The sequence below is a fragment of the Parambassis ranga genome, chromosome 22, assembly GCF_900634625.1.
Source record: "Parambassis ranga chromosome 22, fParRan2.1, whole genome shotgun sequence".
Lineage (NCBI taxonomy): Eukaryota > Metazoa > Chordata > Actinopteri > Ambassidae > Parambassis > Parambassis ranga.
The window spans coordinates 4,324,763-4,431,383 of record NC_041042.1 but is presented as its reverse complement, the minus strand read 5'-3'; the positions used below and the strand labels follow the sequence as shown (position 1 = coordinate 4,431,383).

The 106,621-nt window shown below is 40.9% G+C and overlaps 9 protein-coding genes across 12 annotated transcripts; 4 read left to right on the top strand and 5 right to left on the bottom strand.

The window, feature by feature from the left end:
• The first annotated feature begins 911 nt into the window (after positions 1 to 911).
• On the top strand, positions 912 to 6,894 carry slc25a29l (solute carrier family 25 member 29-like). 2 transcript variants are annotated; one of them, XR_003669493.1, is made up of 5 exons: positions 912 to 1,340; positions 2,612 to 2,655; positions 3,563 to 3,646; positions 4,616 to 5,468; positions 6,230 to 6,894. XR_003669493.1 is itself a non-coding variant. In XM_028396218.1 (4 exons), the coding sequence occupies exons 1-4, from the start codon at positions 1,307 to 1,309 to the stop codon at positions 5,384 to 5,386; spliced, it is 933 nt and encodes a 310-aa protein (XP_028252019.1). In that variant the 5' UTR covers positions 912 to 1,306; the 3' UTR covers positions 5,387 to 6,894. The 2 variants fall into 2 exon arrangements, 1 of the variants encoding a protein (XP_028252019.1); XM_028396218.1 differs by having other exon boundaries at positions 4,616 to 6,894.
• Positions 6,895 to 6,947: 53 nt separating this feature from the next.
• fancm (FA complementation group M) lies at positions 6,948 to 36,094 on the bottom strand. Its single transcript, XM_028396215.1, has 24 exons — positions 35,336 to 36,094; positions 35,071 to 35,243; positions 34,849 to 34,926; positions 34,614 to 34,772; positions 20,273 to 20,404; positions 19,707 to 19,839; positions 19,487 to 19,579; positions 19,222 to 19,326; positions 18,729 to 18,901; positions 18,183 to 18,389; positions 17,853 to 18,093; positions 17,615 to 17,763; positions 16,743 to 16,907; positions 10,662 to 12,192; positions 10,496 to 10,584; positions 10,128 to 10,196; positions 9,868 to 9,975; positions 9,310 to 9,469; positions 9,114 to 9,220; positions 8,590 to 9,026; positions 8,429 to 8,513; positions 8,030 to 8,330; positions 7,641 to 7,935; positions 6,948 to 7,567 (listed from the first exon to the last, which is right to left on the bottom strand). The coding sequence occupies exons 1-24, from the start codon at positions 36,021 to 36,023 to the stop codon at positions 7,450 to 7,452; spliced, it is 5,796 nt and encodes a 1,931-aa protein (XP_028252016.1). The 5' UTR covers positions 36,024 to 36,094; the 3' UTR covers positions 6,948 to 7,449.
• Positions 24,120 to 32,552, top strand: soul3 (heme-binding protein soul3). Its single transcript, XM_028396220.1, has 5 exons — positions 24,120 to 24,715; positions 29,970 to 30,064; positions 30,696 to 30,837; positions 30,940 to 31,123; positions 31,207 to 32,552. Exons 1-5 carry the CDS (start codon positions 24,466 to 24,468, stop codon positions 31,376 to 31,378), a joined length of 843 nt encoding a protein of 280 aa, XP_028252021.1. The 5' UTR covers positions 24,120 to 24,465; the 3' UTR covers positions 31,379 to 32,552.
• Positions 36,095 to 36,324: 230 nt separating the features above from the next.
• iqcc (IQ motif containing C) lies at positions 36,325 to 37,993 on the top strand. The gene is made up of 5 exons (XM_028396147.1): positions 36,325 to 36,422; positions 36,608 to 36,751; positions 36,829 to 37,123; positions 37,266 to 37,390; positions 37,909 to 37,993. The coding sequence occupies exons 1-5, from the start codon at positions 36,381 to 36,383 to the stop codon at positions 37,942 to 37,944; spliced, it is 642 nt and encodes a 213-aa protein (XP_028251948.1). The 5' UTR covers positions 36,325 to 36,380; the 3' UTR covers positions 37,945 to 37,993.
• An 822-nt stretch (positions 37,994 to 38,815) lies between these two features.
• On the top strand, positions 38,816 to 44,094 carry dcdc2b (doublecortin domain containing 2B). Its single transcript, XM_028396182.1, has 14 exons — positions 38,816 to 38,920; positions 39,041 to 39,335; positions 39,416 to 39,467; positions 40,624 to 40,694; positions 41,431 to 41,562; positions 41,643 to 41,777; positions 41,858 to 41,897; positions 41,996 to 42,061; positions 42,135 to 42,294; positions 42,378 to 42,487; positions 42,571 to 42,639; positions 42,794 to 42,832; positions 42,945 to 43,016; positions 43,706 to 44,094. The coding sequence occupies exons 2-14, from the start codon at positions 39,052 to 39,054 to the stop codon at positions 43,775 to 43,777; spliced, it is 1,302 nt and encodes a 433-aa protein (XP_028251983.1). The 5' UTR covers positions 38,816 to 38,920; positions 39,041 to 39,051; the 3' UTR covers positions 43,778 to 44,094.
• A 588-nt stretch (positions 44,095 to 44,682) lies between these two features.
• On the bottom strand, positions 44,683 to 46,932 carry tmem234 (transmembrane protein 234). Its single transcript, XM_028396181.1, has 5 exons — positions 46,739 to 46,932; positions 46,274 to 46,425; positions 46,112 to 46,178; positions 45,094 to 45,186; positions 44,683 to 44,834 (listed from the first exon to the last, which is right to left on the bottom strand). The coding sequence occupies exons 1-5, from the start codon at positions 46,749 to 46,751 to the stop codon at positions 44,725 to 44,727; spliced, it is 435 nt and encodes a 144-aa protein (XP_028251982.1). The 5' UTR covers positions 46,752 to 46,932; the 3' UTR covers positions 44,683 to 44,724.
• A 163-nt stretch (positions 46,933 to 47,095) lies between these two features.
• Positions 47,096 to 59,086, bottom strand: ncmap (non-compact myelin associated protein). Of its 2 annotated transcripts, XM_028396180.1 has the most exons (5): positions 58,802 to 59,086; positions 58,636 to 58,689; positions 50,283 to 50,389; positions 49,786 to 49,870; positions 47,096 to 48,113 (listed from the first exon to the last, which is right to left on the bottom strand). In XM_028396180.1, the coding sequence occupies exons 3-5, from the start codon at positions 50,374 to 50,376 to the stop codon at positions 47,834 to 47,836; spliced, it is 459 nt and encodes a 152-aa protein (XP_028251981.1). In that variant the 5' UTR covers positions 50,377 to 50,389; positions 58,636 to 58,689; positions 58,802 to 59,086; the 3' UTR covers positions 47,096 to 47,833. The 2 variants fall into 2 exon arrangements, with proteins under 2 accessions (XP_028251981.1, XP_028251980.1); XM_028396179.1 differs by lacking the exon at positions 58,636 to 58,689.
• A 2,943-nt stretch (positions 59,087 to 62,029) lies between these two features.
• Positions 62,030 to 95,938, bottom strand: rcan3 (regulator of calcineurin 3). Of its 2 annotated transcripts, XM_028396295.1 has the most exons (6): positions 95,867 to 95,938; positions 94,619 to 94,899; positions 79,720 to 79,818; positions 67,664 to 67,837; positions 66,855 to 67,026; positions 62,030 to 65,107 (listed from the first exon to the last, which is right to left on the bottom strand). In XM_028396295.1, exons 2-6 carry the CDS (start codon positions 94,826 to 94,828, stop codon positions 64,953 to 64,955), a joined length of 810 nt encoding a protein of 269 aa, XP_028252096.1. In that variant the 5' UTR covers positions 94,829 to 94,899; positions 95,867 to 95,938; the 3' UTR covers positions 62,030 to 64,952. The 2 variants fall into 2 exon arrangements, with proteins under 2 accessions (XP_028252096.1, XP_028252097.1); XM_028396296.1 differs by lacking the exon at positions 79,720 to 79,818 and having other exon boundaries at positions 64,953 to 65,107.
• Positions 95,939 to 96,310: 372 nt separating this feature from the next.
• Positions 96,311 to 101,339, bottom strand: nipal3 (NIPA like domain containing 3). The gene is made up of 12 exons (XM_028395345.1): positions 101,110 to 101,339; positions 100,748 to 100,816; positions 100,180 to 100,351; positions 100,019 to 100,078; positions 99,684 to 99,829; positions 99,068 to 99,164; positions 98,801 to 98,936; positions 98,624 to 98,712; positions 98,424 to 98,487; positions 97,725 to 97,819; positions 97,415 to 97,617; positions 96,311 to 97,239 (listed from the first exon to the last, which is right to left on the bottom strand). Exons 1-11 carry the CDS (start codon positions 101,143 to 101,145, stop codon positions 97,436 to 97,438), a joined length of 1,146 nt encoding a protein of 381 aa, XP_028251146.1. The 5' UTR covers positions 101,146 to 101,339; the 3' UTR covers positions 96,311 to 97,239; positions 97,415 to 97,435.
• Between the last annotated feature and the right edge of the window lie 5,282 nt (positions 101,340 to 106,621).

Sequence of the window (106,621 nt, the reverse complement as noted above, 5' to 3'; positions counted from 1 at the left end):
TTTCAGAACCGGTGATGTGGGGCAGTCATGAATAATCATGTTTATTACTCATTGCTCAACATCACACCGCTTTTGAAAGACACATACTGTGATGTTCTGCCTCTGTCCTCCATGTGCAATTGGTGGCACCATAAAACCTTTTTATTTGTTTGTTTTTTTTCCAGAGAATTAGTGACATACAACATGCCACAGTGGGCCCAGATAAGGCATGTACACTGTCATATATATATATATATATATTGCTTCTCTTGTTGATGAAGATTCTCAGTCATCCAGGTCATCATACGTAAAGAAGATTGAAGCAAGGCGTCTGGACTTGTAGAGTTTTCTTGAAGACGTTTCTCTGCTCATCCAAGCAGCTTCATCAGTTCTAACTGTTTGTCCAGACGCCTTGCTTCAATCTTCTCTACGTATGATGACCTGGATGACTGAGAAATCTTCAATCTTCTCTACATATTGCTTCTCTATTTGTTGAAAACAACGCAACCACAGAACCCAAATTTTAAACTTCATTAAATAAAATCAGCTTTTCCAGCTGTTGCTTTGCCAGATGTTGGCTGTTTAGTGATATGCTGCACTTCCTTGTGTGTCACGTGGTAGCACTGATTAGCCTTTCTCTCATACATGTGCAGTTTTTTCAGGTTTTCTCGTGAGTCATAACTATAAATAAATCATTTAATATTAATTAGGTCATTTTTTTTTGTATTGAACTGAATTGCACAAGAGTTTACAAAAGTGTTGTGTCTATAGGTTTAAGTATCCTAAGTAGCGGAATTGATAACACTGTTGATTTTGACATCGGAGGGATCAGCAGCGACAGCTTCTACCCCCGCAGCAGCCAATGGGCGTGAGGGGCGGACGGTGTCCGCTAGGGGAGTTGTCTGCCTCCAAGTAATCCGATTGGACTTCCTTAAAAAGGGCAAACACGCTCCTTCTTCTCTGCTTTGAACCCACCCTCCGCCTCCTGCGACCGCACAGAAATAGAAAAGGTTTGGCAGAAAGAGAGCAACTCTGGCAGCAGGAAGCGAGGACACATCAGATACATCACAATAAGACTGTTACACTTTGTTGTTAAAGCTCATTAGCCGGAGGGGATCTTCATCTTTCGTTTACTCAGCATCAGCCGCGGTAAAAGGAGAATACTACGGAAAGCGCTAAGCAGCCTGGCTGAACACCAAGCCAGGGCTGTGAAATAAATCACACAGAATACCCAAAGCAGCCTCCGAAGGAACCTGTGAACTGCTTTCGTCAGACATTAAGTTAGCGTGACGTCTTCCAGCTGTTATACATTTTTCTTCTTGAGGGAATGGCATTGGACTTCGCCGCTGGATGCATAGGAGGTGAGTTTAGAGTGAGCTAGCCACGTTAACAAGCTAGCTAACTAACTAACTAACTAGCGTTAGCATTAGCCACCTTTCTGTTTTTTTCCATCGCCGAGGGGACGCGTGGACAGCGCGAGTTGTGATTGTGTTGTCACTGCTTGCACTTTGTGCAACGCCGTGATTTGTACTGTGTTATATTTCATGTGCTGTAAACAAACTGCAGGTTTATCGATTGAAACTCTTTGAGATTTGACAACTTTTTTTTCCCGCAAGTGCTGGAAATCCCGGATGTTAACGCTCAGGTATGTGACGTGACATTCCAGACGTGTAGCTCACACAGTGGGAGTGGTGCACACGTCCAAAATAATAATAATAATAATAAAGAAAAACATCAGGATCTGTGTTATTTTTTGTAATTACCTTGGCATTATTATTATTATTATTATTTTATGTCCCATCCATCCTGTGTTGTGCAATAATCATTCCACAGTTGAGAGTGGTCCTGTACACAACTTCCGGTCTGTCCACTGAGGCCTTGAGAATCATGTCAGCTGTTTTGCCTGCACCCAAGGCCAGATCCTCCAGACTGTAGCACACCCCAGTTCAGAGCACAGGCACTGATGTGATAAAAGTGTGATAGAGTTGTTAGAAAATGGTGATATTACCGTACTTGATGTTATTTTTTTATTGATAATCAATCAGTTCTTTTACTGATACAGAGGAGTCTTGGCCCTTCCACTGGGTCACCACTAGAACCTGCTTGAATTTTGGTTACATTTTAATTGTAATTTCTGAACCAGGGTTTTGGTTTTATCATTGCCACAGACTGGATTTTCCATCCATCTTTGTCAGAAATGTTGATGCCTGGTGTCAGTGGTTAATCAGTTAAGGACAGCAGATGTGTGTGTGTGTGTGTGTGTGTGTGCACACATTTAGTCAGGTCACGGAGAAGTTGCTGACGTGTGATGATAGTGGACGAGTACATAACTGAACAGAAGTTGTATAATGGGTTTTTTTTTTGGCTTGTTGATATGAGTCAAGGCCGGGGCATTGCTAAGCTAACGTGCAGTGACGTGCTCAGTCTCACGATGGGCAGGCTGTTTGATGTTGCAAGGTGATCATAAGTTTTTTTTTTATTTTTTAAATCCCATCATCTAAATGTTTGTATTTGCATTGTGTAACTGTGACACAACAATGTGTTGTTGCAGTGCCTCTCACCAGGAAGCCACAGTGGTTTGTAATAATTGAAATTCTAATGTCTGTTTTTTTGTGTTTTTTTTTATTCTTAGGTGCTGCTGGTGTGTTGGTCGGACATCCATTTGACACAGTTAAGGTGGGTGTCTGCTCCATCTTCCCTGCTGTTTACTTTTGTCAGGCAATGACATGATTTCAGTGCTCCACTGTGTTGGCAGCTTTTAAATATAACTCTAGGTAACCTCAAGTTACACAGTGATTAGATAAAGGAGCGACTATGACTATTAGAACAATATACATTTTTCCTAGTATTCATATGTAGTTCCTGTCCTTTTTGTTGTTTACTGCCAGATGACAGTATTGTTTTGCAGAACAAGGAGCAGATTTCTCCAAAATTATTGGCTATGTAGCAACATAAGATAGATATTTGCTTTACCTAGTAGTTTACAGGTTAATAATACTCCAGCCGAAGCCAAACTACTTTCACATTGTGTGGTTTAGGTATTTTATTTACATGCTTTCTTTCCTTTTTTACGATGGCAAGGTCAAGTTAATGTTCACATGTTGTGTAGCATCCACTTCAGAGGCACTCAGACAGATGGTAAATGGTTTGGTTGTAGTTTCTTTTATACCTTGCTTTCAATGTCCTTTCTCCCTGAGCTGGTGCCTGCTTAGGGCTGGGGGAGGCTGTCTTTAACAGCAACAGTGTCACTGTGTTGTAGATGAGAGAGAGAAATAAACAACCTCTCCACGGATATGTGACCTAGTAAGTATGGTCAAGGTCTTTCTTTCTCTCACCTAATGTTCTGTTTTGAGTTATAGAAATATAAAGCACAGAAGAATTGTTTTGAATATAAAACTCGGTTAATGTGTTTTTTTTTTTTTTTTTACAACCCCCTAAACCTCCTTGTTTTTTTTTTACCCTGAAAGAAACAATTTCAAAAACTGTTGCCTGCTTGTTTGCCCTGTAAACCTGTATTACAATATTTCCTCTGTGGCCTTAACGCTCTTTCTTGCGACTCTAATGTGAGGGCTGTCATCCACAGGTGCGGCTTCAAGTGCAAAATGTGGACAAACCTCTGTACCGTGGGACATTTCACTGCTTCCAGTCGATCATACGGCAAGAGTCGGTGAGCCTTATGTCATACTTACTTTAAAGAAAATGGGTCGAATTTTGAACAAAAAAAATGAAAAAAAAATTTGAAGTAAAGAAAAGGAGAAGATAAAAGAAAATAAAAATGAAAGGGAAGCAGCAGAAGGGGCAACAGTGGCACAGTGGTATAGCAGGGTTGTCCAATAACCGGAAGGTTGGTGGTTCGATCCCAACTCCTCCCTAGTCACTGTTGTGTGTTCTTGGGCAAGACACTTCACCCTAGCCTGTGGCGCGCCTTGCTAGTCATTGTATGACACTGCTTGTGCAGCAGCCGTAACGAATTTCCCTCTGGGATTAATACAGTATCTAAAATAAAAATAAAAAAAAAGAAGGAAAAAAATAAACATGGAGATGGGAGAAGACGAAACACCTTTTTCAAAGAGACCAGACATAATTGACAAAAACATAATTTTTCCTTACAAAAGGCAGGAGATGTTGGCCATCTGCTTTGATGTTGATACATTCATTTGGAACACACCAAAGCAACACATTTTCATGCACTAATTGACTGAGAAGTTCTTCTAAGTAGCATGTGTGTAGTGTGTGTGTGTGGTCTGTTTGAAGGTCTGATTAAAGTGTCCAGTTACGGCCTCAGAATACAGACATGAGCCAGCATGTTCCTAACTTGGTGTTGGGGCATGGCAGGAGAAGGAGGTGTGTCTGGGGTCAGTGAGGACCTTCTTTCTAGGTAGGCTAAATAAAGCTTTGGATGTCATGCCATTTGAGATTGTGGAGTACGACTAGTCTCATGGCGTGTCTCACATGGAGGCCGCGGCTTATATCACACTTGTACTTACAGCTAATTACAGCTGTATCACTATAGTCGCATAGTTCCAATGCAATACTTCAGCTATAACCACTGGGATTTAAATAAGTGAAATACACTTTCATTTTATTTTGGCAGCTCCATTAGTAATCCCATTGATATCTGTGTGTGTGTGTGTAGGTGCTCGGTCTCTACAAAGGCATTGGTTCTCCAATGATGGGACTGACCTTCATCAATGCCATAGTCTTTGGCGTCCAGGGCAACACCATGCGCAAACTTGGCAAGGACACACCTCTCAACCAGTTTCTCGCTGGAGCCTCTGCCGGAGCCATCCAGTGTGTCATCTGCTGCCCAATGGAGCTGGCCAAGACGCGCATGCAGATGCAAGGTACTGGCGAGAAGAAGTCTAAGAGGAAGATGTACAAGAACTCCCTGGACTGTCTAGTAAGAATCTACAGGAAGGAGGGGATCCGAGGCATCAATCGAGGCATGGTGACCACTTTGCTGCGCGAGACACCTGGCTTTGGCGTGTACTTCCTTGCTTACGATGTGCTGACACGCTCACTGGGCTGTGAGCCAGAAGACCCTTACATGATTCCCAAGCTGCTGTTTGCCGGCGGAATGTCAGGCATCGCTTCCTGGCTCTCCACCTATCCCGTGGATGTGATCAAGTCGCGTCTGCAGGCGGACGGCGTCGGAGGCGTAAACCAATATAACGGCATTATGGACTGCGTCAGACAGAGCTTAAAGAAGGAGGGGTGGAGAGTGTTCACGCGTGGACTCACGTCCACTTTGCTTCGTGCGTTCCCAGTGAACGCAACCACTTTTGCTACTGTGACTCTGTTTTTATTGTACATGCGCGAGGGAGAGGAGTGCAGCATTCAGGACAATGAGCCACCATCTGTCCAGCTGCAGCCTCTGCAGCCACAGACTCAGCCAACCAGCATGTGAGCTGCAGGTGTCGGGAAGTTTTACAATGGCTGAACGCTGGTCTATGATCTGTTAAATGATGACTAAGGTGAACTGATTCAAGGTAAACATCTGTCCATGGAGTATCAAGGTATCAAGTGGTTAGACGTAGTATTTAAATAAGGTAAAAGATGCACTTGTAAATATGGTCTCTTTTTAAACTTTCTTGCTTTTGTACATAATGTTGTTGAGTTTGAAATCATTAAGAAAACTTGACCGTTACAAGAGTTACTATAGCATCAAGTGACAGTTACAGATGTCCCTAAAATGTGGAGTCAAAGAGACAGTATGTCTGCGATGCTGTGTTTAGGTCATAACGGAGCACTATTGAACATGCCTAAGCTTTGTATTCACCAAGTGAGAGAGTGGCATTGATAATATTCTGTTTTACAATCAGTGACATGATTTACTATTTTATTTTAGCCGTCCAATCCCCTCACGTGACCGCAGCATTTTAGCACCTTGTGCTATTAGTTACAAATACAAAGAGAGCCTTTATACATGTATGCTTTTAACTTTGAAATTCCTTTGGATTTGATCCAAATTATGGCTGCTGTCTATAGTTTTAATCAAGTGCGAGGTTACAAATCTCTTTTCTTTTAACGTCATAATCTGCTGTACAGCTGATTAGAAACATTACAGCCATTGCAGTATGACATAATCAATAATTATTTGATGCAGTGTAATCGAATGTTCTGCACATAATGTCCACAGAAAGCACCTTATGGTATATTAAAGTCACATTTTAAACTTTACACTCAGTACATTTTAGATTATCTCTTAATGCAAGATTCTGTTACAGCGTTTCCACTTTTCTTTCTACAGACTTCACTTTCTCCACAAGGGGGGGCTGTCTGACCAGTCAAGGGCAGCAAATTGCCACCTAGAGACAGAAATGTATGTATTTTTGACAGAGCTACAGTTTTTTTTTCTACCTTTCTGTGTTGTATGTTAACTTTTAATGTGATCAGGAACCCCCTGCTTATGTCCCTGGAGTCAGTCAGAGCACTGTGATGTATGGTTACAAGAAGTACATTTTACCACATTAACCACAGAAGTGCAGCATCCACAAACATGCATTTGTAGCACTTACAAAGGGCCCCCCCTCCTCTCATGGCTTCACCTGCAGGTGTAGGTCAGAAGCACAGGTCTGAATCTGCTTCAGGTTCGGTCCAAAGATGTGCATACTGTGAATTTGTGGGTTTTGGTTTTACCCTTATATAATTATGGAGATATGACATCTTTTCTAGGCTTCAGATTTTAACTTGATTTCAACGTTGTGTACTTTTGTTTGGATTTTTGGGTCTGTGTTTTGTCTTCATTAGTGGATGACACATGTGTCCTGTCTTCTTTTGTTAAAAGGGCTGCTTTAAATATCTAATGTTGCTTTTGTGTTGTATGTACTTTGAGTATTGTACAATATCTTGCACCAAAGTAGCACATCCACATGTATTTCTGCTAGAAAAATAAAAGATGTGTTTCTTTTAAAAGGCTGTTCTTTGGTCATCCCTCAGGGCCTAAAACTACTATGATTGGGTTGTAATTGAATGTTGACTGATTCCAATTTCCCACAATGAGAATGAATGAGATTTTAAATGTCGCTGTGGAGAAAACAGTGCTTTATATTTAAAGAGACAAACGCTGACCTCTAGTGGTGGTAGGTGGATTACAGTTTTACTTAAACAAAAATGTACAAATATTTTATTTTAATGCAATCTGTTGTTCTATTCACACAGAAATAAATGTATTCATTATTTGAAATAAGTTATTCAAGTATCGATATTCAGCTTCTTGTTAAGCATAAACATATGCTCACATTATACAATATGCAATAGTATTATGAGCTGTGCAAAAATGGGATAAAACAATATCCCAACACTCTCCTCTCATTGAGATTTAATATTATATAGAGCAGTCACTCCTTGTTGCACAGAAACTGGTGACTGATGACAAAGTGGAGGGGAAAAAAGGAAAGACTGTGGAGAAACAAAGAAATAAATGTGTCTCAGATTGTGTATTTCCTCATGTGTTACCCTGTTATCCTGCTAGCTGGTTTTTGCTGCTTTTACGAAGAAGGAGTCACAGGAGTATCGCAGGAAGCGGTAGATCTCCTCGGCTCTGGTTCGACTCATACAGCCTCCCTTCTGTATGGCTTCGATCGAGCTGCGGGAGAGAAACCATCACATGTAACGCCCATCTGAAACTCAGTGTTCCCCTCTGTTCAATCTTCACTCACCTGTTTATTACATGTGCAATTGATCTGAAGTTGTGGCTCATGTTGAGAGCATGGGCGTAGCTGACTGAAGGCAGGCTCAGGTACAGCTGCAGGGCCTGCTCTCTGTGCTGCCCTTTGACCTCCAGCGGAACAGCGATGCCCTGACCCTTACGTTGCTCTAGATGCGCCAGGTCTGCCAGCAATCCTGCACTTTCTTCAGCGCTGTCACTCCACAGCAGGCGGATTCCAGTACGCACCAGTGCTGCCAGAGTGCTGTCATAGTAACGTGTACGCTGAAGTGGACGGGACGCCTCACCTGGAAGAGTGATGTTCAATACATATGTATAGACGGCGTATGATTGATGTTCATATTTTCTGATGAAGATGAGATGAATATTTTATATTCAAACCTGTTTTGCTTCGATCTTTTTCCACAATCAGGCACACGCGTTCAAACAAACCCTGCAGGCTTTTCACTCTGTCGGCCAAGCGCTTCCGGTTCTGAGGCGTGGCCAGATCCGATTGGCTGTGCCTCTCCACCGCCATGCGGTTGCTGACGATGAAGTAGCTGTTGTCTAGTGAGCAGACGTGGACGGTGGCCGCGTGCTTCTGACGCAGGCAGGTCATCAGTTCCACACCGCTGCTGATGCAACGACTGTCCACCAGTATGCACACAGATGTAGAGGAAGCAGAGGAAGTGGCAGGGAGAGTCTTGAGAAAGGAAAAAAATGAATGTAGTTTTCAAGTCATCTGTATATTTTCCCAGTGTGTGTGTGTGTGTGTGTGTGTGTGTTCTTCTTTGCTCCTACCTGGAGTTGTTTCTTTGAGGACTCTGGCTCTACAAAGTCCAGCTCATCAGAGAGAAGATGCTGAGATTCTACTCTCTGGCGACACCTGCAGGACAAAGATGGCATAGTTGACTTGGTTGCTAAGCATTTTGTACACACAGTGTGTGTGAGGATTCCTTTACCTCTCATTTGTCCATTCTTCTCTCCCTTGTGCTTTGCTCAAAAGTGACACCTTGGATGCTATGGTTGCAGATGCAGAGACTCTGCTCGGCTCAGGCCGTACGGCGACCACACCCCCTCCTGCTGTGAGCCTCCTCTCTGTACTAACTTCCTCTGTTTCCTCTTCACTAGAGTCGTTCACACGTATGATTCGGGTGCGTTTGTTTTTTTCTCCTACTTTCTGTTGCAGGTGTGATTCAGTGGCGATTCCGACCCGTGCTCGGGCTTTGTGCAGGAAGACGCGGCGCCTGGTGGCGTACTGCCTCCTCCCGTCCACGTAGGAGGCCTCGGGCAGGAGCTCAATGTCCTCAGCCTCTTCTTCGCTGCTGCTGCCCAGCTCCTCCACGTCACTGCCCACCACAAAGCTGTCCTCTGCATATGTCTCATCCATCTCAGGAACCTGGTCCGTAGAAAAGCAGATAATACATCATCAAACTTGCATCATTTGCATTTTCAATAAATCAGCTGACGATTATTTATGGAATACCTGAGAAAAGATGTCCATGTTGTGACGGTTTCTGTAGGACATTTTGAATTTGCCTTGGATTGCAGGGCTTTTCACAGACTTCAGGTAAAACCCGTGCATGTCTGAGTCTGAGGAGAACAGACAGGATGTCAAAGTGTAAATGTCACAGCGTTCTGCTTCTCATAACGGAGAAATTGGAATAACAATTGTGCATCACCATTCAGCCCCTGAGAGCAGTGCGTGTTGTCCACCACAAAGCCGCCAAGAGACTGATTCTGTTCTTCGCCGTCCTCTTCGTCAGATGAAACGCCCTCCTCATCCTCAGACAGCAACGCTTCTTCATCCAGGAACTGACGCCCTTTTCGGCATATGGCGTGCTAAGAGGTGGAGGGATGGAAAATGTCAGGGCTGACAGATGCTGAGGGTGTCTGTGCAGCTGGCAGATATTTATCGATGTAACATTTTTATGACAAGGTCATATTAGGAGAAAACTCTGTTGTTACTCTATTTTATGAATTACAGGTCTTTCTTTACTCTTACATGCCAGATTTAACCACAGCTCTAAGCCACACACACACACACACACAACTAGGCAACAACTGAGAGTTATCATGTAAAGAGGCAGATATTTGACTGGTATAGACTAAAGCTAAGCTTAAAGAGAATCCCACACTGTACTCCACGATGAGGACAAAAGGGCTTATATACTAACAGATGTCAAAATGTTAGATAACTAACATAAAGCATGTCGTCAGCCATCTGCTGCTGTACACACCTTAGCGCTGGCTTGCTTCTCTATCTGCCTCTCGGCTCCCTTTGCCGTGGGTTTGCGTGTGACAATGGACTCGCTCTGGAAGTCGTCATCATCCTCTGTTTCATTAGACTGGAACAGAGACACACAAATTAGTCATTAGGCTGTGAATGGATGTACGGTGTAGCATATGATGTAATAATGGTGGTAAGATATGCACAGAGCTAAGATGTTCAAATTGAGTACAATGTAGCATATATTCATTCTGATGGAGAAAATCTTACTGTATTAAGTGCAGTGGCACGTTTCCTCTTCACCACCACCGGGGAGTCCACATCAGCGAAGACTTTGGACTGGCAAAGTAACATTATACAAACAGGGCAAACACTTTTTTTTTTTTGCTGAGACATTTCAGGAGAAGCTTCTGCTGTTCTCATTAGCTGGTTGTCATGGCGACCACAGGCACCTTGGAAATGATTGCTGAGAGACCTGTCTGTATCAGATATCTCCTGTCCTTTTTTTGTATCAAGACTTGAGGTGAACTGTGTTTATTTTCTCATGTCTTTTTTTTTTTTTTTAGATTTCAGGTGTTTTAAAGGTGAAAAGAATCTGCAGAATCATGATAAAGATCACTGATTGCAAGTCTGCTCACCGTTTCTGGGGACGACAGGGGGTTAACCTTGTTCTGGTGTCTTCTTTTGTGAAGCACAACTTCGTCTTCGCTGTCACTGTGGCACTCGGCTAAGAACAAAGTGTGCAGGTGTCAGCACATTCAAACAGAAGTTTATAGATCAAGCTGTTTTGATTGTAACTGTTACCTGGATGAGGAGGGGAGTGTAGCACAGAAAAAGACTGCTTAGCAACGTTGCCTTCTGCCCGTCTCCTCTTTAAGATGGAGGATGCATCTGTGTTACCGGTGTTGCCGGGCAGGAGTGTGCGCCTTGCTCCTGCTGATGTGATGGGAGATGGCAGTGCTGTACATTGTGGAGTAGATATGCTGCGCACTGCAGGTGTCCTCTGCTTAGTGAAGTTATTATAGGGAGTAGAGGAGTTTGAGGAAACCGGCAAAGATACAGTGGAGCCCGGCTGCTTTTTAGGTGGCGGAGGAGATGCCGGCATAAGCGAAGCCTCTCTTTCCGTTTCCTCCTCTGAGTCGTCCAGTGAGTAGCCAAGGTCAAAGTTGACAGAAAACAAGTCATGGCAGCTGTCAAAAGACTGACATGAATGATCTGTCTCAGGTTTTGTTTGTGCTGAGGTGTTTGTTGTGTTATGTGTAGTAGTTACATGCTTTGCGTGTGCCAAGTCAAGCACTTCCTCTGTGTTTGATCTGTGTGTGCTCCCAGCTGACTCTGTGGGGCTGCAGGGTTTTATTGGGGTTTTCATGTGTGCAGTCTTTTCTGTACTCTCAGCAGCGACACTGGGGGACGTCCTGGGTGTGACGCCGTCCTCAGGAGTGGGGATATCTGGAATGGACAACTGCAGGAAGGCTTCGTCGTCCCCGAACAGATCTATGCTCTCGTCCATCTCTGAGCCATGATCATTGTCTTTTTCAGCATCTGTCTCCTCCCTCACATCATCCCTGCTCAAACTATTTTCTACGTCCTTTTTTTCTGCAAGTTCCTCCATGAAGTCACTGCACATTTCCTCCTCTGTTTCCCTTTGGACTTCATCATCTTCAAATACTTCATCCCAAGTCGGACTGGCAGCTGCTGCACAGACGGGCTGATTTGTCTCACTAGGCCAGTTGGAAGAGACTTTTCCACCCTCTGTATCCACTGGAGCGGCATCTACTTCCATCATGTCGTCTTCATCATCATCATCATCGTCCACATTCAGGTTAAAGCTGACTGCGAATGGCTGATGAGGAGTGGGAGGAAGTGACGGAGCAGCCTCTAAAACATCCGGCACTGCTGGTGGAGATCTGGACAGGAGATCGGCCACGCTGGCCAGAATGGCTTTCAGACTCCCATCTGGGAGGAGCTTATCATTGAAAGGTGTGGGTGCCGAATCCCATTTAGGCAGGTAGAACATTGACTGAAGTTCAATGTCTTCATCATTTTTAGCAGTCATCTGTGGAGCACTGTCTAAAGGTACATCCATCCTAATAATGGCACAGTCATCATGGATTTCTGGAGGACAAACTTCCTCTGCGTGATCCTTAGGTGCTTCAGTATAAGGTTCAACAGGACGCTGTAGTGTATTCTCATCAACATATTCCAGCTCAGACCAAGAAAGATGTTTAGGTTTGTCGTTGGTTGTTTTCCTGGCTTTCTTTTTCTTTTGTGCGCTTGTCCCCACGTTCACTTTTTGGAGGTAAGGAAGGAGCTCCTGTTCGTAACGACATTCACCCTGAAACACAGAAAACTGTATAAGATCCACCAGCAGCAAGTGCAGCGAGCTGTGATCAACCTCCAGGATCAATAATGCTCTTAGAACAGACGTGGCACCCTGATGTCACCAGCGTGTCCATACAATAATTAGATCACAGTGCTCTATAAGGTGAGGCCTCATGTGGATACATATCAAGTCTGATGTAACGGTAAATGTTAAAATATAGCAATATATGACAAAATAAGAACTTACTAAATCTTAATCTTTTTGCACACACATCATCTAGCACCACTCATGTGAACGGACCACATGACCTGGAAGTGATTCATCTAAAGTGGTATCCTGCTTGGGTCGACAGGGCGCCATCGAACCTGTGACCAGCAGGAGGAAGCTGCTCGGTGAACCCAGAGAAGGAGGGCTGGAGGAGGACTGTAATTGGACAAGCCTCACACCTAATAAAGCTTCCTTCAAGCCTTATCTGCTTTCTGTCTCTTTAACTGTCAAAACTGTTTAACTGATAAAAAAGCCTCTACACCTAAAATGCAGTGACAAGAAGAGAACACATTACCCCAATTCCACCACAATACGGTTTAAGAGTTTTAATCAGGTCCAAGGCATTAAATGGATTGATTCTGAGCTATGTCTCTGACCTGCTAAGCCCGTACTTAGGGCTCGCAGTTCCCTAGGCTAGGCAAGGTTTTTGTTAATTTGCCATCATGGCACTGCAGAATAAATTTGCTATTTCCTGTTTTACTTCTGATTTATTCATCACTAATAATATTTTTCTCTACTGAGTTTTAAAGTTAAAATTAAAAATTAAAATTGAAAGTTAAAAAAAGGGGGGGGGATCAGATTTATTTTTATGAAATTAAAAGAAATGGAAATTCCAAGGCCGTGCGTGCGGCTGAACATTTATCATCGCGTTGGTTTTGTACTTTTGGATAATTATAGGAGAGGTGGAGAGGCATGTTTTATTTACGAGCTGCTGTGTTTTATTGATGAGGCGTGAACTCAGTCACTGAGTTTCTTGATCAGCAGGTTTATGAAGTGTGCAGTTGCACAAAAAGTACAAGAAACACTGTGTGCAGCATGTTTTCCTGAGCCATCATAATGCTTTGGGAATTAAAAACACTCGTAAAGCAGGGAGCAATCATTTCTGCATTCCATCTAGATAAAGGATTACAGTAAATAACTATCTATGTTGCCTCGTTGTCGTCATTGTTACTATTATTATTATTATTATTAACTGGTTTCAGACCTTGAGCTTCCAGCGCTCTGCAGATAAAATATCAGAGGCTTTCCCTATGAAAAAATACTCTTTACATTAATCACTGTATTAAAAATAATTTTTTAAAATGAGTTGCCAAGGATGTGCTGACATCATCCCTGACACTAGGCCATGTTTTTTTATATTTTTAAAAAAACGCACATGCAGCTGAAGCAGCAAGATTGTTATAAAGCCTCCAGTATTATGACACCACGTTAATTCACTAAGCCTACAAGAAATATGCCCTTAACTGAAAATGATTCTACCAGCCAGCTGAAGGTGGAAAATGACTCATCAGAGCAGATCATGTTGAAGTTGGAGCTTAAATTGTCATTACAATAAAACAGCAGGTCCCCGCTTCAAATATAGGATGAACCATTTGTTCATCAAGATCACTTCTTGGGGTTGTCACCACTTAAAACATGGACATTTCCAGGATTTTGCTGTCATCTCAGGCTCAGACATACATTATTGGATTTACCAGCTATGCAGCTTCTAGGTCCTCCTAAACCTCCAAGGTGATGTGACCAAAGCATACTAATCAGATGGCTGAACCACCTTGACTGGTTACTCCTGACACAAACAAGCTGCTGCTACACCAGGAGCTCCCCCTCTAGGAACATTCCAGCCACTTGTATCTGCAAATTGAGTCACCAAGATCCAGAGGAACCATTTACAAACACCTGCACTTTGTTGTGGTTGCTTTTTGCCCTTTGTGATGCGTATATCTGACACAGGATTGTAAATCAAGTTTAACTTATAATCAAAAATATCAAATCTAATCAAGTGAATTTATAACTCATTTACAGTCCCGTATTTAAGTTTCCATGTTACCATGTTACATTAATTAAATCAACAAGAATTTAAATGTCGCTAATGACGATGATGTCAAAACTGTAAAAAAAAAAAATGTTTCTGATAAATTGCAGAAGTGAATGGCAGCTTTCAGGTTAATCTATCTCGAACACATGTTTTTATTAGATGCAGCTTTGCTCAAAGCTAACTAAGGCTTGTAGTATATGACCTTAGAGCATGGGAACGAGAATCTGTTATCATAAAGAAAAAGATGCCCTTTTTCCAACACTATCTGTTACTAAAACATAATGCATCGAACACAGGATTAAGCTTAACCCATGGCGCTCAATTAAAAAAAAACAAAAAGATTAGATCTGGAGACTGAAAAGTAACCTTAAACAGAGGGAGAGGCCGCGCTGCAGATGGCTGGATGGGTCAGACCGTTCACAACCGTGAAGGAAGCAGCAAAGTGGAAACTGCTTGCTGTTGATTGTCTGAACGCAGCACAATAATCATATGAATTTGATGCTTATGAACACATACAAAGAGTGCATCATCTGTGTTAATCAGTCTGCATGATTTTGTTTCCAAACATGCTGCCTACAGCTCAGGATAAGAGGTGTCTTTGTCCTCAGACTGATGGACACTGACACAAGCTGCCCGAATCCAAAGGTTTTACGATCTGTACTGCAAATCAGAATGATTAGCGCCATTTCAGAGCTACAGTTACTAGCTGTAAACACTGAGAAAATTGGGTGTACATTTAGTTAAATATATATATATATACTTAGTACTTATGTGGCCCACATATTGAAACTCAAAAAAAAAAATTCAAAGACTTTTATGCTGAAAGGCCATAAACATGCAATGCAATTTGTTATTCCACAATAAAAATATGATGATAAACCCATATACTTAACATTATAATCATTATGTCAGTAAGTTTGTGTTTTATTTACTTTAATTTATTTTTATCTCATGTTGACGAAGATTCTCAGTCATCGTTTTCGTTGGCAACTGGACTTGTAAGTCCAGTTGTCTTGCTGAGTTATTTTGATCTCCCACTCCCCTCTACTCAGCGCAGTACGCTATACATGTGGGTCATCACAAGCCGACCTACTTCCAGTTTCCTGGCCTTATGTAACAGTTCAGAGAATGGTTTCATAATCACAGGAGAAGAGGCCTGCCTGTTCCTCGTGGGCCTTCTCATCGTAAAAAGAGACAAAGACAGCATAATGAAACACACACGATGGCCTCAAATGGGCATAATGGCTTCTGGATTCTAAGGCTTTTCTAAGGAGATTTCTTTAAGGAAACAAATGTTTCATTTATGTGATGTTGCTTTTTCTTCCTCAAAGAAAAAGGGCAAAAAAATGGTCTGCAATAGTTAATCTAAATAGAGAGCTCTCAGAACATGTTTCAAATTCCTTACTGCAAAGGTTAATGCTGGATTGTCTCTGTGGAATTGCTGATTTGGAACATTTTCTCTCACTGAAAACAGACTTTAATTTAATTTTGTGAGATAATAGATTAGTCTGTTCTGTGGCTCCAGATCATTTAAGGAATCTAATATTAAATTTGGTATTTATTCTGTCTATAGGCTTTATCTAGTGTTTTTTTTTTCTCCTGTTGTGGGCTTATTTGTCTAACGGTTACATATACCTTTTACGACGTAAAATGACGTAAAAGGTATAAATGGTCAGTATTGTCTGCTATACCTGAATTCATTCATAGAGGTATGGGAGACATTAAGTTTCCATCTTGCCCAGTAATCCTTTTTTGTTTTTACAGGTGGGATCATATTCTCCTTTCAGGACAGGGTCAAGACTCACAGGGGATGGGGGGTGTGGGGTAGGTAATAAGAGTCCACTTGTTATTTCAGCCAATAATCTTAGCTTTATCATAATCTCTGACCCAATTTGAAGGATTTGGACGAAATCGGAGGTCTTATCGATAGCACAATCTTACGAAACAGCAGATGGTGGGATGAGGAGGCTTGTAAAAAAAAAACTGATTCTCTGAGATGATAAGGTAATGGTCTTATATGAACATGGTCATGAAAACAAACATCACCCTGTTTTATGTGTCCTTCCTGATTGCCCATTTCTAGATCTGATGATCTTGTCGATACTAGAGGGAAAAACATAGCTAACAAAATTAAAATAAAAAAAAAAACACACTTACATCATGAAGTGTGTTTATAATACAAGGAATTTTCCTCCAGGTCAAAAAAATGACGAATTTAGTAACTCAACACAAACCACAATTGTGTGTTCACATGCAGCTCAGCTGATTCCTTGCAGCCTGGAAAGTTAGTGAATTTTTGTTCTCCCTTTAGAAAATGCACACTACTGTCTTTCTTTTTTTAATCAGGATTCAGGCCATCTTATGGAACCATCTCCCATTACCAGTAATACTTTCAGTTTCTGATTATACAGGATTTCAATTCATTATTGCCGCTTAGTTAATTTTTCAGCTGTGCAAAACTAATTTTCCATTCTCTCACCTCATTTTCCTCTTTCATTCCGTCTATGAGCTCCATCACTTTGACGAAGTGGTTGCAGCGGAGGGAGTGATCGACAGTATGTGAAGGAAGAGATTTGTGCTGCCAGTGCCTCCATTCCCAAAGAGACAGCTCTCTGGATGGTGGGCCGTCTGTGGAAACATCCTCCTTAATCAGAAAAATAAGGGTTTAGTGTCGCTGGTCTGATTGTGTTTGAGATATATAAATGGCAAGTATTTCTGTGGGCAGGAGGTTTTTCCCACATGGAACCAAGGCAAAATCTTATCATTTATATAAATCATTAAAAAAATATCTTGATCAAATATCTATGAGTCAGTTTTTCCTGTTATGACCTGACAACACATTAAATGTTATTTTGGTTTTTTTTAGCCTGGGAAACAGCCAAATTTGAGATCTCATTTCTGTGATGCAGAGACAGAACACTCTGTCCAATCAGATTTCTAATCACCCTCGTCAATCACAGCCAAATCACAAGTGTTAAAATAAAATAGGTTTGATGTTGTGAAACAGAAGCACAAACACCTGTTGTTGTAAACAACGTGTGTGACATACTTCCAGACAGGATTTGGTAAAAAAAAAAAAACGTTTATTGACCTACTGTCCCTAGTGGTTGCCAAACCTGGGGCATAGTAACAGAAGGAAGCTAGTTGTTGATAATGTTACTCAACACTGCTACAAGCAGAGCAGTTGTCCATGATTAAAGTCACACTTTCAAATATAATTTTTGCATTACATGGTCTGTCAGGTTTATATTTTCCTGTCACTTAGCACCCCGCTGCAGTTTTCATTGCTCTGACTGGTTGTGGGTCTGCTATTATGCTAATAAAGCCCCAAAGAAATCAAAGCAGAGTTACCTGAGGTGGTGGGTCACTGGGTATGGACATGAAGTGTGACTGCTTCAAGGTTGGATGAGGTTCGTGGTCACCCAGCTTCATGGTGGACTCCCACAGGGAATATTCTGTGCTGCTCAGAAAGCCGTCGGACTTTGCACTGCCTTGTTTGACTGCAATCAGAAACACACAAGCAGTTTAGAAACTCACGTTAAGACTGAAATAAATCACAGACAGAATCTGCTCCTGCCTTGTCACTCACTCAGGTTTTGAGGATGGATGAGTGACGCTCGTCCCTCCGAGTGGGACCGTCGACCCCTGCCAGACCTCCTGCCGCTCTCCCTGTGGTCGAACTGGCCGCAGGTGATGTGCATCTTATGGAGGATGGGGTTCACCCCTTCAGGAAGCATGCGGGGGCTGTTGGGGTACATGTGGAAGCCGCTTTTGTTGGCAGTGATGGACTTGTACACGCTGCGCTTGTTGCTCTGGCTCTGATTGTAGGTCTGTGGCAAAATGAAGGCTATAATTATCACATACATGGAGCTGCGTGAGGGTTCATCATTGTGAGAGGAAGACACATGAAGACACTCACCCTCTCTTCCCGTCCCTCAGCCAGGATGACGACGATGCGTCCTTGGCGCTTGCGTCCTGTGCGTCCCATCCTCTGCACAAGGCGAATAGGATTTTTTTGTGCATCGAAGCACACGATGAGGTCGACCTCACCAATGTCTAACCCTTCTTCTCCCACGCAGGTGGACACCAGTGTGTTAAAGCCTCCCTGTCGGAACCTCTGCACCACCTGCAACACAGGTGAAGAAATCCATCTTATGTCATTATCCTACAATTGTATCCTTCATATTGGTGAATGTAGCATACACAAACTGTCCTTTTGACATATGTCAGACATAATGTACAGTTCTATTAATTGTGTGCCTGGAAGAAATGGCAAGGACGGCCTGCAGAGCCAAATTGTGGTGAATGGCAGACATCAGGTGGGGTAGAAAATTATACTAACCTTTCCCGCTATTAAAGAATAATAACTACTTGAGGAAGTGCTATTATGGGACTGAGATGCTGACATCTTTGTCTAAAACATTAAGTGCCACATTTCATTGTAAGAAAAGAACAAGTGAAACACCTCCAGCTGCTCCTTCTGGGTGAAGCCTTTCACCCCCTTCCCAGCTGAAGCTTGGCCCATAAAGGTCATGACCCTGATGAGCGGTGCATGGCGGCTCAACATGGCTGCGATCTCCTGCACGCTTTCCCGAAACGATGAGAAGATCATCACACGTGTGCTTACTTCCTGAGGACCTAATGAGACAGACGAGAATCAAACATTTCGCTGACTTCTTACAGTGTTTTCAGTTCAGCATGCCTGCAGGAATGCTTTGTTCAGTGATCCTCTCCAAATTGAATATGCTCAGAGTGAACACACCAGCTTCCAAATATGTTTTGGTTTTTTGCCTCCAAGTTATGTATCATGTGATTATATGAATTTACAGTATGCACTTTGGATGCTTTTGTGTGTTTAGTGAGGACAGCCTCTAATTATCTTAATCATTGTACAACTATTTATTTAAAAAATAAGGGTACACTTTAGTTTTAACCTATTAAAGCACTGCTTTCCTCACCATTGCTGTCCTCTGTGCTCTCAGCCCACTGTCTGAAGTGCTGCAGCACCACTTCCTCCAGTTTCTCCAGCTTGGGGTGACTGTAAATGAATGGCTCATCTGGACCTACGAACATAGAAAACATTAGGCAGTTCAGTACGTTCCATTTCCAAATCAGATTATAAATGGAGGAATTGAAAACAGGTTAAATTCAAATTTTCCAAAAGTCTCATCTGATGACACTACAGGCTCAGAAATGACGTGGTGAGAATGAGAGCTCCTGTACCAGAAGATGGCTTCGCAAACATGGCCTCCATCTCCTGGTAAAGGTCCATGAACATGGGAGTCCTCAGCAGCTCATTCTTGGCCCTGGACATCTCTGCACAAAATAAGGGCCGAGGAGAGAGTCACATTAAACACATCCTTCCAAAACGCAGAAGAGCTCGACAAACATGTAAATGTGAGGCGGAGGTTAATGTGCTGAGACGAGAGGTAACATGACTGACCTCTGGATCCGTCCATGATTCCCTGGATGTAAAAGAAGAGCGATCTGAGGCCCATCTGCATCAGCAGCTCGTAGCCATGGTACAGGCTGATGCAAAGGGCAAAGTCACCCTCCAGCATTCCCTGCTGAGGACCCTGCAGGAAAGCATGTTATTCCGTGACACCAAGGTGAGACCAGCAGTGAGGTGATAGTAAATTCTGCAGGCACAGGCCAGATTATATTCATATAAAACAGGGTATTCTGCTAATCAGATTATAACATACCCATGTTTTTATTACACAGCCCTGTAGAGTACTCAATTCTGACCAATCGATGACATCATACTGAAGGCAGTTATTTCTGTACATGTTATGTATGTTCTGATCCCTGAGGAACATCAGGGTCCAATATGTTTTTATGTATCTATTTTTTAGGTGCCTATATTTTATTTCTTCAGCAGCGTGATGCACAGCGGTTATTATTCCTTCTAAATACAGTATTTGAACCATTTAATGCCCTCCTATATCACGTGCACCAGCATATCTGTTGCAGACTATAGCGCACATGATAACACACAGTAAACCATGCCTTGATGTGTGGTGGTGGGTTCTTGCGGAACTGATCCCTGGCAAGAATGAGCTGGTACTTGGTGAGAATCCGCAGGTCCTTGTGGGCCATCGCTCGGTTCCTGACCAGACGAGACATGAATTTCTCCAGCACCTGTCAGGAAAGATGACAAAACAAGAAAAGAGAATGTATATAGGTCAATGATAATAGGCCATTTCCTTTGTGTTTGTGCTAATGCATCACACTGACAGGGTAGCAAATCTAGACACACATATATTCCCATTTTGAGATGTGAAGGTCTCTTTACTACTAGTACACACATGCACAAACTGTATTTTTTTTTATACGTGTCGGGGTCTTTCTGCTTTACCCTGTCCTCGTTTCCTAATAATGTGAAGAGCGATGAAAGCAGTTTGTTCAAGAGACGGGTTTAACAGCATCTATTCATCCTCACAGCTCCAAGATAATGGGATGCTGGGTCATTACAATTTCAATTTCAGCTGCAGAATAACAGACCGCCCTGAGAGGAAGAAGTGGGTTACCTTTTGGACTAGAAAATATTTTATAACAGATGACAGCCATTTTTCTGTTGGTTTTTGTTTTGTTTTTTTTGTTGCCTACTTTTGCCTGTGAGCTGTCTAGGATCAGTCTGTTTCCGAGGTGAAATGTGAGTGTGCTTCACAGATTATGGGGACAAAAGCAAAAGGTTAAATAACAACCTTTAATTCCACAATGACCTTTCAGGAAACATCAACAGCGATATCAACTGACCGTCGGTTTGTCCTCCTTGCACTTGTGAGAGACGGTCAGTTGATAATCGCTGGGTTCGGTCAGGTTTGTGCTTTATCACACACAACATACTAATTCTTTGTATTTATCTGTTGGATCAGTTTAAATGCAATGCACCAAAAGTCTGCTACTGCTTGAAAGAGCAGTGATTGTTGTTACATTGTAAAACTATAACAGTGATCAATACATTGTTGGTGGATGTACTATGGTGAACTGTACTTTTGATGTCTAAGTCAAGGGTTTGAAACAACATTTCTACCTTTACTTCCTCGGTTTTGTTCAATTTATTTTGCATGCTAATGCTTTTCTTTTGACCATACAGACAAATTATGATGACACACAATAAATAAAATACGCTAAGGTAAAGTCACTTAGTGCTCTGTACAGTGTTGAAATTCCACCCTAATACAGACCATCAGTTTCACCTCTACAGCCTCCCAGAAGAAGACCATTGGCCAGTTAGCTTGTAATGCTAAGGGGGTGAAGGATTAACCCTTTTTGGCCCTTTTCTCTGCTGCCACCCTTATGCCAGTTTTTGCAACACTATTATTAAAGGGACAAAGGGTAATCTCTGCATTGCTCTACCCCTTCAACTATCCATGTTCCTTAGTCATGAAATTGGCTTGCCGTTTCAAGCACTGAGACAAAGAGCCACAAGCTGGCTACAGCTGCCTCATGGTCTCTATAGCCGGTCAACAGGTGGTGCTCAATGTGAAAATGTGTACGCAGTGGTCAGGTCCAGATTATGAGATTACACAGAACCAGATTAGTGAGGTCACCGTTTGTTTAGTTGGAATGTGGAAAGAAGTAACAGAATGTGCAGAAGGAAATCACTGTTTCACGTCAAATACATTTTACACAGTGTAAGTAATATTTGTTTACTTTCTACCATCTAAATTTAAACCTGGTATTTTTATTAAATCATCAGGTGTATTTAAAGTCGCTGTACAAATAAAGTACACTCATCTCATTCTACACAGTTCTAAAAGCATTACATATATGCAATTTTCTTCATAATAAGACAAGGCATGTGGGTTAGGAATGAAATTAGTGAAGTAGTTCTACAAGAATGATGCAGATGCTAGATTTGGATTTATTAATGGAAATTATTTTTTTTTTAGCAAGAAAAAAAAATCATAAGGTGAAGTGAGGGGAGGAGAGCAGGCATGGGAGAAATGACAACACTATCCATGACAACCTCACTGAGCATGCTCAGTGCACCCAAGAAGCCCATTGGCTGAGGGGCATGGTACTAAGTGACGTGAGGAATCAGCGAAAAAGCCTGTCTGTAGACAGCTATTAATAACAGAACCTACACTAAGCTCAACACTCGCATGTCAACAATGGGGAAGACAAATGTGTGCGTGTGTCTGCACGGTGAAGCTTGCCCTCGAATCAATGAAGGGAGGAAATAATTAGGCTATAAGGAGAGGAGACCCAGTTACTCTGCCTAAATGAAGAGTGGAAATTCCATTATGGTTAATCATGTGATAGCAGATGAGACTGCTGCAAGGGAGCTGTTGTGAATTAAACTACACAATGAACTGCACTGAGAGCAAAGTGGTGATGTGGGTGTATAGATGCAACCACTGAGAGCACTGAGCCTATATTAAATCCTCTTCCTTGTAGAGTACAGTCAGCGTGTCCATCTGTATTTACGCACAGGCTCTCCCATGCGGACTATAGCTGATTATATAATGTCCTCTGTACGTGCGTGTGGAAGGGTGCAACATGGTGGCTGGCTGTTGCAGATCAGAGGAAATCCTTCCCAGTCTGTCCCCTAGTGCAAAAGTTCAAGTTTATTTGTAATCCTCTGACTGGGATTGAGATTTTTAATCATCACCCATATTAAACTACTCTTTAATGAAATAACAAAATATAACAATGTAACAAACGTGATTATTTATATTTTCTATATATATTATCATCCCTCTTTTTTAACTGTTGAGGAATATTTCTATCAAACCTACGCATGCAGTCGTGACAGGCAGACACATGTGTGCAAAGATACACAAACTCATTTGACTCATGCCCTTTCTGCTCTCCACCACTGTTGTCATGGCATCCTTCTCTAGCACCTGGATGCAAACAATCATGTCCATCATTTAGAAACATATTGATTAAACACAAAACAAGGCCTGTAGTTGTTTTTTATTGTTTGTTAGCCTACTGAATCATAATAACATATGTGTTAACATTCAATTATATACCATTATAAATGTATGTACATTTTTATATGTAATGATTTAAAATGTTAAAAATAAAAACTTTTATGGAATGTAAAATTTTACAAAATAAATAAATCAAAATAGTGCCCACTTTTTTTTTTTAACTTTCACTAACAATTGATTATTTTACTACACTGATATTGCAATAATACATAATCATGATCATGTGTGTTGAACCAAATAATTAATTACTATCAAATGAAGAAAAATAAAACCAGAATTACTGTGGGAATTATCCTTTTTTGGAAAATCAATTATTATTTGTCAGTAATAAAGGCTTGTAATTACATTTTTATATTGTGATCAGACTTTTAGATTTTTTTTTTAGTATTTAGTATTATAATTGTATTACTCTAACATATTTAATTGACAGTCGTAGTTACAGCTTCAGTTTATTAGGGTTTTAAAACCTATAAAAAAAAATATAAAATATAGTCTATGTTATTAATCATAGATATTCTATTACTAGAATAAATCTGCTCTCAGCTACAGTATTTAAATGCTGCTTGGACGTTAACACATCTGTAAATATAATCCAATAGGCTAATATACAATAAAAACACTTACAGGTTCTGTATAGTGTTTATTTAATAGGCTATATATTTTGCTATAGGCCCCTGTGTTCACACACTGGAGCCAAATACAGTGAAAGACCATGCTGTTCAGGAGCCTTGGTGTGTTTTGTTATTGTTTACATCTATGACTGGGTCAGAGCGGGCGCGGGTCTCTCGTATTTATGAGCTCGGTATCGCGAGAAGGAGAGGGGGGGGGGCTGCGGGAGCCAGCAGAGTCACGTGGTGTGGCGCTCCGCCCTCATCTCTATAAACACCGCATTCACCTCCGGCTACGGCAAGTCAGGCGTCCTGCTGCTCCGCACGGGAGAGAAGTGGCCGCCGTCACAACTTTACTGTGTTTTCGACGAATTTAAAGCGCGCCCTGCAAATAATATGGCTCTTTATGTCAGCTGTAACACACCGAACACAAACATGGCTAAATGAGTCGGGTAACGCGTAGCAGCGGCTGTTTTGCTTTCACCAGAGAGTCACGGCTCTCCTAATCTGGATAAACCGAGCACCGCGGTCCAGAAGGAAAAACACTGACGATTTGTAACGGAGCGTCACAGATTCATAAACAACAACAAAAAAGATTTTAGACTTTTGTTTTTTTTTTCGATTTGCGTTTTTCTAACGAAGAGAAATGGACCGAGGCGGGTGCCAGATGAGTGGCGGCGGCGGCGGCGGCGGTGGTGGCGGGGGTAGCGACCCGGACCGACACGGGATGATCACGTTAGAAGACCTGGAGTCCTTCTCCGAGGACAGGCTATCAGATTCAGGCAACGGCAGCCTGGAAGAAGAAGGAGAGACCATGGAAGAAGACGAAGGATCAGACCGACTGCTTCATTACTGGCAGGATGTGGCGAGAGGACACCAAGTGGACGTTCCACAAGGTAAACACGTAAATTCAGATCATTATAAATGGAAAGTTTGATTATTTAGAATCAAATGACTGTTGGCTTTATCTTTGTACCGGCCCTTCTTTTTAGAATAAACACATTTTTTTTATTTTAGGAGAAGTAAATCTTAAAAAATCTTAAACAATTTCGCCTGACTTCATTTAAAGTACTAAACTTTTTACCACCATGTAGCCTACATTGACCTAGTTCACAGTGCGGCACGTAGACACAACAGTCCCGGCCTGGATATTCCCCTTCCCTTCCAGCAAGCACGTACAGTTTAACTTTGCATAGCTCAGAGAAAAATGAGTACAGCTCCTTCTTTACAGTGTTTTCATGGGACCTCTGTGATCCCTGGAGGGATTTCTGCTGAGGCGAGAGTTAAGAATCTGTTATTTCAGCAACTTTATGTATGCAAAATAAAAATAAAAACACTGCTATGCTTAAAGTGTATATAACTATATTTAAGCCTCTTATGTGAAGTTTATTAATTCTATAGATCTAAAAGATCTATGACAACATTAGATCTTTTTTTTTCTTTGGCCCACTTCAGTTGTTCGTTGGCTGCAGCTGTGCATGAGGCCTTCTGAGTGGAAACTATTAGTAAAGTCTCATTTGCACAAAAAGCGAGAGCGCAACAAGTGTAGTGGGTTAGAATAAACCCTGAATGTTTATGGAAGCTAACATTTTAATGAGGTACAGGTTTTACTCACATCCAGTCCACAAATATTGGGGTTATGTGGTATATTAAACTAGTATCTACTTCTGGCACATATTATTCTAATAGGACAGTGCAAACAAAACAAAAAACAGACATGTAGGATTTTTGTATAAAAGCACATTTTTTTGGCATCTCCTGGGGCATTTGTTTTAAGGAAATATGCATAATTCATCATTCGGTTTTCATTTGAATGGTTGGATAGTTCATGCTCGACATTAAGGGGGAAAAAAAAAGCCAAGTCAACACAGTAAACGCATTGTTTACAGTTGCGTCAGAGGAAGAGCTGCTTTGTTTTGCTGGGGAAAGCAAAACTAACCAGTGAGAAGGGTTGGTTTTTACCCTACTGATGATGAGTTGTTGCAATAGTAATAAATTAGATGGAAGCATTAGCCCTGTTAGCTGTACTTTAATAAACAAGATGAGTTTTTGTTTACTTAACACCGCATCCTGTCGAAATAACAATAAGGTTACTGAAGTTTAAAAGTAATATTAAATCAAATGTACACTTTAATTGCCATTAACGTATGTGTGTGTAAAATTACATAAAAAGGCAGTGCACTTTTTTTTTTTTTTTTTTTAACATGTATGCTTTGTGAGTTATAATGTATTGTGTGTGTATGTGTGTCTACAAGATCTGTGTAGAATGTGTTCAGAATTGTTCAAGGTTGAACCCTTTTGTGACCCCTGAACTATTCCAGTTGACCAGTCCAGTGTCAGAGTCTGACTTAAGCACACACAGAGGGCCCCCTTAGGCAACACGCCAAACTAACTACACAAAATGGCCTGTACCCTCCGCCTGCCATCTGAAGTATTCATTTCATTTTAAATGTAACATGGCTTTGTCATGAATTTCACTTTGTAACCACTAACTAATAGAAATGTTTGTAAGCACATAAAGCAGGGAGGAGGTATTTCAGTAACTTCCATTACAGTATCATTATCTTCTCTGGAAAATTGTTGACCAGTAACTTGTTGCTTCAGAAGTTATATTTCACTATGTTAAACAAGATGCTTTACTTAACCTGAGACAATCTTGAATAATCTTGAACTCTGCAACCCTCTAAGTCACTGCTAATCACAGATCTTGATTACACAGACATGAACAATGGACCCTTTGACATCATCAACATTTTAATTCATCATTCACAGTAAAACGAATGCTCCAGTTATGTAACTTTGTAGTATTAAACAGACTCAAAGCCTTCTTATTCATTTGGATTGTGTATTGTATAGGCTAGGGTCTCCTGTTAGGCTTGTGTCCTCCTAATAGATCTATGACATGTGACCCACCCATCGCTGGTTTAATATGTCGGAAGTCACTGATGGTTTAACCAAAGTAGAGCTGCAGCGATTAGACGACGACGTCGACTATTAAAATTTAATAAATCATCGACGGGAGATTTTTATTGTCAACGAGACAACATTCAAAAGAACATTTCCTTCAGAATACACAAAGGAAGACAGCGGCATGTAGACTGTGCAAATCAGAGCTGACATTTCATGGCGGCACAACGGCAATGCACGAACACCTTAAACGTAAACACCCGGGAGCTGCGTCAACTCCTCCTCCTTATCCACACAGGTAAGCTAAGGTTTTAATAAGTTTACGCTGATATAGAAGTCACAAAGAGCATGCATGCAGTTGTTCTCTCACAGACAAAACAACTGACGAGAACGCAGTAATTTTGGGGATTCTCGACAATGCAGGTGTTTTTTTTATAAGCCCATATTAACGATTATTTATTTACTGAGGGTAGAAAAAACTTTAGTGTAGGGTATAGCATACATATTGCAAAAATATGTCACTGTCTAATTTTGTTCTTCTTTTTTTCTCTGTTTTGCAACACAGCCCCACGCAAAGACGAGTGGATGGGTTCGTTCAAAACCCCCCGAAATGACTAGTGTACTAACTGAAAGCATCTTGAACATGTTTGTCAAAGAAATGGTAAACACACTGCATCCAGGCTACCATTTACCTTGCAGGAGTCATTTCACCAAACTGATGGAGCAAAAGTATGAGGTTTTTTTTTTCTTTATACTGGATATACATTTCATGTGGAATAAATACACAAGTTGTTTATACAAGTTATTTTTCATGGGTTTTATTTTAATTTACTATAGGATATTATGACATGAGTTAATAGGCACAGCAACTCAAAGTCATGTAAGCACTAAGATGCAATAAAAATAATCGTTTGACTAGTCAACTGCCAAAATAATCATTAGTGACAGCCCTAAAGCAATTTTCCATCTAATTGTTGAGTCCTGAAACTTCAGAAAATGTGATTTTTTTTTGTACGGTAAATATACATCAACATAATTGTATGTGTAGGTATTTTGTTTTACTGTATTATTCTGGGGATCCTGCATTATCCTGGTATAGAAACCACCCACTGAGGCAATTCATTGTCTCAGCAGGAGCCTACTGGGAATCCAGCTACTGGCACATTGTCCTCCCTGTGCCCTCAGACCACAGCACTAATTGAGGACTTAAATGAAATCACTTGCTGGGGCTTTCTGATTCAGAGGGGATTAGCTACCTTGCCTCTACTGGTACTGAAGTTGTGGCCTCACTACAGTACTGTAAATAAGCACAAAGGCCTTGGCTACAGAACTGTTTTGCTCTAATTAGGATGGGGTGGTGTTAGTCTTAGGTGGGAGTGGTCTGCAACAATTTAATTGTCTTTTTCCACATTTACGGTAATTTCGACAGCTTTTATAGAATTAGTTTTTTATGCTGTGGCAAAGATGATATGCAAGAAATATTCACAATGACTCCTTGTAGAATAAAAAGAGATCACAGGAACAGATATTATGAACTGATGTGGATCCAGGAGAGGATCCTGGCTTGTAAATAAGACTTTGAGTTCATTATTCCAAATTTTTTTTAGGCTAAAAGTGCTTTCCAGTTACGGTTAACCCACTTCGCGTGTAACCTAATGAGTGAACTCCAAATTAGCTATCTGTATCTTCCCTTAGCAACAAAACCCCACAAATTATGCACACCATTCACATTGTCGAATATATAATAGCTGCATGTTGATCCGCTCTGATTGGCCATGACACAGAAGACATTTTTCATTTCAGTGTCTGAAACCCGTCTGATAAAAGTTGGCATTTGCATGCTGTCATCAGTACACACCGGTTTTGTTGGCTGACATGACTTCAACTGTCAAAATTATAGGCTCAATGTCTGTTTATGGTCTATGATGAAAAAAAAAATCCTCACACCTGGCACTGTCCCATTGTATCCATTCAACTGACAGACAGCATAATGTACAGAGCCACTTTATGGAACGTGTGACGACAGGTGATGGCTGCTCGCAGTGCAGTTTTTATTACAGAATCAACATATTTGCGTACATCGACTGATACGCTGACACCATTTTATACAGCAACCTAGCCTGTTCATATCTTGAGCATAGTCCGTGTCTACTACTGCTCTTCCTCTTCTGCAGAAAATGCAAGCAAAAAAATGTAAAAATGAACAGATTGAGTAAAAAAAAAACAGGGATAAAAGTAGGTCGTGTCTATGGCTCTGTATTGATTAGAAAAGCTCAGGTGCAAATACAGGCACACATGTGAGTTGCCTGTTCTGGGTCAACACTGAGCGGCTCTAGAGGTGCTGCCATAGAAAATGATGAGTTTGATGTGCGTGCATGCAGTACGTGCCTGCAGCTTGAGGCAACAGGTACGACGATATAGGCTGTGTTCCTTCTGCTCGAGGCTCATATGACTTGAATATTTTACTGTCAAGTAAAATACAGTGCCACTTTTAAACGTCTTAATAAATGAGTTTCATTCTCACTATCTTACACACACACCAGCTCATTTGTTTGATGTCAAATGATTGATCACCTAAATACCACAGATCCCTGTGACCTAGTTGTCCTCCACGGTATTGACCGACAAAATGTGGCTGAATCGGGTTCACTCTCTGTGGCTTGTAAAAAAAATGATGTATAAATAATGTATGATGTATAAATACTAGGATTGTACAATATTGCTTCTACTCGATAAGATGATATAACTGAAACTTTGGTAACTAAAATACTGTCAAATGTGTTTGTAAAATGTAATGCTGCAGTGTTTCACAATCACCAGCTAATGCTGTCGTCTCACCCCCCACCCCCCCTGTTAATACCAGTCTATACCTGGCCTTGGGCAGCTTTAGTGAATGTTCTCTCCATCAGCTCTGGTAAACATTACTGTCTGCAAACATGCTGGCACTGCAGCTCTGCCCAACTGGCAGCATTTTCTCACTCATTCAAATTACCAACACAGCTAGCAAACAGGAAGTCAGAACATTTCATACTGATACTATATATGTAGAATGTCTCGCATAATGTGAAATCCATTTCCAATTTTGTGACTTATGCAGGCAACACTGAGTGTTTATGCTGTCTGGTTTTTAAACACAAATATGGCATTTTAGTGAAATGTTTTCATTCCTGTCAACACGTGCTACTATTTTTTTTTGACCATTGTGTAAACACGCTAAGTATTGTTTGTATGTCTGCTTGACAGATATGGCAGAACCCATTCAACAGCTAACCAGCAACAACCACGGACGCAGTCACAGAGAACACATCCCTTTTACCCTCCTCACACGCAAGGAGAAGGTATTCAGCAGTGGGGAATAGCCTGCTTTTTATTTGATTGTTCTTGTTACAGTGAGTCACACAGAGCACACATGTGCAAACAGCTTTGGATTACACATAAAGTAACACCCGATAAATCAGGCCTCTCAACAAGAACAAGCTCATCTTCTTAAGACGTCGACTTCAGAACGCCGACTACATCATTGTCTTTTTACGGTCACGGTGTCATACTGTGCAAGTATGGGTCAGCTATTTATTTCCAACAAGATGATCGTGCCACCCAATACAATAAGCTGTTAAAACCCCTTAGAGGACCGTATAAATAAAGAAGGTTAATTGGTTTAACTTGAGTTAATTAGTTCATTAAAGCTTGGCTGGAGACTGCGGTTTAACAAAGGACAATCATGGCGCCCTATTCTTAGAGCAGGTTTAAGTGGTCTCAGTGATAGAGATGCATATGCACGCACAACTTGCTTGTAACATAGCCTAAAGCTGTAGAAATACAAACAAGAGCACTCCAAGCTCAATACAGTGATTTAAAAGGCCTTTAAAGTTCCATGGCTAGCATTTTATCTGAAAATACATTCATTTCTAGCGTACATGGGACACATTTTCATATAGTTTGTTGATATTTTGTTATATATCTTTGCAGTGTGGGGAGCTGCTATATGAAAAACGCCACTATGAAAAGGGCCACTGGGCTTGTATAACGATGCGTGAGGACACTTATGAACAGAGCATCTGCTATGGTTTTATGAGGATAATGAGATACATCTGCCAGCAGAACTCTTTAGGTGAGTGTAACAGCAAAAGATCATTTAACACGTATAATACTCAGGCTTTTAGAATCTTTGCTTCGTCCTTTAGTTCATTTTAGTTCCATTTCTTTCATCTAGGAGACTACCTGGGTATGACGCTGCCCATCGTGACAGTGATTCGCACAGACGAGAACCATTCTGTGCTCTCTAATGACGTCACTGTGGCGTACTACCTTCCGGAGGAACATCAGGCCCAGCCTCCTCATCCTTCTGACACTGACATTGTTGTTGAGATCTGGCCTGCCGCCATTGTATACACAAGGTGAGTCTACACCAGTTGTTCTTGATGACCTCACTTTTTTTTTTGTCACCTCGTACTTACACGCTGCTTCCTTCCACTTTCAGGCCCTTTACAGGTCCTACCAATGAAGTGACCATCATTGATCAGATCAATGCCATGGCTGAGCTGCTAGACTCGCCAGGCGAGTGTGTCAACGACTCTTTCATTGTGGCCGGCTACACCAACCCTGCTCACAGCAACCGCCAGAATGAGATCTGGTTCCTAGAGCGACACTGAGGGGACAGCAGCATCCTACTTGTGTGATCCTTGAGCCTAAAGACTCCCAAACACTGCCCCAGCTCAGCCACAGCCTCAGGTGCAACATCGTCTTTTGTCACCACCTCTACCTGAACTGACCACCAGCCTAGCACACTCCATTGGGTTTAGATTTTTTTCTTAAAAACAAGGAGCCATCAATTAAGCCGCATTTCTATTTAAGACAGATTTGACCCAAAAGAACTGGACTTAACCACTGCCATAGTCTCATGAACACAACCCAGATGTTAAGGGGAAGCTTTCAGCTCCTAAGCATAGTGCCCTCTTGTTAAAAGCGGAAATAGTTTTGACGCTTAGTGCTCTGTGAACATGGTGACCACTGAGTGGTGTCAGAAACATGTGACCGACTGTCTATCAGCAAAGGAAACAGGCTCCCAGTGGACACGCAGCCTTACTGTGCTCCTGTTCTGTTGCACACGATGTGGAGGACGCCGTTATTTACCGGCACCGTTTATCTACCATTTCTTTTTTTTTTTCTTTTATATATACACACACACACACACAACAGGTTACATGTTTATGTGATGCCAGTCACACTATATATTTTGTTTTTAAAAAAATAAGTGCAATATAGATAGCCAAAAAAAAAAAAAAAAAAATCAACAAGACAGTTCCTGGGCCACTGACCTGACCCAATCTGAAGGAGTGTTCAGCTGTTGGTATTGGGGATTAGGAAGCAGACCTGCAGCATGCATCACAGCCTCAGACACAACCTCCAGACCAGAACTAGTGGCTTAAACCATAAATAAGCTCCACACAATAGGTGACACTGCTGAATGACAATCATACTATAGATTATATACAACCTTTGCTCTTCAGAAATAGTGCAAAGTCTTGCATTCCTCGTGTCTCATATTGTGTCGTTACCACACAGGAGTAGTTACCTACGTACCTTTGTCAATGCTTTTTACTCGCTACTCTGTGTCAAAATTAGGAAGCATTCATTAATGTATTGTAAATACTACTGCTGCTGGGTAGAGCACAGAGAAGATCTTCTCTGTGATTATATAAAAAAATAGAGGAACGCTAAATTCTGTTTTAGTTCGAACTATTTTTCATGTCACAAATAAATCTATTGTCTATGAAGACAGAGAAATATATATATAAATATATATATGTTTATTCTTTTACTTTCGAACATTACACATACCAATGCAAAGCAACAATATTTTAACAGTAACGTCAGGTTATTTCTGCTCTGGAAATGTATTTACTGTTTGGGTGCCAGTGAACTAAAACTGGAAGTCAAATCATCACTGTGTGAGGATTCTTAGCAGGACAGGAGTGTTTATTACCGCCTTTAAACCAAGGTTTGTGTTGGAGAAAAGGGGGTATATATATATGAAAAAGATTAGGTTGGAATTTGGGAGAAAGCTGGCTTCATTTCACTATAGCCACAAAATAATGTCAAATAAATGTATTATGGAGAAAGCTAGCATTGGGTTGGGAAGGTTTCCCTGTCTCAAGCACTACAGTTGACACCAAATCCAAAGAATTTATTTTGCATTAAATGATTGTAGCATTGAATTGATAATTCTATGACAGCTGTAACACACTTGCAAAGCCATGATACATGTGCAGTAGGGTGTTTTTCCCTTTAAGAGCTTGGTTATATGGGAACATGTGTGGATTTTTTCCTTTCTTTTTGCTTTTTTTTTTTTTAGTGTTTTACAAAAGTGTGGTGTACTGTGAAAAACTGTGCAACAACAAGAGCTACTGTGGATTTTCTTTGTTCAATAAAAACGTGCTTGTCTCCTGTCTTTTGAAATCTACTGTGATGAGATCTTACTGGGTTCAGATAGGATAGATGACACACAAGCTCGACACACTTCTGTGAACGATAGTAGACATTTGCTTATTAAGGCATGGAGCGAAATGTTAAATGCCCCACCCAACGCCAGCGTTTATGCAGAGCAGCTGCTCGAGTTTGTTTGAGGAAAAACATTTGAGCTTCAGGACAGCAGAGGCAAAACAAGTGTATCACGCTGTGTTATCTGTGTGTGTACAAAGTGTGGTTACTCCAAAAAACCCCTGAAGGTTTCCCCTCCTTTTTTATGGGATCAAATGCGACAAACCAAAAGGTGTCACACCCTACTTAACACTGAAATGTATAGTATAATCTATCTCAAAAAGGGCTCCGTGGTGCTGAATTACTGGTAACATGACCTCTCAAAAGAGGGACACACCACAGCATATTAGAGTCTAGCTTACTGTACATACAGTGCCTTAGGGACGCTTTTTAATTTTGTTTTACACATCAGGGCTGCCAGTCAACGATAAGCCGCAAACCGCACCATCAGTTTCCATTACACCACAACACAGAGTGTAAGCTTTATGACGGACATCTTGCTTGTACATGGTGGCCTAGATAGGTGTTCGCGCACAGTCCATGAAACGTCAATAAAAAAAACCACAGTCTGGAAGCACAAGAATAGAGGAAGCCGTCACTTGGACAAATCTAATAAAATGAAAGTGTACACAAAATACCTGCATGCATGACTGCTTCATTTTTCTGATTTGCTCACCAACTGTGTAACTCCGAGTGTGTGACTACAGTAATGATCATTTGCTACCTCTATTTGACATCAGAATGGTTACAGTTGCACACACAGACACACACATCTGTGAGGACAAAATTAAAGAACTCTGCCTTTTATTACAAACAATCCCGCTAGTCTCATAAAAAAAAAAAAAACACAACAAGACTAAGACCTAATGAAGCTAAGTCTACACTTTCAAATGCAGGTGTCACATTCCAGCTGTCCAACTGACACAAATGAAGTGCAGCTGCACATTTACAGTACAGTACCCGCAGACATGAGAAAGAAGGTAGGGTCCGTTAATAATCCAGAACCGGGACTAAAGGCTAGACCCCCACATGCGACAGGATGTTGCTTTCAAGACAAATCCGTCAATTTAAGATTAACTGACCCAGAAAGAACCACACACAGCCGGGAGAAAGACATGTGATGCTGAGAGGCGCCACAGCAGAGCCAAGGGTGGCCACAAGATGGCAGCAAAGCACCGGAAAAATAGTTCCAACTAAATGATGGAACTAAGATGAGACTTTTTTTTGTATAGCTGCATTATCCTAAATCAGAAGTATGAAGGTATGTTACTATTTATTTTTTTTAATTGTTTTAGTATTTAAACTGTAAAAATGGGGTATGTAAACAGAATCATAAGAGGTGCCTACCTGCAGGTAGCGTGTCTGGTAAGCTGAAAGGGCCTCGCCTAGAGGAACCACCACCTTCTCCACACTGCGCTGGTGAGAATGAGCCTGGATGTCTGGGCTCTCCTCTGAACGCAGCTCAACGTGGGAGATGAGCAAATTAGAAATGACAGACTGCACTGACTGCAGAGAGATTGGAAAATAATTAGTTTTTTTTTAGGTCACAGACGTTTTTCAGACCTATATGTATCAGGCTCACCTTAGTATCTCCACCTGGAGTTGCACTGAGGGCCAGAATGCGGAACTGTTGTGTCTGACTGCCGAGCTGTCTGATCACCTATGTTAGGAACAACAAGTGTTAGTCTTCCTCTTGCCATCAGAGCAGTGTTATGTGATTAATTCCTTTGATTTTTTTTGCTTCACTCAGGCACAAATTAAAGTGATTTTCAACCTGTTGACAGTCTGTGAAACGTTTCTGCACCTGACAGTAGGCATGGTTGCCCAGTGCCTTGTGAGCTTCATCGATCACCACACACTTGACCTGCTGAGCCGGGCAGGTGTCTCTGGACAGATCGTTCACCATGACCTGAGGTGTGAGGAAGAAGACACGTTTGGACCTCCATACCTCTTGCCTCTGCTTTGCTGCTGTGCTACCTGTAAATGGGTGGTTCAGGCTTGTTATTGATTGCTGAAAATAAGTAATTAAAAATGAGTGTTTTGTTATATTATCAAGGCTTTTTGTTTACCTGTCAGCTCTGCCATGTGTGCCTGTGGGATCCCCATCACTTTATAACAGGCCTCAATCTGCTGGGCCACTAGAGGTTTGGTGGGAGCCATGAACACAATCTTCCCTGATGGATACCAGCGGTAGAAGTTGTACATCACAACAGAAGCTATAAAGGTTTTCCCCAAACCAGTGGGAAGACACACCAGTGTGTTCTGAAACAAGGCAGCCTCTGATATCTTCAGCTGGTACTCCCTTATAGGGTAATTGGTGGGGTAGATCCATACCTTAGCTGAAGAGCTATCAAAGCCTGGGAAGTCTGGATATGACCGCCCACCTGATGGGACAAGACATGGCCAAACATCACCTGCTCTCACTGTGTTGTCATCTTCAAAGTTATCTATCTGAAGGCTCTTTTCAGCTTCATAAACAGCGACCATCATCAGGTCATCGTCGTCGTAGTCATTTTCAGGTGTGGGCTCCTCTGTCCCCTCTGGTTTCTCAGTACCATGTGTGGACCCTTGACCAAACTCTGTCCATAGAGGATTTCGAGCAGGAAGTGCTGTAGCTACCTGAGCAGAGCCTTTTGGGGTTGTTGTGCGCCGTCCAGCGGCTTTGTTGCTGCATTTCTTGGGTTGAACATCCTTATTTTGGGAAACGGAGGCACCCCAAGTCTGGAACAAAGTCCTCTGATTTGAACCGCAGTTCATTTTCTCTTGTCGTAGCGACAAACTTTATGAAAAGAGCCATGTGTCGTGTAGCAACATTGCAGACTGTTCCTCAACACAAACACAGAATCACTTCCGCCCGGGAGTTTTTCAAAATATAACCCTGCATTAACTCCAAAAACGGTTTAATTTACTTGAATGCGTTTAAATATGCTGTTACACGTTACAAAATGTCATATATTTGTGTTGTATTACACTGAAAACTCAAAAAAGTATGTACAATGTACAATTTCGCGAATATATACTCTTATTTTGTTTGTTTGACCCCGGAAGTAAATCAAAAGTTCGAAGTAAATCCCGCTCGCCTCTCTGCGCTGTCGCTGTCATGTTACCATAGCAATGGACAGAGACAAATGGGAGAAGACAATTACACAGTTTCAGGTAATACATAGACAATCAACACTTTGTGTCTTTATACCTACAATAATGTGCTGCGTGTTGTTTTAAGCTAAAAGGCTAACAGGTTGTTTAGCTTGTTTGCTAAAAAAGCTAATAATCTTGCTTAGAGTTAGCATAGACTTAGCTACCCGATACTGTTACTATAGTAACTCGCTTCTCTTCTCTAGGCATGCATACGCGGATACTTAGTGAGGAAAGAGGTCCGCAGTGCACAAGAAGACTTCGAAAAGATTGTGAAAGAGATTGATGGGGGGTTGACCCAGTTAAAGTGGACGGGGACGGTCATCTCTTTCCCCCACTTCACTGACGCTGTAAGTTTACATCCGCCGCCATGATGACAGTGTGTCTTAATCGACTTTTAACTATACCTTTCTCATGTCCCTGATAGGGCGGACCATATGTACTATCCTGCACCTCTGCTAGCAAGCCCTCAGACGCAGGAGCATGTGTCAGTGCCAGATCCCAGAGCCCTGCGCCCTTACCAGAGGAGAGAGATCACTGTGTCCTGCTGGAGAAGACAGAGGCAGAGAGAGACGAGGCACATGTCTGTTTACCCAGTAGCTCCGAGGAGCAGGGACAGAGGACTGTGGAGAATAAAGATGGAGAGGTGATGGAGAGCCTCGAGAGGTCCTCCATCTGGAGCAGTTTGGAGTTAGACATGAATTACGACCCCTCATACAAAGGTAACATGAACCAGAAGCTTATTTTTGATGTGGCAGTATCATATATGACTGTCAGTCCTCATTTACTGCACAGAGGTTTTGTCTAAGCATGTTGAAACCTAGGAGATGAGGGCACTTCTTAAATTTGTAATCCCTCCGTCAGGACCTCCTCAGCAGCACTGCTTGGCTCAGGAGGTGCCCCGTACCCCAGAGGCCCTTCGTCTCCATAGAAACACCCTCACCATGGAGCTCGTCTGGCTCCAGCAAGCCATTGACAGCAGGAAAAAGGTAATACAGGGGTAAAAATATAGTGCTTCCTTGCATTTATTCAGCAGTGACAACCTCCTGCTGGAATAAAACGGTTTCTGCTGCAAGACAAAATTTATTATGACTCAACATTTGAGGCTTTTCAGTATCCAGATTCCAGAGAAAGTATCTGACGTGTCACAATCCACTGAACCCACTTTTGTGTTTGTTGTAAGAAAAAGAAATCATGACATTATATTGGCTAGATTGTATTGTAAATAATGCTATAAGGCATTATAATGCATGTAATATATTCATATGTTAGATAAAAAAAATGTAAATATTCATAGGTCTCCCTGTAGACCCTGGAGTTGGATTTACAAAGGAATCCTCAATTAACAAGAAAGAAGGATAAAATAAGGATTTCTTGAATGTAGCATCTTGTATTAATGCCCTGTGTAGCACTGAGAATGTTCTAACCCAAACATTTGATTTAGCTTTGCAACAAAAAAATGCTCTTTCAATATTTTTTTTTGTCTTTCTCTTCTCCTTCTCTGCAGTACTTGTCTCTGAAGGACAGACTGAGTGTATCCTGATGATTCACATCCTGACATGTAGTATGAACCGGTCCTGCTCAGTCAGCTGATTTTCCAGAATTTTATACAGAACTTTATTTATTATGTCTTTGGTGGATTATATGAAGTTAAGAAACAAGTAAATTATATGTTTTTGTTTAAAAAAAAAAAAGGAAATAAACTCTATTTTTCTACATCGTTTGTTTACTTGCTGGTTGCTCTTATGTCGTTAATTGGGTTAGGTTAAGGTGCAGGAAGTGAGTGGAAGCCTCAAACAATTCTGTGCTCGAATTTCCTTTTTAAAACAAACAATGGATGATCTGTCACTCATCACATGAGAAGTTCATCTTACAAATATTCACAACAGTGTCCCATTAAGCTGCTGTTGTCTGAGTAGCTCACCTGGTTGAGCGAGTGACCCATAAACCGGGGATGCCGTCCCTGCAGCAGCAGAGCAGATTCCAGTCTGTATGTCATCCCTTGTCCGTTTCCACCTATCTCTGGCAAATAAATGAAAGCTTGAAAGCTTTAAATTAACAAAACTGCTAAATTGATATCATTTAAGAGCACCTACAAAAAGAAGAGATTTGTGTTGTTTTTAGCAACAACTCCACCACCACCTGTTTCATGCTATTTACATGATGTATTTTTTTTTGTAAAATACAAATGGTTGTAGAGGTTATCTTATTGATTCAGCTAACAACACACAGACCCACCCATTCTCCCCTCCTCTTCTGTCTCTCTCTCTCTCTTTTGTTGTGGTTTCTGCCGATGGTTTGGCCCACAAAGCCAGTCATTGCTGGCCACGCTGCCATAGCAACCAGGAAATACTCACCACCGTCAGTGGAGTAGTGTCCGTGTAAGTGTGTGTGTGTGTGTGTGTGGAGAAGAGCAGAACGTGGTGAGTGGGAGTCCAGACACAGACCACAACAACAGAAGGGATTGATTTTGCACCTTTGGCTTTTTTTTCACAGCTTCATTTTCCTCCAGGCTTGTTGTGAGTTTTTCTTAAAATAATCACCTAAAGGTTGTGTGTGTGTGTGTTTGGTCTATATAATTCTAAGTATACAGACTATCTGTTGGGAAAGAATTTAGTGGTGTGTGTGTGTGTGATCAGCTGGCTCCGAGATGGCTGCCAGCACTCTGGCTACAGCTCACCTGCCTCCAGTGAAGAGCGTGGTGGTGTATAGGAATGGAGACCCCTTCCACAACGGACGGAGGTTCGTGGTCAACCAGCGACAAGTGGCCACCATGGAGGCCTTTCTGAACGAGGTGACCCAGAGCATCGGCGCTCCTCTTGCCATAAGGAACTTATACACCCCCAGACAGGGCCACAAGGTCGCAGACCTCCAGGATCTACAAACAGGAGCCCAGTATGTTGCTGCTGGCTTTGAGAGATTCAAAAAACTGGAGTGAGTATCAATGAATTTGACTTTGATCATGTGTGATATATAGTTAGACCAATGTTTATTGAACTATTTTGTACGCACAGTTACCTGAACGCAGGGACAAAGAAGCAGTCTGCAACCCGTGAAGAAGCACAGGTAGGCTTTTATTTTGTAATGTCTTTTAAAGGCAACACAATCTATCACTCATTAATTTAAGTGTAACTAGAAGGAATGCACCTCCACTGTGTTTATACTGACTCAACAAGATCTTCCATTACCAAGACAGGCTTACATTGTTGTCTTAACATTAGATGTGTGTGTGTGTGTGTGTGTGCATGGGTCACCCTTTTGAGCTACTGATCTCTCCGGTTGTCATGTAAATGACCAGAAATAATGAACTGGTCCACATTTTAAAGGCTCTCATGTGACATTAGCTTCAGTCGGTAATTACAACTGCATATTGTCACAGGTCAAATTTGGTATTTAATCTGATAGGCTGATCTGATAGTATGGTGATGATGATGCTCCCTTTAACATTCACACTCATAAGTACACACACAGAGCCACTCATGCTGACAAGCACTTGCTTTGTATTCTGACCAGCTGGCAGCAATGAGCGCTTCAGAGTGTGCTCACCATCAGGGTTACTTTTCTTTAAAAAAAAAAAAAAAAATACAAGAGTGGTGGAGAGTGATTGTGTGTGTGCCTTGGGTCTTTGCCATTTGGAAAACAGATTTTAAAGTCTTACATGCCTGTGTTGTGGTTGCTGTGGAGCAATGCAGGAAGTGTGTGTGTGTGTGTGTGTGTGTGTGTTACTTATGCTTCCACACAGTGTGATCTGTGAGCTGTGTGCGTGTCCGGGCAGGCCTAATGTACAAACACACACACACACAATCAAATCAAATGTTGGCCACTTCAAGGGAAAAACAATAAGAGGAGATTATCAATGCCTGCTTTGTTCCGACCAGACACAGGTATTGGCTCCAGATTCCGTTGACAGAGGACTGAGAGCTTTGAGTGGAGCCTTCACATCAGACACGGTGTGTGAATGAGCCATCTGAGGAGTCTGAGGAGTGATGTTAGTTTCCATGGCGCCAGCACTCGAGCTGACACGAGCGGAATAGTTATTCAGTCATTACGCATATGAGATAAGTGATTGTTGCTGTGATGGACGTGCAGGGTCATTTATGAGCACAGTACGCTCGACATCAATCTGATGAGAGAATTTTTAATATGGATGAGAAAAATGACATCACTGTGATGTTCTACAGTACCATGCATCTGATTTCCTGATCCCACCCCTTTCCTGCAGGCTAAATTAATCCAGAGGCCCAGTGTTTCAGCCAAATGGAGGAAGTTTATACCTGTGCCTTGCATTATACAGTGAGTTGGACTAATCACACACATTAGAATTATGTTTTATATATAATGAAACCTCTGATGAGATGTCCATCCATCCATCCATCCATCCATTTTTCAGTCAGCTGTCATGACATATCTACATGGTTCACTTGTTAAACTCATTAATTTTATGTTGAAAATCCCTTCTTATTTTAAATGATGTCATGATGTTGGCCTCCTCTTACAGTCTTGGATTAGGCCTGTGTACCACCAGGTGTATTTGTGAACACCCCCTTGATATACAGTGCTGCTTGAAAGTTTGTGAACCTTAAAAAGTATGTCATCTGTGACCTCCTTGTGCAGCGATCACCACAAATATCGTAGGTTTCTATTGCTGCTGATCCACAGTGGATTGGAAGAATTTTTGCCCAGTTCTTCAGTACAGAACAGCTACAATCTGAGATGTTGGAGGTTTTCAGGAGCTTCCACATCATTTCAGTTTGACTTGTAAAATGTAATGTTATAATAAATGTGTGCTAAATGTTGCCATATTTTTGCATTAGGCCTGTGTAGCAGCAGTGATACCTGCAAACATCCTGGCACAAGAGAATAGTTATCCAGTTAGCATGTGCAGAGTAAGCAATGATGAGTAATTCATTGACAGAGCATCAAAACAAATATTATGGGCTGTGTTATGAAGCATTATTCTAGTATGTTATGAAGTATTGTTTAAGTGTCTTTTAACAATGCTAATCTCTCCTTCCGTGTATCTGCTCAGTGTTTTCCGTAACGGAGACCTCCTGTGCCCACCATTCCGCTTCATCATTCCTCGCAGCATGAAGCAAGACCTGGAGCAGATCCTGAGTCTGGTCTCAGCGAAGGTCAGCCTACGGACCGGGGCGGTGCGCAGGTCAGTGGCACACACACACACACACACACACACACACACACACACACACACACATCTAGTAAATATCTGTGCCTTTTCAGACTCTGTTCTTTGGAGGGAGCGGCTGTGTCCTCAGCTGGGGAGCTGGAGACTGGCCACTGCTATGTTGCCGTGGGAACGGAGAGGTTCAAGAAACTTCCTTATGTAGAGCTGCTAGTTTCTAAAGCTGCAGAGAGGTAATTGTTATGCAGGGGTGTTAATGCATCTAAGGGCTGCCATGAGATGAAATAATGATAATATTTTGTATATTTTGTAGATATTACCCTGGAAAGAGGAGGCTGTTGAGGAGAGATGAGGTGAATATTTGTCAGTGGTGCCTGCAGCAGGGCAGGTCTAATGGACAGCTGTCAGAAGAGCACAAAAGCAAGAACACCTTCTTTGTTTTTCCTCTTAGAACAGGAAAGCAGGAAGCGGCCCTGAAGACCAGTACAGTGACTCAGCTCTCCTCAACTCCCCAGAGGTAAAAAAAATACACTGGCATGTATCCACACTGCTGTTTGCTTTGTCTATATGCAACACACTGTGAATTACAGTCAGACGTTCGGAGGGTGAAGTCGACTGGAGATGAAGCCGCGGCCCCACAGGCATCCCAGCAGAGAGGCAGGAGGGAAGGAGCGGAGGAGAGCTCTGGGTTCTTTGCCAGACCCGCCAGGATCCGCATAAACCGGAGAGCACCACTCAGCAATGGATCTGGTTAGGACTCCACACTAAAATCTGTGTCTTTACAGTGAGGTTTATGTGTTGTTATAAGAGCCTTAACTTCTCTTGATGTCCAGTTCAGCCCAGCGTGTTTCACAGAGCGCCACGGAGAAGAAGGGAGGAGGTCCGAGGAGCCGAGGAGGTGCAGGAGGATGAAGGCACGATCACAGAGCTTCCTGTGGATCAGGTGAGCTTCACAGCTTTCTCACATTCTAATGCATACTGATTATTTGACACACGTGGTGAATATGTCCTGTAACTACATATCAGAGAGTTGCAGAAACAGTGGATGATGAGGACGTTAATAACACAGAGGAGGCTCTGCACAGCACACAGCAGGTGGGTATGTTTTGTTTTTCAGAGCCACTATTCACCTGCAGCTTTTGTAACAAACAAAAAAAAGGGATATTTATTTATCTGCCTTAATAACACATGATTCAGGTTCACCTTACCTCTTCCTTTGCTTTTTTTTTTTTTTTTGGTTCTATAAAAGGCACTGTCATCTGACCAGGAGCAGGAGTCTAACACTAAAGTACAGTACACACACACACACACACACACACACACACACACATTAAATAAGCAGAGAGTTGGTTTATATAGACAAAAAAACACAGTCAACAATCCGAGTGGTTTCGTTACAGAAGGAGGCTGAGCTGATGAAGACGTCAAGGCCTTCATCAACCAGCTCACAGGGAAAGCATGGAGAGGAAGAGGTCAGTTTATCCACCTCACATCCTGAAACACCACAGGTTATTATAGGTTATATATGCGATTATTTGTGTTTTTCCCTTGGCAGGCTTTAAAAGTTAGCTTTAACCTCTTAAGGACTTGCAATAGATACAGAATACTGATATCAGATACAGCTCCTCACCAGGTTTGGATTCTCTCCACTGGCTTCCAATACATGCAAGAATGGATACCATAATATAATACACATTATAACAATTAGACATCCACTACCGTCCAAAGGTTTGGGGTCACTTTGGGGAAATGTTAAAAATGTTTTTTTTTTTTTCAATGACAATAACATTAAAGTAATCAGACACACAGACATCATACTATTCTAGTTAGAAAAGGCTGATTTTAATGGAATATATACAAAGGTATACAGAGGCCCTTTTCCAGCAGCCATCACTCCTGAGTTCTAATGATACATTGTGTTAGCTAATCGTGTTAAAAAGGCTCATTGATGATTAGAAAACTCCTGTGAAATGATGTTAGCACAGCTGAACTGTTGATCAGAGAAGCTGTAGATCTGGCCTGTTGACCCCAAACGTTTGAACGGTAGTGTATATATTGTTTTTATTTTATATTTTAAACTTCTGTGGTGGTTTATCTGTAAATGTAAGTTAGTATTGAGCTGTAACCTGACACTGATGTGATATTTTACTTCCTGTGACAGGAGAGCGGCGAGGACGCCCCGTCAGTCAGAGCGGAACAGAACCACCCTCAGGAGGAGCTTGCAGCGTCGTAACCAACCACTGTTACTACAGGGCGCCTGAATGAATGTTTAATTACATTGTTAGTGCTTTGGTGATGAGCCAAGGAAACAACATTAACTCCTGTTTTGTTTTAGAAAATAAGAACAAACGCTTTAAGAGATGCTCACAGTATCATCAATGCTGGTAAAAATACATCTTAGCCAAAAGAACGACTGTTCACAGCTGTTTGAATGTTCAATGCTGCGATTTATTCCATACATGTACATATAAAAAAGCACATATTAGAGATATTTGTGGTGAAGAACAGGTGAATGTATTCACAACGTATCAGCAACAACGCAGGAATAGAAAACAGCACTCATCCATACAGTGTCTTGTATCAACGAAATACTGTGACAGTAAAAACATATATTACTACACGTGTGTGTTCTTTTTCAGACATTTCACACATATATCTTCAGTAATTTATCACATTTACAAGGCAGCAGAAAAAAAGAAGCAGAGGGAGAAGAGAAACTTAAGTAGCAAAACATCCTCATGGTAAACAATCAGTCCCCCGAACACATGCTACAGCAGACAGGAGGCTGCTCCCATAAACTGTCCCTGTTAAAGCCGAAGGTGACGTCTAATTGGTCCATTTCAAACCCCTGCCTTATTTGTGTGTGGCTTCTATAGCATCTATGCAGATGCGAGTCTCATTGTGAGGCAGCGGAGCGCTTAAAAGTAAAAGTTAACAACCACCGATTTCTATGGGAGCACCATAAATCCAGTCTGCCTCAGGGGTGAACCCTGCATGAACCCTCCCCCTCAGCTCGGGCTTATAAGAGTTTCTGGACGGGTCTTTTGAAGCTCAGGCAGGGTTCATTTAGGCGCAACTCTCCCACCAGAGCCGCTGCCTGAATCTAAATCTTCCCCTTCGAGTCTTCTGCTTCGGCCCCTTTCCCAGCTAAGGAATCACATGAAAGGTAAGGGATCTCCATTAGTGCACAGGGTGAGTCATATTCGGCTTCACGGCGTCTTTGTCTTCAATGGAGCTTATCACGCACAGAGTGATGCCAGCCATGGTGAGGAACATTCCCACAACAGCCTCTGTAGAGAGTGTGTGTGGGAGGACACGAAAGAAAAACAAAACATGTCAACATAAGCAGTGAAAAGAAGAAGAGAAAGGCTCAGGAGGGAATTAGATGCTCACTGCTTCCCAAATCTCTAAATGCTTTCTATAAGCCTGGTGTTTGATGGCAGCATCCACCGTAGTCCTGGGATATTGTCCTTATATGAATCAATATGACTGAATATCAGTGAGTGAGTATAAAAACAACACAAAACATGGAAACATATTGTGACTCACGTTTGCCTCCAAACTCTTCACCCAGTAACCTGCCAGTCAGCAGAGTGCAGAGGAAGGTGAGGGAGTTGGCCACTGGAACAGCGAGGGACAGCTCTGGAAGAGAGGGAAGACCCTGATTGGTTGTTGTGTTCACAGACTAATGTTAAGGCTAAGTTGGGGAGAAATGTGATCTAAGATAATCATAGTGCAACAAGTAGCTGTAAGGTTCAGTATGTTCATTCACTTCGCAGCGGGGCAAAATAAAATCAGAGGGCTGAATCTGAGAGATTATATAGTTGAAGAGGCACGCCTCATATTTATTAACAATGGTTTGCTACTCCAACAGAAGACAAGAGGGCTAAAATGTTTACCATCGCTTGGCAACAGCATCAGGCTCTTCGTAGAATCATCTCTCTCACCTTCTACTGTGAGTGCTGCACAATGAAACTCTTAATTATGGTTTAATAGATCTTATTTGGTCCATCACTTATCTAATCTAATCTAATTTTATTTAATTTGTGTTTTTTTTTAATTTTTATTTATTTATTTTTTTTATTTTATTTTTTTATTGTATTTAGGGGTACATATTAAGTACAACTGATTGATGTGCCAGTCAATCCATTATAAAAAAAATATATATATTTTATTATTTAATTTATTATTATTATTTAAAAATATTAGTGTTTTAAATATCTTAACTTTAAACTTTAACTTTAAATAAAAGGAAGAAAGGAATATTCCATTTTTATACACACAAACACTATTTTTCTGTGTAATAATATATTTCAAAAGGTGAATTTACAGCTACAGTGTTTTACTCATTTAAAACCTGTTTACCAGACAGTACTAAGGCTACCTTCACCGCTAAAAATCCATTCTGAAACCTGTGTGGCTGCTCAGTTATAATTAGTGTTATTAGCTGCAGCTGAGCTCCCCTTGCTGTACCAGCTGTGACAGGTTTCACTGATTGAAGCTCTGGATTTCACAGAGTACATTTAGCCACAATCAGACTGTGTAAAGAAAATCCAAAGTGTCTAACCTGTGGTTGAAAGTGTGTAGTAGTACACCAAAGAGCCACTCTGGTTCAGGAGGAATGGGACCAGATACTGAACACGGGGCAGAAGATGTATTTAAATATATATTACTTAAACTTAAACATGCAAAACACAGGCTCAAATATTCTGTAAATAAATAAATATACCTTCAGATTCAGGAAGAGAAACTTGACCTCAGCCAGCAGCTGAGAGACTCTGTTGGTCTTTGTCACATTTTCTATCCCCTCTGTGCCTCTTTTTAGGAAAGGGTTAGTGCAGCCCCACAGCACCGACACCAGCAGAAGACTCAGCACCTCCGCTGCAACACATCAGACACACACACATGTGTGTGGTATACAAATCACCCTCCGATAAAAGCGTGACAGACACACGAATAATGTGTTTACAGTAGCATTGGCATGTAACGTTTGTAAGCTAGCTTACTTCCTTAGCATGGACGATAAGATGTTAGCTAGCCTATGCCATAATTATTATTATTATTATTATTAACGCGTAATAGTAACCGAGAACTTGCATATGCATGCATCTTCAAACTAAATGTACAAAGCAAACTTTGAATCTTTGGCAAACAGCATCATTTTTCAGGATAAATTAGCTTGTTAGCTTCTTACCCACGGTGACCATCGTAATGTAAATAGATAAGTCGCATTCAAGACTGTTCTTCGGACATTCGTAAACATTTGTTAAACGACGAGGTCGAGGAATAATTTCAAAAATATTCAGTACATTTTGCCTATAACTTAAAATAATAAAAACATATATGTGTGTGTGTGTGTGTAACAGTCCCGAGCTATGAACTGACGACGGTCTGCTTGAGGAAATGTAATATTTTACAACGAATTGCCTTCTTGAATGCAGCCTTGGAGGATTTTTTTTTTAAATGTTGCGTAACCAAAAGCTACCAGCAGAGGGAGCAATAACTTTCATATCAGTTTGACCTCTGTACAAAAGACTGAACATACAGGTGATCCACAAATAAGAAATGACATTTTTATTTACATTTCATTTACTAATGAACCACAGACAAACAAATACAGGAAGGAACAAAAATAAAGTGCAAAATACTTTGGTGTCAAATTAGCAAGGATTCACTTCAGTGAGTTAGGCTGGCAGATGCTTCACAAAATATGGTCTTCTAAAAGATATGCATTGATATTTTAATGATGGGCTGTAAAAAGAAAAACTAATCTGAGTAAGTCAGATAAATAAGGAATAACTGATGAAAATAAACCTGCAACATGATCTATCGGTCAGTCTTTGTCCTCTGAAGTTTAGACTGGCTTCATGTTTACTAACAAATCTATATGGTTGTCAAAAAATTCAGAAATGTACATACTTAAGACCATCAGTGTTCAGACATTAGTCTTTACTACACATTTCTTCACAATTACTATGAGCAAACAGTACACACCTAAACAGCCTTACATACTGTGAACACTGACTTTAGCCAAAAAGCTATTACTTCAAAACAAGGTCTCCACTCAACCATCACGCAACATCCTTCATGACATCCACTGTTTGTTCATAAAGTATATTTCCTTACACCATCTTGTTTTCCATCACCAGCAGTGGCTCAGTTGTTGGAGAATCGCCAGTGACAACAATACATTTCCACAGGATTCAGTCAGCACAGTATGTGGTCAGGGACAAAGACGACCCGTCAGTCCTTGTCTGCTTTGAGACGAAACCACCCGTCCTTGTTGGTGCTATGTGTTTCCTAACGATGGAACGTCATGTATGGTGACTACAGTGGAGCCGCTGGTGGTGCTGAACTGCTCTATGTGATTCCCCTCCACGCTGCTGAGCTCCACCCTGGGCAGCCGGAAGCCGTTCTCTGAGGATGAGTTGAAGTTGCTGAGGCTGCCAGACACTGAGCTGACTCCCATGGTGTTTAGCGGCAAGTTGCTCTGAACTGTGGATTGGGACATCTTCGGCCGAGGTTTGGAGCCCCCCCTGGCTCCCAGGACTCTGGATGCATGTGTCCGCCTGGCCAAAAAAAGAGAATACAATGATAAATAAAGTGCCATTTGTTTTAACTGGGTTACACAATTATGTCAGAGGAGATGCAGCATTCTCTTGAAATTATTTAAACAGGATTATATTGTTAAAAACATTGCAAATAAAGACATTATGATGTTGAAGTATTGGGGCTTTCTCTTAAATAACAATAAATTATGTACTGTCTTCCAGCACTACAGCATTTTTTAGGTACATTTTAACTACTAATGTACATGAATAAACAAACAAAATCTGACTTAATCTGAACTTGTTGCAGTTAAGGAAGGTTTCTAAGTGAGGTTATCAGGAAGTATCTAAGTTTTAGTTTGAAGGTTTTACTGCTTCCTATCTAGTATCCTCTGCAAGAGGAGACATCCTTCATGAAAGGCAGTGTTGGAACGTAACTAAGTATTTGTACTTCTTTACCGTACTTTACTGTAAGTACATTTTTACGTTTGTATACTTAATTAACAATAATAGTGCATACTTAAGACTTTTCCTCCATTACATTTTGCAGCTATTATCCATACTTTCTACTCCACTCCATTTCTACAATGTTTGTCGTTACCTTTTATACAGTTTCACCAAAATGTTGCCTCGATCTAAACAACGATATGGATTGTGTTGCTGTCTGTGAAGTTTCAACCAATCAGGTGGCTCTATCAGCTCCAATGACAGCAGAACAGCACGGCAGTAGATAGACTGTCACTGGACTCCTGCCCTTTGCAGCTAACCTTACCATAGAACATGGATCCAGAGTCAGAGCCACTGAACTGAGCCACCAGTGGGTGTATTAAAAAAATATAAAACTGATTCATGGATACACCAGAGCATTCTGTGTCTGCCTCAAAGAAAAGGGTTGCTGGCAGGGATTTACTAGTAGTGACATCTGTGTGACATGAGTACTTTTACGTTTAATACTTTAAGTACATTTAAAAGTACGTACTTAAGACTTTCACTTAAGTAGGATTGTTTTTCAGGATCAGACTCAGAATTCCTTTATTTAAACCCCTGAGGGGAAATTCTTTTCTTTGTTGATGTAGCATTTATACTTTCACTTAAGTATGTATTTTGCTGGGTAAACTTAAGTACCAAGCTTTAGTACCTCCTCCACCACTGATGAAAGGATGAAATTGAAACTTAAGACACACGTAATTATTGCTTTTATGCTTGTGACATGATCCCAAACTGATGAATCATTATACTGTATGTCCTCAATCATAACTCCACTACTAAAATGAAAATAAATACAGTAAAAGAAGCCTTATTTTAATGACTTATTATGTCAGTGGCTCAATTGTCTTAATTCTCATATTCAATTCATTTTCAAAATTCCCTTAAAACATTAATGTTAAGAAACTCATATGGCATACAACAACTCATATGACAAGTTAATAAGCTACATTATGTGAGCGAGGGCTCCACAAACAAAATCTGAAGTATTAGATGGTGATAACCAGATTAAACTAAAGCACCTAGGAAGGGAATGTCCCCTCTATTCTGCATGCAGATCATAGATGTGATATGGTATGATGATAGGTTTGTTTTTTTTTTATAACCGTGTGAAAAGATACAGAGTGTAACTAGTCTTTCTTGAAGACGATATAAATAGCATAGTTGTATGTAGGAATTGTCTCCTCTAGCAGGAATGCCGTCCCACCTGTTGTACGTCTTCAGGATGATCAGTAGAAGGGCGAGAATGATGATGATGCCTATTACAATGACAGCAATCATAGCCCCAGAACCTGAGAGACAAAGAGAGGGAAGGAATGAACCCTCTGAACCAGTTTTTGCATGGTGTGCATCTCTTCTAAAGTGTGACATTCTCTTGTTTTTGTTGTGGTGCAACTTGTGTATCCTTCAGGAGTTTGTGTGTCAGAATGTAGCAGTGCTGTCACTCACAGGCAAATACTTTCTATGAAATGCATAAAAAGTGCCACTCCTGTATACGCTAGAGTAGGCTGTGTGATGCAACAGGTTGTTATTTGTATGGCCTGGCTTATCACATTATTGGTACATACGGGACACTGTGAAGATCTGATGGTGTCTACAACAAACACACTGGGTGTGTTTCATTTGAAATAAACAAAGAAGGAAGTGAGCACCACACACACACACACACACACACGGACACACACGGACACAAATGATCCTTACTCTGGATGAGTATTTGTTCTTTGGACTTGGTGACAGTGGTTGTGTTAGATGGAACTGTAGTGTTGGTCACAGGTGAGACAGTTGAAGCTTGCATCTTCAGCAATAACCTGCCGAGACAAAAGTATATTCACTAAACAGTACTGCGGTCATGTCAGGGATCGTTTATGTCTCGTCACAATGACAAGAGCAGAATGAGGAAATGATATGAAAAATGTATGTGGCAGAGGACTGGCAGCAGTGAATGAAAGTTTAACCACAACAATCAAGACAATGTAGGACAGAATAGTCAGTGTAGGCTATGATAGTATTTTTTTTAGTCAGACCAGTGTTTTTTGTGTTTTACCTTGACTTGACATGTTTCGACTACTTCCTGCAGTCTTCCTCAGAAGTCTCATGTGACTTCTCATGTGACTTCTGAGGAAGACTGCAGGAAGTAGTCGAAACATGTCAAGTCAAGGTAAAACACAAAAAACACTGGTCTGACTAAAAAGAATACTATCATAGTTCATAAATAGGTGAAGACCAAATGAACCTTGTCGAAATAAGTCAGTGTAGGCTACTACTATAATACCCTGTTCACACTGGGGAAAAAAATGTGGCTTAAGCAGGATTCGGCCGCATCCAGATCAATCCAGATGTGTTTTTTTCTGAGTGTGAACAACTTGAATCCGGCTGTATCCAGTTTGATTTCAATCCGGCTAGATCCACCCACGAGAGGTGGATCTAGGGACAAAAAAAACGCATGACGCATGCGCACACGCGGTCCTACCGCGGCGTGAACGGACTGTATATTACGAGGCGCCACCTAGTGGTTTGGAGGACAGCACACACGCTGGATGAAGCCGGATTGAGTGCGGACCAAGCGGCAACCTTCGGGGCTCAAAGTGGAAGCCCATGCGGAAGTGTCAAAACTTGTAATTCACGCCGCAACAGCTGGGGGTTGGCTCCAAAAGCGAGTAATTTCCCATAGACTCCCATGTTAAAATGGCCGATTTCACAGCAGAAAAAAACATGTTTACAGCCTGGTACAAAAAACCACTCTGGTCTCAGATGATAGGTTCTCTGCTAGTGTCAATTGTAGGGAGGGTGAATTTTTTTACAACTCACTCGTTTCAATGGTATTCGGACTTAAAATTACGCCTAATTATGGGCGTTGCCGCTTGAGTGACAGACAGTTGACGTATCACAGCGTGGGTTTCCTGCTTCCACGATCGCCCGCCCCCCTAAACCCCGCTCGTGCTCCCCCTCTTTGTCCATAATCGGAGTTTTAGTTGACGTGACGCTGCCAACATGGCGGCGGTCATCAAGTCCCGGAACCTCCCACTGAGACTCAAAACGGCTCTTCAGAAACAAACGGGTGACGTCACGGAGGCTCTGTCCATAGTTTTTACTGTCAATGGTGCGGACACAAGTGTGTGCTAGCCAGATTTGAAAATAGGTCTGAACGCATCCAGCTTAACGGCTGTCTGGGCTCAATCCTACTCTAGCTGGAATTACTTTCTCCAGTGTGAACGGGGCCTAAGTGAAAGCTAACATTAAGATAATTTTAATCACTCGTGTTCTACATTCATTTCTACCAATGACATAAAACCTCTGTGCTCAGCTGGTTTGACATGTCCACTGACGCCTTACAACACTGTTGTTTTGAACAATGTATGTTACCGAGCTATGCTGCAGATGTTGTTTACAGGCATTCACTGCGTAAATCATTACCTTTCATGTCAGGAATAGTTAGAATAGTTAGAATTTACAAATAGCAACAATACAGGAAGGAATATGAAGCAGATGTTGACATAAAAAGATATAAATAATGTAACAATAATCATAACTCCATCAACCTGAGTTATAAAGATAGCAGCCAGCTAACCCTTTTCTGTTCCATTATTGTCCACAATAACACACATACATAAAGACTGGAAGAGGTCAGGGCACATCACATTTCTGTCAATGAGAAAAAGGTGAAATCAGGCAGTACAATATCCTAAATGTAATTACACCCACACAGTCTTTTAAATCCTGTGGTCTAATAAAACAAGGTACTGGTATAACCTGCTCTCCATCATGACTATAATCACACTGCATACTGTCAACAGTGCATGTCCTCTGGTGTCAATTTGCTTCCAGCAAATATTAAGGTCAGCTCTGATATTTTGCTTTTACGTCAGTACACTGTAATCTCCATCTAATCTAGTGTGTTGCAACTGTTGTTGTGTTTGATGCAGAGAGGAGGATCCCTGATACTGTTCAGGAAATAATCTGCACACACAGCTGTAGGTCAGGGCTGTCCCCGTAACTAATAGCTCCCCTGAGACACACGGAGATAACAACTCAAAGCAAACTTCACGTTAAACAATGACAAAGGCAGTCATGGCAGTTTGTTTTGAAGTTCCATAAAAGCAAAAGTTTACATTTACATGTAGGCTTATGGGAGCTTCTGATTTACACCAACGTCACGTGTAGTGCTGTTTCCATTTAGCGCAATGGAACTAGTCGAGCGTCATCTTGGGACTTCCTCATCCTCTTTTTACATAATGACACGTAGAACAAAGGGTAAATAATGAGGTCATTGAGGAGTGACTCAGAGATGTAGTAAACCCTTATTCATTTATATATTTGTTAAGGAAAAAGGAAAGGTGACTTCTCCAATATAATCCTTTATGTAGCTAATTACTTATTTACTTCTAAATTCAGTCAGTTTTGGTGCCTCTTCACTTTCATTTTTAATCTAAGGGGTTCAGTGCCTACCCTGGTGTCTACTCCGTGTGAAAACACATCATTATTTTATTACACTGACAGAGAAACAGAAGGTTTTGCAGTCGTGGTGGGAGCCTCATTTTGAAGCACAACATTTTAATTAGTGGAGACGTATAAAGTAAGAAGCGCTGCATCAAAACGCGACAATTAAGGCTGGTTAGCTGGAGTGACACTGGGAGTGAATCAGAACAAGTGCTCCAAGCAGACAAAATTTGCATCAGCTATAAAAAGCTGAAAGCACACGGAAGAGCTGTCACACACACACACACACACAAACCCAATCCCTCTCTGCTGCCTTTGACTGCTATACCAACTGTAGTCAATTTCCTAATTATGCAAAACCTTTGATTTCACAGCACTTGTGAAGTTATCACTTGCAATATAACCTCTGTAAACCACTAATTAGTTGACTTTATGAGATGAGATTATGAGGTCATATGTTTTTCTATGTCCCTTTTTACCATATCATTGCCTCAGCATGTAATGCATGGACAAATACGGTGGCTTGTATGCATAGATTTATGTATTAAATGGACTGTAAAGCTACATTCTGCCTGCAAGCTGTGCAAATCCAGGAAGCATTGTGACAGATCTAACTGTACTTATCACCATGCTAACACAGATTAGCATTTTCTAATAATAAGATCATGATTTGAAGAAAATATTGGACTCGGATTCCTGATTTTCTTTTTGAGGATATTAATTATGCGTTGGCAATGAATAGAAGTGACATAGTATTCAGACACTTGTGTGTCCTGAACGTGTTATCAATGGCAAACATTGCACAACTGACTCTCTACATGTTGATGTACTATTAAGCTTAGAGGTTAATAATGACATATATCAGGCTTGTTGTTTGCAGAGGTGACAGCTGCTGATAAGTGACTGACTGATCATATGCTGTAGGAGGGTAGTAACACCACTGCTTTGGTAACATAGTAGAGAATACAGTATGTGGCTGATCAATATTATTTTTATGGCCCTAAATCAAAATGACCAAGTTGCCTCAATAGTTATAGTAATAAGCTAAATTTTGCTATATATATATTTACATATAGATATTGATATTTTATATAAATCAGGTCCTTCAGAAAATATTTATTTCAGAATTTACTTAAAGGACCTGTCTCAAAGTTTTAGTGCCACCAACTGGTGAGGATGCAGATTACAATCAATTGATTGACTACCACTCCACACCACATAACATCCTATCTAAGATCTAAACATTGTGGCAAAAGATGGTGGGCTGAGTGGATGATCTTTTCTAAATAGAGGGGTATATATGTGACAACATCACAATAACACCACAGCTACCCACAAGACTTTTAAAGTGACAACTGACTCTTGTTTAAGACAAGAGTCAGCACAAAAAGTCTCATTGACACAGTTCTTATGAAGAATGGTACACTGAACACGACCACAGCGACAGCACAATTATATTGTCCTTCATATCCTTTTAAACATGGCTGATGTACACACAGATGGGAGAGTAAGCTTCCTATTGAAAAAAGTCACAACAATCAGGATATCAGCAGGATAGTATAAAATAAAGGTTATTTTTGCTGCTATCTAACAAAGACTGTCTTGGACAACACCACATGAATCTACAAGGGATTATATGAACCAGCTTTTATCAAGGGGGGGAGGGGGGTAAGGTGATGGATGGAATAACCAAAGATACACAGATAGGCATACAGTAAGAAGGCTTGTTTTCACAGCCTATGCATGTTTGAACAAATCCTAGAATCCTAGAAGATCTTGATCTGTACCAAGGGTGTAGATTTGCTTTTGACATTGGTGGGGAGATTGAGTCCAATGGAAATTCCAACGGAATTTAACCCTTGCTGCACCCAACGAGTTTTTTTTTGTTGTTGGGGATGAAATAATTGGTGGGGACGCGTCAGTAAGCGCGTAAGTGCACATGCCTGTGTTTCACGATAGTAGGCATGTCAACTCTCAAAGAATAGGGTGTGTGGACAGACATAAAACATCACACTAATACGCTTAGGTTTGGTACTGCGTAGTAAAGGTCATGTAAGGATAAGGAGAGCCTTTAGCTGAGGAAACAACTCCAATCAACACTCCTAGGAATACAGTATGCCGCATGCAGCTCGCCATTCTACACAACCAGTTCATGTCTTCAGCAGCTGGACATTGCTGACCTAAAGCTGAGCTCAAATAAGTTCTAAGTATTTTCCCCCCAGACAATGTTTTCAGTGCATTTGACCTCAAATGGATGTTGTTCAATATGGACAGAACAGAGACTGTAACCCCATTACCAGTCTTCATAGTACAGTAAGTTAAGTGGTTGCTGGCAGCAGCTTCATATTTACTCTTAAGCTGGCTGCTACATTCCAAGTGTACTAACCAAACAGTATAATCAGGCAATCACGTTAGTCACAGATTGGAAATACCATAAGCCATAAACATACATCCTTTATTGTCATGATAACAGGTAGGGGAAATCTGTCAGGTAGATTCAAACATGAGTGACAGTAAAGACTGCTGACTAACAAGGACTGCAGCCTGATGGGAGAAAAAACTTTGAAGCTGAACAAATATTATTGATACAGAACACTTACACGACCTAATAAGAGATCCATCTGCAGATATTGAGGACCTGAAAGCATAACTGTAGACTACGTATTTAATTTTAATTAAGAGTTTAAAGTGGTGACGTAAAGTGGTAAAGTGGTCTCTAGTTTCCTTTAGCGGCACCTTTAGCACTAATACCCCGTTCACACTGGGGGAAAAAATCTGGCTAAAGCGGGATTCGGGCCTTTTTCTGAGTGTGAACACCTCGAATCCGGCAGTATCAAGTTTGATTTCAAACCGGCTAGATCCACCTCTCGTGGGTGGATCTAGCCGGTTTGGCTCAAATGTGGCTCAGGTGTGAACGCAAATGTAGCTAGCGAATCCGGCTAGCGACATGCTACTTCCGGTTAGCGACATGCAACTTTCGGTTAGTGACGTGATATTTCCGGTTCACGGGGCACGACACGGGACTGAAAAATTGTATTTCTAGATAAGTTTATTTCAGCTGGTTGGAGATTTTAACATGGTGCCTTCCTCATGTGGCCACTTGAGGAACTGCACTAGGGTATTAATTCCTCAGCTACTAAGGTTGCCACTTTAGCTGTCATTAAACAGTAAATAAATGCTAACTCTGCCTACTGACTAAAAAAAGACAAATCCAAGTTGCTGGAACATGTCACTTGGGATTTATGCAGTAAAGTCTCCACAGACTTCACACACAGGCCTTTATTCTTATTTCATCAGCAGGCCTTGGACTTGTTACCTCACTGGATGATAGATGGTGACTGAACAGACATGTATTTGAATTAAAACCTTACAACAGGCAAAGGAATTTGTAACTTAACCTAATCTAAGCACGTTTTGATGCCAGTGTCCATGTCCTCAGCCTGTCTTCCCTTCACAGTAATAATAGTTTGTTGTTTCACAAATTGCTGCTATTCACTATTGCTGCAGATTCAATTTCCTTTCTTTCACCTTCAGTAAACAAATCATTTATTGGTCTGTTCAGAAAGTGGACTCAGTGCAGAACAGGAACAATTTAGTTTCCTCTTTTCTATCTGAGGGGAACAAAAAAACAAAAAACAGGCAGGCTGTTGGTTTGTCTTTTTGCCGTCAGTGCATTAACTACACCAAAGCCTCCTGCACTCATGCTCATAAACACATTCACAGCATGACCTTCATCAAATGACAACCGGAGTCAATATTTGAGCAGTCACTTTGAAACAGGTTAATAAGGCACTGGTGGGCTGATCAGTTGCCTTAGAGGAGCAGGCTGAGGTCACCAGTATCACGTCACATGTAACTTTGCCCAACCATTGGTTTTCCACAACACTTTTATTGACCTTAGTGAGTAACCAAGGTATTCAGAGCATCACAGACACTAAGTGCTGTAATTAAACATTTAATCAACATGGCTTTATATGGTGTTTAACTGTGAAAGTGGAATTGGACAGCTACTCTACTGGTAGAATAGCTACTGCACACTGACACACCGTTTCTTGGTTGTAATCAAACAGCGTGGTAACCATTATTTAACAATGGCTACCTCCAAAGAAACTTTTGCAGTCGTCATTGCTTTTCATCAGTGGCTTCACATGCAAGGAAAGTGATGCTAGGAATATTGCACCTGTAAGAACTATTTACCGGATCATCAGGAGAGAGGTTCAACTGCTGTAAGGAAGGCTTTAGGATGTCCAAGATTGTCCAGAAAGTGCCAGGACCACTTTCTTCTGTGGACTCAGCTACAGAATTGTGTAGCCACCAGTACAGAGCTTGTTCATGAGGCAAAGACTTTTTGACAATGGTCTGGTGTCAAGGAGGGCAGCAAAGAAGCCGCTTCTGTCCAAGAAAAATATCAATATCAATAATGGACAGACTCAAATTCTGCAGAATGTACAAGGATTGGACAGCAGAGAACTGGTCCAAAGATATTTTTTCTGACGAAGCTCCCTTTAGACTTTTTGGGACTGCTGGGAGATCAGATAGATGTTTGGAGAAGAAAAGGAGAATGCTACCATCCTTCCTGTGTTGCGCCAACAGTGAAACATCCTGAAACTATGCATGTGTGAGGTTGCTTCTCATCCATGGGATAGGGCTCACTCACATTTCTGCCCAAAATCACTGCCATTATTAAGGAATGGTACCAAAAGGTCCTGCAACAGCAACTTCTGCCAATAATCCAGGAGCAGTTTGGTGGAGATCTGTGTGTTTTCCAGCATGATGGAGCACCATGTCACAAGGCAAAAGTGATAACCAACTGGCTTGGAGAGCACAAAATAATCACAAGCACCTGAAGCAGGAAAGTTTGTCAAATGTAAAATTTGTGCCACTGCCAAAACTTTTGGCCATGACTGTAGAAGCCTAAAAACAGGAGTGATCATTTATAGCAAAAAAATAATGTTAAAGATGTTGCTGCTAATTTCAAAGATGAGCGAATGAGCATGTGAAAATCACATGATTTCTGATGATGACAAACATATGTGTGTCTGCTTTGCCTCTATGTACAGTCTGCTTTTCAAGACAGGATAAGAAAGCATACTTTCAAACAAGAAATTACTTCATTTAACATGTCTTCCACGTGCAGCCACACTAATAGTTTTTATAGCAGTCTAGTGTCATAATTCAGTCCAAACCTATCGCTAAGAACATTTGCAAGTCTAATTTTAACTGAACACAGACATTAACCTTGACAAGGATGATAATAGCCAGTAGTAGCGGAAAACACAAAAAAACAGGTGCTCTTTTCTTAGAACTCCCCTACTCGAGAAACTATGCATTAATGTGAACCACTAAAAGCTTCAAGTGTAAATCATGCCCTGTACACGATTCACAATCCACAACTAGTGAGCTTGGAGCAGGACTATACAGGCAGAAGGCATTTACCTACAACGTAGTGGCAACTGATGAGCTGATAAGTGCAGGCATGCCATCAAAAAAGTCACTATCCCTATAAATCCCTCATCCCTATAAATTTGTGTTGTTCCGTGGGTTCAGCTGTTACTCCACGTTTCTAAATAGGAGAGTTTTTTGGAATGCGAGCTATTCCCTTTCACCTGAGACTCACCTGCTGTCTCGCCATGTTGTCTGGGAGAGCTCCTCGTACTGACACACACCCTCACTGGCACAAATTGAACACGCAGACAGACACGTAAAAAGATTGACGTAAACTTGTAGCATACACACTTTTAGAGGAAAAGAAAGGGAGTGAAAAGCAGTGATTAGTGACTTACCTAACCGTCTCACTCTTTGATTTCAGCCCAAGCCTTCTCCAGATGGGAGCCTGAGCAGTGCGGAGCCCCCTCCCTCAGCTGACTGAGGGGGGCATAGTCCACCGGTGGCAGGCTGACAGTCACAGCAGGTCTGTGTTGGCGAGGACAGGATGAAGTAAAAGAGTGTGTGAGCAACTCCAGGAAATAAAAATAAGTCCCAGATGCTGCTAAAGTGACAGTCCCACAGGTACACACAGACAGGACAGACACACAGTTAAAAAAAAAAAACAAGCGGTGTGATTCTGTGGGAATCAGAGTGTTTATGTGAAGAGGAGGAGGAGAGTGTGGAGGAGGAGGAGGCTCTACGCTTGCTCACTAACTGCCCTGAGCTGCTCCTCGCTGAGAGTAATAATCTCAGGCAGCTGGTTTTTCAGGTCCTTCCGCCTGGCCCTTAGGCGTGCCACGGCCGCTGATCAAAAAACAGTAAGACTCCTCTTCGGAGCTGTCTGCTCTGCTTGCCTCTCACCATGACTACTGCCTCTCAAAAATTTAGACTGTCTGCATCTCACAGGATGTCTCACACGACGTGCATTTTGACATCTGATACACTGAACATGAATGTGTATCAGTGTTTTTGTCTCGTTGTGATTAGGGTCAGGGAACAAAAGAATCAGATTTTTACAGTAGCTTCCATTTATAGAGAATAATGACACCATGCGTAAGCACATTTTGTGAGCGTCCAGACAAAGTATGTGGTTTCAATGTTATCACAAATCCATTCATCTTTGCACGGACACATTTTATGTATGTAGTTGATAATTAACTACGTGAACTACTTCACACGTTCAAAGGGTGTTGGGTGTGTATGTAGAAAAGATACAGTAACAACTCAGCTCTATTCAAACAACAACATATGTGTTAGTGTTAATGACCGTAAAGGTAATATTTTAGCCATCTTCTCATCTGTCCTCTCACTTCTTCTAGCATGCAAGCTCTTGTAGCACAAGCATGGTAGTCTTTCGCCAAACTTTGCCAACAACACAGGGTCAAGCCTCATGTTACCTCCAGGGGCAAGGTGGTGCCCATGACTATAAAGCCAGTCAGTGTTGCACCTTTGTGAGAAAGTGTAACTAAACTTCATTTGAGCAGACTCACATTGTTCTGGTTCGTCCCAACAGGCTGAAAGCGCTGCTTAAAACCTGCACAGTGAGGCCGTCCCCATACTCCTGTGTTTACTGCAGATTGGACACCATTACATAAGTATGAATGACAAAGCTCAAGTTTCAGAGAGAAGAATACATCTCTCAAAATGGCATCCCGGCATTGTGTTGTGTTTTAGTCCGGCACAAGTGTACAAAAACACCCTGTGTGCTGAATGTATTCAATTTTACAGAGTGTGAAAAGACAAACAAATCACACAAAAACTATTTGGCTATGGATGATCCACCTGTCCGAATTAAAAGTCACCAGAATAGTTTAACTGGCACACACCCCACAAATACATTAACACCCAAAGCATTATTTTCCTATTATATGCTTTGGTCATGTCTCTTTACTACAATCTGAATTGTTTATTTATAAATTTAAGAAAATGATTTCTTAGTGAGAAAAAGCAGGTCTTACTATTGTGTGCTCTTGTAAGTGTAATGGTGGCCATAAAACCTAAGGTAAATATTTCCCATTAACACAATAATAAAAGTCTGACAAGATGGATTTATGCAAAGTCTGTCATCTCAATAATCTCAGGAGGAAAAAAACAATGACAACTGTAGAGTCATATCTTTTCCCACTGACGACAAAAGTCAGATTTTATTAATTAATAATTTCTGACCCAGTATTTAAGGGCTAATGCGTGTCTGTTTAAGAGCCTGCTAACTAAAACTCCTTGAAAATACTCCCTAGTCATGCCAGCTGGTGACTTTAAATAGTAAAAACTAGCAGTATTAGCTGTGTAATTGTGGAGAGTACCTTAAAGGAATCTGGATCTACTGGGCACGACTAACGACTAACGGGAGCCTTTAACCTGATCTGTTCCCCTCAGGTGCGCGCACATCCGTCACGTTCAACAGTGAGGGTCATTGTGAAGAGGAATTCCCCATTACCCACACTGTGAAGAGAGGCCTTTTTGTGCCACTGGGCAGCACACAGTGTGCTTAATCTCACAGCTGTTACTCCACTCTTTCTACCTTAAAGCTCCCCACTGTTTCACCTCTTTATTATTAAGCATGTCAGCTGTGATGGCAGTGGAAGCTTCAACTAATGGCACTTTCCCCTGTATAGATAACAACAAATCTGTGCTTGCAACACAGCCTTTTGTGAAAATGAGGCAATGGAAAAGAGAAATGCATTGTTATAGTCGTGAGTAGGCATTAGTGCTTTACATGGCTGGATCCTGAATGACAAGGAAAGTGTTGGCTGTAAAATTTAGTAGGTTGCTAAACTGCAGGTCATGACCTTATTGCCACACAGTCTCCTTTCACACATTTCATGCAATAACATTTAACGTACAACATTGACCAAAGAAAAAGAAACGATGCAATCATGAGTGTAAACCAAATATTAACTATTAGCTGTAATATAGTTCTAACAGTATACATGACAGTCTTTGTTTTCCTTGTCATAACTTATAAAAAAATTATCATGCTACACTTTGTGGTGGCTCTAACAAGCTAGCCTTCTGCGCAAAAGACATACATTTTGAAGCTATGCTTTTATTTACTGCTAAATGTCGTTCTAACATACTTACAACGACTTATACTGAAAAATATTGCAGACCATGACCACCTTCTTAGTCTCTTTATTGTTACAGCATCTGTGGTTTAGCACTTTAGCATGCTAACATTTGGGTAATTAGCATAAAACGTATGCTAATCCCATGTTAATAAAAAAAAAAACATACTAACACTTACCACTACTGCTGCTGACAAACTGTTCCCGTCGGTAGTAGTTACTTTCATCTATCTTCCAAGTTGTAAGTTCATTTCCAGGAAAAAAAAACTTTAAAAAATGTATTTAACTGACGCGACAAGTCTGTCACTCGGCGCGAGGTCGTGATTTCAGAAATCTCGCGAGAATTCAGCTGCATGCGAGGATACAATAAAAATAATGGGTCACGTGGTGAAAATAAGACAAACATGATTATATTATTAATATTATAAACTGTTTAGCAAAGTGTCCCCCTGTATTATTATACTGTATTTGCGTGCAAAGTGTAAAGAGCCATCTAAAATAAACAACACTAAACATGGCTTTTAAGAATAAGTCTTTATGTATCTTTCTACGTGAAACAAATGACTATTATACTACACAAATAGAAGCGGATACTGTGAGAGACAGAGACCATCTCCGAGAAATAAGTACAGAACATGAAAATACACATACCGGTATTATAGAACTGTAAATTATTGCTTGTTTTTGCTACTTTTGTTTTCTGTATTCCTACAATACAAGACACAATATTCAGATTTTCAACAGAAACAGTACAACAGTGACAAACGGTATTATTGAGCTTTTTTAGTTAGACGTTCCCCAGAAATAAAAGAAACATTCAAACAGAGTCCATGTTGAATACAACACAATGACAGTTGGTTTTTGATCGAGCATTATTGTTACACTTTTTTTTTGTTTGTTTGTTTGTTTGTTTCCATTACAACATTGCCAAGAGAAGCCATAACAAACTGCACATCAGGACTGGCCTCAGCAACAGAAAAAAAAAACACTTGGCATATGTACATAAATATACATTTTCTTTTCAACTGTGACCAAAAATGTACCAGTTTTTAAAACACCATGACCACGGAGTACAAAAAGTGTCTTCTTCCTCAGCTTCCTCTTTATCACCGTGCACCTCAGCAGTTACACCGATCTGCTGTCAGCTTTACTGTGGCGCCAATAAAAAGTGCACTCTGCCAACACGGTGCGTTTCTAAGAACTGTTTTATCTTTCTCAGAAGATAAGATGGATGATTTTTTTTTTTTGTGGATGAAAACAAAAAAAAAATATCGATGTTGTTCTGAAGTGTCATCCTGCCATTAAACCTGGGTAACACAGCACTGCGCGTCAAGTTGGACACTCGAACTTATCTGAAAGGCCTGAAAGGTTCACACTAGCAAAAAGGAAGTGGAGTGTTTCACTCACTGCAATATGCTGGTGGAAAAGGCTAACCAGGTGTTTAGCTTGTGAGTTAAATAAAACAACAACAACAACAACAACAACAACAATACAGAAACATAGGAAATACAATGTGCTTCCTACTTTGTCTCAAAAAAAGACCGACAAAGTGCCGACATGCACACAGACTTGTCTTTTGCTTATCGATAGTGTTAAATAGCAGAAAGGTATTTTAGATTTCATGCTGCCTAATGACATAAATAAGGTTTCGACTCATCACTGAAAGCCCTGTTTAAAGCATACGTTCATGTTGCTCCTATTCATTAAATGTACACTCTGACAGGGGGTGCAAAGACAAGGTGTAGTTAAGGATTCGTATATAAGGATATAAAATGACAAACATGTTGGAAAATAGGATTTCTTTCTGCTTAACAATGAGTAAGAAAAATGATGTGATGCTGTGATGATGATATAAGATGAGTGAATGCTTTGGTTGGTATATTAGTTAGTATCTCATGAGGCTAGCTAATTTTCCCTTTGTCCTCAGCGAAAAATGCTTTCAGGCAATATTTAAAAAGAAGTACTTTCACAAATTTCACCGCTCGGCTATATGTACAACAGCGAGAAGCAGCGCAAAAAACGGTCGAGAGTCCCACGATTGCTTGGAGATAACAAAGAGATTCTCAGTGCAAAACAAGCAGTAGTAGGTTCCAGAGGAAACCTGACACATAGAAAGTGGGTTTGATGTGAATTAAAACAAACAGAAACATGAACAAAAAAAACATCATCCCATAACCATTGAAATAATGAGGAGAGGGTGGGGGGGGGGGGTGAACTGTCTCTGATCCATCAGATCTCAACAAAAGCGATGGATGCAAATTTGCCATCAAGCTGACGACTGATCTGTCAATCATGAAAGAACCCGTTCGTTTTTTGTTTTTTTTTCTTCCCCCTCCCCTCCTTCCAAAGACGTCACTTTAAACTGTGTGGGAATATGAAGGCGTCATTTTCCCTGTCATCACAAACGACCATAAAATAAATAGAAAACAAACAACAACAACAACAAAAAAAAAAACGCCTCAGCTCCTCATCTACAGAAGTAACTAAGCATGCAAAAAAGTGTCGGGGTATCAAATACATAGTAAGAATACACATCTAGTAGTTTTAGCAAAAAACATCACCTCTCCAAATAATAATAATAATAATAATAATAATAAAAAAAAGACAAAGAGAGAAAGAAGGAAACAACCACCACAAATTTTGTTAGTCACATATGGCGCTTCGTGCTGTGTGTGATGTTAAATAGATTCCTTTTTCTTGATATATCTTGTTAGTATTTGTGTTTTTGTTTCTTTTTTTTTGTTTGTTTTGTAATACATTATATACATGCAGACAAGAGTGGAAACATCACACACTCATTCTTGATGCAAGCTGAACAGGCAAACCAGCAGATATGAAAATGGATGAAAAAGAAGAAAACTGTACAAATAACCTGAAAGCACAATTTGTCATTAAAAAAACAAAAAAAAAAAGAAATGTCTCTTTGTGGTGTTACGTGTCTTCAATCAAATATCACTGTACACATGACTGTGAGAAGAAAGGAGAGGTTTGGCTAACAAGCTAACCAACTAGCAAGCTACTGAGCAGGACTAGCAATGAGAGCTGAGTGTGTGTGATAAGTGACAGGTGCCTGCGTTGGGACAGGTATGTCCAACCCTCTTGCTGTAAACAAGGAGGGGAGGGGGGGTGTATATTGGTGGGGGGGGAGGCAAGCGTGCCCGCCGCTCCCCACGCTGTCCGCAGAATGTGATGAGTGTGTGTGTGATTCTCATCCATCCCCTTCAAGCCGCCTCATTCCATCGCCACGCTCCCCACAAACACCATCTCCGAGCAATGTTTCTTTGTTTGTTTTTCACTTAGTAGTTGAACTGAAATGAGGGGCATCGACGCTCTCTGTGAGTGCAGAGACGAGAGAGAGAGGGCAGGTGTGTTGCGGGTTTTTTTAAGGGGCGGTCGGGGGCCGCGCCGGTGTTCAAAAAGGGGGAGGAGGGGGCGGACCTCTCTAGTTGAAGACTTTTGGGGGTCCGTCGGGACGTCTGGTCTGGACGATCTGCGCTTTTGGCCTCGCCGCCTCGTCCTCCTCCGTCTCGCTCTCGCACACGTGGACGACCACGCTGGGTGTGGACTCTGTTCCTGCGTGGAGTTCGTACTTTTCGCCTGGGAGAAGATTGAGGAACAGGGAAACGGGAGAGAATGACAGTTAGTAGGAAAAGATTTGACTGACTACTGGCGGCAGTAGCTGTGTGTAGATCAAAGATATGTTAAATAAACATTTTACACATATCATTTGGTTGAGAGAGAGTTCACCGCAATGAATCTTTTGAAGCTGCAATGTACAAAGTAAGGACTTATTAGAATTATTTTTAGTCCACTAAATATAAGCCATTCAAAGCAACAGCATATAAAGCTTATGATCTTAATATAAAATGTATGTCATGGTCCATCAGTGTGAATATTTACAACATATATGTATATGATACATCTGTGTTTATGTGTTTTTCTGTTTAACAGCTTCAAGAGAAAAACAAAACACTTTTCCTTAGAGCAGCTCTGCCATTTGTCCAGAAGCCAAACTCGCCAGACACAGATTGAAAACATACACTTGTGAGATTGTATCGCAGTTGCCATGGCGATGAGATCAGACAGCTGGCAGACAGGAGGAAATTGGTCTAGTAGCTTTTCACTTTGGTGCCAAACACAGAGATGGACAGTGAATAGAGTCCTGCTGTTACCACAGGGAGTTGACAGAGGGAGTCAGCGCGCTGTGCTGCAGCCCGCCGCTAATCTGATTTCAGATGGCAGGATGTGAGGCGAAGAACAAAGCCATTTCCTGATGCTTCGTGTTGCTATAGTAACAGCGCAACGTGTCAAAAGTGGTCCTCTAAAATGGACTGTTTGTGAGAATGTAGAAAGTTTAATTATTTGTTGATTGTTGTTTGATGTTCAGTGTTTGCCAAATCACCAGCATGATCATACCCACATATAAAATCATGGGAAGACTCTGCGGACACGGCACACCTTTTTGTCAGTGTTGGGTGACATTTTCTAAAGGTTGCCGCAACCCGATATCTTGTCTCTAAGGCGATCTGAGCAGAAGCGATGCTGGAAAGACTGAGGCTGCTGGGAAAGGTCTTAAAACCTTCCAATGTAACAGTGCTGAGCTGGGCTGCCTTTACATTTCTTAAAAACGTAATACAATCAACATAATAATCATGAGTTTGTGAAGCACAATTCCCCATTTGACTTTCAGACTGATTAGAATGGTGACACATAAACATAAACACCTGAAATAGTGGCCACTTTTAGCTTTGTTGCCTGAAATGATGGCTACTTAACTGAGCTAATTCCAGCTGACCCCACTCTCCAAACTTTTACTACTCTCTCACAAATATCCCCCCCACACACACACCCCACATCAGGGGTTTAGTTAGCGGTCAATGTAGATCTGGCCAATCTGTATGCACACAAAGGCATCCCTGCTAATATTGGCATGGATGCACATTTCCTTAGAGACGTCAGATTGCACCAACTGGGAAATTAAGTGCCCTTGACATTGACGGATGGTAGCCCGCACTATGAATTTGATTAATGGGCTTTCTTTTTTTTTTAAATGACTAAGCCCACCATTGATTACACACACACACACACAAGTTCAATTTAAAATGCTATCATGAGCTTACCCGACAAATTTACAGACTCAATGAGTGAATATTAAAAAGCTTGCACCCTAATTCTGTTGCCCTGATTGCCTCCTACACTCACTCCTTCTGTAACACCCTGCTGAGGTGCGTGAAGTAATTTCCTGTTTGTATCTGGGTTACTGCTCAGAGACGAGTGACTCATGTTAAGATTTGTTTTCACCTTTGTTTCCAACTGTTTTTCACTGTTGTACACGAGCACTGACCTGGACCCAGCTTGGCTACGGCGCACAGCAGGTCGTAGTTGATGACGGGCGTGGCGTCTTCGCTCTGGCTCCAGCCCACAGGTGGCGACGCAGGCGGCGAGATCAGGAACTGTTTAACTGGCTGAGGAGGTGCCAGGTATGACTTGTCGATGTCCTCGTCGCCATTCTGAATCTATCACAGAGAGTTAGCATTAGCATTGAATATGTGAACAGGGAGCAGACATTGCTGTACTTCTTTTAAATATGTCATTGTACTACTTAAGAGCCCGAAGAGCACACGAGCTTTGCGATCACAACTTCAGCCTTTTTAGTCTCAAATTGCAGGCTCTTTCCCATGAAGGGATTTTGGCATTTTGATAGCTGCCAATTGCTGTAATTACAATACCTACATGAGGCATCTGTGTGAGCTGTAAAACCCTTAATCCTCTTACATCAAAGTACTAAGAGGTGCAGCAGGAGCCATGACTGCTGATGCGTTTGTGATAAAGGGGGCATCAAATTGACTTATGTTGACTCATATTTTCCCAGGAAGTATAAATTTGGTGGCAACTACACACACAACACTAGCTTCTTCCCCTCTCTTTTCTGCAGACACGCACACGTACACTCAGCTGTGGTGGAAGATGTGTGTTCGTGTGTTTAATCTGTGTGACTGATGGGTTTTGACAGGAGGCTTTGTGGGTCAGGGGAAGGAAGTCAGGTGTGGCTCAGAGAAGTGAGCATCACCAAAAAAAAAAAAAGAGGAGAGTGTTGGAGAGAACAAAAATGAGAGATCGAATGAAAATACAGTAAGTAGTGGCACTACTCACTTGAGCAAAGTAGAGTTTGAGCTTCTTGCCGTTGAATTCGGTCTCGTGTAGCTCGATGCGTGCGCGAGCCGCCGCCTCTGGGGTGCTGAAGTTGATTCGCACTCTCCGGAAGCTTTTAAACATTTGGAAAGTCACCTGCTCGTCGTAGATCCTAAACAACGCCTCAAACCTCTCCTGCAGGGAGAACACACACATAAATATATGATGAGGCATCTCAGCATCAAATATTCAACATTACTGTGACCAAACCGATTGATTTAATATGTAATTGATTGCCTAAAACCCATACATAAATGTGTATTTTTTTATATAATACATGTAAAACAAAAAACTGTCTCAACTGTCTTGAGGCTCAAATATAACACCCACCCCTATGTCGAAGCTACAGACATGACACCAGCTGCTTTCTACCCATTTCATTTTGTTATAAAGTTAATGGAGAAATTAGATTTTCAGCTTCCCGTCATTTTCCTGCAATCTTCTCTGCCTGTTCCATTTTTTTGTATCCTTGTTTTGTTCTTTATGTAATTATCTCCTTTCTGTGCTCATTCGCCCCTTCCCCCGTATACATCACACTTTAACTACACACATATGATACATTCACACATCTCTTACATGCTTTTTTTTACTCAGTCCTCTCCATGGGCAGCGAATTGGCCTCCTCAGCTGTGAACTCAATCAAGCAGCTCAGTAGGAGGCCAAAAGCAAAAGGAAAAAGGCCGTGAGTGCTGGTTTCTCAGTAATCAGTGGTGCTATTATTTGTCTCCTAGCCGGCCATCGCACGGCAGCCGTAAACTTCGCTGTCAAATGACTCTCCTTTCCACGAATAAAGAAGGATGATGATGACGATGAACTGAATGTATCGTTCTGATAGCAGCAAAGATGGCCATGAACAGTAGGGGCCTGATTGAGACTGCTCTTAAAGGTGCTACCCAAGAGGCACATTATGTCATTCATTTAGCTCTTTACCCTGCAACAATGACATAATTAACACACAAAGTTTGTGCAAAGACCAACTCTACTGCAAGTTTGCAATCAGTGCTATCATATCAGTCCCTGATTCTGTTATTGTGTGACAGCAGAAGACAGGAAAATGAAAATAGTTCCACAGCACTTCCTTTGTCAGCTGACACAGCACCTCTCACCATGATGGAAAGGGTGCCGGTTACCTGAAGGAACACAGGCAACGTGTTGACTGTGAGACATGCCTCTGTACATTAGTCACAGCGCAGTGAGTGGAGACACCAGGTATCTGTAAACTCAGCACACTGAGACGCTGTGTGTGTGTGTGTCCTGTCAGCCCAGGTTACTTGTGGTGTGTAGAGTATTAATGTAATGTTTTAGAGGTACTGTAATTAGACTAAAAAAACAGGAAACAGTAGGAATATGCCCAGAAGATATTCTGTTATTTTCAGAAAATATAAATATAAACAGAATAAATTACTTGAGCTACATTATGCCATATTCCTAAATGATCATGGTCACCTCTTGGTATTGCTTGTCAGATTTTTGGAAGTATGCGTGTGGGCTGAACAGAAGGATTTATACAGCAGTATGATTAGTAACCCTCTCTAAAGTTTGTTTTACATTATTTACATTTGCCCTACAGTTAGTGAACTGAAACCACTGACTGGAAACAGCAGTGGCTCCAGCATCATGGTGAATCACCACCAGTCCCAGAGCCTGAAGGCCAAGGGCCAGTCTGGCAGCTGCATCTATCTGGGTCACCATGAGATCCTTAAACAACAAAACTAGCAGAGGATTTAAGACACATATATTAGTGGTTATAACTATGACAATATGTGTTTTATTCTGTGTTTATAATGATTATGATTTGCTGTCACTGCTAACCGCACTGCTCCCCCGGCCTTGTTAGACCGAGACAGTGAATGCGCTCTAAAATACATGCTGTACTCTCTGCAGAGAAATCACATCATCACCCCGTCTGACACATGGAGAGTTGTAAATGATTCAGCAAGCTGTGAACCACAGTTTTTGCTGCAGTGTGTTGTTCACTGTGGTCAAACAATTTTGAATTTTCAAAACAAGCAGATTAGTGCTTTTCCCTCATAATCCTCCCTCCTTTCCTCGTTATATTTCTAGTTCTCTTCCCCATGCAAGTGCATCTGCTCGTCCCTTTGCTGAACGCCTCGGGGTAGCTGGCTAAACTTCAGAGCTGACTTCACCTCCAGGATCAATGATACCATTTTTGGTCAGGTTTCTGATTCACCATACAAGGTGCATTCTTAAGAAGCAATGGAAAAAAAGTTTCAATCAGGAATGTGTGAACATCTTGATTCCTTTTATGCAACTCGAGGAGAAATATCCAGTAACTGAGCAATTAGAACGCAAGAATCCCAAGAAGCCAGAGGAGAGGGGAGAGTGAAAGTTGAGTAACAGAAGAATGTTAAAAACTTCTGCTGCTGTCAGATGTTGAATGAGAGGCCACACAGTTTATTTCTGTAACACAAAGATTTGGGTTTTTGTCTCTTTATGGAGTCTCTTTTCTCCAGCTTCAGGGAAATCAGAACACAACCAATCCATACATTTTCATGTGAACACAGCAATTTCTTTTATATTTTCTACAATAGAAAGCAATCCTACCTTGGCTTTGGCCACTCAGGAGCACAATAAGCTCGAAAAAGAATGCTGCCACAACATTTAAGCTTAAATTATTGCAGCAGATACAGACACAGCATTATTATTTCTCCCCATGACGACTGTTATGTCAAATATTAACTACTATTGCCTGCAAGCTGAATTAAAACATCGAAGTTACAACGGTCAGCAGATATTTATACATATTCACGTGCTTAATGTAACAACAGGGAGCCTTCTGAAAAGCTCTTTTTGCTCTGATTAGTCAGCCCCAATAGCCTGAGCATGTACCGCCCACCTTTCAGCATCAGCTCTGATGATGCAGTGACCACCATCATGAGACAGGAGGAACATAAATGTTCAAGAGGGTCTTTTGACTGGGCACAAAAGTAGTATATTCTCACAAGTAAAAGATGAATTGTCAACATTTTAATTGTTTAATCGTTTCCTTGGAAAGGTCCAATATTTAATTAGCTATTAGCTATTAGCTATAATTTGGTAGCTATTTGCCAACTTTCTTGATAGCTGTGGGCAGGTATTGGGCTTAAATATGGGCTTAAACGGAAAGCACGCTGAGAGGTGAAAACAGTTACAATGACATTAGAGCTGCAGTACAGTAAAGCTTCACAGAGCTGTATGGAATGGTACTGAGACAAGTGATAATTCTCTGTACACATTCAACCTGAATCACACTTTTGCAATGACACATTGTTGCTGCTGGTGTATTATTATGTCTGAAATAAAGTTTTGTTGCTTCTTGACTCGAATTTCTGAGCTTCCTCTAATGACTATTTGCAAACTCCTGATTGTGGTACAGACATGATTAGCTTGTGAATGACAACAAAGCTCTTGTTTGGCCTATCTGCAGAGCCCACTTAAGCCCTTACTGAAACTTTTTCCATGAGCCTTTCCATGAGCCAGGTACTATGACTCACATGTCATCAAATGCCATGTGTAAAACTGATAAGGGGTAGTTGCGCTCACACACACACACACACATACACACACACAAGGGCTGCTTCCTTAACCTAAATTGATGTTTTGGCATGAGCAGAGATGTGGGGAAAGCTGTCAGATCATGTTCCATAATAGCACACACTGTTTGTTTTTAACCCCGCACACTGATACACCTGCGGCCAACTGGTGCGCAACAAGTGAGCGTGCTGATCACTAATTTATGTGGCCCCTATGAGCGAAACATCCTGAGAGAATGATGAGGAGGAAGATGAGGGGGAAACGAGGAAGAGGAGAGGGGTGTTGAATTACATGCGGATGAAAAGTGGCCTGCTCATCTGCCATCGCTATGTTCCCTGCGGTGACCTACTCCCTTTGTTCTCTTTGTGTATGTGTGTGTGTGAGAGAGAGAGCAAGTGAGTAAGCATGTAGACAATGCATGAAGGATTCTTCCACAATTAGTTTGCTGTGGGTACCCACACACATACCCACGCACACAGTGCATAATACAATCATGTGGCACCATTAAAACTGTACACTAGACTGCAGAGAGAGAGAGAGAGAGAGAGAGAGAGAGACTGGTTTAAACCACACTAAACAGTGAGTGAGAGGACAACAGGTGGGGGAGGAGAAGCAAACATTATGTTCTTGCTTTTATTTTCAACAATGCAGATAAGATGATCAACTAAAGAACATGAGTAAACACACCTTATATCACCCCTAAAAACATTTCATTAAAAGCATTGACATAAAATAAACACATACTCGATAATTTTCACATTAAAGCACGTTCTTCACATGTTATTCTAACCAGTAATCTCGTGTTTAGTGTGGAGGCAGTGAAAAGGAGGAAGTGTGAAGTCACAGTTCTCAAATAGCCGACAACTTGGCTTAATTGAAAGAGCAAGCGCGGCCATCATTGCTGACCGCAGGTCTCTCCATGTCACCTTTACATAACACCCAGGGTTATACCACTACAGGGTGGATTCTTTTTCTTTCCTGCCTTACTTTGTCTATTTACTTCCGTCCTGTTGTTGTTGTTACACAACCGAGGCAACATGCCAGCTGCAATTTGCAACACGAGATCTTTTCCATGCAATCGTTTTCATATTAATTAAACAGATTTCATATCAAAATAAAACAACGTCCAGTATTTGAAGCTCATGCAAATCAACAATTTAAAGTGGGAAGCAAATGTAAAGTTGTTTTTTTTTAACTTACTAAACGATAGTAAGAGTATGCTGGTAAAAATGATAGCAAGCCATTGCTGCTGATGCTTCATAATCATTCTAGAAAAAAAAAAACAGTTGTGGTATTATGTATAGAATGTGATATAAGTGTTTAAATATGAAAAGAAGTGAAAACAATCAGCTTTCAGTGGAGCCCACATGTCCACAGCAGAGAAGAGCACAGCATACAAAGAAGCAAAAAAAGCAAACCCGCACAATAAAAGAGCAACATGGAGAGATATAAAGTGCAGCCACTCCGGTGGTGGCTGCGGGGCCATCCTTCAGCAGATTGCCTCGTGGGTAATGAGGCAGTTATGTTCCTGACGGTAATGGAAAGGCTGTCATCACAGCGGCAACAGGACATGACTGTGGGCATGACTCACATTCAGCAGCACAGAGGAAGTAGTGAGCGCACAGCTAGCTAGTGGTCCTGACACACAATCATCTGAACAAAAGATCAGGCGGCTTAGGGGACGAGGTTTATTGGGCAATGTCAATATAGTTTCTTTTAGAGTCAAGTCAGGCGGCAGAACAATAAACATCAGTGATTGATGGAGAAGTGCTGGGAGAATGGGGAGACAGGAGGGGGGCGATAGAGCTGAGGAATGAACAAGTATATACACTGTTTCACACCTTGTGCAGTAATGAATTAGCCGAGTGGCAGAATCAGGTGTAACCTTGTTACAGGTCCCTGTGACTTGACTGTTTCCCCATCTTATGTAAAAGGCAGGATTAGGTTTCTTCCATGTGCAAGAACTGCTGAGAGTCAGCTGGTTCTTCCTGCTCTGTCGGCACGCATAGTGATTGATAACAAACATTAAATTCTCAACAAATTATATTCAAATTGTGATCAAACATCCCAATTTGAATATAGTTCGTGGAGAAACTACATCCTGTCGGCTTCCACTGTTTGTCAGCTCATTTCGCAGTTTAAATAAGGCTTGCACATTCAGCTGTTTGCTCGCTGTCGACCAGTAAGAGTGAGCAAATGACATAATCTTAAACCCAGCTGCATGCCATGGCATTCCTTTGCTCAGCCATGTGATGAAAAAATTTAAAAAATAACAAATAATTATTTTAAGGAGCAAATATTTGCCATTCAAATTAAAATCTGTTCTCAGCTGTTACAGTATTTCAATCTTGTTGGCACTGGAATAACACAATTCATGACCGTAATCCACAAACTTGTACAATTCTGTGTTGAATTACAACATTTGGTGTTTTGGATCAAAATGAAAAGATTAGCGGGGTCTAATTGGGACGTAAAAGAAGGGTCATTCTGTTTTGTTTTGTTTTTTTTTTTCCTTTGCCGTACCACTCATCTGTCTACGCGACACGTGTGTGGCTTTAGTCTAATCCAGACCCTTGTGCTTGAATAGGATTTGGGTGAAACATAACAATCTAGGCCACAGACCCTCGGGGTGAGTCAGGGACAGCGTTGCACTAAAAATAGATCATGCTGGAATAATTAAGAAAATTCATTTCTTAAATGTGTGGACCATCATTTTTAATTACCGTCCTCCCTACAGTCAAACAAGGAAGGCAGATTATAGAGATAACAGCTGGAGCTGGATAAAAAAAAAATCCTCATACCTGTACGCCTCTTCCTTATCATATTCCATTATCACCACAACTGTTCCATAACACGGAGCCAACTTTCCATTGCTGTTATCACTTGAAAACACAACGGACGTTGCCCGATGCACCAAATATACACGCTTCCATGTGTTGCTTTTGTACAGTACTCCAGATAACCCTAATCTACCTGTACAGTATACAGCTGTATCCGGTTTATTATTGCAGCTTCTTTCAGCTGATATCACATGAGAAACATGCAAATAAATATAGATCTGGAACCTCTTAGTTCAATTTTAATTTTCCAACGGTGTTATCAACAGGTGAAGACTAAAATACTTTTGGGCACAACGAAAGAGACCAACAGAGCAACTTAACAGCACGTCTATGTAGCTTGTTCTCCTTCGTTTGTGTGGATAAACAGCGTGTGTTGCTCATCAGTTTACAGTAATTCAGTAATTACTACCCATGTTTTAGAAAATTACTAAATTGTAAACACACAACTACTTGAAGAAAGGCATTCATTGATTACGTCAATATCCTCCTTTGTGTTGAGGCTGATCTTTCACTGGCCATTAATCAAACCCAAATTTAGGTTCAAATTCTACATCCATGTAAAATCTAGAAAGCATAGTAAGAAAATATGGATTAAGAATATTTTATATTCCCGTGAATTTTACAAATTCAATGTTTGCTAATAATATAGAGTTAACACATTATCTTCCAATGCTGCATGTAGCCTGGAGGTTAGGCTAAGCTATTGTTGATTGTGTATGTGTGTGTTGGCCCATCTCAACACATGGGGTAACATTAGCATTGCAGCAAATCCTCAGTGTTACAAAATAACAAAAACATTCCATGATTAATAGCTCGGTCTGCATTGTAAGCACTGGGGAGGCATGTAAATGGGGCAAGTGTTATTACAGTGGAATCGATACCTTGAGCAAGGAGCTGTATTGACAGGGGCTGACGCCACGGCGCTACATTGCCACTCCCTTGGGGACAATGTGTCCACGGCAGGGAGCCTGAAATCAGTTTACAGCATGCAGGGACACATTAATCCTATTACCACCAATCTGGTCATTATGGTTTTTATTGAGGCAGGAGCCTTTTCTATTCAGTTCAACACGCACACGTTTTTTTTTTTTTTTCTTACATCACACACTCTCAAACTATGCCCAACACAGGCTCCCACGCAGATCCACACACTTTAGTGATGATTACACAACATTATATAAGGTCGCTAAGAGATGCTACATTAACCACTCTGTCTCCACCTACTGCTATTTGTTGCATTTTATCCACAGGAATTAGTGCATCTTCTTGTGTTAATGCAGCATCAGTGGCAAAGATTTAGCATTACAGATAAATAGACACAAGCCTTGATGAGCAGAATGTATACATCATGCTACACTTGTACTGCAGCATATAGGCAGAGGGGGAATGCAACTGAAACGCACTGTGATCATGTGAATAACTATGTGTACAATCTTGTTATCGTGGTAGCCAAGAAAATGATGGAGAAGCTTCCCTTTTCTAAAAGACCTCTTGACTTTTTCCCACTCTTTAAGAGCCGGGTGTATATTATGCTGCTCTGAAAAAGGATGTAGGTGGGAAAATGGGTCTAGGGTTATATCTTTAAATTATCTGCTCTAACTTTTTGTCAAGTTTACAGTCATTTTGAAATTGACTCAAAGCTGTAGACAAGACTTAGGCACATAGATGCATGATTTATTATGTTTGCTGAACACTGTTTTATCTGGTTTATATACTGGTCTTAAGCCTTACAGTATTTTTCCAAGGTAATTGGTTTGACGTTGCTATTTTAGGTGCAGTGACTATTGTGTTGGCCTGGAAATCCAATTGGAAATTCTGACATGAAAATTGTGTTCAACCTCTAACTTCAATAACAACTGCCCATGATTGGATGGCGGGAGGAAAATTGCGGACCTCTACATTCCATCGCAAGACCTTTTTTTTCTTTGCTTCTAATCTTATCACTTCATACTCGTGTCTTCTTGGCCACATGGTAACTAGACACTCCACCCAGGAGACTGTCCTTTGTTATACGTCACCCTAACGGACGCAGCGCTAACCTTTAGCTGACACCTGAGCCCCAGCACTTCTCTAGGGTTTCAGGCAAATGTGAACTACCCATCTCCACCTGCTTAGTGCCCAGACTTGGGGGAGTGTGCACACCTGAGCCCACTGCTCAGACCAAGGATCGCTCAACCCTGCCAGGATACAGATCTGGTTTCCTACCAGCACAGAACATGACACCATCGCCGTCTACATCCACCCCGTCTGCTCCTCTGCCTCCTGCCTTCACCCAGCAACTGTGCAGAGTGCATCAAACCAGCGTTATTAAATGGGAGTCACATTTAAATCTAATTCATGGTTGATGAGAACAAGAGAGTGAACGGTTTACCTGTACAGTTTAAAAAAAGTAAAATCTAATATTCTATATTTGAGAAGTAATGGAATGGCACACTGTTTGGAGCCTTGCTATGCTGCTGAAAATAACTTTTAGAAATAAAAGGGAATGACAACGTGTTATATAAGATTGCAAATTTAAAAAGACAGTGGGAAAGAATGAAAACAACACAGACATCAGCGCTTCAGTTTTGCTAAACTACAAATAACAGATTAGTCATCAAATCTGTCCTCCTTCCACTTAACCAGCATCATATCTGTGAAAAATGAAGCCTGAGAACAGACAAATAACACAAATGACAGACAGACGGACGGACGGGAGGACAAATGGAAAGTGACCCAGGCGGATGGAAAGTTCTCCTGGAGTTGTGTTTGCTGACGGAGGTGTTTGTCTGTAGGTCTGTGAGTTCGCTGACTCACTGTTGTGGTTGGAGTGTGTGACTGTGGAGTGTGTCTGACTGTGTTACTACAGTCTTCTGTGTGTGGGAGAGCAGGAATAAGTAGAAAATAGCTGTCCTCAGCTTGTGCTGCAGCTTGAGTAGTGTTTTTATGACAAGTCTCTATAATAAAGTGTGATGGGGTCACGGTGTCCAAAGCCTTTTTTTTTTCCTCACAGAACCTTGGTGTATTAAATGCCTCACAATTCAAAGAAGAAGCAGATTTCATTCAGCGGAAGTTTGAAGCTAGAGAGGCACTTGACAAGAGAAAGAGTCGTCTGACAGGCTTATTAATTATTTATATGTATATAAAAGGCCAAATAAATAGGCAATCATCAAACTGGCAAGTGGATAAATGAATACATTAGATGTAAATGTCAGTATCAACTCATGCAAAGACCTGGTTGTGCTCTGTTGCATTCCCTTCCTGCCAACATGCTATGACCTTCACCATGTGTCCTGTGCTATCATCTGCTGATGCCTCTAGATTTTCCAGGTAACGACAGTGCTGTGACGAACATGCCATAATATACTACAGCGCCAATCCACAGCTCGGCTTCACCACAACAATAGTCCCTTTTGTCTTCTCCGGAGCACTTTCCTACTGTACACTGCCATCGGCTCTGTCATTATTCTAACAACAACCTGTCCTGTCCGGAGCCTCTCTGTTTGGCTCATTAACGATGTAACCAGCAGGAACAGAGCCAAGGCGTGGGCAAGCCATTTCAACCGTGTCAAAACAATGGCTCCAAAGAACCACAGCATCTCATCTAATTAAAAACCTACCATTCACTTATTTCCTTTATGGCACCCTTTCAAATACCAAGTGTACTGCCTAATCTGTCTTTTAAAGGTCTATAAATAGCAGCAATCTGCATATTAGGTCACCCGAAACAAGAAAATAGGAGTCCGATTATTGTATCTCATCGTCAGATTTAGGCATATTAATAAAAAAAAAAAAAACGCGGCCTTAGGCGGGCTCAGATCTTGTTGAATGATAATAAAAACAAGAGCAGGCTGACAGGGAGGTGAGCTCAATCAGAGGCCACTCCCCACGTGCCCTGCTTTAATCTGACCTCTCCCCCAGCGCTCTCCATCACTCCCTATGTGCCAGAAACCGGGATTAATAGTGTTCTTTGTGCCGTTAGAAAGTCAACCCTGTGTCTGCTCTTTTAATTGTGCACAGACCCCTCCTTTGCTGAGTCTGGGAGACACAGCCTGATAAGAGCTGTCTGACAGAAGGCTTTGGTGAAGACCCGTGCCCTCTGATCATACTGTCCTTCCCCTGGATGACGTTACTATAGCAAAATGAAACTGATGACCTGTCTAACCCTACACATCACGCAATGTGTTGCCATGTGACAATAATCTACAAAAACAACACCTCTGAGGCTCCACAGCACGCCCTGACATTCCCTCAGAAATCTTGAAGATGATGACCTACCATCCTATAATTAGATAACAACTGCAGGGTGGCACGCTGCTGTCTTTCACCTTGGCTGGTCTGCAGTGGTTACAAACTGTAATGAGAGTTGGGAGCAAACACAGCAGCTGCCTGTCTCACTGGGGGAACGCAGACCACAGGGTGAGTCAGCGGTCAACTGTGTTCATATGAGCAGAGCAGCAACATGGAAGAAATATCACATGCACATTGTGTCATCACAAGCCATTTTCTGGGTGCAACTAAGATGAGTAGAACTGCAATAAGAAGCACTAAAATATGGCTGAATGAGGTGGGCGGGGCGACTGGGAATCAAACATGCCTTCAAAAAAACATGGAGGAAGACAAATGGGTGTTCATGCCACATAATAACTTACACTGGCTATTCATAATAACCTGTAGGTATGCGTGTCTACATGGACCTTGATCGACTGACTTGCAATAAAGCTTCCCTTCCTCCATCTCTTTCTGCCTCTTTGGTGATGAGTCAAATCAGACAAGCAGACAAGCAGCCAGCAGGTGAGGGAATATATTCTGACATGGAATTTCCAAAGGGTTTAGCGGGTGAGCCAAGCTTTGGCAGACCATCTGTGTGGCCTTTTAAGCCCCAAAATTGGCATGTTGCAGTGCCAAAGGTGGGGTCCTGGAGCTCACTTTGAACACATTTAAGTGCAACTGCTTTCAGGACAGGCAGAATGGCAAATACCTGCACGGTACCTGGGCTTTGGACCAATCAATAAAATATCACTGCAGGGAGTTAGCAAACTAAATGTGCTCCAAGGGGAGGAAAACACAACGGCATTTGAACATTTATGTGATAATTGTTCAAATTCTCCTGTAGCTGTTATTGTATTGTCTAGCCAGGTGCAACTGCAGTGCTGCTGTGATGAGGAGAGAGGAGAGACACAGAGGGGGGAGAAGATGGGTCTGTCCGCCACTGCGTCTAAAAACTGCCTCACTCCTTTCCTTGCATGTGTCTTGCATGGACAATTCATCACACCCTCCCATTCAACTTGCGCATCAAACCCCCCCCTGCCGCTGTTAAACTTGACACACGATGATATCACAATTGGCGCATTGAGGGTCTTTTTTTTTTTTTTTTTAAATGTAGGTTGTGTCCTACTCTTCTCTCTCCTATTTTTTGCAATTCATCCAGCGTCAATCACTGTGTGCCCTGCGCGCGCGGCGCGGGACGTGCGTCTTGGCGAGCTGCGGCTTCCATTGATAAAAATCCTCGTCTGAAAGAATGAGAGGGAGAGGGCTGCATTCAACGTCACCGAGACATGCATTGCACACTTCTACAGGACAGCATGCAGTCAGTAGGTCGGCAGCGCAAGGGCACAAACCAGCACGCTCTGATGCGTTTCGAGGGCAAAAAAAAAACCGTACCTGCATTTTGTCTGACGTAAACACCTCGGTGTCTACTTCGCAGGCGATGATGGTCACCATCTCCAGTTTCATATTTATCGATGGCATTCCCTTGTGTGGCTGGGGTTAAATAAAAAAAAAAAAAAAAAGAAATGGAGTAAAAGTCTTTCTTTTCCTCTTTAGCAAGAACGCACTGAAAGCGTCTGGTGGCTTCTTCCTCCAAAAAGTTGGGGTTAAAAGTCCGACGCTCTGCCTGTTTCTGCTCGCTGCTTCTGAGCTGGGAGAGTTGCTGCTGGACTCCTCGCTGCACTACCGCGCTGCTAAGAGTGATGCTGCAGCCGCAGACGCACAAACTCTGCCTCTCTCTCTCTCTCTCTCTCTCTGTACCTCTCTTCCCCCCTCTCTCTCTCTCTCTGTACCTCTCTTCCCCCCTCTCTCTCTCTCTCTCTAGCTCCACATTGACGTCATTACCATCCTCACGTTCGTCGTGTTTTACGCCACTACAGTGCTCGACGAACCGTGCAGGGCCACTGCAGAATCCACGGTCCGGTTTATTCCGCTTTTTCTTGTATTTTATGTGAGTGTGTGTGTGAGAGAGAGAAAAACAAATGTGTCACAAGCATTTTCGGTAAACTGTACATGTGTGCATCAGCCATTACCTTTGAACGACGCTGTGACACATGCAAGTCGTGAATGAAAAGTCAATTAAGGAGGCGATATTGGGAGAAGTGGAGCGTATTAAAATGGATATTGATTACATTGATATAACCTAATTTATCATTAAATTTTAGAAAATAAATAAGCTAAATCAACACATCTAGCCTACTATACTAATTGCCCTATATGGGAGCAGTCAAAAAAAAAATCACAGGGCGGTCTGTCACCACTATAATTTTTGACTAATGACAACTTTTTAGTCCATGACACTTGCAATGGCCTGAGTGAGTGGTGTCAGGTCGCCTGCTGTCATTTCACTTTGTATATTGCCACAGCTGAAGTTTCTTTGGCCTGATTTGCCTTTGATTGCCTCCTTGTGCCTGTTGTGCAACTAAGCAACACAAGGTCATGTAAATATAGACGTGACCGTGACATGAAATGACCCCCCAGCTTCTTTGCATACTTGCCAATAAAAGCAAAAGTGTTGAACAGAAAGAGGTGGATATCGCAGCTACGTGAGGGGTGCTAAGAAGTTATTGCAAAGTGTCGGCATGCGAGAAAACATATCAGACAGTTTTTCTGCTCATCCCGTGTGTAGCAGTGAACAATCATACACAGTATATTTGAGTAGCTTCTTCCTCATAACACGTAACATGAAATACTGCCTCATGAGCTCAAATTACTGGATTACCCACACATGCTGCTTGCTGAATGCATCTACTATGCTTTTTTTCTGCCCTCGACAAGACACAATTACATAACCATGCGTGTCGGCCGCATGCTCTGAAGATACTGTACTTGCCTTCGGTTGACATGGTCTTTGGCTTCAGGCTTACGCACTTCAAAATGAATTCATTTGAGCTTTCATGATTTGCGCTTGCTGATCCTGGAAACTTTTTTTTGGTGGGCTGTACTGTACTTTTTAGTGCTGACTTGTTGACTGTAGATTAAGTGTGCTGTGGCTCTTTATCACTCACAGTAAAGCAGCTGATGAAGCTGATGGTACCACTGCTGCCATGGCTCCTTTGGCTTAATTATAATGATGCACTGAGTTTCCATTCCAGCTGAGGACTAGTCATTTCAAATATTCCCACAGACATTATGCCGTTGCATAATATGCTAACAAACCATGTCTTCTTTCCATCACTCAGATCATGCCTCTCCCTCATAATAATAATTGCCGGACCAGCCGAGACAGCTAAGTCCCTATAAGCCATTAATATTGCAGCTCTAGGCAGTGAGGGCTATTTATGTCTGTGTGTGTCAGGCATTGTCCACACACAGCAGACGGAGAAAGATATGTGTGGATGACTGTGACATTCCTCCAGCAGACAGCATCAGTCAGTCTGGAAAAATCTGCCTGTAAATGCCAAAAAATACCATGCATCAGACTCTGAGAGATGCTAGCCTGAGCCTGAACAGCAGCTGCTTCATCTGCTGGGAGTGATTCTGTTTTATTCTTTTAAGTCACAGTAGTATGAGCGGGCAGGACAGGTTTAGATATTATTTCAAAATCAGCAGCACAGCTCATTAATCACAAGCTCAGAAGTGATACGGCGGTGCGCCTTTTCTTTTAAAATGACTCTGTTTTCTGGGAGCTAATGTAGTCTTAGCCCACCAAAGGTTGTGATCATTTATTTATGCCTTGTTGGAAAATTCTTTTTTCACTTGCCCCTATTTACAAAGCACTGGGTCAAACACAGATAGTGCCGTCTTGCTCAAGGAAACCTCACAGTTGAGCAGATGCTTGCTGATGTGCAGTGATTTGAGCCCAGGCCTGCATTATAGGTCACCATTACCATTGTATTTATTCATCACCCCTTTCACCTGGGCTATAACATGTATTCCCTGTAACTACTGTTTACTGTTTACATTTGCACTTTAATCACGTTATTTATAGTTTGTTTACATTGTCCATGGACATTTTGAATAGTCATAACATATGCGGCATGGTTACTTGTATACATTTGTATTTGTATCTTACATAATAAGCTCACTTGTGCCGTAACTTGCCCTCCGGGGACAAATAAAGATTTCTGAATCTGAATTAATCGAATATAAATGTTGTTATATGTCTTTATGTCTCGATGACTCATCCTGCACATCCCTCTGCTTCTTGGTTCAAACACACAGACAGGTATGCCATGCCCCACACATACCTGACATTTATTTCCTTGTTGGCTGCTTCTCAGAGCACATTATGTTGTATTTGGGGCTGAAAACATAACCGTAAATGTAACATATGATCGTATTGCTCCTCATATGAACATGGAACCAATAAAAATGCAATTGTCAGAGTAAGGAGGTGGGGGGGGGGGGGGGAGACGGTGATTGGGCATGCAACGTGGTGGACTTTTACTCTGAGTCTGAGTATGAATCCCTGTCAATGCAAGCTACTTTTCCCCCCACAGTAATGCAGTTTTACAAGGAAGCTGCATTGTGGAGCAGTTATTCCCAGCCAGTGTGTTCCTATAGGCAGAGTCTGCAGTTAGTGGAAAGATCGATGGCAAGATTCTGGAATAGCTTAGCTAATTACACAAAAAGGAACACACAGATGGAATGCAAATTGATGCGATGTTTACAAGTAGTAGTAATGGTGTTAAATGAAAAAGTCTATTAACAATATGATGAAGGTTTTATATAGGGCATAATAGGGCTTGCTGCTGTATCCTGCCATTAGCATACCAGTGCACTGCATGTACACATGACTGTTTTCGATTGTTAAAGCACCGCGTCGATTCGTTTCTCTTGTCCTGGCTGGTAAGCAGGATAGATCGCTGCAGATGATGAAGCACTTTTCTTCCTCCTCTCTGGCCTCATTCCATGCCTCTGCTCCTCCTCCTCCTCATTCTCAATTCTCTTCTCCTCATTCACAATTCTCTCTGTTAGGTCTCACAGTCAGCGCACCCCCAAAAAACAAGACTCCACGCAGGAAAATATAAAGCTTCACCATCTTTTCATTTCAAAGATTTCTCGAAATTATTTCAACCTTTGAGATGCTGTGTTCGTGAACAAATACTGTTACAATAGTATGAGTGTCACCAGTGTTTGGAGCAAAAAAAAATCTCCTATCCTGAGTTGCGATAAAAGCTGGCCTGTATTATATATATATATATATACCAAATATGGTATATAAAAAAGGTGGCTTGATGTGGGGAAACTGGGTGCTTTCTTCTTTCAATAACTTCAGTTCCGTTATAACCATGTAGAAATAATTGAATACATGCAGTATGAATCATCAGATAAAGGCAGCCGGTGAAATGGCAGAAACCTAGTTTTTGCAGAGTCTAACGTTCATGGAGCACTTCATAAAAGATGAGAAGGGGAGCAGGCAGCAGAGATACTCAAAGGATGAGTCGCTGTGTCTTAGACTTACTGACGAGCAGAATTTGTATTCTGAAGTGGAGCTCTGCAGAGGAGCAGGAGGGAGGGAGGGGTGGGGTAGAATCAGGGCAGTGGATCATCATGGTAGGCTGAAATACATATGCTGATGATGCATACATGTATGTTGATGCACATACAGAATCAAAGCATGGTGAGCATCAACACAAAACTGCGTCAAATGTACAGTATGTTCAGACACGTGTGAGGGTGTGTCTGTGCAAACATGCATAAAAGCTCCATGACACTGCAGGAATGCAGATAGGCTGCAGACTCTACATGCATGCCCGAACACAAACCCTGCATCCTTTCGCTGCCAAACTCTCAGTACAACGGGCTACCTTGCTTGGCCCAGCCAAACCAACGCGTGGTGCCAGCGCCAATGCAGCTGCTGTAATCTAGGCCAAGCTATTTATAAAGCAAGCAGCCAAGTACAGGCGCAGGGAGCCAGAGGGAGACAGAGGGATGGGAGGATAAAAGAATGTCTACAGGGCAGAGAGACAGATCTACAGAGTGTAGGTGAGAAAGAGCGGGGGAAGAACAGAGGAGCACAGAGAGCCAGGATGGGCAGGGATGGAATAAAAGTAGTGAGCGGGTGAGTGAAAATAGAAAGAGACAGACAGAGAGCAAGGGAGAGGGAGAGAGAGAGGTCCAGCCAGGTGCAGAGGACAGCATGAATACCTGAGGATGAGCTGACCCGCACATCAACTGTAAATGACAAACACAAGTAGCCTCGCTCAACACTCCAAACTTGATTTATATGGTAGTTTGATGAGGTGACAGGATGAAATGTGAGGCACGGGGAGGTGCCTGCTACTGCTGCTTCTGCTACTGCTGCTGCTGCTGTGTAAAATGTGAAAAATCTTCATGGACTTCTACATGACTTCTGGCAATCAAGCTATAATTAATAGTGATAGACAACTCCCAGAGGTCAGCTCTGACTCTTAGGCTAATTAATATTATAATGGGAACATGACACATGCAGCCATAGAAATAGAATTATAAATATCAATTTACTTTACAATTGGGTGGAGCGCAGGCAGGAGAAGGTGATGTGAATGCATGCAGCCATCAACATATCAATCATTGCTAGCACATGCTAATTTAAGCTGAACTATTTTGCGCTAAAAAAAAAAAACAAATAAAACAATAAAGGATGTTTTTTGCCAAAACTTTATTTTTATTAAATATTTAGGATGAGTTATTGTTTTCTCAAATACTTTGGACAAAAGGAGGGTGAGGCTTTAGCGTATGACTTTAATACAAATTATGACAATTTGCAGCAGCTTTGAAACAGAGATGCACTAAACCCAACGCAGTATCATCTTTTCAGACACCAAAACAATACTGCATTATTCTTTAAAGTCTATGTTGATAGTCGGTGGATTGGCCTATTATGTATATTATGTTATGACCTCATTATGTATAATGAGGACCTCATTATGTATAATGAGGTCAGTGTTGGGGGCTAAAACTATTAGTCAATAAATGGATTGGTATCCTGGGAGCCAGACGAACCTGAGAACTCATTTTCATCTACTCTGGCAGATACTTCGTCACACATTCTGTTGCTGATTGTAGGTCTTCCCATTTTTGGAAATTGTGATTGTCACATTTGTCGGAGATATTTACAAACTGTCAATTATGATACAACCGTTTTTAAGGACACAACAAACATTTTTTTGAGAACAATTCACAAATCACTACAATGTCACTTTCTTTATAATCTTTCGCATTAGATATATTTATGTTTCAGGAACTATAGTTCAAAGCAGGTAAAGATGCTGACATAGAGCTCTGAGAAATTACAATGGATGATGAATCGTTGCTTTCTGATGGTTACTACACTCAACAAAAATATAAACGCAACACTTTTGTTTTTGCTCCCATGTTTCATGAGATGGACTTGAAGATCTAAACTTCATTCCAGATACACAATATTACCATTCCTCTCAAACATTGTTCACAAATCTGTCTAAATGTGTGATAGTGAAGAAGATGTGTTGCACTGCATGAGGCAAATGGTGGTCACACCAGATACTGACTGGTTCTGAGTCCCCAGACCGCCAATAAAGCAGAAACAAAATGCACATTTCAGGGTGGCCTTTTATTGTGGGCAGTTTGAGGTACACCTGTGCACTAATCATGATGTCAGATCAGCATCTTGATGTGGCACACCTGTGAGGTGGGATGGATTATCTCAGCAAAGCAGAAGTGCTCACTATCACACATTTAGACAGATTTGTGAACAATGTTTGAGAGGAATGGTAATATTGTGTATCTGGAATGAAGTTTAGATCTTCAAGTCCATCTCATGAAACATGGGAGCAAAAACAAAAGTGTTGCGTTTATATTTTTGTTGAGTGTAGATGACATTGGTGGCACAGTGGACAATGCTGTTGCGTAGGTCTGTAGGTGAAATGAGATTTTACATTGCAGGATTGATACTAAAGCTGAATTTATGATTTCTAGACCACTATGGATGCTGGGGATGCATCTTGCAGGAGTCTTATATACAGTGGATATGCATCTGTTTGAAGCTCACAACAACAAAAGCGTATCTGAGGAACAAATAGCCTCCAACAGGGTTTAGATTTAAGTCCAAGTTTAAGAAACATAAATGCCATCATTATTTGTCAGTATTGCTATGGCTGTTGTAGTTGTGTATGTCTCATATAAAACACACTGTAGGCTAAATAAAATTGGAAAAACCTGCTTTATGAACAGAGCCCTTCAACAAACAGCATAACGCTGACTGTACCAAACATTGTATGTTTTTGGTTTATAGCCTACATCTGTTGGGCCACCAGCAGCTGTTGAACGTTTTAACCCAGTCCAGCAGCTTAGGAGCTGCAGAGATGAGCTGTTGTATAGCTGTGTGAGAGAGACAGAGACAGAGACAGAGGGAGAGGAGGAGGAAGCAGAGCGACACGTGCCGATGGTTCCACTGATTGCTTTGCTTTGAAATCAGGTCAAATCTTTGGATGGGTTAGCGGACTCTCCGACCCATATGCAGTCATCGCCACTGCTAGAATACCAGACACAACAAAGAAGGAAAAAAAAAACAGGGCAAGGAATGACCCAAGGCAGTCTCAGAGCTTCGAAGACAACACAGAGCTTTGAGAGATGGGTGCCATTTTCTGAGGCAGGCAAACAAAGAGGAAGAAAGAAATCACAGACTCTTCACCAGAGGATAGAATGGGCTCTCTATTCTTTCACTTCAAACAGATCTAATTGAAAGATGTGGGATTCTCATAGCAACTGATATGAGCACAAGTGGTATGCTGGTGTGATGAGATTGGAAACTTAAAAGTGTGGCCCAAAAGCAAACTAAATATAAAAAGGAAAATATGCTTATATGCTATAGCTTTCAGATCTGGTTCAGACAACCGCACACCCACCAGAGCAACAGATGCTCCCACCGTACAAATGACAGACGCAGCTTGCCACACGGGCCCCCAGACGCCATTAACTTGAGCAGATTTATGAGATGGAAGAAACTCACGAGAGAAAATGAACAAAACCAACAAATGAAGGATCTAAAGAAAAACTGAAATATACACAAAATTACACTGATGCAGCACATAAGTGATTGTTTCTCTTGCAGCAAAAAAAAAAAACAAGCGGATAAGCTGTCAATAGTTCTTTTCTGTAAATGACAAGCAGGAGAAATTGATTTGAATGCTGTTCTCCACACCTCTCACCCAATAAACACCTTTTAAAAACAATCCCACAGGGGGAGCCAGCTTTGTAGACAGAGTTATGTAAGTAAACAGAAAGGTAAAAGAAAGGGACAGGATTTATACCACACTTCCACCAACAACACAGCGTGAGCTTTCCATTTTTACAATGCCCCAAAAAGACAGTTACAGATCCAAAAATGGGCTGCTTCCCTTTTTATTCTACACAATCAGCTTTACTAAACTTCCTGCTGCCTGTGGCTTCATTTCAGCTCCTTAATGTTACACATTCATGCCTAAAAGCAATCATCTGCACAACATTTATCTTATTTCATGGACGGCATGATTGCATTTATGCCTCAGTTCATGAGACTCCATTTATACTTTGCTTAAATAAGAGATGATTCTGCTGTTGTTCTATTCTTGAACACTTCTTTTTTTAGACTGATTGAACCAGAAAAACAATCTTGATTTAAATAGAATCACAGGAGCATGACTAAGGATGAATAACACATTGGCTTACAAAACATCCTAAATCTTACAGTTTCATAATCAGCCCTTGTGCAGCAGGGCGGTGGCGAGATGCTGTCTGTTGAAGGAGAGCCGTCGTTTCTTAAGCACAAAACTGATTATAATCACGGATCAAAGAGAAAAAATAAAATTAAATTTCCCCTAAGCTCTCATCTGAAGGTGTGGGGGAGGAACTGTATAAAGCAACACAAAGACGCCGCTATCTTTAAACAGCTATAGATATGTTGGGGGTTTAAATACTATTATGTAACTGGATTTGATTAGCTGTGTGAAGTGACTTTGTAAGGTAATTATATGGTTAATTTGTTCATTTTAATATTGCAGTGTGGATATTTTAACTATTACAACTGCTGCGTCTACCTCATACAAATACACCGAACTCACATTCTTGGTCTTCATGGTGTCCAACCTCAAAATAACATTTGCCCTCTAACACAAGGTGTCTGCACTGTAATAGAAAAGGGAGTGTTAGTCTGCAGAGCACTAAAAGACATGATGGTGTTTTGAGTTATGGCTGACTGAGAGAGTGAATTACAAATGACTGAGGTACCACAAATGATACTTAACAGCTTTTCTGGGATTCTGTGGCGTTGAATCTTACTGTGGGACTGGTCAGGAGTCAGGGAACACTAAATCCTACCAAGGACTCAATTCAAAAAACAGTTTTTACAGATTTGTAAGTTTATCATTGTTAAATCTCACACAGAAAGGTTTTGCAGAAGGCAGAACCTTTATAGTATCTGTTCTTTGAATACTTGGATGGCATCTTGCCTGGCTCATAGGAAGACCTGCTCCTGTTGTGAACGCCTGTAAAGCACCCACACAAAATGACCAACACAATCTATGAGCACAATCTATGAATATCCCATAATAGCTTTGTCAGCAATCTGTTTAAGCAGCAATCAAACCTTGTTTAGTTGGTATTGTAGACAAAAAGTAACTGCTGTAACAAAGCAGCCTTTACTAACCCTGATTTTCTTTTATGCTGTCGAACATAAAATGCTCGATTTTCCTGCATTTAAAAAACAATTTGACATAATGGAATGACTAATAAAAACAAGCTGCACACAGCAGACATATTGAGTAAAAAGCACAGGTGTTGCTAATAAAATTATTGATGTCAAAGCCATGAGTGTGCCAGTGAGTCAGCATGCACCACACCATAGCAAACTGTATTATTTATACCTATGATTTTCCTATGTAGTGACAATTAAAGGACAGTGTAAATGGGTTGAAGGCATCTATGAGTCTGCAGGTTAGAGCCTTATTTTTACTGGCACATCTAGTAACAAAACACTTCAGATACTCAAATTGTAAGAAACACTGTAATCAAATCAAACTGTAGTCAAATACTTGAGTGCGCACCAGGGTTGTGCAAAAATCAGAATTTCTAAATTTAATTCAATTCAATCGGAATTCAGAGAAATTCATTCTTATCACATATCAGTGATAATGATGTTTCACATACATTTTTCTTCCTAATGGAAGAGCAGACAGTAACATTAGTCGTACATTCCCTTTATGTTGAATAAGTAGCAATATCTTTATTGTTTAAAGTAATAAAATGAAACAATGTTTTGGTAAATGCAATGGTCATTTATTAAAGTAGGCTGCCTTACAGGATAAAGTTGTTGCATCTAATGTTCAACAGTTCCTCAAATGTTTTGCCATTGAGGCGGCATCACGTTCGTTGGTCTAAATATCTTGTCTGCAACACTAAATACCTTCTCAACAGGTGTTTACGTGTGTTATCATTTTGCATATTGCTGTAAATTAAAAGTACAAACCAGCGCTGGCCCTCAATTAGCCTATTTCACTAGAGTTTACTAAATGTTCACAACTTGTGAAGTTATCACAATTTTAACAATCTGTTTTGTAGGGTATGTTTTTAATGTTAATTTATGTTGAAAATAGGCCTATTTACTATAATAAAGTATTGTGTAGATAAAGTCCATACAAAAATATCTGTATGAAATTCATGTTGTAATCATACATAATATATGCAATTCCATTCAATTCTGAATTTTGTACAACCCTGGTGTACACCAGCTCAATTTAGCCAAATTGTGCTTTCCATTGTTGTCATAAATTGCTCCCCGCTTTCTTGTGTATGATACACAAAGGCAAAACAAGAACACCGGGTCGGAGAAACAACCCCGGTCAGTGTACCAGAATAATATCCAGGCCGCAGCAGGAGCAAGAGGCCAGGGGCACTCACTCGCTCTACCCTGCATCATGTTTGACCTTCAGCCCACCAAGCACCCGTTCCCTTACGTTCACCCCCGAGGACCGTCACCCAAAATAAAACCCAATCTGACACATGCAAACATATCACCATTGCGCGCGCACTTGCCTGCACAATGTATGTATGTGCAATATGTGCGCGTAAAACGCACTCACACTCACTCTACTTCTCACTTTTCACATCCTCTATCACGCTATCTTTAGTCCCTGATGTTTCAGCGGCACTCTCCTGCACTGGGGTTGTCTTTTTTTATCATCCAGTTTACATGAGTCACACTATCAAACACATTGGACTCAAGTGGGACAGACACTGGCCACCACAGCAGAGTCAACTTTACACATACTTACAGCACTCCATCAATGTTAAACTGCTAATGCATCACTAGGAGCTCTGTACAAGTGCAGTAAATATCTGTTGTTATTAACATTTTTAGAGGCACTCTCAATAATCCAAAGAAAACCCTACTGCCTGTTTTCCTTGAAACTACAATGGCTTACGGCTCCAGCACGGCACTGAATGCTGTCTGCTGCTGCACAGTGGCAGTGTGGGAAAACAGTAAATGTGTGTGTTTGTGCTGGAGTTCCTGCTCACAGAAACATTGGGTTAAAAGACATTTTCACAATGTAAATGGTCAAATTCTTCCTTCTACAGTGAGCTTTCACTATTTTCTTGGTCATCATGGTATAGGTATGTATATTAACACTGGTCATTTAAGTCCTCTTAAAAAGGACAAGCAGAAAAAGATATATATTTTAGAGATGATGGGGGTTCAAGTAATAAAAACTTGGTTAGTGCAAGACTGTAAGCACATCAGACATTTGTCATTTCACATATCCAAAAGAGGATATTAATTTGGCATCATTCTTAATAGCTGCTCTTGCCGTAATATTCATATATAGCCTGGTTTGGATGGTCTCCATCTAAACCTGAGGGTAATATCTGTCTCTTTATGTGCTCAGTGCTCCCCTATAATCACTGAATAGGCACTAACTGTGTTTGTCATGTGTTTGGTTCTGGGCTGGTAGAGTAGTGTGGGTGTATCAGAGCTCAGTTAGTAGATCAGAGAAGAAGCCAAAACACTAAAGATCAAAAGTTTCTTAGTACAGAGAAAACAGGTCATTAGTACCAGCAATCCATGCCCCAGTAAATATAACACCGGACCTCTTGTTAATTCAGTGCGCCTTCCAGATGACACAATAGAATATAATATCATCTAACAATAGAGATAAGCAACTTAAAAACAGTATGCCTGTATGAACACATTGTCCTTGGTGTTTTAGGCTTGCAGCCGGTGCGTGCTTGATTGCACTGGTTATGGATTGAGCAGAGCTCACTCTGACAGCCTCAGGAGCAGCGCTGAAAGCTTTGCTCTGTGCTGATTAGGCCTGATATACACTGGGCACTATGAGGGATGACTTATAATGGCTCCTCTGACCTTTGTCTTGACAAGCACAGAAACCACTTTGCCTTGTTACTTTGCCTACACACACACACCTCCGTCTCTGGCTCCCTCACCGCTTGTTTACACTTGTTTTCTGTGGGTGCTTCACAGCAGACAATGAATCATGTCAAAATGAAAGCCAACCTGGCAGCGATTACCGCATAGAGTAAACAGTATATGCAATACTGTTAATGGTACTGTTGATTATTTCTCAGACAGTGATAAAAGGAAGCTGCAGGCAAATCAGTAAAATCTAACATGGCTTAAATGCTGCAAAGATATGTGAATGCATGACATGACACAATGTGTGCACCTGTACTAAAACAGGTGTGAAGAATCCGGCAACTTGGTGCCAACACATTTAATTTCATTTACACATAAATATTCTAACCACAACTGTTCCATAACCAACTGCCACCTGTAAACACTATACAACAACTCAAATCCAATCATTAAAACCCTGATGAACATTTTAACAGTGCGGTCTCAACCTAAACTGCAGAGGAGGGGACCGCACTGTCGTACAGAATCTCAGCTGGTCGTGGATCACACTGCAGCTGATGAAATGCTAAGATGATGCCAGGTGGAAGGATTTGGCAAAATCTGGCTTGTCTTTCCCTGGTTTTAAGCATGAATTAAGCTTTTTATGTGAACCATGTTAACGATGCTAACTGATGAAACTGTCACTGTCAGATGTTGAAATCTAAAATTAGTTCAAATAGCACTGAAAAAAATTATAGAGGCAGCTACAGCACTTTGCGTATCATTAAGTATAATTTTAGTTATCAGTTGTAGTGAACGTGATCTGCCTTGCACAATCACTACAAACCATACTGTCATTATGAGTCCTAGTCATTACGCAGGACTCCATAATAACTTGTTTGTGACTTCACTGCTAACTCAGTGAATACTTTTTTTTTTACCTTCCAACATCATTCTGTTCTATGCAGCATCATTCATGGGTGCATTGCATTAGCCATTATTAAATGAGATTATATTTTGTGAAGCTTTGTGAAAGAGTCTAGTGTAGAAAATAAGAAAATAGGAAGGAAACCACTTTTTAATTCTTTTATAAAATATTATTTGGAAAAGACAAAAAAAAAAAAGCCATAAATCTTAAAACCCCAAAAAAGGTCAATGTCACATGTGGGGTGAACAACATGGGCCACTTGATATTTTAAGTGAGAAACAGTTGATTTGAGTGCTGTGCAAGACCATTCAAATCATTACGTGTAGTGGTGTGGCCTTTTGTTAATCATGACAATTAATTTAAAATTAGCATAATAATAATAATAATCCCAATCGGGTCAGTGGAGCCGTGGCCTGATTCAGACCGACCTCAGCTCAACTCCACATAAAACAATCCACACTTTTTAAGGCAGCCCTCTATTTTAGCCAAAAGCTGGACAGAGGAACAACATACCGCAGATAAAAGAGAAAGTGTGCCACTAGGTTTTACTTACTTTTCTCTAATGCAGAAGAAAGGGAAAGGCTTTTACGCCGTGCTAAGAGCTTCTTATAAATATAGGGCCACACTCTCTTTCTCTCTAAAAGAGAGAGCGCAGTGTGATTACAGAAACAGCCCATCCTCCTGCATGCAGGCCTTTGAGAGCAGAAACAGAAGGTAATGTCGGTGTTGGGAGAAAGCCAAGAGCCCAAAGACACAAAAATGTAGGTTGCCATGTCCCTGTTCTTCACTGACGATGTAGGATGTCAAGTTTTGAGCAGCTAGAAAAATGCGTACATTTTCTCATATCAAAATAAGATTCTGGGTATGTGTGTGGAGAATCAAACAGCACTGCTGCAAGCCAAAAGCAACCTCAGAAAAACAAACTGTATTTGTCACAAACAGAATTTAATTTTTTTTGTTCTTATTGACACATCATTCTGTCCTCCTTTTGAAAGTTTAAATAAATGTCAAAAGTTCTATTTTTAGCTTCTTTAATTGAAACATTTGGAGAGCATTGGAGAACTCTATTGACATGTTCTGTCTGAAGGATGTGTGGGTGGCATTTCCACTTTAAAGGCGGAGTGTGAATCGTAATGAAGTGAGGAGAGGGGGAAAAAGGTGGGGAGACGGGGTGGGGGTGGGTGGTGGGGGGGGACTTCAGCGCTAGGAGCAATGGGTGTACGAACAGCAAACTCACAAAGCAGGAGTGATTCATTTAAAGGGATTTTGTGCATGCGCCAGATTTAGCCTCTCCGCTTTGCATTTATATACACAGGAAGGATAAATAAAGAATGTTAAGAAGGGGAACGTTAAAAAGAATCAAGAAGACAGAAGAAAGTTACCAAGCAAGTTTGATCAGAAGGAGGAGACGTGCTCTGCAGAGGGGATGGATGGACGTGAAGATACAGAGAGAGACCAGAGGGAGATGTAAGAATGCCAGCTGGAAGGATGGAGGGATGGTAGGACAGCGTAATTGGATTATAGGGGCAGAAAATTAAAAGTATTTTCTTTGTATCCTCCTCCAGCAAACACTGCTGCACTGATGAGGCCCCTACATATACGGTACATGCATGGAAACACACACAGCATGTGAAGGTCTACATGAGCATGAATAAGACTCTATGTGGTGATGATTAAATGCTATGCACAGACACATGGATTAAGGCTGAGTATGGCTCGTGATTCTGTGCATGTCGTGTTGTAATCTGCTGCCCTGCATTCATGTTCCTGGCAAATAAATAACAGCGTCAGGTGTGTGTATGTGTTTATGTGTTTGCGAGTGTGTGTGTGTGTGTTTATGGTTGAGCAATCAGTAGCGCAGCTTGAGTCCATGACTGCACTTCGACAGACAGGAGCAAAAGCTGTGGATGACACCATGCACGTGTCGCTGGGCTTTGAATCTTGGACCGACTGACACATTTGGGCAAGATGACTCAAGCATGCACCAACTGATGCTCCTACTCACGCTCCTACTCACACAAACACACACACACACATGACAAAATATGACCCAGAAAGAGTTTTCTGCAACTCACCCTGTGTACATCCTGTTCGAACACGGCATCGTGGACGCTGCACGCAAACAGCGCTGTGGGAAGGTCGCTCAGATCCATCATCTCCTCCGCCATGCCATCGTGATCGCTCTCCCCAAACACCATGTCCTCTTCCTCCTCATCATCCTCCTCAGGGTCACTGCTGTAGGCCTCCGAGCCATTGCTCCATGCCTTGGAGGTCTCTCGAAGCATCTTGAAGCCTTTTTGGTGGGGGTAAAAAGGGAGGCTGCTGATAGACAAATGGGGACCACAGAGGCTGGCAACTGGGAATTAGAAGTCGGGAGATGAGGTGTTAGTTTATTCTCCATCTTTGTTCTGGGCCACAGTATTGAAGCCACTGGAGTACTGCCATGCACAAGGTTCCCAACAAAACAACATTACACTGCCTCTCCTGGCTAAACGTATTTCCCATAATGCATCGTGCGGCCCGCTCTCCACCTACATAACTGGTCCAGCTTCCATATTTAATAGATCATCTTTATGTTTGCTGGTGCACCCATAGATGCAAACAAAAAATATAGGCTATATGTAGGCCCATTAATAGGGTTCAGTAAAATAAATAATGATTAAATATAATAATATTATTTCTTGTCACACAAACAAATATTAACAATTAAAAGATTGAATTTCGACTTCAAAAATACACTAATTTATCCCTTGTGAATTAATTTTACAGAATAGGAAACTTGCCCTCCCATCCCTTATAATCCTGAGGATGGAGCGCCATCTAGTGGCTCGTTTAAGCATAACCAAGTGCAGTTTGTTATTGATATTTAAAGCACATAACATATAAAACATATAAAAAATAAGCCTGATATTAGACATTTCGTATGACAACATCAAGCAGAGAGTTTATCTGAACGCACTGAAGCCTACATTACTTTAGAAAGGCTTAAAAACAGACCGAGGAGAGGCTTTAATGGCACCATAACATCATCACATGTCTACTGTCCAAATCGCCGTTCAGCATCGTGACATCAACATTTGCTTCGCGTGTACTCAGAGGAAACCCCTGGATATTACGTACAGCTCGTGCAAAAAGGGTGCCACGAGTGTTTATATCTTGTAAAATTAAATATCCCGGAGGACACATTCTGCTGTTAGCTATAGCAAAGCTAGCTTTTCTACTAAAGTTACATGAAAGGCAGCCACGCGCACGCACACACACACACACAGAGATGAAGTTAATTTTCTTTCTAATTTAATGCTAAAATTGTCCGTATGACTCACCTCAGTCCTGTCAGGGCGAGCGGCTGAGACTACCCATTGCAAGCGGGACTTCCATTAATTTGACACTATCTGATGCAGCCTACTCCGGCGTCAGGACCCCGCAGGTGAGACCAATCAAACGCCGGCAGAGGGTCGCGTCGACCAATCAGGTTGCAGCGAAGGGGCGGATGCTCCGCGTCAAGCTTAGGTGGCGGATCAAACAGCGAAGTGGCACACAGCGGTCTGCTGCTAAATGCTGCGTTCATAATAAGACAAGGACGACCTGGACAGTCCAGATCCAATCTGTCTTGAGGATCAATTCACTGTCCCACCTTCTGTGTCAAGACAATGAGGTCCACAAACGTTTAATGTCTCATATTACAGTACAGTTTTATAAATGTACCTGTTGCACATAAAAATGAAAACTCAAAAACTCCGATGTGAATTGAAAAATACACTGATGAATTATTCTACAACACGTGAAACTGTATTTGAAAAACACAAGAGGCCATGAGTCCAAATACAAACTGGATTACATTAACTTTATGAGACAAGATTACACATAAATTAAACGGGAAATAAATGACCTTTACAGCACTGACGCTTCATATATAAAGCTCTTGTTTCATTGGAAGGCAGGATAAATAACAAATGTTGTTATTGGTTAACATACAGATGTTTCAACCAAACAACCACATTCTATTAACACTGAAGAGATGCAATGCAGCATAGTGCAACACATAGATGTGAAATACAGTGTGAGAGACTACATACATTGATTTCTGGACTTGCCATCAGAAAATCAGAGGTATCTACTGAGAATTTATGTATTATTATCATTATTATTATTATTATTATGTCAAATACATGATCACCTATGTTTTAAATGATTCATGGTTTTTAATAGCCCATCTGCCAGCAGCAGATTATTATATACCTCATGTGTACTCAAGGCACATTATAGCAGAGAGAGAGAGAGAAACCTAATAAATACACCAAAATCACTTACAAATTTTACCCACTGTTTTGGTCATGTTAAGAAAAGCAGTAAGTCAATGAAATCCCAAGAACAACAGGAAGAACTGTAAGACAAATAAAGGCGGTTATACAAAGTCAATATGTGCATTGGCAAGTCTCGTGAAAGACTATACGGCTACATCATAACAGTGGTCGATAACTTCGAGGAGTGAGTACAAATCCTCAGTGGAAGAACAGATCACTTATTTGTATGGGAAGTAAATTGCTTCATATTAATGGAGCTCAGTGCTTAATAATTGTGTCCAAGATGACACTGCGCATAAGGCAGGAAGCTTTGAGGTGAAACTCGTCGTATTCCTGAAGCCATGTTTGTGAACTCACAGTCGATAGCTTCAGGTTTCTTCCATTGACAGCTTCTAAAAAAAAAAGAAAAGAAAAGAAAAGCTTCTCGAGGTCACGATTTAGTTTAGAAAGTTTAAAAAAGAAAGCATGCACAGAGGAGTGTGAGGAGATAGGAGGAAACCACCAAGTGGACACTGAGCTGCACTTGTGTTTTAGGAGAATAATCATTAAAATACCCAACTTGGTTACCGAGTAATGGGTTGGCAGTGCTCAGTCTTTCTTTATGTTAGCATGGGGTGCTTCGGTGGATTCTGAAACAACTGCTCGTTGTTCATTGTTTACTGGTAGAGAAGCAGGAGCCACTCCATCGTTGTTGACAAGAGCCCCATAGGAGAAAGAACCATTGAAGTCTGGCTGAACAGGTAGGCCCTTGTCGTGAATGGTCGGGACACCTGATGATGGAAAGTAAATGTTCTTCACAAAGTTTCATGTATGAGAGATTAAATAGTGTAATAGATTATCTCTGATAACTGGTAGTTTATGAAAATGTAATACTAACCATTAGCCATATCCATAGTGACATACGGCTCAAAGGTCTTGGTCCTTCTTCTGGTCTTAGTGATGAGAAAAACCCCAAGAAAGGCAAAAGCAGATCTGTACAGAGCACAACATAATTTAGTTTTATGTGTGTGTATGTAGCAGAAAATGCAGGTGTCACTAATAACAATAGCAATGCCTTATAAAGTTAACAACAGCGAGGCAGCAGAGTGGAATTCAGCCTCTCGATTTGTTTCTCAAAACAGATTTTAAGGACAGACTGTCAGTGTCATGATCAGATCACATTTGTGTGTCCAGATATCACCAATCTATTTGCATGGGTTGCTGTGGTAACAACGTAGGCGTCATCACCAACAGTGCAGCTTTAAAATGTTTGGTTCCAGCCGGTTCCTTTCAGCTTTACCACTACAGAAGGCCAAACTGTCAAAGATGACAAATTACAGAGGCACCTGTGCACAGAATGTAGTTCTCCATAGCGCTCTGCTGGTAGTGTCACATTGCATGTCTTTGTCTCACACAACTGAGACACAGCACACATTTAAATCTGATTTGCGCAGTCCCACCCAGACTTAGGTGCCTATGTAAAAATCAATTTCTCAACATTGATTGATTTGATTTGAGTTTTTTTCCTGCACAGTCTTTCCAAAATCAGTCAGAACAGATTGTTAATCTGTCATGAAACACATTGTCGATTACTCACCCCAACACAAACAAGCAGATGTGAAGCACATCTTCATTGTTGAACTCCAAGTAAAACACAGCCCCTGAAATCAGAAAGGAAGAAGAAATCTTTAAGGACTTTTGTGGTTGGATTTCAAATGTATGTTTTTGTAGAATAGCAGGAGCACTTTTTTTTTTTAATTGTGCCAGGTATGAGCTGTAAACATTGTCATAGCTCACCAGCTATCACAGCAAAAAAGGTAGAGAGGATGTAGTTGACACCGGCAACCAAACAGGAGTCATGCAGCGTACAAGCCTGGGAGAGAAATCTAAGGAATAACACAGTAAACAGTGGTCAACAACTAATGACAACAACAGTTACCTTTACAGCAACCATAGATAATAGCTATTTCTCACCTGGCCTGAAAGACCACCGACGCCACCATGCACACAAACATGACGCTGAAGATCGGGTAGTTAAGCTGCATTGTGCCCTCAATGGTGAGAATCAGCATGCCTGACACAGCCTTCACTGCGATGACTGTGACAGAGCCTGTGTGAGTTAAACACAGATCAAACAAATGAGTTAAAAGTCCTACATGCTGCCTTTTGAACAATAAAAATATAATATTTCTTGTGGATGATTGGAGCTAAGATTAGCTGGCTTCAATAGAGAAGACTCACCCAGGAGAGCTACCAGAAGGAGAATAATGACGAGGTAGTTAGCACTGTGTTGTTTGTAGAAGTATAAAAGCAGGCAGAACATGATAATCTCCAGAAGCTGTTGATTGAGAAAAAAAACAAATATCATATAAACCATACATGAAGCATATAATAATGTTGCTTTGGCAGAATATATATTATAAACAATATATCAGAACTCGCACATCCCCATTTTGCTGCAGCATCTATATAAGGGAAAGCTTAACATCCTCATGTCTACAGCAACCCTATCCTTTTTTTGATGTAAATAATGCATTTGAATAGAAGCCATTTTGCTTCTATTTTGGTTATTGAAGCTACTGCTGCCTGCTGTTTTGCTGTCCTGTTTAAAATAACCACACGCCTGACTTGAAGACAGCACTGCTGACAGTTCTCACTCACATATTAGGAAGTGTTAAAGTGACACATGATGCTCATTTGTCTTACTCATGACACATCTGTCATGTTGTATAAAATACTGCAACAATTGTTTTAATCTGTTAACCCCGAGTGGGGGAAGGAAATGAATCACAGGAGATTTTTTTTGGAAGTTTTGACACCTTATGTGATATTTTTTCATTTAAATGGGATGTCTTACCAGGTACAAAAGAACAGGCCACCCAACAATGTGCTTCACAATGTTTTGTGCTTGGAGTTTTTCATGAGAGTTTGGACCAAATGCTACAAAGAGGTATGTTCCTCCTATGGTGAAGATGTAACCCAGGATCGTCAGCACATAGTGCTCTAAAAAACATAAAGAGAGTACAGTGCATGTTAAGTTAAATGTCAGAATACAGTTAGAGCCTTTGCAACAAAACACACCACATTCCATCACATCATCAGCCTAAGAGGCAGTAAGAATTTGCATATAATGGCACAAGATCAGTATTATTTGCATGAGTGTCTGTCAACTGCACATTTTTACACACTTACTTGCAACGTCCTTCGGTTTAGATTTCTCACGCAGAAAAATAAAGCCCAAAATTGAGCTTGCTGGAACAAGATGATAAAAAAAACACATGTCACATGCTAAATGTATTTGCCTGTAAAAGCATCACTGGTAATACATGAGGTAACATGGAATAAATACTCACTCAGCACAGACACAGCATTTAGAGGCGCTACAATAGCGAGAGGGGCGAAAGCGTAAGAGACGAAGTTGGCCCCTTCGCCAAGACAGGTGAGCACAAAACCACACCACCAGGTTTTGGTGCTGTAAAAGGTACGTGTGTCCTTTGTTCCTGCTAAGGTAACATGGCTGTATTTCTGCAGGTAAAACACAGCAGTGACAGAAGGTAAATAGAAAATCTACTGAAGCACACATCATTTAAATAAACGCATACAGGATGCTAAAAGAGGGATGTTATAAATTACAAATATGGAAGGGATGGGCCATTAAAACATGACAATGACAGTAGCGTACTAAGCTAAAATGATAAGTGCATATTATCACCGTACACACTGGTGTACAGTAACAGCCTGGCACTCAGGGGTTAACCTGACAAGTTTACCCAGAACCTATGCTGACAAAGGACCCGAGGACAAGAGGAACTAGAAAAACAAAGGTTTACTTTAACTGATATCAGGTCACTAGGGTGATATAACAGACATAAAAAAAGCTGTACAATTTTTTTTTGTACACAGGAAGTAGTTTTTTTTTACCTGAATGCTTAAGGAAATGCTGACAAGCACATTTCCAAAAAGAGCAAGCAACGTCCCAATGAGGTTGTCCTGGAAATTAAACATTTATTAAATTTTTAGTAAGGTCAAGTATAACAATAAAAACTACTTGTTTGCTCCGTTCTAATATATCAAATAGGCTACATTATGTCATTGTGCTTATTGACATAATAGTTAGCTGAACATGACAAATGCAGAGTTTGGAGAGCTTTGTTTACTATTATTACAGTTATAAACTGCAGAATGTAAAAAAAGAAGTCCTTTAAACACCTGGTAATGAAAACAGCTATAGTAAAGTATATATATAAAGACGGTTAAAAAGTAAACAGCTGTATATGTCTCACCGTGTAGGACTCCCCTTCGGCTCTGATGTGGTGCATTATATTCACCCTCCGTGGCAGTTTATCAATTATGAATAATAGCCAGACATTCAAATTCAAGATATTTCATTTTATCGCGCTGCTCTTGGTTAAGATTAAAATGTCTATCTCTCATATTTTTGTTGTTTTTTTAAGCTCTAAACTGAGGAAGACATCGTCAGTAAGAGGAGCATCTCACTTCCGGATTGAATTCGCCTGCGCCGTGACGCAAGAGAGTTACGTTTTAAATCACGTGACGAACTAAAGTAAAACGTGTGGTTCTTTTCATATGTTTGAATGACATTCTTCCTTATTGTTCCTTTTGCGTATAAAATAAAACCATACATAAAACTCTTTATTTTTTTTCACTTTTTCAAGTGTTTAGTTTTTAATGTTTAATTTTTATCTTCTATTGTTTGCTTTAGTTTTTCCTGTGACGTGCAGTACGCATGAGAACAGCAGGTTGTGCCATTGAGCTAAAATTAGCCAGAGATCATTCACTGCTGGGGATTGGTACTCAAATACCAGTCAATTAATAAAATTCAGTATGGAGCAGTGCCACTTCAATTAGCCAGACACACTATAGTCATATGATTGAATAATTATTTTTAAGTGAAACCTGTATGCCCATGAAATGGGACAATTTCTTCACATTTAAAAGACCTCTGAAAACAAATAGCCTTTTAACCTTGCCAAAAATCATGATAACCAAATGACTCTCTTGCCACGGCATCATAGGATAATTCTGTCTGACTAACAGTGATGGTATGTTCTCTTTGTATCATTGCAACAGTGAAGGAGGGACAGCGCAGTACGTCAGCAGCACTGTTTCTATAACAGGAGCTGTGGAAATAACAAAGGCAGGTCAATGAAGGGCGTGAGCTGCTGCTTTAACAGTCAGGAGAGTTTTTATTTATATTTCATAAGCAGATAGGAAAACATGATGAATCATTGTTTTCCACGTGTAATATTAGCATTAAAATATGAATCATTTTCTTTTAAGCTGAAATAAACTTTAAAAAGGTTTAATCTATTTTCCTATAATACTGAATTAAGAGCCAGTCTAATCATTTCATTTGCTCTCCAGCAGAGGGAGGGAAGCTCCACAGCTGAGAGCCAGACTTTAACCAGAATTTAAAATAATGTAAATGTTATTTAAGGTTTGATTAAATACACATTTGTCTTGTCCCTACCTGACTCTGTAAATATCAGAATATGTATTTTGCACTTGTTTTTTTTCTGACTCCCATGCTGCAGAAACATTTAGTCACACAAAAAAAGCTCATAAAATGAGGTTTTGTGTCTTATTTCCCAACAAAGTTAACAGGACATTTTGTGCACATCCTTTTGCATCACAGCTGTAATTCACGAAGGCATGAGGAGCTCAGTTGTATAACAGCACAATAACCTATGCAGATATCATCTGAACCCTAAACTACAAAGCCTTCCTCGCCCTTCACGCCTGCCGCAGGTTAATACCTTTAACGAGCAGCAGGAATGAGACATGTCATTAGCCACGGTAGATATTTATAATACTGTTTATGGCTCACAGACTGAGAGGGAGGAGGAGGAGGAGGAGGAGGAGGCGGAGGGCAGACGGTGAACAGGTGCTCCTTTCCTGCGGGTGTTAACAGGTGACTGAAGGTATGCAGGTAAACCTTTTTTCCACTTCAGGGCTCGTGTTATTGTTTTAAAGTCAAAGTAAAAAAAAACCCATCTAAAAACAAATTATGAATTGTTTAATAATTGTGTATTTTTTAAACTTATTTTATTCTAAAAACAAAATTCGATCTTGTTTTAAATTAACATTTTACCTTATTGAACTTTTATGCTTTATTTTTTTGTGTTTGTGTAATACCTAGATAATAATTATATGGTTTGTGATACTGTGTTTATTTTGGAATTTTAATGTATGGTTGTTTTTTTTATGTCATTGTTATCATGCATTGGAATTGTTTGTGCTACATGAATAAAGGCTAAATAATAAGAATGTAATTGTATAAAAGAAGGACAATTACATTTTCACTAATATATCATAAATAAAGTCAATCGAGGAATTGATAGTAGTAGTTTATTGATTAGTTTGTTCTTCATGTAGTTTAGTTTAATTGCAAAGTTATTTATGTAGAAAAAAACATTTAAAAAGTATCTTTTATGTAAACATAATTTTGCTGGAACTTGAATTAAAATAAAAACCAACCTAACAACTAACAAACAAAACAATCTTAAAACATGTGCACATTATTTTATTTATTTAATGTTTTTGTGAAGTAAATGTATTTATTCAGTTTTTTTTCTTTTGCAAATGACAAATGTCCCTCACATCTATGTCATTATGCTTCACAAAGCATTCACCTCAGTAATTATCCCCTCCTCCACGGTGTTCTCATTACTGTTAACACTTCCTATCCCTCATCATTATCCAAAATATGAGCATGAACACACTTTGCCAAAGTGGGTCAGATGTCCTGAAGGTGTGTGTCCTTGTCTTCGGAGGACATTAGGGTCGTAGCACATAGAGGACAGACCTGCTCACTGCCATCTGCGTGTGTGTGAGACAGCTTAAGGCATGAATTACCTGGCTGATCAGTGAACAAGTAAACATCAGTAAATTAATACACAGGACTGAAACTAACACTTATATTTATGACTAAAATCAGAAGATATGTGAGGCCAAGATTTGTTTTTTGTTTTTATTTTTCAGTCAAATGTGCGAATTATAAATTATTTTTTTTATTGGTATTATTAAGCCGTGAATCCCTCTCATGTGTTCCATCTGTGAAGCCTGTCACATTCACTGAGGAGGCTGCTGGTGTCACTATGACTAAAATGAATGCAGCATTTGTTGATGCAATAAAGATCCTCTAATTCACAGTTTATCCTAAGAAATTGTAAAATATGATATGTTAATAAAGAAAAGAACCCTTCCCTTTGTGTGGTTATTTACTTAATGAATAAACATGAGGATATTTTTCAATTAGAAATTTAAAGATTTTAAGCTTGTGTGTCCTCCCTCGTGCCAGTCTGTCACAGTGTAGAGGTCATATCTCACTGAGTCTCATGCTTTTTTAACCTTTGGGTTACAAAGAAGTTTCCTTTGACTTTGCAAGAGTCGAGTTTTACACCTCTGGCGGCACTCTGAAGCATCCTATAATTTACATTTCTCACCTTCAGGTACTGACCTAAAAAAAAAAAAAGGATTTATTCCTCTTAGCAAACTGAAATGTAACTATTTCCCTATTAAAATAGTGTCTTAGGTTTCTTTTCTTTTCTCTAATGCGTGGGCACTGTCCACCATCTCCAGAGGAATGCACAAACGTTAGCGATAAAGTCTGCAGTGTATACATGTGTTTCAAAAACCGCCGGGCCTGGTTTGAAAAACCAAACAGACCAGCATCCATTTGTAATGGCTGAAGAATGCGTGTACGTTAGATAGAAGAAGGGAACCAAAGGGATGTGTTCATTGCATTATGGCACCATATAACAGGAAGTCACTTCTTCATGAGGTGATACACCAGCTTGCGATGGAATGTGAACACGTTATGAAGCGGCGGTGGAAAAGCAGGCTTTTCCTAAATCCTCTGCAAGTCCAGGCCTGTCGTTGCAACACCTGCAGCAATGAGTCTAAAGTGACAGTGACAAAATGATGAAGAATTTAATGTTTGAGTGCAATTAAGCGTGCTGGTTGTGCCAACTCTCTGGGCAAAGGTTCAGAAGGCCGGTTTCGGTGACATTGTATGATTGTGTGTGTGTGTGTGTGTGTGTGTGTGACAAAAGATTGTTTAGAGACAGTTTTTAGTCAGAACGCAGATATTGACTGAGGACAAAAATGGCTGCTTCCGTTTATCGCCCTGAAAGTTGAGGATCAAAATTGTGACAAGTTTAAATGCAAATTTCTCAATTGTTTTATCAAGCACACTTTTAGGTTGTCTAATTTGACAGTAATAATAATTTCCCGGCTTTGTTGAATATTCACATTGATTATCCCATTCAGCCAAACTAATTACCTCACACTGTTTCAAGACAATACGCACCAAAGGAGACAAAGTCCACACAACAACAAAGCTCTGAATCCTGGACCTTTGCTCTGTGTGTGTGTCATACCTCACTATTATGTGTGAGGGAAGAATTACAATGTGCAAATCTCTATAATTATAGGGCCTCTTGTTTTTTTTTTTTCTAAGAACACACATGAGAAAAGCCAAGGACCTCCAAGAAGAATAAGGATACAAATAAAAAATCATAATGGTTTTTTGAATTGACGTCATTAATGTAATTTATATACATTATAAACATTAAGCCTGAGAGAAATGTGATGTTGTACTGTAAATAATACATTATTGAAAAATGTATTTTCACCTTGAAACAAAATACAAGATCATACAAATCATATTTTAGCCATATAGAACAGTTTCAATACATTAATGAATTTGAATTTGTAATTAAGAAATAAATCACATCACACACTTGTACAGAAGAATTTACAAATAATGAATTAACATTTTCTCTGTTTATTAACCAACGAACCTTGAATTTTTGAAGAAATTGTTATCTTACGCTAACAAATCTATTTAATAAAACTTCAGAATCTTCTTTTAAAAAGATTTGATCGATTAATTTTGACCATATAAAAATAACAGCAACACAAACAACATTGGGTTGCATAACACCTATTGGATTTAATCCTAAATTCCCCAAGTATCTGAGGGAACAAAGGGAAAGGAGAAGAGACATGACTATAATGGTATTTAATTATAGAGAATCCCACATAATTAAAGTCATTTAAGTACATTTATGTCATGAAACATATGACAAAACATGTGACTCATGCATATCTGGCGTCAGTCTCACAGCGTTTCATGATGCACGATGACTGTGTGTAATCTGGCTCCATATGGCCTGAAGGATTTCACAGTACTAGAACTTAAAATAGACATTGATTCAGATCCTGTATTTTGTTGGTGTTGATGTTTAAATTCAGTCAAATTTTAATCAATAGCATTGGATCGCATTTTTACGAGATCATCGTCTTGTATGTTTTAGCTCTTTATCTTTTTATTATTATTATTATTGAAAAAATGGAATCTGACTAAATGACTTGTCATTAACACCATCATAAACGCTTAAGTTACAAACTTTTACAAGACTGCTGCTGCATCGCTGCTAATACTGCTTTTAAGTAGCTGTTGTGAGAACCCACATTCATGGGATTATGCTTTTGTAGCTTTTTCCTTCACCCACCTGCTTCATGAGAAGGGTAAGATAACACTTCACCTCAACTATTGACCCCAACATGCTGTATAAGTAGCACATCTCAGAGAGTTGCAGTGAAATGTGCATGTGTGCGTGTGTGTGTGTGTGTGCATAGATGAGTGTTTCCACTAACTTTTGGGGGGTTTGTTATGAAAATGTATAATTTACATTAGGATGGATGCTTAAGTGAAGGATTATAGTGCACACGCCTCAGCTGTGTGTCATGTGTAATGGATTTTTCTAC

What these genes read in the sequence shown, in the direction of transcription:
- fancm (XM_028396215.1), bottom strand. Translation starts at nt 36,023, where the DNA reads ATGAACTGCGGTTCAAATCAGAGGACTTTGTTCCAGACTTGGGGTGCC. An exon ending in ACACTCCCCTCCTCATCCAG is followed by an intron (nt 10,585 to 10,661) that starts GTAACAGTTACA and finishes CTTTGTTCTTAG; the next exon opens with CCGAGTGCCACAGTGACAGC. An exon ending in ATTGCACATGTAATAAACAG is followed by an intron (nt 7,568 to 7,640) that starts GTGAGTGAAGAT and finishes TCTCTCCCGCAG; the next exon opens with CTCGATCGAAGCCATACAGA.
- nipal3 (XM_028395345.1), bottom strand. Translation starts at nt 101,145, where the DNA reads ATGCACCACATCAGAGCCGAAGGGGAGTCCTACACG. An exon ending in GGCCTGTTCTTTTGTACCTG is followed by an intron (nt 99,165 to 99,683) that starts GTAAGACATCCC and finishes CTCAATCAACAG; the next exon opens with CTTCTGGAGATTATCATGTT. An exon ending in CCTTCTGGTAGCTCTCCTGG is followed by an intron (nt 98,937 to 99,067) that starts GTGAGTCTTCTC and finishes TAACTCACACAG; the next exon opens with GCTCTGTCACAGTCATCGCA.
- tmem234 (XM_028396181.1), bottom strand. An exon ending in TTCTCTTCCTGAATCTGAAG is followed by an intron (nt 46,179 to 46,273) that starts GTATATTTATTT and finishes CCCCGTGTTCAG; the next exon opens with TATCTGGTCCCATTCCTCCT. An exon ending in TGAAGAGTTTGGAGGCAAAC is followed by an intron (nt 44,835 to 45,093) that starts GTGAGTCACAAT and finishes CACTCTCTACAG; the next exon opens with AGGCTGTTGTGGGAATGTTC.
- rcan3 (XM_028396295.1), bottom strand. Translation starts at nt 94,828, where the DNA reads ATGCTTCGAGAGACCTCCAAGGCATGGAGCAATGGCTCGGAGGCCTAC. An exon ending in TCGAACAGGATGTACACAGG is followed by an intron (nt 79,819 to 94,618) that starts GTGAGTTGCAGA and finishes ATTTAACCCCAG; the next exon opens with CCACACAAGGGAATGCCATC. An exon ending in TCAAACTCTACTTTGCTCAA is followed by an intron (nt 67,027 to 67,663) that starts GTGAGTAGTGCC and finishes TCTCTGTGATAG; the next exon opens with ATTCAGAATGGCGACGAGGA.
- slc25a29l (XM_028396218.1), top strand. Translation starts at nt 1,307, where the DNA reads ATGGCATTGGACTTCGCCGCTGGATGCATAGGAG. An exon ending in CGCCGCTGGATGCATAGGAG is followed by an intron (nt 1,341 to 2,611) that starts GTGAGTTTAGAG and finishes TTTTATTCTTAG; the next exon opens with GTGCTGCTGGTGTGTTGGTC. An exon ending in ATCCATTTGACACAGTTAAG is followed by an intron (nt 2,656 to 3,562) that starts GTGGGTGTCTGC and finishes TGTCATCCACAG; the next exon opens with GTGCGGCTTCAAGTGCAAAA.
- soul3 (XM_028396220.1), top strand. Translation starts at nt 24,466, where the DNA reads ATGGACCGAGGCGGGTGCCAGATGAGTGGCGGCGGCGGCGGCGGCGGT. An exon ending in CCAAGTGGACGTTCCACAAG is followed by an intron (nt 24,716 to 29,969) that starts GTAAACACGTAA and finishes TCTGCTTGACAG; the next exon opens with ATATGGCAGAACCCATTCAA. An exon ending in GCCGCCATTGTATACACAAG is followed by an intron (nt 31,124 to 31,206) that starts GTGAGTCTACAC and finishes TTCCACTTTCAG; the next exon opens with GCCCTTTACAGGTCCTACCA.
- iqcc (XM_028396147.1), top strand. Translation starts at nt 36,381, where the DNA reads ATGGACAGAGACAAATGGGAGAAGACAATTACACAGTTTCAG. An exon ending in AGACAATTACACAGTTTCAG is followed by an intron (nt 36,423 to 36,607) that starts GTAATACATAGA and finishes TCTCTTCTCTAG; the next exon opens with GCATGCATACGCGGATACTT. An exon ending in CCATTGACAGCAGGAAAAAG is followed by an intron (nt 37,391 to 37,908) that starts GTAATACAGGGG and finishes CCTTCTCTGCAG; the next exon opens with TACTTGTCTCTGAAGGACAG.
- ncmap (XM_028396180.1), bottom strand. Translation starts at nt 50,376, where the DNA reads ATGCAAGCTTCAACTGTCTCACCTGTGACCAACACTACAGTTCCATCT. An exon ending in AGAACAAATACTCATCCAGA is followed by an intron (nt 49,871 to 50,282) that starts GTAAGGATCATT and finishes TTTGTCTCTCAG; the next exon opens with GTTCTGGGGCTATGATTGCT. An exon ending in ATCCTGAAGACGTACAACAG is followed by an intron (nt 48,114 to 49,785) that starts GTGGGACGGCAT and finishes TTTTTTGGCCAG; the next exon opens with GCGGACACATGCATCCAGAG.
- dcdc2b (XM_028396182.1), top strand. Translation starts at nt 39,052, where the DNA reads ATGGCTGCCAGCACTCTGGCTACAGCTCACCTGCCTCCAGTGAAGAGC. An exon ending in CCTGTGCCTTGCATTATACA is followed by an intron (nt 40,695 to 41,430) that starts GTGAGTTGGACT and finishes GTATCTGCTCAG; the next exon opens with TGTTTTCCGTAACGGAGACC. An exon ending in CGGACCGGGGCGGTGCGCAG is followed by an intron (nt 41,563 to 41,642) that starts GTCAGTGGCACA and finishes GTGCCTTTTCAG; the next exon opens with ACTCTGTTCTTTGGAGGGAG.